Below are 142,196 nucleotides of genomic sequence, written 5' to 3'. Positions count from 1 at the left end.
ATGCAAAAACATAATTCAATACTAGTACTCTTATATTGAATGACTACTAAAACCATTGCACTTCAAAGTTATATAAATATTAATTTTTAATGTTAGGTGAATATTTAATCTCAACGTTATCCGTGCATTATCTCAATTAGAGAAATAGTTTAACTACAAAAATATTTCATAAAAATAAATTTATAAATTAATATAGATTAATAATGTTATACATCATATTATAAAACTAATTTTATTATAAAATAATTGTAATGAATCACGTAAAGTTATATTGGATTATTAGTATAAAATATACTCATTCATGACTATCAATTCTTTCTCATCAACAAATAAATTAGGGTCTTGAATCTAATTTCGAGAAGAGTAATATTATATGTAATTGTGAACTACTTAATTATTATATAATTATTTTAAAAGAAAATAAAATCTATTATTAAAAAATTATTTTTATTTTTTTCATGCAAATTTTATATTTATTAACTTTAAAAAAAAAAAAAAATTATTCGACTGTTGCGTATTCAAAAAACTGCAAGTATGATCTAAATCTAATTTCGGGACACTTTTGAAGAAGTTCATCGATTTAGGCTAGCCGTCACACTGAATCCGAATGTACTTGTTATGTATCGTAATGATTTTGATCTATGGCAAAGCTGATCATCAAAGTAAAAGTCGCTGAGACCAAAACAAAACACCTCACCCATTGTGCAGTGACTGACCCCCCCTTCCCAGGAAGAAATTAAGGCCTTGTTTGTTTTCGAAAAACATCTTATCTCATCTTATCTCATCTCACCTCATCATTACAATTTTCTCAAATCCCTACAAAAAATAAAATAAAATATTCAACTTTTTCAAATCCCAAAACAAAAATAATATTAAAAAATATATTCTAACATTATTTTATTCAACTTTTTAACTTTAATCTCATCTCATCTCTGAAAACAAACGGGCCCTAAAAAATAATTATTATGGCCGCCCAAAAAAACAAAAAAATGAAATAGTTCCGTAAAAATATTAAAGCTCCTTTTAATTAATTCCCAACAGTTTTTAAAGTGTTTATATATTGTTTCCAAAATTAAAAAAAGAAAATTACGTACGGTGCCTAAAACCTATATTAGCTTGTAACATGCAATAATGTTCATAGTCCCACAAATACAAACATATTATAAGTATGTATAATCTATACAAAAAATGAAATAGATTCTTAATTTTTTTTCAAAAACTTAAGAGCTTTGTTAATCCAAAATATATAATAATAATTATTCTAAACTGAACCGTTAATTTGGATTAACGTATAAATTTTTTTAAAAATTTAAATATATATTTTTTAAAACCAAATAACACGTGAGTACTGTCATTTAGCAATCTCTCATCTCTTGAATCTCTAGCTTTAACGTCCATTTCATTGCACTATAGGTTGCTCTCTTATTTTTTAGGTCATCAACGAACATTTGAGTTCGGTTTGGATGCACAAAATTATTTTATCTCATCATTATAATTTTTTTAAACTTTTATATAAAATATAATAAATAATTTAACTTTTTCAAATTTTAAAAATAAAAATTATATTAAAAAATTATATCATCTCATCTTATCTGAACTACGTAATCAAATGAGACTTTATAAAAATATATTTTCTGGCCACCTCATAATTATTTTAATTATATTTTTACACATTGCAAAATATATTCATTTAAACATAAACAAAAAAATCATCATAGTACTTCTTCGAACTTCTATATAAAAAAAAATGCTCTATTAATCATCCTGACCATCTATATGACGAGGTTAATCCTAATTGATGGCCAGGTGTAGTGATTCATATATATATTCTCAAAAAAATATGAACCCCAATATAATTTAAATAAATTGAAGTGTCTTAATGCCATTCACGTGCTAGTGATCATGACCAATAACTCATTATTTCGTCTCGTGGCAATAATACGTATGTTGTTAGTTTTTGCAATCAATGATCACCTAAATCAGGGTCTGATCAAGAGTTCAGACTGATCAATGATGTGCAATCTAGTGATCAGATCCGCGTGCCACAAAGGCAATGTAGATGAGTGAGTAATGACAATGATGGATATAATTATAAAATGTGCAAACTTGGTGTATTTTAATATAAAAGGAATAAGATTTATTATGAGAAAGATAAATATTTTATGTAAATTTTATATTTATTCAATTTTTTTCAATGAACGTCGGCAACATTTAAGGAGCAATCTCAATGGATTCTTCATTCTATCATTTAAAATATATTATCAAATTTTTATTTTATTTTACATACTAATTTTTATAATATACCATATATAAACTTATCTATTTTTTATTTATATCATTTAAATATCATACTTTTAATATATTTTATTCATTTCAAATAAAATAAAAAGTAAAAAATTGATAAAGAAATAAATAAAAAGTAAAAAGTAGATAGAGAAATGAATTAAATATTTATAAAAGTGTGAATAGTATTCTATAGATGTAGAAATGATACTTTAGTAAACTGGATAATAATTATAAAATATATAATCCATTAGATGGGGTATATTGAATTATTTCTTTTAAATTTTACAAAAATATAAATTTTACATAACCCATTAAAAATGGTCTTACATATTTTACGGTTGTATTTAATATTCTTTATAGCCGAGTAGTAGACCCCACTCCCATACATAGTTTTTTCTACTAATTATGCATGCATGCATGCAATACGGCTAGCTGTGGGCGGTGTATTAGATCAAAACCTTATTAACGCAAAGCAGCTTTTAGTAGTAAAGCATTTAATTTCAGGACATCGTCCTCTTTTGCCAGTAAGTTGTCATTCAGAAGGAAATGCTATAGAAATATGAACAAAGAAAATTGGCACAACAATTCCAGTAGTGGAAGCGCTCGCGGCTAGACTTGCAGCAATATAACAAAACACTTGCATTTTCCAGATGTCACAATTGAGAGAGACTGTCTTCTTATAATCTAAGAGATTTAAGAATCATCTTCAGTCTGATAAATTTATCTTATCTCATGAATTAAGACATAACTCTTATCATAGCTTCTCATAAAGGATAGTGCTTTAAAAAAATAGATCGATCTCAAAATCGATTTACGCATTCTGTACTCCAGTAGGCCGTAACTAATGAAATGATTGGTTGCATACCCGTAAATATCTTACCTTTTAGTATTGTCTTTATTGATAGTGAAAATGACACTCTGATGATAGTATTGTAATTTAAACTTTATATATATAAATATGCAAGCTTGATTAGAGAAAAAAAAAAAAAAAAAAAAAAAAAAGAAAAAAAAAAAGAAAAAAGTGCTACAAGGTGGCAAGGTGATACTGTTTTAAATCACTATGAATTTTAAAAATCTAAATTAATAAAAAAAATCTAATTTAATTTTCTTCAATTAACGATCTCAAGTTCGAGAACAACGTTGGGAAGATATTTTTTGAGCACGTACGTAGGTAGATACATAATGTTATTGCCGAAGGTAGAGCAGACGTGAAAAATATTGGACATGAATGAATTGAGGTGGGTGATGTTTCCATTAATCCGAGAACAAATAAAGCATAAGAATTATGCAGAGAAAAACAAATTTATTATAAGAAAAATGTTTATTTATGATCAGTTATTTTTAACAAAATGATTATTTTTAATTAAAATAAATATATATTTTATTATAAAAAATATTTTCATCGTAAAAAAATGTCATAAATATATATATATATTTTTTTTTGTTGCAGTGAAAGAATAAAAGGAACAGCCAACCTATCGTAGCAGCACCTGATCGGGACGGATATTGCTCTCAGCCTTGACACATGATGAGAGGTCCAGATATTTGTTCATCATGATCATCCGTTACTATATATGCATTCCCCAGCTTCCTGGACCACGCATACAGCAGTACCGTACGTACGAAGACCTAATTGTCCATAATCTTTTTCCCGCGCAAAACAGTAGGTACTAAAAATTATACCAATGGTTTTATAACATCAGCAGATGAGGACAATCACCATGATCATCATCATCATCATGGTGCGCGCTGCCGCCTTCCACAACTGTGTAGGCCCCAATATCCCTTCTCACACTTTAAGGAACCCACCTGTCTTCCATTTCCTGCAAATCAATGCTTTTAACTAAAACAAAAAAAGAAATTGAGAGAATCATAAACTGGGGCTACTCTCCATACAGTATAATTTCCCTCTATATATATCCTTCTACCATGTTTTGTGTGGGTATATATTGCCTCAGTGTCCTTGGACCTTTGCTTCACATTTTGTACTCGAAAAAAAGTCACTTCCAACTCTCACTGAAATGCTCCAGGGCGGTACTCGCCGGTGTCCGGCGTTCCTCGCTGTCACCGTAGTGCTTATTCTCCTTTCTCTCCGTGAGGTGATCGGATGGCGCCCATGGCCCCATAACAACAGAACCAACGCTGCTCATGATTTAGAGTTCGGAGGCTCCAAGAAATATGAGGGCTCATCCGAGTTCGTCCACTTAAAGTACCATATGGGACCGGTTCTCACCACCGACATCACCGTCCACACAATCTGGTACGGCGTTTGGGAGAGGAGCCAGAAGAAGATCATCCGCGGGTTCATCAGCTCCATCTCCGCAGTCAATTCGAAGCACCCCTCTGTCTCGGGTTGGTGGAAGACGGTGCAGCTCTACACGGACCAGACCGGCGCCAATATTTCCCGTACGGTGCGCCTGGGTGCGGAGAAAAACGACCGGTTTTACTCGCACGGGAAGTCGCTCACGCGCTTGTCCATACAGTCCGTGATCAAGAGCGCCGTCACGGCCAAAACGAAACCTTTGCCGTTGAATCCACAGGGTGGGCTTTACCTCCTACTCACATCTTCCGACGTGCGCGTTCAGGATTTCTGCGGGCAAGTATGTGGGTTCCACTATTTCACGTTCCCGTCCATTGTCGGGTATACGCTGCCGTATGCTTGGGTTGGGAACTCGGCGAAAATGTGCCCGGGTGTGTGCGCTTACCCGTTCGCCGTACCGGATTATATCCCGGGTCTGAAGCCATTAAAGTCCCCGAACGGCGACATCGGTGTAGACGGGATGGTGAGCGTGATCGCGCACGAGATTGCCGAGCTGGCGACGAACCCGTTGGTGAATGCCTGGTACGCCGGGCAGGACCCAAGCTTCCCGGTGGAGATTGCGGACCTGTGCGAGGGCATCTACGGTACCGGCGGTGGAGGCTCCTACACGGGTCAGCTCTTCAACGGCGCGGACGGCGCCACGTTTAATATGAACGGGATCAGACGGCGGTTCTTGGTTCAGTGGGTATGGAACCATGTGGTTAACTACTGTACCGGTCCTAATGCACTCGATCAGTAAAAAAAAATAGCTTTTTTTTCTGTTTTGTGCATTTGGGATTTTCAATTTTTTATGGGTTTATCTTTCTATTTTAATTTTGATGATGGCTTGTGTTTTTTCTTTTGCGAGTGATTAGTCAAGGTAGTTTAAGTTTGTTCATTATGTAATAATTACATTATATACCGTCGTTGTATACACATTACATTGGCGTTTCTTTCAATGTTTTAAACTTGGTTTCGGTGATAATTCTAATTTAAATATTAAAATGAAATATTTTTTTAGTATACTGTTTTGAAATTATTTATATATTATATATAAATATTTATATGTATATATAAACTAACAACTAATAAAATAAATATATATATGTAATTGTGTATATAAATCGAAGAATTTAAGATTTATAAAATGAATATATGTTTTGAATTCATACAAAGAAAACAAATAAAAGAATAGAAAAATTATTAAAAATAATAATATTGAAAAAAATAGAGAATGATGGAATATATTTAAAATTACAAAAAAAATTAAAATTATATAAATACATTTATATTCTAGAATTAATTAAATATTATCTAAATTTAAAATTTACAAAAATATCATCAAAGTACAAGAAAATTATAAAAAAGTCTAAAACGGAATAGTGCTCGGAATACCAATTCTGCCGAAAATGGCTGGAATTTGACTGAAATGGCCGAAACGTATTAGAACGGATTGAAATTTGAAACAAAACAGAATAAAAAAGTATAATATATTAGATACTACACCGAAATGAAAAATTTCGACCAAAACAATAGTTACGAATTACAGTTGCTTCCGTCTCGTTTGAAGTCACCGAAGTAGAAAGTCTCGAAATATAAACAAAATCTTACTCTTATTTTTGTCGAATGTTGTCAAATTTTTAATAATAATAATAATAATAATAATAATACAAATTACAATTACAACGTTGCGGTAAAAGGGCGAGAATAATACAACGTGAGATGATGTAATGATTTCTCGGTTAATAATACAAGATAGGCGCCACTGCGATTTGGGTTGGAGGGGCCCCTTGCTTAGATTGTCGAATCGACAAAGACAGAGACGAGAAAGAGGATGATGTGTCTGTGTGTGGTCATTCCTTGCTTCGATCCTTTATTCTGTGGACTCAAAGTGTTGTATGTTTCACTGTATCTGTGCTTTTCTTTGTATTTCAGCCGGCTTCGATTATATATAATTCACTTTATTCGTCTCTCTCGTGCAATAATGATTCTTGAGTCTAATGTTTGTCTCCGGCCGGACACCGTTCATCACTTTCTTTCAAATGGGTGTCGAACGGAAAACAATAATGTTACACATGCAAACAGATTCTAATTATAATGTACGAACCAACGTCAGAGCAGAGCAGAGCATCGTTTAGTATTTCAAAAGGAGACATGCACGTCTCCCATGAAAATAGAGATTTCTCGTGACTGCATCTTGTTTCGAAGAAATTTATTCTCAATCGATTGTGTTATTAAACTGTTTAATGGGAGTGAATGATCGATCACTTATAAGCCAAACTGTTCATCTTGTGAAAAATGTTTGGTAAATTTTGCAGGTTTTATGTAAGGAAAATGATAGTTATAGTTGTAAGTACACAAAAATCAAGTAATTATTTAAAAAAATTAATAAATATAAAACGTATTTAAAAAGAAAATTAATTTTTTAATAATAAACTCTACTATTTTTCAAAATATCTACATAACCCTTATGATTCTATCACCGTATATATAACATTACTCGAAAACGAAAAGATCGACGACTGATTTTTTGCTTAGAAAAAAGAAGCTGTCTCATTTTCGGCCAACTCATGCATAATACCCAACAACTCCGGGGTCGGACCTTTAGCATATCCTATCCTGGGGACCAACGCATTCTTCCTATTTGCCATTTTTCTGAGGGAACTTTTGTGGGATTTGCGCCGCTTGGCTTCATGATTCATGCACTCCGTTATTATTTGAATGACCAATTTTGAACTCTTTTTCAACTGTTTTTTCTTTTGGGGGTCCCTAAAAAGAAAAGACGTGAAAAAAGGTTCACCAATCGATAGTAGTAACAGTGACGGCAATATATTGGGATTAGGAAGCATTTTCATGGGCAATGCAATGACGCTAAGCGTAAAAACTACGTTTATTTTGACCCAATTCTTAAGACTGCAGATACGTTCAAGTTGGCCTCATCGATGAATCGGTTTTCAACATTTCAAAGTGCCACTTGAAGAAAGTTGCGTGAGAACTAGATGACATTAACCCTTGAAGGGTACCCCCCCCCCCCCCCCCCCCCCCCCCCCCCCCCCCCCCACTTTTCTAGCTCTCTTCATCTCTATAGGTAACCCAATGAATGCTAATCAATCTGCACCAACTCTCTATGATTATAAACACTCCCACACCTATATAGGCCTAACTTTTTTGCTTTTCCTCAAAGTTTTTGGTTGCATTTATACATTAATAACTTCCTACAACAATAAAACTATATGTACATACATATATATGCAATGCATGCAGCGAGCTTATGACTAAAATTTAATTACTTTCAATGCGACCTTTATGGCTCATCGATCGAAAAGTGACAGACATGAGGAGTACTATGAAATAAAATAAAATATCGAGGCAGCTGAGAAAAAAGCATGCACAAGTGGATGCATATAATATGACATTGTTTTCTAACAAGTATTATATTTTTGGGTTAATGTCAAACACCAAGCCCGGGCGCCGCTCCTGCTTTTAGTGCTTTTCCGCCGGTGCAGCTATTAATGCTTATTATTATTATTAATATTATTATTATTATCAAATAATGCTAAATACTATACTTTTATCTCGCTATATAAGATGTAACATATTTATTTTTATTATATGATAAAGAATCATATAATAAATGATTATTTAATAATAATAAATGTGTCACATTTTACATAATTAAATAGAAGTGTAATAATAGTATGATGTATATAATTTTCCATTTGCAATTTGGTGGCACTAGAAGAAGTGAGAGTCAGCTGCCCACTACCGAAAACAACAAAATACGTTTACCGATGACTTTGAACCCAAAATTGTCTTCCAACCATCTCTTTCTTTAGTGGGGTTGCCCAAATAAAAATTGGTTCAACAACAATGGTAGCTGAACATTCCTGAAATGTTCAAGCTTCTCAACTAATCATTCACTCCATAAAAGGTTTTCAAGTTGTTGCTGATCTGTCCAAGGGACTTGAAGCTTGGCCTTAGAAACATGTCCGTTCATGAATTGATCTGACCTAAAACATAAAGCTAGAGTCGCTATATTATTTATGGTATGTCTCATTATGTAGCATCGTGTTTAAGGTCTATGACATCATCAGCTTATAACATCCACAGTACTTGGAGCGTTTATTCTGGTTCTAGTAACAAATTCTTATTTACATGACTTTATAAGTAAGCAATAATCAGTACAGCTATCATAGGACTTTAATATGAGTAATTAGGCCATCAATATGTGTATATATATAGATAGATAGATAGATAGATGGATGGATGGATTGATATTCAATGCGGATGATCGGTCCGAACTCAGTGAAGAAATAAATAGTTTGCAAAAAAATAATTTTGGGTGATCAAACCATGATAAGGAGAGACTCTTTGGTAATTGGCATATAACTAATTAAGTTCCACCAGAGGTGATTCTCATTTCCTAGGGAAGATATTTTTGGTAGATCATCTTAGTGTTAGCATCAAAGGCACTTCAAGTGCAGCCTAAAGAAAGTATGCAATTGTTGGCACATAGAATTTCTAAAGCTTGGTAATTTCTTATCTCATTCATGTTTCTATCAAGCATGAAAGACAAAAGTATGACCCAAAAAAACCAGGTATATAGTCTTTTAGAAGCTGCAACAAATTCCTCCTTGGAGAAACTGAAAATATCAGTCTAAGCTGGCTAAATATCATTTCTTATCTTTAAGTTTGTCATTCTGCAGGTACTTGGACACTCCATAAGCAACTGTTCCAGCAACAAACAAGAAGACCGTTGGTGTAAAGGATGGGTATAAATACTTCACAAATAATTTATCCCACTCTTCTGGAAGGAAGCCTGTAAATGCAATTTTACTAATCAGTTACACTAAGCAAGTGATATAAGTAATTTGCCTGACTGACTTATATTTTTCTGAATTTGATTAAATCTAAGGCAAATATTAGGCAACAAATGATTTTTGTAATAGAGTATGTGGAGGCGGTAATTGGTCAGGGACCAGGGAAAATGAATTTAATGCTTTTCAGCTACGTTATTAACTTCTAATCAATTAGGGTCTGCAATGGTGGCCATGTTCCCTATACAAGATGATTAGAAGCAACTAAATGGAAAAATGAGAAGCATTTTATCAATGTAGGCTTTGAAGAAGAGAAGTAATGTATACTGTGGATCATGCTTAATGTACAAACAGCATTTCTTTTTGCCGGCAAAAATTACAACCATGAAGTCAATCTGCTTTCAAGTTGATCTGATGGTTAAGGAGTCAAACACAATAACTAAAAAATATTTTCTCCCTAGGTTGGTTTCCCCTATGTGTTAATGGTCCATCTAAATCCCTTTCTCTGTGGGATTGCGCTCAAGTTTTTGAGACTCAACTATTATTGTTTCTTTCATGGAAAGCTATGAAAGTAAAGGTTGATCAGGTTTACTTCTGTCTTATTGGAATTCAGTTCGATAGGTTGGTTTTGTTTTAGACATCAAACATCTCCTGGCTATATTCATGACAGAGGTTGCACTTGAACGGTAGCTGTTCATAGTCAAAACTCAAAAGCCTGTGTGTGCTCTATCTTCGAATTCGCTTCTCCAACTGGGAGTTATCAAATTCATTGCAAGCATCCTGTATGTTGAGTTCTAGATGCATACGTCCACCACCTAGGTTTGCCCATGAGAAGGTCCATGCTACCTGCCTAACCAACCCCCCCGCCCCCCGCGCTCAGGGACTGTAAATTGAAACATGCCTTCTAAACATTTTTTGAGAAAAAAAATATTTTGAAGTCAATCTCCCTTGAAGTTGATTAGATACTTATGGAGTGAAAAGCACGAGAGCTTCACAATAACAGGAAATTATTTGGACTGAAATACGGAGTGAGTTTAAAAAAAAAAAAAAAAACTAGAACAAGTCTCTTTGCCTGTTTTATACCACCACTAGGTGCACAAGCAGTTATAAAACGACCCACAAATTGTGAAAGTGGTGTAGAGTTTAAACCATCACATACATCTTGTTTCAATTAATCATATAAAATAGTTTTGATTGGGTCAGTGCCATCCAGCCTGTCTGATGGATTCCGAAGAGCCTTGGACATAAGCAAAACCGTATTGAAAGTGCGATAAATGCACAAGTAACATGGAGACTATTGAGTTAATTTGACATCCGATATGCAGGAATGTAAAACTATTAGCACCAGTAATTTTACTAAAATTTAATGTTGAACCTTGAAAAAATGGCTCAAGGGCTCCACAACACCAGGAGAACCATAAAGGTTATGCAAACTCAGTGACCAATAATGGAGTATGGCTCATTAGTTCAATAAAGCATTATCAGCTTCCAGGCAGGGTTAGCAAAACTGCTGCAACATTAACTTCTAAATATTGGCACACCAGTATGCATCCACGAAAACGTGAGGAAATGTATTTGTTAGTGAGGCCTAAAATTTTAGGAGTTCATAAAGTTTTTTCCTCATTAAGTTAATCATGGGTGAGATTATTTTCACACCCTTTCAGGCTTTGCCAGCAGCCTTTAGTATCATCATATCATGTTAAAAAGGGATATCGTGGCAAAGTAGAAGGCAACACCCATTTTCAGCTAAGAAATAATAGCTGGCAATCCTTAGAAAAGAAATCTTAACACCTTCCCTGTCAAAGTTATGCTGAGAAAATTAAAGCAGCAGAACTACAGAAGTCCCTATTGAAGAGAAAAATTGCAGAATATGTAAGAATCCATTGGGTGTAGTACATAAATGAACAAACAAAAGGATGGCACCCATATGAAAAATATCTATACGCGCCCATTCAATAAAAGACCTAATATAAATGATGGCGTTATCCAGATCAAAGCAAAATCAGATAAATCAGACTCAGTAAAACCAAAATCAAAGCAATAGAGCAGCAGATAGCCCGTACAGTGATAAGATCATAAACGAATCTCCTATCAAATGTCAGAAAATAGATTGCAGTACGATCATCCCGGTAACCGTACAGCTATGGTATAAAAAAAACTGAGATTAGGGAGGAAGTTAGTAATGGGATATAACTAATAATAAGATGAACTACTCATGATTGAAAGATGAACCTAATAGGCCAATAGCATAGCAATCATCAATAGTGAACTTAATCAATATATTAATCCCCAATCCCAATTTCTGTCGGTTTTTTTTAATGTCCCAGAATGGATGATCTGAATTCTTAAATCTTTGTAACTAAGTTGAATTTCACCAAATCCTAACTTAATTTCGAGAAATCTCGGCTGCCACATGGCCAACAACCACACAACAAACAAGCAATCATTAACATGACTTCAAAGCCAACCCAGGAAACACTACAACCTCCAAAGAATTCCATGAGCTCAACATCAGCGTCAGAACAATGTTCGATCTTGTAACAAACTAGAATCAAGAATTCGTACCTGATGACGCGAGAAGAATGCCCTCGACAAGAATAATGCCGCCGAGCCCCAACCAAGTGAGAAGAAAAGCACTTTCATTCCTGTTCTCCTCCTTCGCCTCAACCTTATCTTCTTGGGTCACAAAAGCTGGTTTCTCGATCGGTGACCGCCTAATTATCGAGGCCCTCTCTCTTTTACTCTTCTGTTTCTTCTTACTGGTACTCACCGTGCTCACATTTGGTTTACTCGAAGGTGATGACGATGCGGAAGACCCAAAACCCAGCCCGGCGGGGCTGGTTTTGTTTGGTGGAGTTGCCACAGAGGAGGTCTCATCGACGTTGGCGGTGGGCTTTTGGGTTTCTGAGCGGTTCTGGGACTTGACAGTGAGTTTGGGTATGGTGAGGGATTGGAAAAGCAGCGTGCGAGGAAGATGAGGATAGGGTTTGTTAGCGAAGGATGATACAGAGTGGATCCGTAGCGCCATTTTCAGTTTAGTCAGTTAGTGGATGTGTCTTTTGGTTTTTGTGTGGTGTTGTATTTTTGGGATAATGTCATTCGCTTCCCATGAGGTTTACACAATACCATAAACCTCCCATCCCAATGATCCCAAGTGGTCTCTTAATACTTTTAGTTACATACATACTATTTTCTGAAATTACTTAACCTCCTCTGCACTTTTTCTTTTTCGGGATCCTGGGACTGGGAGGCTTCCCCAGGTCAAAGAGATTCTACCCGTAAACAAATTCTAGTGGAAAATTTGCGACAATATTTTGGGTTCTGGCATTTCTGGCCCATTGAGGTGCAAATGTTTGTTTTCTCCCGTATGTCGTGTCGTGTGGTTCATTTCTGTCCTCAAAATAAGTTTCGTAGACAAATAAACAAACACATACTGGCTGACTGAAGACATGTCACGGCTGAGAGCCTGAGGCAAATTTGTTGCATTATTTATCCGCCACACAAGAATCCCATCTCCTTCTTTCAACCATACAAAGTCTCAGAAATCAAGCTCCAATTCCTTGAAAGATCATTTTTTTTGGTAAATGAGTATTCAAACTTCTTCCTTTCCTTTTTTGCTCCTCCTCTTACAATGCCGCTCCTCACCACTTTTCCGCACTGTCCCTCACTTTCCTACCCCCCAAACACCCTCCTTTCATCACGAACCCGATTCCGTTGTCCCTCGTTCGGAGCCAAAATGACAGCTAGCGACAAAAACGGTGCGGCCATCCTGTGGTTCAAGCATGACCTACGCATCGACGATCACCCGGGACTCGTAGCCGCCTCCAAATCTCGAGTCCTCCTCCCTCTCTATGTCTTCGATCATCGCATCCTTTCCCGTGAGTTCCATATATATATATATATGTATATGTGCGTGTGTATAACTGTATATGGCATATTTCTCGTTTGTTTGGTTGTAGTCTGAATATTGGCTTAGAAAATGGTGGTAAAGTAAAAAATGGTACAGAAATGGTGTGAAAATTTACATGGGATGTGGTGTCATTTGAATTGAGGTCGAACTTGGGGCGGAAGTATTAGGAGTTTGATTCAGAGATTCAGGTGAATTTTGGACAATTTTCAGAAAGGTTTGGGGTGGAGATGCTAGATTAGTATAGCAGCTTCATAAATGTTGAAAAGCCTCTTTCTTCATCCTTCTGTATGTTTTATTTCATTATGGACTATTCTGGACAGTCTCGCATGCCGGTGATTGCAATAAATGTGCAGGCTTTTCTGATGAAATGCAACAGTTGGTTCTTATTGCTGTGGAAGATCTGAGAAAGTCATTGAAGGATCTGGGTTCTGATCTGATGATCAGGTTTGGGAGTGCAGAAAATGTCATACTAGATCTTGTGAAAGAGGTTGATACATGTTAAGTTTGCTTACTGTGATGTTTAACAATCCAAGCACCAATGAGGAGAAACTCGATCACTCATTACTTGAGGACTCAAACAGGTGAAAGCTACCAATATATATGCTGAAGAAGAAGTAGAGTACGACCTACGCTTAATGATGGATGTAGTAAAAAAAAACCTTGGAAACAGTGTATTCTCAGGAGGGGAGTGCAAGACTTGAGTTGTGGCAGACTCCATTTTTTGATACGAGGGTGATTATGCCTTCTTTCTTATAAAAGTTTTTGCTGTTCATCTAAAGTTTCGAACTGTAGTAATACTGATTGAATATGAATAGTAATCTATGCGAAATTATGTTATTACAGAGCTTGAAGAACCTTCCTGAATCACATGGTGACTTTCAGAAACTTCAATTTTCTATAACTTCACCACTTCCACCCCCAGCATTATGTAGTGTGAAAACGGAATGCGATTGGGGTAAGTTCCCAAGTTGTTAACATTTCTGCACATGCCATCATTTTCACTCGCTTTTCTTGCTTTTAAAGCTCAAAATATGGGTGTTGATTTCCCAAAAGTTCTCAATATGACTAACACGAGGGAATATGAAAATTGTTTGATGAATTAGGTCCTGTACCCACTTTTGACGATTTGAAGAAATTTATGAATAAAAATGGGTGCAAACCACAAAACAGTTGGACCTCAATCAAGGAGACATCAGCTGAAAGTATTTTGCAGATTGAATTACTGAAGCCTGGGGAAAGAAATCGAAAGGATTCAAGCTTTAGGCACACCCGAAGGAAACAAATAGATAAATCTGCTTTTGTCACACAAAAAGGAAATATCGTGGGTGGTGGGACAAACACTGTATTGAATGCCTTGGCTGCTTACTTGAGATATTTGGAGGGAACAGCTCGAGATGACTGGCAGGAGTATGTGATAACTTTTTAAGTTTATTCTAGGATTGTCACAAGGGTGTTTGAATTTGAGTTTTTGACTCTGTGTGAAATATAAAGTTGTGATAGCTTGTTCTTGTGATAAGTTTATTTTTTTGATAAGTATTTGCGATAGCTTGTTCTTATAGTAGTCTGATTTCTTATATTGCTAAAAGTAACTGCTTGCATCATGAAAGAAGTCTATACAGCCTGGGTTTTGCAAAGGTCTAGGCTTTGCCATTTTTATTTGAATTTTGGTATTGAAATTAAATTCCATCCTTCCTTGGCTACCAACACCTCTAATTGGTTACTTCGTTTCATCTGGGTAACATGAGAATGACGTGCTCGTTCTTTTGCTAGTATGCCTTAATTCAAAGTGGATTTTGTTTCATGTCTATGATTTTTTTTTTAGAAGTAGTTCAAGAATGAAAATAGCAATTAAAAAGATATAATTTCTACTGAAACTTTGGTTGTACATTAAACAATTAGTGCTTTGGTTTAATTTCTCCTGCAGGGTACATGAAAGACTACGCAATGCTGAAACACGGGATGGAGCATCATTTATTGCACTCTTTGGCCCTGCACTCTGTCTTGGCATCATATCTAGAAGGAGGGTATATTATGAAGCTATAATATATGAGAAAGAACGAAATGCTGGGTTTTTATCTCCTTTTGGATATTCAGCAGCCACTGTTGCTGCAGCAATCGATGCTGTGTGTTCAATGGAGGTGCTAGTTTTTTCAGTTTGCTTTATTGTTGATTCACGCTTTAATATGTTTGACAGATGTAGTACCTTTCTAGTGCAATAGTATTTGACATCATGACTATACCTTTTTTTTGTTAGTGTGTGGAAATCATTTGGAAACATCTTTATTTTGTGTGTGTGTGTGTGTTTGTAGGTTTTGATTTTATTTTTATATTTGTCCCTCTCTCTCTATGCAGTGGTATTGGGTCATGGCTCTAAAAAGTCTTATAAGTTATGATGAACCATATTCTATTCGGATTTGGAGATGGAAGGGCTTTCTAATTCAGGTATCATATCAATGAAAATATCATTCAGCAATTTGCAAGTGATTCCCTGTGTTTTTGGTGAATGAAATTTTACACCTTTAAATAGTAGCCCAGATCTGTTGTAAACTCATGCAATTTGACCTCAAATTAAGCTATTATTCTTATTTATATTCAGTATACAGTTCTTGGTCATGAAGGTCCTGCTATTCTTCTTGTTCATGGTTTTGGTGCTTTTTTGGAGCACTACCGTGATAATATATATGGTATAGCTGAAGGTGGAAACAGAGTTTGGGCCCTTACAATTTTGGGATTTGGCAAATCAGAAAAGCCAAACATTGTATATACCGAGCTCATGTGGGCTGAGTTGCTCAGAGATTTTATTGTTGAAGTTGTGGGCGAGCCAGTGCATCTTGTTGGTAATTCAATTGGTGGTATGTCTTAATGTACATTTTTACCTTGCCTTAAACATCTTAAATAACTCTCTCTCTCTCTCTCTCTCTCTCTCTCTCTCTCAGAGATGCACGGCACAAATATTATCATGTTTACTCACTCGTATGGTGCTATAGCACTCTGTTGGTAATGTGATTGTTACCTTTTCCATCTCTCAGGTTACATTGTTGCTATTGTTGCTCGTTTTTGGCATACTTTGGCCAAGTCTGTCGTCCTCATTAACAGTGCTGGCGATATTATTCCTGGATACGCTTCTGTCCCATTCACAAAAGTAAGTCTACATAAAAACTACTCAATTGTAACATTATCACGTTAATGCAACCTTCTGAATTATTTCTGTTACGTGTCAGAAAACTGCCAATCGTGGTCCATCTCACTGTTGTCAAATTAATCCTGCTATTTGTATTTATATGTGCATGGATAAGTGCGAGACTGTCGCTGGATGGATTATGTGTACGAGTATGCAATGTAGTATAAGTAATGTGCGAGATGAGATAGATTGGAAAACCAACCTCTCATTGAGATACCTCCAATGACTTAGTATTTCCCTTTTCTTGTGTTGCATGCAACTCAGCGGGCCATGTATGTCGGTTATAATTGTTATTTTTCCGGCCCATATTTTACTCCACACTTAGTACAGGAGACTATTTTGCTAAATAATGTATTCCAGAGCTATATTTCCAATGTAACTTAAGCCATTCCTTGATTTCAATATTACAGCAGTTTTTTCACGCCTTAGTGATTCAAAGTTGTTTCAGGAGAGAAAAATTTCAGGTGCTTCATGGTTAGGTGCTCGACTCCTTTTGTTCTTCTTGAGGTCGAGACTTAAGGACATAGTGAAGAATTGCTATCCAACCGTAAGTATGCCTTTTCGTTAATGTGCACAGCTTAAGGATGTTGCTTCTCAAACTTCTGTGCCATATGACCTTACTACATGTTGCTTTACAGAAGCCTGAGCGAGTCGATGACTGGCTCCTTGATGAAATGCTGAGAGCAGTATCCTCTTAATTAATGGAAAGATTATGTTTTTATATTTATGTCTAGCTATCAATGTGGACTTCCTGTTAGGCTCTGGAGAAACATGACCAGCATAACCAAAGAATTGCCCTAACATCAGAGAAACATGACTATTTTAACCAAAGAATTACACCTTAACATAGATTAGTCATACGATCCTGGTGTCCCAGTGGTCTTGGAAAGTATCTTCAGCTTCAATATCTCAATTCCTTTAAATTATCTCTTGGAAGGATTCAAGGAAACGGTTCTGATTATACAGGTAACTTGACATGCGGAAGTCAAAACACCTCATTCTCTGTCTCTCTCTCTCTCCCATTAATGATGGGACTCTATTTTTTCCCACTACTAGGGCATGAAAGATCCAATCTCTGACTCAAAGTCCAAAGTGGCTATGCTTAAAGAGAATTGTGCAGGAGTTATAATAAGGGAATTAGATGCTGGTAAACAGATCTTTTCTCCTTTCTCTTTTTTTTTTTTTTTTTCCTTTCTTTTGAAGATTTGTTGCATTCTTTTACTTCTTTTGTCCTGCTGGCCATGATGAAAAATCATATTTTTCATGTTGATATCTCAGGCCATTGCCCACACGACGAGCTGCCACAAGAAGTGAATTCTATTATCTGCGAATGGGTAGCGTCAGTCCATAGTAAACTTCCTCCTGAGAGCCTTCCCTAGATTGAATTGGTGCTTTGAACACATGTCAATTAGGGCAAAATTTTTTCATGTTACCACCCTTTTGACTTCATGTTTCCTATTTGTTCATACTGTCTTTTCCCATCCTTTGGGATTCTTTCATTCTTTTTGAGTGGGTCGATTGTCTTCCATATTTGAAAATCAGCCAATCATCCCATTTTTGGATGTACGTTATAGGTATCATCATTTTCTTGGGAAAATTTGTTCTTCTCCTCCATCTGTGTTTGTATGCAAGAATTAACTCTAGTCAAATACCCATGTACGAAACTACACAAATAACTAGAATATAATACAATTTTCGAAAATATGAGATTTTTCATGTTTGTTTATTTCCATGCATCCTGTATTAACTGTTTAATTCATTCTTCTCAAAATATTATTGTGTTTTTCTTACACTAAATTGACAAAAAATATTAAAAACCTGATAAAACATGACAATCAATAAAAATAGAAATTTTTATTTATTTATTTATTTGTTAAAATATATTTTTTGCTAAATATTTGAAGTATGATCTTTATTTTTATTTATAACCAAATAAAACTGATCATTTTAGTTTTATCGTAGAATAATTACTCCTTACTTTCCTCATGCAGATTTAATAAATGTTCACAATGAGATAAAAATAGCATTAAAAATTCACTATAAAAATTTTCAACATATGAAAAATAGAAATGTTTGAATTTGATGCTAACACAAAATTAAAGACTTAAAATTAGAATAATATTAGGTATATTTTTTAAATACACAAACTTTATACAAATCTTTAGTAAAAAAATGGGCTCCAAAAAAAATAAATTTTTTACACATGTTTATGGTGAGAATGAAACTCACTTTTTATAAAAAATATATTTAGGTTTAGTTTGGATCTTCAACTCCTTTCAGCTTATTTCAATTCAACATTACAACTTTTTCAAGTTCTAACACAAAATATAATAAACAATTCAACTTTTTTAAATCTCAAAATAATAATAATATTAAAAAATAATATTTTAATAATATATTATCATCTCAACTCAACTTATTTCAACATCTAAACATACTCTTACGGTTTGTATATATTATTATTCTAACTGGATACTGTAGGAGTTGCGGCCTACGAGTGAAAAATATATTTTTTAAAAAAAATTTATAGACAACCGGCTAGGGGAACCGCGAGGGCATCGCATCCCACGTGGCAAAATTAAACGACGCCGTTTCTTTGTGATGCCCAAAACGAGTCGTTTCCCCCTTTCCCCCCATTTCCAGAGCTCCCCCCATTTCACTTTCGTCTTCGATTCCTCCCTTCCATCTTTCACCTTCGTCTTCCTCAAGCATGATTCCCCGCCATTCCCACGAAAGCCGCACCTTCCCACTCGAAATCGGCACACAAAATCGAAAGACGACGCAGTCCCTTCAAAGCTGAAAGCTCTGCCTCTCCCTTCGATCCTCTGCCTCCCCCTTCGATCCGCAGCTTCTCGCTTAGAAGATCTGATCTCCGTTCGTGTTTTCATCTCCTTACCCGAAACTCTAACCCTAACTCAACCCGCGGCTTAATCCTAACCCTAACCCTAAAATATTTGGTGTAACCTTAACCCTAACCAGAATGTGTAGATCAAGTTAGTTATCTTCTTTTCTTCTTTGTTTTGGTTTTACTTTCCAACATGCATTTGTGACTTTTCTTGATGAATTATACTTGATGTGTAGAATGTGTAGATCAATTATACTTGATGTTTTTTATGGATGCTTTTAGTTCCTATGAAAGACAAACATACACCCATCTTGTGATATTACGAGATTAATGTCTTGCATTAATACATGGTTCAAAGCAAGAGGTATCGAAAATGAGATTTCCAGAGTTTTTATGTGACTTTTTTGTTTGTGTTCTCAAATTGATATGGTTAATTCTTTTGTATTTTCAGGCTGTAGCTCCCGACAGTGATTGTGTTCCAGACAGCCAGTGATGTTTGTCTCAGAAACTTTTTTGTGGTTTGTTCATGTTACATGGTTATGCTTTTTCTAGACTATTTTAGTTTTAATTTGGGTTTGATGTTTCAAATGCTATAATCTGGACATGTGGAAGAACCAAAAGTTGTTTTTCCCTAGGATCTTTAGAACCTGTTTCAGTTTAGCATCAATGTATCGTAAATTAACCATGCAGCATAAGATTGTAAAGGGAAAAGAAACTAACGCATACACTTTGTACCCAATGAAAGTTGTGCCACCAAGATTTAATTACGTAATATGCTTCTCCATCTATTTCTTATTTTCTCTGCTAAGTTGTAGGTCAAACAAATCTGCGGCATTCTATTTATTGTTTACTTTTGAGGCCAATCACAAGCGTGCCATTGAGATAGAATAAGGATTAGAAATCCAGAAATTCTGTAGATAGAATAAGGATTAGAAATAGGTCCAACCATTCTTTTTCATTGAAGGTAATTCGATGATTCAGAACTCATTAAAGGATCTCAATTAAGGCTGCTTTTACCTTGGAAACGTTTACCAGTTTTGGTTTAATTGTCTTCCTACTTAGTTTCCTACTGCCCTTATTTCCTAGCGATTTACATATAGTAAACAATTAAGCAAGTTTTGTAGATATTTATAACCAAAAAATAGATTAGTAATTTGTTTGGATTAATAATATCTGTTGACAATTTTTTTTCCTCTACTTCTCAGTCAGGTTTGGTTACACTGCTTACTTGCACATTTCTGTGGCCTTCATCCAGATGTCATCATCATCATCAATGACTTCTTCATCATTTGCTAACTGTACTTTGGGTTAATCATTCTATTTCTGTGAGGTTGAAACCACACTGAGATACTCAAATATTGTAAGAAATTCAGGACGACCATTCTTAGGTTGTCCAAAGTACAATATAGAGGTAACTACATAATTTGTAACGTAAAATGCTTAATGATTAATATTGTGTACATCTAACATTTTTTTATATATGTAAAAAATGATCAAGAATTACCATACTGCAAAGTTTTTCAAGTGGGCATATAGTAATTAAGAGAATGAGCTCCAACTTTGAGAAAGAAACAATGAACTATTAAGGAAGGAGAAAGAGTTCTAGAAGGAACTTAACGATATCGAGAAGAGGGAGATGAAGCTCTGAAAGAGAGCGGATGAGATTGAAAAGAGAGAGATGGTAATATCCAATAGAAATGATGAGGTTCTGAAGGAGTTTGTGCCTCTGGAGCAACAAGATGATATATGGCATTCACGCACACTACTTCAGTTGCATTGGACTTTTGTAGTTATTGTGTCATATTAATTAGTAGTATCTAAGTTATTTCAGAACTTGGTATATGTTGTTTGGTATTTGATAGTATCTAAGTTATTAATATTATATACATCTAAACTTTCTATGCTGTTGCTTTCCAGATATCATGGAGTTTTGTGAAATTTCTACTTAGCTTAAAGTTCTAAGTGAATTGGGATTGAGTTAAAATTTCTACTAATAAGTTCGTCAGATTTATTTGCAAGCAACAATATTCTTGCAAATCAAGCCATAGGAGCGATCCATCTGATTTTTTTCCTTTTTGATCGGTACCTTAAATTCCCAACTCATAACCGAGACGATCAATTATGGATAGCATCTCAGACCCTTTTGCTGTTAGAATCTCAGTTTGCATTCAGAATCAGAAGCAAGAGAAATTTGCTTCTTTAGAATCTCAGTTTGCTAAAACTTGGTCATTTCTGCCGTACTCAGTATTTATCTTTAGCAAAGCTGTAGTAGTTCAATATTTTATCCTTTTCTTGTTCCTAAGTGCACAAATTCAACAAAAAAAAAAAAAAAAAAAAGGCGCTACTTATCCTGAAGCCCTAACATTGCACTCATGTCATTGCACGCACATTGCACCTGAAACTAACATTGCACAAACTCGTATCATTGCTCTCATATAATTGCACCTGCAACCAACATCATATTTTCACACATAAAAATTCATACCATCCAAAAATAACTACAAATAAAAAGATATCCATCCAAAAATACAAATAATTGTCCAATATAATATAGCCATTGCTTCCAATACACAATACACAGTTCTAATACGTAATACACAAAAATGTGCTCTGTCATGTGTTCATGAATTGCATTCAATGCACAAAAATTTTCTGAATATTAAAATTAAACCATCTCATTGTGCTGGTTGTGATCCATCCAAATCAAGTTGCACCGGTTGTGATCCATCTAACCCAAATTGCATCTGTAACGAATAATATTCAAATATTAATGTGATATCGATATTACCATTCAAATATTTTAAATTTTAGTGAACTTATACTTTCTTGACTCACAATCATTGTTTCTTGGGGCTGGGTTCCACTAATATCAAAAGCTGAGTTGTCTGGAACCTAGTGATAAATACTCGTCAATAAACGAGAATATTGTAATTCAAATATAAATATATAACTATTAATATACCTGCAGGCCACCAATATTGGAAATATCTATTTCTGATGGGCCACATAAATTTTTGCAAGCATCCACGACTGGTGTATCTTCTCCATCTCGCTAATAATCAAGTAACAAATAACAAAACACATTAGTCATATTTGCATTAATAAAATATAAACAAACATGTAACATCAAAAATGTGCACCTGTTTACGTTTCCCTTTTACTGGTACTTTCTTCGTCTTTACTTTAACTTTCCGCACATCTTTCTCCATCCTAGATGCTCTTCTCAGAGATGGAAGTTTGCCTTTCCGTCTCACAACATGTGGACTGAATACTTGCTTTGAACTACCGGCTGTAGTTGTGTCCTTTGTCGTACAACCAATATTGGAACCCGTTAGGGTCATCGATGGGGATTCTTGGTTGTTACGATATAAGTCAATCATTGCATATAACTTATTAGTTGCATCCTCAGTATGCTCTTTCGAACCCGCTGCATGAGTAATCATTTGATAACAGATATTCAATAGACTTGAATATCTGTTAGCATCTGCCCGTTGATCCCCTAAGTCATAGCTACTATAGATGAATGTGTATCTTCTTTTGATGTCCTTCCTCCATCGATCTAAAATATACCTATCTGGCAAAGATTTTATCCTATTACACTTGAATACGGCCAAAATGTGCCTACACAATATCCCCCTCATCTGAAATAACCTACATGAACACTTTGCAGCTGTATCTTCCTCATTAAAGTCCACAGAATGTGTAACCAGCTTAGTGAACTCTTCCCCACGAACTTCATCCTCAACCAGATAGGTCTTTACTGCACCATCCTTCTTAAGTAAAGTTGGATCCATATCAATAATGCCGGTAAGTTGCTGCTGAACTTCCTTGAATTTTGCATTCGTGTACAAATCTTGAAATCTTTTTTCAATTGGAGATCTAGATATACAGGGAATTGCGACATTAAATGAGTGAAAATCCGCGCTATTTTCATTCTCAATTTTCATTTTCAATGCGTTGTCAAATTGGTTGACAAACTCTTTCAAGTTTAAACTCACATAACCGTTAAAAAATGTATTTATGCTCTCGCTCCGCTGAGTTGTACTCATTCCAGCCCAAAAAAACTCTTTTAAGAATGCTGGTACCCAATATTCACGCTCAGCGAATAAACTTTGCAACCAGGCATTTTCATGCAAGTTGTACGTTGTGATTAACTCATCCCAACATTTCTCAAACTCTTCAACACTTTGGGTGTCATACACACATTTCATCAATGCATTTTTCAGCCCACTTTTGTAAGAACCATGAGAGCCAAGCTTTTCAGGGACTTTCTTCAATATATGCCACAGGCAAAATCTATGTCGGCTTTCTGGAAAGACAATAGCAATTGCATTTTTTATCGCCATGTCATGATCTGTGATAATAGCTTTCGGAGCTATACCATCCATACATTGCAACCAGGTCTGGAATAACCATACAAAAGTCTCTGTATCTTCACTGGAAATCAATCCTACTCCCAACAAAATTGACTGTCCATGGTGGTTTATACCAACAAATGGTACAAAGGGCATCTCATATCTATTCGTCAGGTATGTGGTGTCGAATGTAACCACATCACCGAAATATTGGTAGGCTGCCCTACTACGGGAGTCTGCCCAGAAGACATTCTTTAACCTCCCGTCATCATCTAAATCCATCAATGCAAAAAATCCAGAATTTTTGTACTGCATCCTAAGAAAATACTCTCGAAGCGCTACAGCACCACCTTTCCCAAGTCGTAGATGTCTTGCATTGTCGATGTAATTACAACAATTGTTTTCCAAACATGGGAGGTTTAGTTGGATGCCAGCCAAGTCGTTTGTATCTACGACTCTTTTTACAGTCACACTTTCTCTATTACATCGAAAGAAACGAGATTTCTGTAAACTGAGATTGTGATTATGGATATTATGAACTGTTGTCAACCGCACTTTTCCCTCAACTTTTAAGGCATTAATTTTTGCCTTACATTCTGTCTTTCCTGTCGGACGTGGTTTGGTGACATTCAATGTTCTATTTCGAGCCTTTCCACCACGGGCACAAGCAAGAGTGACATATCTAACAGTCTCATCCTCTCCCCTCTCACTCCTTTTTGTCATCACCTCAAACCCGCATTTCTTAGCATATTGCTTGTAATAGCTCATTAATTCTTCAAAAGAATTAAATTCCATCCCCGACTTGGGCTCCTCAATCATGTCACCATCATCCATTTGGACACACCCAGGTGTCCCAGCACTGCCATTCTCGATTTCCCGTGAATCTGGTCCATCCTCTTTACTTTCCTCATCAACTTTAGAGGAAGTACATGGCGCTTCAATTTCCTTACAATCAGGTGTATCCTCTATACGAACTCTTGAACTCGTTGTGGAGCTTGTAGTGATGAGAGGAATCGGAGGTCCTATACCATATTGAAATTGGTAACTAACATTCTGCTTAAAGCACAAAAATGAAAGCAATTAAACTTCCAGAAAAAGCAAAGTTATAAAAAAAAGACAAAAACAAAGTTGCATCACCACCTGAATGTTGCTTGGATATTGGTTGCCATCTGGATATGGCATAAAAGCCGGTGACCATGCAGGCACTGGTCCATGCCAACTGTGCATGTAATTTGAAAGGTTTGGAGCAGTTTTGGGGATGTCCTAACATAAAAAATAATAATGATAATTAGCAAGCACGAGGTTGATGTATTTAGCCAATAAATATCAACTCAACACATTCCAACAAATTTTTAAAATAATATAACATACCACGCTTGGAGGATTTGAGCTAGATGGTGTTAGCGAAGATGAGTGTTCTTCTCCTTTTTCCATGCTGACAATCCCAAGGAGAACTATATATACAAACAGTAAAAAACCCATGTTATTCAATTTCAGAAACAACCCATGTTATTCAAATTCAGAATACTTCAGTGTTAATCTTGCAATGGAGAAGATATGGAACTAGATGGGGATGATTCTTAGAATGATTCCTAGAATGACTAGCAATCAATTAGTGATTTGATGTCAAAAAGTAGATCTCAAAATGATAACTTTTTTTAAGAAAACTCTACGGACAAAATATTTAATGTTAAATGTTTGAAAAATGTATGCTAGTACCCAAATTGTTGTTGGCCAAAACAGAATTATTGGAGGTTGTTTTGGAATACATGCGCACTTTGGGCAGGCAATAGCTTAATGCACATTAAGGTGTCTTTTAGATGTGCAAGCCAAGCATGAATGGATTTTAATGCATGTACTTGCAATATCTTGAAAGACAATGAATAACAAAGGTTTAAATATAAAAAACAAGATCATAGCACAATAGCAATCCCACATTTAGAATCTAAATGGTTAAATAACATTCACACATTTGCTAAAGCGTATATAAAACCAAATCATGCAATGGGTTTCTAGTGTGAATTACCGCTTAAAACAAAACCCCAAAATTCCAACAAGCTGACTGAGCACTTGCTGCTATAGCTTGTGCAGTTAATGCTGAAAATTTTAGCATCAAACCTATCATGCACCACAAAGAGAATGTACGTAATTTAAGCAAGGGAACTAACTCAGAATCCACAAATAGGAGTTTAACACAAACTATCTGCAAGGAAACATTCACTTCGTAATAGCAAAGGATTCAAGCCAAGACCCTCATATTTTCGAGCTGCCTGTTTGTTGTGGCAATAGATATAGAAAAGAAACAGTATCTCTATGCTTTCCTTTCTAACTGGCAATCAAAAAATCAGAGAGAACCTATATAACTGGTTCTAACTAAAAATGGAGTATTTGGCAGGGATCTGTACGAGCATTAGTAGTGGACTAAACAAAATTTAGCCAAAATTTAGCTAGAGAATTCACTTTTATAAATTTAGCTAGTCACTTTTTAACAACATCAAATACTATATTCAACAAATCTATCACATTTCTATTAAAATATTGATTTTGATATTTTCATTTATTTTAATTCTAATTGTAATTTCAATATTTTTGCTTTGCATCAAATACACGTAACTCCATAAAACATAAACATTGTTGGAGTTAAAGACTCCTAAAATGTCAAATACAATCCGAGATTCAAAACATCAAATAAACGTTACTCCATAATTCTAAAAAAGCCAACAAACCACAAATAAAACATTACTCCATAAAATACATGATAGTTAGTTTTTTTTAGCATGATTTGCAGATATTTTCATTTGTCGTTGAAGATAGTATTGTTGTAACATTGGAGGCATGGTACTTGTATTTATCATCATAATTCATTCCTAACAAGATATGTGAATATTTTAAATGAATGGTTTGAACTATTTATCTGCATCCAAATAAACAAGCAAACATGTATTTATGGTTTTGTTCGCAACAAACAAAATGTAATGGTTTCCATATTTTTTCTTATAAAAAAAAAAAAAACAAAATATAATGGTCACACGTATCTAGGACAGAAGGTTGTGGATACGCATTTAAGAAGTCATTCAAAATCAGAGTAATACAGAGTAAGGGTCACATTAAATTGAAGTAAAAACTAACCTATTAATGATATTTTAACTTAACCAGATTAATGACCTTGCTCTCCACTCTGTTCTTATGAGTGGAGGAGGTCCCATTTAACCTCAAGCTCAGTGGCAATTTTCACACTACAAATTGCATTGCTGGAATTACTGGTCAGCGTTACTGGTTCCCAATCACTGACTGATCTGCCATTCCCCTTTGTTATTGCAGGGACCTGAGTGGAGGAGGTCCAAGAAAAAAAATGCAGCCCCAAAACAAGAAGAGGCACAGTTTCACCAAGAGGTAAGGCTTTGAGATTACACTTTGTGATGTGCAACTTAATTCATTAGGAATTGCATACAAATAGTCTAACCTAGTGCCTTCGATGAACACAAAGTATGAAAAACGTATGACACAAACAAGAGAAAATAAAAGAATGCTAAGTTAGTTCTCACTCAACTGCATCAAATGATTATCAAGACGATAGAACCTGTTCCACCATCTGTAACAGTATATTTTCAAAATAAATAAATAAAATGGTACTGGGATTTCTAAGTCTGCTCAAGCTCGAGAAAAAAAGAAACACGCCTGTTTATGTTTTTATTTCAAGCTATATTTTGGCAATGGAAACTTAGAAGACCGTCTCTTTCGGCGAGGTAACACACTCGTTCTTCCTTGGCAACTAAGATTCCGAAACACAGCAGAGATTGGCACTGGCCCACAAAAAAAAAAAAAAAAAAAAAAAAAAAAAAAAGGAAGCAAAACCAGGAAGGTATCTTCTTTTCCTTCGTGCTTCACGCGGAAGACTTAGTGATTTTTCCTACGTGCTGGAAGGTATAATTTTTTATGATGAATCCTTCGGCGTGGCCGCGTGGGTATACTTTTGTTCAACTGAAGAGGATGAAGAGGATTTTTCCTTCGGCGTCTCTTCTTGCGCGGGAGTAGGAGGAATTTTCCTTCCTCTTTTTCTTCTTGCGCGGGAATAACAGAGGCAGCGGAAAGAGGAATTCATGATAAAATAATACTTGGTCAGCCCCTTTGCCAGTGAACAAATGTTGGGTTAAAATTATTGTAGATTTATGCAATTTAGTTAAATTTTAGCCAAAATTTGGTTGAGTCGAATACTAGTGTTCTACAAGGAAGAAACCAAGCTTTCCGCAATAATCAACCAAGAATGGAAAAAGTTCGCCAAAACTACACTAGAATGTATTATTAAAATACGAGATCTTACTTGAAGCTAGCCACGGAGAAACCCACACGAAGTCGACGGACAGAGACGGACAAGATCTACCAGTTCTTCCAGACCCAAAGACGAGGACGCAGAGCTCTTCCTTCTTCCAGACCCGAAGACATCGACGACGCGATCTCTTCTATCTTCCAGACCCAAAATCGCATCCGTTTTCCTTTTCTTTTGATTTTCGCGGCTCTAGCGCTATTGTTCTTTTGTGGTAGCTGCTACCGTACGAACTCAGTTCAAATTTACAGCTCGAGGCATGCCATCTGGATGGCACGTGGCATAGTTATTTAAAGAGAAAAAAAAAAAAAGGAAAGAAACAAAACACGGAACCGACTCGAGGGAGGGAGGATTTCATTTGAAACCCTAGCCTCCGTCCCCTCCGTCCCTCCAACGTACAATTTCCGGTGCCATCTCCGGCGGACATCCGGTTCCCGCCCGGCTCCCCACCGTAAGTAATTTCTGGTTTTAGAAAGTCGTTGGACTATTTAAAATATATTTCTGGTTTCTAGACCAACGATTTTCATCTGGTTTTAGATTATCGATTGGCAATCTTGCCCTTCTCCAACATCTCAGATCTGATAAGCAAACAACAAGAACCAGATAGACAAAATAGAGAGCATAGTGCAGAGAAAAAAAACAGATACGCAGAAAATAGAGATCTCAGATCTGAGATGTTATGGGAATTGTTTGATATTTGACGCACTAGATGATTTGGGTAGCAAACCTTTGAAACTTCTTCGGTCATTATTTTCTAATCGAGTTGGTTCTTGCCGAACCCGTTAACCATTTCACAGAAGAGGAGAAAGAAAATTGGCAAGGAAGAGCCATGGATAATTGCTCCCAAGCTCCCAGAGATCACGCGCAACCTATCATACTTGTCTCCAACGATGTTTTTGGACCAGTGCATTTTGTCGGGGCGATCTCCCCCTTCTTCAACAATTAAATAGTGCATTTTAGAAAATCATCTGGTTTCAGAAAATCGTTGGAGTTTGCTTCCTTTGATTTTTCTTCATATTTTCTGTGTTTGGCAACGGGAGGGCGACGGGAGGGAGTGACCGCTTGTGTTTTGTTTTGTGTTTTTTTTTTTTTTTTTTTTTAATAATAACTAGAGGTAAGTTTGAGCGGTCATGGGGAGCGGGCATAGTAGCATTTTCCTTTGTTAATTCTGTTGGCTAGGAACAATTGGGATGTTTCAGAAATATACAAGATACGACTTTTGATTATTTTTAGTGTTATTAAATTTTCTTTGCAACCAAACAAGACTCTTGGATTAATTTGTATTGTGTTTTTTATGCTATATTCTGTATCGTTGTTTTCTGCTCGCCTATTTTCATTTCATTCGGATATTTCTTTGGTTTGTTAAAATTCAATTTATTCTGTATAAGGTTAGTCTGAAGCGAGATTTGAGATTTCATTTGTTTATTAAATGGCGCTATGTGATAACAGCTTAGAGGACCGGATCAGCTGCACGAGGACAGAAGAGAAAAAAAAATGCCTCTATATGATTGTATGCTTCTATTGAAACCCCATGTGAAGCAGGAGGCCTTACTGGACTTGGTTGCCCGAATAGGAAAACACATTTACAGACGAAATGGGGTTCTCACCGACATGAAGGCTTTTGGATTTGTTCAATTGGGTTATGGAATCAAGAAGCTTGATGGGAGGTACTACCAGGTGTGAATTTGCAAACTTTCGCCTTTATATTGTCTTTGTTGACATGGAACTTTTGTTTTATGGTTGTGTATCTCATTTTTACTTTTAACTTCAAGGTTAAAGTGGTCAACTTAATTGCAATAATGGAAGCATACTTCCCTGTGAACTTTGATGCATATTGCAAAAAGAATGAACATTATCTTTACCCTCCTTTTGGGATAGATCAAGATGAGAATGAAAAATGAGAAACTTGAAGTGCTATATTTGTTTTAAAAGGGAATGATGGATTATGTGAAAGAATCAACTTAAGGGAAACGGGGCATCGGCAGTGTCATGATTCTTGACTAGTAGGTTGGGACCCAAGGGATTTGGCTTAATTCCATGAGTTGAAAATCATCATTTTTGGAGTGCAGTGCCAGAACTTTATCATGCATTTCGTTAAGCCACATCACAGGGGACTTTTGCAGTCTAGAATAGAAACTGTGTTAGTCTGGTGTGATAAATATCTTAATCCTTTCAGTTGGATAACCACTCGATCCTAAAAAGTGGAAAATTGGCTATAGAGGTTCCTCGTGCTCAGAAAACACTATAGAATTTCATCTTGAAGCTCTAGTTCTTTTAAGCCAGTATGATTGATATCTACTACAGATTCTTCATTTTTGTTTGCCTTTTCTTTCGGACTTACAGTTTCTTCATATGCAAAGCATTTGGTTCTATTTGGCATGTAAACACCAAAACTCTTGCATTCGAAATTGATCATTTGCTTGAGTTTGGGTTGTTGTCATCTAACACTCCTGAAATTAACGTTTTTATTCCTAATGAACACTTGGGGGGGGGGGGGGGGGGGGGGGGGGGGGGGGGTGAAAAGGTGTTGAATGCATTGTTGTTCTTTGCTTGATTCTGGATTGTGTCAGTACATCTTCAGGTTTCCAGTACACACTTTTTACATTTTCTTAGGAGTCCCCAAGAAGAAAGTGTGAGAACTATCTTCTTGGCAACAATATTTACTGGAGATTTACTTGCACTTTTTCATAATGAAAGAAATTTCATAAGGATCATTAATGAATGAAGTTTTCGCGTTACTAAACTAATTTTGAAAGCTAATATTTGGGATATGGGCTTTCTAAGCTTTAGACCAAGCTTTTACGTACAGGCTAGGCATACTGGAGTGAAGGACTAAACTGATCACACTTCATATTTTGTTCTTTCTCCCATAAAAAAATAAGAGAAATGATAGTTGTAGTCATGAGTGCGCAAGTGTCGTGTTATCACTTTGAAAAAAGTGAATAAATACGGGATCCACATGAAAAAATAATAACTTTTTAATAGTAGACCTCACTCTTTTTCAAAGCGACTGTATAGCGTTTACGTACTTCACGACTGCATGTAGCATTACTCAAAAAATAAATAGTAACTTATCAAAAATAAAAAGAAAAAAATTGTGTCCATTTATTTTCATGGAAGGAAGCCATAAGTTTACATGGAAACCTGAGATTAATTCATTTTGTACCTGTTAAAACCAGCTTTGTGAAACAATCATGCCTAGGTGTTGCTCTTGTATATGTCCCATGTACTTGGGCCATGCCTAGTTCTCATCAATAAAATTCTTATTTACTGATAAAAAAAAACCAGCTTTGTGAAACAATAATTTCATATGAGGTATGTTTCTTAGATCTTTTTCTTATTTGTAGATCAAAATTTGAGGTTAATTCATTTTGCACATGTTAAGCTGGTTTAGCTTTGTGAAACACTGATTTTCATAGGATGTGATGGTATGGAGATCTTTTTCTTATGTTTTGGTAGGTTTTATTTCGGTCCCTTCCCTCATTACAGGTAGGGTTTATGCAACCCCATTATACTCCTTCCTCAGCAAGTTCAAATGCATAATCGATACAAATGGTCCATATCTTTTTTTATCAACAGGACACTCGTCTAATTCATAATTAGTTGGAAATAAAAAACAGACTTTTGCTTCTTCTATACCTCCTACAGGGTCAATTGATGCAGATGACAATGATGGCTACACCCAACATCAACAAAGAGCTGCATTACCTGAACAAGGAAGACAGATTGCTGCGTTGGCTTTTGGTTAAACACCGGGACACAAAATATGGGCTGGAACTTCTAAGTGAGGATGAGGGGAAACGTGAGCTCAGTAAATTTTCATTTTCTCGGAGCAGCCTATATGATGACGAGGACATTGATGAGGATGAGGATGACGATGATGAATATGATGCGGACCAAGAGCAAAGTAAAGAAGAGCAGTGAGCGTAGTGGATGCTGAATGATGCTCTCCTTTTCTCCTTTTACAGGGGGATCCCAGAGTGGTATGATAACTCTAGAGAGTTCATCTTCCAAATGGTGTGATAACTTGGCAAGCTGTGACATGTATGGGAAACTCGAGAACTAAGCCATTCTAGTCATTGAATTTTGGCACATGCACTTTTAAACTAGTCTCGTCATTAGCAATAAACAGGCTATTTTTAGAACTTTGATTGATCAGTGGGAAGGATCTCAGAAGGTACATTCTGGGTGCGCGATACATTTTGGGGTGAAGGATCAATGCATATGCCTTTAGTAATCTTCTTGGGGACTGATGCCCAGTTTTGAATATGGATACGAGTCTGAAATGGATTCGTTTAATTTCAAAAGCCAAATAATACAGTAGCATCATCAGAATGATCTCTCCATCTTTACATGGATGGCATCTTGGAAGGGTGGGGACGTGTACAAATAACTAGGTTACATGCCAACTGATAAGTGAAGAGCTTCGTTAGTCATTATCCTCACAAATCACACATTTTGTTTTATTTTTTATTTTTTAATTTTGTTTTTGTTTTATTCTTTTTAAACTAATTGAATTCTTCTATTCATCATTCATATACTACACATTTGGTAAGGGAATAAAACAAAAAAAAAAACAAAAAATAAGAATTAAGTGTGGGGTGTGATGTGTGTGGATTATGAGTAAATTTTTTCTACAAGTGAATTCATCTTCAGACTACAAGGAATTCAAATAATATATAATAATAGTAGTAAAAGAAAAATGAAAAATTTAAGATCATGCATCTTGTAATAATGAAAAAATACGAGTAAATTAAGTGAGCTGGAAAAATTATTGAAAAGGGTCGGTTGGTCTAAAGGTGCAATTGAGGCACGATTCCACATTAGAGAATTCTTGGCCAATATGTGCTGCAACTAAAAGTCATGTCGAACATGTCATGAAAGATATCACCTCCTCTGCCTTCTCTTCCCAATGAGCCAAAAAAGACCGAAATGGAAGGACATTCTCTTTCTTTCCTGATAAATAAGTAATGCCGGGCTCTGCATGTATATTTGAGACGGCTGACAAATATGTCCAAGCATACAACTAAAACTTGCTAACAATTTTTTGAGTTCCTCTCAAGTTGATTAGCCGGGATGCCATCACAAACTAACTTTCCCAAGGCATCCCTGCATAACAGTTATTAGTCCGGTACATAAGCTGTCTCACCTTCCATGGGTACCTTTGTTTTCTCCCTCCAATCTTCTCCAACCCGATCCCTTCCTATTTTCAGTGTTTAATTTCACATCCACCGGTGACGAAAGGAGCCACTCTCAAACACCTTCACTCAATCTCATCTCATCACGAAGGCTCCTTACGTCTGGAACAATTCCTCCATCACAATATCTTAAAATGCCATCTCCTACAAGACCTTTCAACAAACTAGCTGGTTCTCTGGCTCCCCCATGCTGTAAAAGTCTTGTTCTTAGGGCAGTTCCGGTGGTTAAAGATAACGGATCCTCCTGGCACAGCTTTTGCCAAATAGTTGCAGCAAAACATTTGGCATACAAGTAGCTGTAATAACCTAAACAAAATAAAGTGAAAATCAATCTTGTCCAGAGTGGAAGGAAGAAAATCTAAAACTTCGGGAGATTTTCAATATACCAATAATTGCTTCAACAACCAATCGAATAATTAACTCCACAAAGGAAGAGAAGCACAGCTAAGTTAGAAGCCAAGTAATGTACTCAGAAGCACAGCTAAGTAAGAGCCCATGTATATTCAAATTTCCAACCTTCAATGCAGAAGTTTCAAGTTTGTGATTTCAGACATACCTGCACCATAATTCAGGAGGTGATTGAATCGGGTCTGCCAATGTGTACCCTCCACATGCTTCCAACTAGTATATTGTCTTTTCAAATCGGCAACAACAGAGCTTGTATCTGTTGGTGAGGCTGGCTGCTCCCCAAAGAGTGTTTGGTCAATTAAGGCGTAAAAGATCTGACAAAAGCGAAAAAACAATCAAAGATCATTCAATGCTTCAATTTTCAAAGATACTATATCTTGAAGGCTTGCTGATTAATAGCCTTGGACATGTGTAAACCTGACGTTGCAATTCAGTAGCAGCAAACATTTTTCTGGCACCCTGCATTGACTCCACCAACTTCTCAGGAATTATTTCACCAGTTGAATAATGTCTAGCAAATGTCCTCAAGACTCGATAGTCCCATGCAAAGTACCTTGAAAATCACCAGAATATGAGGTCCGCTACCATCAAAGCAAAAATTTGTTATGAGGATAATCAGACAAGGTGTTCACAAGGCCTTCTCACTTTCAATACTTTTCACGAGCAGACTTATGTTTTCCGACAAGCCATTTATATGTTTCAATTATTTTCTTCATATATCAGTGCAAACATATTCATGATTAAACATAATTAGAAGCTTTGAGTTTGAAACCTGAAAGTTGAATTTAAAATTCTTTAATGCGGACAGCTCAACACATTTTCCCCACGGTGAAATACTCTCCATTTTTAAAGAAAGGACGGGACATAACTAACTTATAGTAACCTACAGTTCGAAACAAGGAAAATCACACTACAACATGGTAACAAGTAGCCCCACTCAAACTATTCAGATACATTGTGCATGTATTTGTACATTAATCTTCATAAGCTAAAATAAAAATTAAACAGCAATCATTACCTATCAAAAAAAATTAAACAGCAATCATAGTATTATATAACCAGGTAATTTCAACAATCTACTCACTCAAAGAGGTTTGAAGGTGTTTCAGCTAAATCAAGAACCACCCTGGTACCTGAAAAATGTTGGTAATCCTGCAGGGTCAATTGACAAATTAATTAGGATAAGGAAAACAAAGATATAATAATTGTTTGTACTAAGGTAATGCTAGAATGCCACTTGTAAAAGAGATAAAAATAGAATACCGTTCTTGAAAGCAATGAATGAAGAGCATGTCCAAACTCATGAAAAAGAGTTTCTACTTCCCAGTGGTTAAGCCTCACGGTTGATGGATTACATGAACCAGAAAAATTGCAAACAAGTGCTACAACCTGCAGTGTCAGAAAAACAAAAGCTAATTGTGATAAGTTCTTTTTTATCGGTAAAGCTAATTGAGATAACTAAAAGTTTAACAAAAGATCACTCATCAAGTTTATAGATTAAAACGAAATTATGAATCCCAAATCATGTCAAACAAAAATGTTTTCCTGTACAAGGTAACTGATTGAGACAGGAAATACCAGAGCTATCATATGAGGCAACAGGTTGTTCAAAATTGAAGATATCGATGGAACTAGAAATTTAGAGCTATCATAGAGAGCTTAGGATGTCCTTGTTGTCACACCTCTATTATGTATGTTCAGCAATTCTCAACCATATATACCATACCCAAATCAACCAATGGTAGTTAGGTACGTTATCTTACACACTACCATCCAAGAACGTAGAAAATCATCAAATTGAAGTACACTGAAGAGAAGACAGATTAGATAGACATTTCACTTTGTTTGTTGGAGAGGACAAAAAGAGATCAAGTGGTAAGTTGTTAAGTGGATTTTCAAATTTTCCTTCTTTTCATACCTGAAGATAGATGCAAAAGGCAATAAAAAAGAGGAAAGAAATGAGGGTGTTGCGTTTTAACTAGCTTAACCTTCCCTAAATATGTAAGGGTGTTGCCTTCTAATCCATAATTTTAATATTACATCCCTCCACTCTTTCAGCACTCCTCCCGAATGGAGCCTTAGATAGACCTCATAAACCTCAAATAACTAGGATTACACAAACATCCATCAAGAATTGCTAGATGCTTTATGCAAATTCATGCAACTTCAATATTTATTTTTCGATAAGTATGTAATGTCAATAATTTTTTTTTTTTGATGAGTATGTAATGTCAATAATTACCAATGTCATCTGCAAAAGTGCAAGGAAAAAATAAGGATTAAGTATGCATTGTGCGATGAAGAGAACAACATAACACAACAAAACTTGACTAGAGGAATAATATACTTTTACGTACAGGAAGTTGGTACTCTGATTCGGAAATCCTGCGGCCCCCTTTAATTGCAAAATGAGCACAACCAGGATATTTTCCCTTCCTTGAGTATAAATCAAGGTACAGATGCCCCAAGTCACCCTGAAACATAAGTGGAGTGGCAGAATTAAAGAATGAACGTGTGGAGGATAGGCAAACATTTTTGGACATGCACAAGAGTGAGGACTACATATAATATATGGGCAACTGTGTAGAAAAAGAGAGAAGAACAAGAAGCAATGACTTGTGAAGTTTGCGTTAAGGCACGTAAATAGTTGTTAAGACTGATGCAACGCCATGCATTACCAAAGAAAGTAGCTATTATCTACTCTTAAAATCCCAAACCAATTAAACTATCCAACATCCACACACTAGACAGAACTGATGGGAAGAATAACAGCATCCATTAGCAAAAAAAATAAAGTTCAAGGCCATGAGTCTTATAATGAAGTAAAAAAGTATGGCGTCCAGGTGAGTGCTTCTTAGTCATACAAACAAGTTAGAAGTCAAGTAATTACTGTTTCAAGTTTATGGTCTTAATTATCACAGAACTGCCGTGGCACACTATGGCTCTGTTAAATTTATGGTATTTCCTTCTCCATTAGTCTTGTAGGAATCCAGTTCTAGCAAACATACCGGTAAATTGGAAAGGTTCTTATATCCTTTTGATTGTTTTAAGATTAAGTTCATAGTTGACCTTAGTTTCTTTGAAGGCCAAGATTTTAGTCATCATCACTCTCAAATACAATTGCTACAGAAACCACATCTGTGACTGTAATAGCTACACCTCTTCTTCACTTCCTCCTCTATCTATAATAATGTTTGCCGCCAACACCCTTGGGGCCTGAGCAGCACTACATTACTTTTCAAGTTTAGCAGGAATCCTTAAAAATTGAATGAACCAAGTGGACTCGGACTCCTCCACCCTGACACAACCTCCCAAATCTCAAACTTAACTCAATCACCACAAAAATTTCAAAAGGTTTTTTTTTTTTTTATAAGTAAAAAATGTCAAAAGTTAAACCTCACGTATATTTTACTCATAAAATGTCAGAGGGATAGAGAGAAAACTACAGTAATTCCTTATTTTTGCTTTCCTATATTTATTTGCTCATTCTTTTCCTTTTGACAGCTTAAAAGTTATAAAAAGGAAACAGAAGACAAAGAAGCAGATAATGCTGTAAAATTGATGAGAAGTGATCTGGGAATTATTAAAAAATTTCGTAATGCTCATAAAATCTTGATTTTATTCATATTCTATTAAAGAGGTTCATGATATATAGACATTATTGTATATATTTCAAAATAGTCTCAAATTATCATTTGCATGAAAGTATCTAAAGAGAATGAATAGGATCTCAGTTTTTAACCCACCCATGGGTAGCCCCCAAGTGGTAAGGGCGAACTTGTGTGCATGAGACCCATGTCACAGGTTCGATTACCCCTGGGATTAAATTGTGATTTAAGTCGGAGGCCATGGTGGTGGGTTGCTGCGCTAGTTTCCCCGGGGTTTAGGTTCCATGGGTGAGTCCTAAGGGCTCTGCCGTGGGGTGGTTCCCACGTCATAAAAAAAATGGATTACATAAAGAAAGGAAAGTACAATTTTTGTCGATTGATAAACTCATGGGTGAATTTTGGGCTTGTTAATATGTGAATTTGAAATAATCAAGTGTAGGGAATAATTTCAGGTTCAAAAACCAAGTTATTTGGTTGGAGAAAAATCCTCGAATTTTAAATACATTATCTACGATATTTTTTTTTTTTTTTGATAGGTAAATACATTATCTACGATTAAACCCATATCATGCAAATTATTCTAGTAACTTCTATTTAAAACCCTGATTTTAAATCCTCATAGCCTAATCCAATTCAAGAGTTTTTCAACATATCACTAAGAATTTACATTCCTATGGATACCTCTTCTGGATGATAAAGTGACAATTTAAGCACATCTTCATGCCATGATTCACCGGGAGCCAGCGGAATGCTACGAAATGTTGCACCAAACAATGACTCCACCAGCACTTTCAAACCCTCAATACATTGCGGCAAAGGAAAATAAGATGCCACAACCTGCAATCAAAGAATCACGAAAGTAGAACTTGAAGATTATGGATGGGCCTCTTTTTTTTATGAATAACTTCTTCACAATAAGGCTTGGAGGACTTGATTTTCTATAGGATGGATTAACCTATAAAGAATGCATAAGCTCACTGCCCTGTAAAAGCAATAAGAAAGAACCCTGCCCATTATAAATTTCATGCATAACAACAGATCCAAATAAATAAATAATTTTCATGCAAAACAAAAAGGAGTTTGAGACTTACCGAAGAGTCCAAGGTATAGGTGGAAGACTTCATCAATGATGTATAGTATGCCTCATCCCATGGCTCTAAGTCTCCAAATTTTATACCACATTTTTCCCCTTTGAAAGCCCTAATTTTCTTAAACTCCTAATGTGAAAATAACATCACATAAGAGTACAAAACTGCAACATAATCTACACCACTATGAGTGGCAACACTTTCATACCTTAGAATGTCTAAAAGGATGCCATACCTCATCAGCCCTGGGACGGACCATCTCACTCATCTCATGCAAAAAGGACATCACAACTGCTGGTGAGGAAGCCATGTTAGGCTTCACAGCAAACTCGGCATAAGATCTACACCCCATTATCTGCATACACCAATAATATGAAAGAGGAAGGGCTTATGACATTAATCAATGACACTTCCAATTTCTTCATATTTTTTCCCAGTATATTTGCTTGCAACACAAAGCCCTAGAGTGTGTAAGCTTTAGAAACTTGCCGTCTCTTTGTGAAATTAGTCATATTGCGAACTTACTGGTTTCTACATCTTACATTTTCTTTTAAAATTAATGTCATAACTCAATAAACGCTTGAAATCTTATTTCTGCATATTTCTGACAATGTAGTACCGGTGCCATATTCTGTTGATCCTTTTTTTTTTTTTTTTGGTAATATGAACTTACCGTGTTGAATTTGTATCCAGGGGACAAATTATGTACCGTTACATATTTCAATAAGCCCCAAGGCATGCACACACTTCACAATGCTATATATAACTTGACCACTAAGAACCACATAGAAAAGAAAACTCAGCATACTGAACTAAGGCATCAAAATTTAGCAAGGTTTTAGTTCCATCTTGGGATTGACAAAAAAACAATATCTCGCCAACTAATACATAATTCAACCCTGGAAGAAGATTAGTATAGAACCAACAGGAAGCAATAAAGAAAATTTTCCTCAGTGGATTTGTAAAGTCTCAATTTCAAGCTCACCAAAAATTCAAAATACAGGTCGTTCAAAGGCATTATGAATTATAAAATCAAACCAATCAGAAATAATCAGGTTGCACCCCGTATTATCTAATTTCCAGAGCTGCAAATAAGGCAAAGAACCTGAGCGAGTTCATGGCGGGCAGATATAAGCTTGTCAAGAATGCCAAGGTTTGCATTCGGGACAGAGTTGCCTTTGACATAGGCCATTTTCCTAACCTGGAAAAAAATGGGGGAAAAGAAATTAATACTGTTAACAATTCGAAAGAGGCTGCTAATGCACAAAGCTCAATTCTCACAAAAGGGTCCTAATTCTTTCACAGTGAAATTATATAAGAAACTGATAAAGAAGCATCAAGAGCATTAAGTGACTTGCCAAATTCTAGCAGTCATAGACCCACTTCTAGCTAGGGTCATCCAAAGTTATGCACAGTCCTCATGTCAAGAATCAGAAAATATAAGTACCATATATTTTAAAAAATAAGATGAAAGTACCTCATCGTCCTGTGCCCATTGTAGAACAGAAGATAAAGTATGTGGGTCTGTTGTTATCTGAAATCCCTTCTCTTTCAGGGTATCCCTAGGCTGCAACTTCTTTGGTATAATAGATGTGGAACAGTAGACGGGCTTAAGAAGATGGTGCAAACTTCTGGGGATGCGTGATGAAGGAAATATATCCACAGAACCTGGGTCAATGATAATATTTTCATTGAACCTGACCGAAACCAAATGCATACAAGATGGAACATGGTCAATGATTATATTTAATTACTTGGATAAATAATGACTTCTCTCAATGTCGGTCATAAAATCACTAGATACATTGGAAATCAACGTGAAGATTGATTACAATATCATACTTACTCCCTGCATAGCTGAGAAATCTCTATATTTAGTTGATTCACTCGATCTAATTTATCTGCAAAGCAATACTAAAAATTTAATTTTCTGAAGCAGAGAATCTCTGATGAGTGGAAGTAAAAAAATAAATAAATATATATAAAAAAAAAAAAAAAAAAAAAAAAAAAAAAAAAGAAAGAACATGCACACATACCAGAAGAGAGATGGATTCCACCCCTCTCAAAGTCAACACGTAGGTATTGGGCTGCCCTTTGAGCTTCTTCTGTGAGCAGATGATCCTCTTGCTCAGCTTTTCTGACCGCATCATAAAGAACATGATTGGTATTGAGATACTGCATCCAGCAAGAAAAATACCCCAAGTGTGTCACTGGCAATAAATCATGACTGGCAAGCGTAAGACCTACAACATTGACAACATTCCTAACCATAGCTCTACCAAGGTTGAATGAATCTTCATTGACTCTTGGCCAATTCTTCTCATGTGCACTAGGTCTTTTCCAATAAAAATGTTTATTAATTGCCCAACAAAATTCAGCCCAGTAACAAACCAAGTATTTTGGAAATTAATTCATGTAAAGTAGTTGGTAATAAACCAAACGGTTTATGATCTCATATGAAAATCACAATACTTAAAATGAAATCATATAGCAGGATATCCAAGAGAGTGATACCTAACTGATGCAAGAAGGCCAATAACATTGGTATAGACAGGACGGCCTACAATCCAACTTTGGTAGGCTGTAGGTATTTTTTTATAAGCAATTTAAAATTCAATTACAAAATGCAATAGGCATAGCCCAAATACGCAACACATGCAACAGTAACACTAAAACAAAAGACACAAGAAAATAATGGAAATTTCATTAAAATCTATAGTGGCTGCACAAAGGAACAAAGTATTGAGAAAGAACATTTTAAGCCCCTCCAATATCCTCGCTCAATCCTCAAAATTTCTATCATTCCTTTCCCTCCAAATACACAACACTAGACAAATAGGAACCATCTTTCCCATTGCTACGAGTGGTGGGCTTAACCCTCTCCAGTTAGCAAATAGATCTATTGTGCTTATGGGTAAACTTGAGTTGGATTGTAATGAAAGGGTGTATAGCTTTAAGGTGTCTCACAACAGCAGAACAAAAAGGGTTTCCCTTTGTGACCTCAGACGATATGGAATCTCGCCACAAGAAGGGTTAGGCTCCTGCATTAGACAAATGAAGTGTGCACGACATTCTTGCATGGATCTCCGCACTTAAGCTTTCTACCCAAGAAATTCTTTCATGTAGCCAAATGTAGTATAGCATAATGCTGAACTGCAACTTGTATATTCTCCACTTCCTGACCTGGGCCTGAATTCTTCAACCGAAAAAAAAAAAAAAAAAAAAAAGGAAGGAAGTCGCTTTAATCGTACCTAAGATAAATACAGCTTTTCCCAAAAATGTTCACACAAGGTTTCTCACAGCCTACTGCAACAGTCATGGACTATTTCTTGTATAAATTCCGCAAATGAAGGTTTCCATTCAATTGTATACTCTACTGCTTGACAATGTATGCTTCTCCAACCAATAGTTGTGCATCGATCCAATCGAAACTAATTCCACTCTGAAAATCTTATCCCCTCAAAAGAAAATCATTATTAACCAACAAGGCAAGGCAACTTATTATTACCAATGGCATCCTCTACTCCCACCATATAATGTCCAAAGCTATCACTCTTTGCCATAGTAAACATTTGGGTCTTAAAAAATATGCTTCTTATTCCTTTTGGATGGGCCATTTTAAACACTTTGTCATCATAAGGAAACCATGCACACGCAGAGACAATACTAACGACATAAGTGTCCACAAGAATGAATACAATGTATAAAATAAGCTGGCTGAGGGCCAAAATAAGACAATTGGAGTGGAAAGGGGAAAAAACTGGATCCCCAGTCACCTCACATGTAGATACTCATTGATTCTCATTGCTGCCTTGTTAGCCTCCTCGGTGAACTCCCTGATTTGCCAAAAACATCAAAACGCATCCACATTAGAACAAACAAATTTTACAAAAAGATCAAAAAAACATTATCATGACTGCTGATAGTAATTTACGTTTGATCAACCTGTCTGGATGAGTATTTCTACAAAGTTCCGCCGAATCAACCACCGAACAAACCTATGATATCAGTCACCAACAATAATTATAGCGCTTTCATTCTCATAAAACAATAAACGAACAGTAGATACGAAACCAGCAAGCATACACTGATGAACCTACCGTATCGGAAATTTCATCCATTGCTCGGATGATTTCGGCAGATGAAGGCATGCTGGAGATGTATGCAACGAGTTCCCCAGACCTAACAAATACGATAATTTAAACAAATTGTTGTTAAAATCAAACTAAAAGAAATAAAATTTTACTATTGAATTCATTTGTTTCCCAAGAAATGCTTCAACCTTTCAATGGCATCGTCGACGAAACGTTGAAAGCCTTTGGGGGACTTCAAGTGGTCGAAGCCGTAGAGGCCCGTGGAGGCTCCGGTTTGCGGAGCGACGACGGAGGTGCGGTAATGTCGGGTACAGGGAGGATCCGAGCTGCGGGATCCGAGAAAGTGCTTGGGACGGAGAGTCCGGGCGGCCCTGCAGATGAGGGACCACATGGTCGGGTCGGGTCGGGTCGGGTCGGTGGCTACCGAGATACTGCGTCCGGCGGTGGCTGGAGTCTAGGGCTGTCTAACTGCCAACTCCAAGAGAGTTTAAGGGCTTTTGAGGGGGTTTGAATGGGTCAGAATATGAAAGAAAATTCTAACAGTGACAATGAAACATACGAGGCTCGTTTCACGGTAAGAATATTGGGCAGTGATAGGTTACTATCTGTTACTAACTATCAAAAAGTATATTTCATGTTTTTTAATTTTTTTAACTATTTTTTTAATATCTTTAATCATTAAAAAAAAATTAAAAAAATATATAATTTTACTAATACTCATTTTTTTAATTATTAAGTAAAATAAAAAATTAAAAAAAATTATATGCAAAAAGAGTAGTAGATGGATAGTAATAAGGTAATAACTATCATTATTCATTTTCAAGTATTTTTAGATATTCAAAATTTTAAATAGAGTTTAAGGCTTCGTTTGGTTCCTAAACCTATCTCAATTCATCATTACAATTTTTTCAAATTTTAATATAAAATATAATAAACAATTCAACTTTTTCAAATTCTAAAATAATAATAATATTAAAAAGTAATATTCTAATAATATTTTATCATCTTAAAAGCCAGTTTGGATTGGTAGATCTCACTATTATTTATTATTATTCATAAATTTTAATTCAAAAATTTTAGTACTATTCATAAATCATTTCAACTCATCTCATCTCTATAAAAGGATTTAAAACTAATTAAGAAAAAAATATTAGGAAAGATGTTAAATCTATTTTAAAAAGAAGAGCTTCAAAAAGAGCTTTAAAAAGAAAAAGAAGTACTAGAAGCCTAGATGTATATCGAGATGCTATAAAAAACGAACTTATAAATTAGTCTTCCTTACTGTAAGATATTAAATCTATTTGAATAAAAGAGTTTTATAGTCTGACGTTTGATATAAAGATCATTATGTCAATTTATAAATTTAATTTTATAAAATTGCATATGAGCTAATCATTTCTCAAAAATAAAACATAAAAATTTCCAGCGGCCTAAACTCTAACACTGATTGTTGATATTGCTTCCAAAAAAAAAAAAAAAAAAAGACACTGGTTGTTGATATTGATTATTCGTCCTTCCATCCATGCCACCCGGAGTTGAGGTAAGAACTAGCACTCAACTCATTAAAAAAAAACACGATTTGTTTTTAAGTTTTTTATGCTTTCTTTTTAATTTATTAAATATTTTTTGTTTATTTTATTCTTACAATCTTCTATTTTTTTAATAGCTGATGTTGAATTTTTTATGTCCAAGAAAATAATAAAATTATATATAAGATGGTTGTCATGATGGTCCATGGATATTTTTTAAAAGTCATTTTAATTACAAGTTGATCATGGGTGTAAATGTATTATTAAAAGAGGGTTGCTACAGACACAAATGGATCACACACACTAACGTGGCACAGTGTGTCACGTCTCCCTTTTTTTTTTTTTCTTTTTTTTTCCTCCCTTCCGCATCTCCTCTCCCCTCCCCTCCTTCCTCCGCCCGTCTCCACCATTTGCGTCGCCACCATAGTGGTCGGGGACCACCTCAATGCCGGCAGAAGCCGCCGGCGGTCCAAGCGACAGCGTCTCCCACTCACGGTAGCGCGCGAGCCCCTCCCCCTTTTCCTCTCTATCTCGGCCTGTCTCCACCGTTCGTGTCGCCGCCATGGTGGTCGGGGACCACCCCAGGGTTGGCAGAAGCCGCCGACGGTCCAAGCGGCAGTGTCTCCCACTCACGGCAGCGCGCGAGCCCCTCCCCCTTTCCCTCTCTGTCTTGGCCTGTCTCCACCGTTCGGGTCGCCGCAATGGTGGTCGGGGACCACCTCAGGGCCGGCGGGGGCCTTGCACGGGAAGAGAAAAAAAATAGAGAAACATGTGGCACACCACCTCAGTATGTGGGATCCTTTTGTTTGATTCATTTGTGTCTATAATGTTTTTTTTTTTAAAATGAGAAAACTTATTCGGATTTGTGGTACAATTTTTTTTTTTTTTTTTTAAATTGCAAATCAAATCATGTAAAAAAATATAGAGTATCGTACTGCAAAATCATGTCATATCAAATCATAGTTGGAACAGAGATAATGAATTGAGTGGTGTGCGATTAACACCATATATGTTTAGAACGAGTAACTTAGGTGTAAAGTGAAGTGACAAGCAAGGGAAGCAACCAACACACACCAACAACTAGATACCATCCATGAGTAGTATGCAGGTTGAGTGAGCTAGCTAGCTGATACCTTCATCATCACCATCATGGATGGATGTTGTTCTCTTTTCAAAGCTAGCTATGATCTCCACAAATGGCTTCAAATAGATATATTGCACCGGCCGGGATGCATGCGTGTAATCTAGCTAGATTGATATTCATAATTAAGACATCATGAAGGCAAAGAAACAGGTAATAATATTTCATCATGCCATTGCGGAAGGGGGAAAAAAGAGATGTGCATAAGCTATTCTTGGGATCAACTAGCGATTATTATTATTATTATAGAAGTTGGATGCAATATCTTACTGCATTACACATGTTTACAGACTACCATCCATTTACATAGAGGTCCTGTCATGCACCTGTGCTTCAACCACACATCTCTTTTGAGTGGGGTGAGCTTTTTGGTAGCAATATTACAAAACAAAGTCTAAAATCTGAAAAGATAAAAAGGTGGGGTATAGGTAGCCTTACACTGCATTATCCTATGCATTTAGAAACCCTGAATTGGCTCCAATCTTGTGTACTGGATCAGAAAGATTGATAGATGGGCATCCTTCCATATATATTGGGAAAAAAGCTAACTTTTCCAACCCATACTTGATGGCTATACCCATTTCCTTGATGGGACTCATGAGCAGCTAGAATTCTTGTAAGCTTTCTAATTGCACAACTTGCTGTATGTTGCTAAAAGTTTCTAAAATTGTATTAAACAGACATTGGAAATTGGAAGAATTAGGACCAAAAAGTGTCCAATTATGAAGTAGCCCTTTCATGTGCTGTTTTGAGCTTGGTCAGTGGCAACCACCCATGTCTAGAGAATTCATGTCCGTGCCACTGAAAAAGCCAAGCCCAAAATCCTCATCTCCAAAATCCTTGTAGTCCAATAACCACTGATCAGAGTTTATGTCCACTGATGTTGGCAATCCAATGTCTTTACTACTGCAGCTCTGATCTCTAGTGCCTAAGAAATTCCAGAACGAGTCATCAAGAAAGGTCTCTGACCATATGTGAGTACTCATCAATAGGTCACTATCACCGGGGTCCGACGACCGGGAATCATCGGTTGTCGCGGAGTTCTCTGTTGGGGCATTAGAACTGTCGGTGCTGGAGGAGATTGAGCCATATACTTTTGGTGATTCTGCATGACTGACTTCCATATCTCTTTGATCATTAGCGTGACAGAGGGCTTGATCTTGTGGGGTAGCTTCCTTATGAAGAGATTCATGCGTGATTGGATCAATACCCATCTTAATAAGCTTCTTCTTGATGTGGGTGTTCCAATGATTCTTGATCTCGTTATCGGTTCTTCCGGGCAATCTTGCAGCAATTTTCGACCACCTACAGAAAATGAAAGTGCAGCAGTATTTTAAGGCGGAGATCAGAGCAAGAAAGACCATTAAAGAAAAAAAGAAAAAGAAAAGAAAAGAGAAAACATCTTGAACTTTTATTAAAAGATGGCATTCTACTAATTTTTTATGTCCAGAAACATCAATTATCACGCACTACTAGTACTACTAAATCAAATTTCTTTATGTCTATAGGATCATAATTTTGGATACCCTAGTACTACTGATCTTATCTCCTACCATATATATTTGACCTAGTTTTACATGATTCACGTGTACGTAAATGAACAGTGTAAAATTTAGATTATCTTATGGTCACTTCTTAGAACTGTAAAGTAATCATCTTTGACTTGGTTACATTGCCATCTGTCACATTTCAAAAAGTTGAAACCAATTATGTTTTCTGGTGATGCCCAGTCTTGATCAGTTTCCTTTGAATGCATGTGTTTTTACACACCGAGTAGTAGTTAAAGCACTAGAGATCCCAGAAAAACAGCCCAAAAAAAAAAATGTTTTCAGATGACAGAAGAACAACTTGCCATTTAATCTGTAAATTCTTGCACAGTTAACAAAGAGTACTGATGATCAAAAAGAGATCGAATTAAGCACCTATTTCCAAGACGAGCATGAAGATCAATAACAAGTTGCTCCTCAGCATCGGTAAGCAGGCCTCGTTTCAAGTCGGGCCTGAGGTAATTAGTCCAGCGGAGGCGACAGCTCTTGCCGCAGCGGCGTAGGCCGGCAAGCTTGGGGACGGCACGCCAACAACATTGGCCGTGGGTGAGGATGAAATTGACCAATTTCTTGTCCTCTTCAACCGTCCATGGTCCTTTCTTCACTCCAAGCTTGTCACAACAAGGTTGCCTACCCATCACTACTTTTAGAACCCCAGTAGTTTTGCCACACACCAGTCCACCAACCTTAGGAGAACCCAAGCCGGCACTCACCCACCTTTATATAGTATGTTGGGGGGCTTCCCTTTCTTTGGGGGAAATCATATGTTGTTTATTTTGGAGGTTAGCTAGTCACACGCTTGTTCTGCGCATGTGCATGCAGACTCTCCCAAGGCCTGCATTGAAAATTAACACAACCATATTTTCATATATATATATATATATATATGTAATAAATAAATATTGATGTCTTGGGAAATTCATGAAATATAAAACGTCCATATATTTGATAAATCCCTTTTTACATCTAAATGACCCTCTTTATCCTCGTAAAATGATGATCAAACATCCTGTTTTGAAAATAAGGGCCAAAATGTCTTGATTATAATTAATAACTCTTAAAAGTTCTAGAAAGAAAAGTGATGCAACTACAAAAAAATTTTACAAAAATAAATTTATAAATTGATGTGACTTCACGTAATACATTAGATTTACTTTACAATAAAAATAACTTTACAATCCGATTTACCACATTGAGTCAAGTCAATTTATGAGTTATTTTTATAGAATCTATTTCTGACTGTACAATAATTAGAAGTTATAAGTACAAGAACATCATATTCAAGTGATCTATTAAAATTTTATAGTAATCATGTAATTATCATTTTCGATCCATTTCAAAACTTTGAAGCATCAATATTACAAAATTAGGCTTTAATTTATCAACACGAATCTTTTTTTTGCAAATGCATATTCTATTTATTTGCCTTAAATCACACTAAATCCAAAATAATATTTATGTTAGGGAATTCTCTTTATTATATTTTTTATAAAACTAATTCAGATAACAATAATTTTTTTTCATTTATGTGGAATATATATATATATATAAATTATAAATTAGTCTCGATCTTTTGTAAGGCCACACAAAGCCCACTTTTATACATAGGAAATCATGTAAGTTGCATTTCGATCATGACAAGAAAATGGGTAGTAGTGCCCTCTGGGGTTTTGGCTATTTCTTCTCATTGATTTTGGACTTTTATTAATGTATAATAATAATAATAATAAAATACAAAACGACCAAATTAATGGAATTGTCTTGGCGCGTGAGAACACGTGATATGTAAAGGGAAGGAGAAGGAGACCGGATGCAGAGAGAGTGGGGGTGGCCACCATTGGGTTTATGAAAGCAGCGTGGGACCTAAGATTTTAGACATGGGGGCCCACGATTCGGATGGTGGAAAGTGGTGCACCCAACCGCATATTGACACAGCTACTTCCTCATTTTTTTTCACTCTGACTCAAGCATTTCATCACTGCTTTCGTCAGCATTTTATTTTGATCCAATCCACAGAAATTAATAAATTATTATGAAAAATATTATTTTGCTCGTTTAATTTGTCCCACACTTCATGTATTTTATTTTTTTATTTAATAATTAAAGAAGTAACTATTAGTATATTGATATTTTTTAAAATATTTTAAAATAATAAATAAAATATAAATAAAAAATTAAAAAAAATAAAAAGTTAATTTTGACCTAACAGTAAGTTACAACGAGGTACTATGAGCGGTAGAATAGCACCGCTCAATTATTATCAGAATGAAACTATTCAAATGATATTTTTTAGAAAAATAAATTAGTGGTAGAGGTATTTTATAAAATTAAACTATGGAGATTGATGCGATATATCAATTTATAAAATTAATTATTTTTATTATAAAATAAATTTAATCATAAGAAAGTACATTATTTTATAATTTTACTTTGATAAAAAAAAATTATTAAGTGTAGCACTTCTTTATATATACATATATATATTTCAAAAAATTTATGAGTAAATGTTTAAAAAAAAAGAGGGGGGGGGGGGGGGGGGGGGGGGGGGGGGGGGGTGGGGTTTTGCATAGCATCACACTATTGAGCCGATCCACTATTGCTCAAACTTTATGCCGTTGTGGTGCGGACTAGGCAAATGACTTTTACGACCTGACGTTTTACCATTAGAATTAGCCGTGGGTCTTAGAGAATTGACCAAAATACAAATAAATAAATTAAGAGCCATATTAATTATAGGAAAATGTTGCATCCAGCCCAACAAAAGTCACCGATCAATATTTTATTTTGTTTTATTATATTTTATTTTACTTATTTGATAAGGAAGTATTTTTAAATGAATTTGAAAATTATTTAAGAATATAAAAAAAAGGTAAGAAAAATAATGATAAAAAAAATAAAAAGGCTATTAAACCTTATCGGCGGTGACCACTCTCGTGCTACACCCCAGATAGATAGCACGGCTCTTAATTATAACCATATCCATTTAATTAGGAATGATTAATGATGCAATAAGTGAGTAGGAATACCGTCATAATTAGAACATGATTATATATATAAATCCCCAATGTAGGAAAAAGCTTAATTAAACGGAATGTTGGTTAGTTTTTAGTATATGTTTCAAAGGCAGGTTTAGAATTTGAGAGAGGGACACTTTCTTTTTTGGTAGGTAGGTATAGTGGGGGAATATGCATGTCATTTTAATTTGTCCCCTCCCCCCTCCCAAACACCTACTTCAAATGGAGTGTGAACCCCGCAACATCATTTTATATTTCCCATGAAATCCACAATTAATTAGGCAACATTCAAAGTTAAAAACTCTCACGTAACATGTGCGTTGATATATAAATTAAATAATAAAATTTGTCTTGTTATATAAGTGGTGTTCACATGATATTAGAGAAGATATTCTAAGTTTGAATCCTGAATTTGCACTTTATTCCCATTTAGTTAAAGAAATATACTACAAACATAAATAAATTACACAAAAGTAAATCTAGAAACTGATGCATCTTTATAGAATCTGTTATATCTAATTTATAATAAAAATAACCTTACAATCTGATGTATCATATCAAGTCATGTTAGTTTATGAATTTATTTTTGTGTAATTCTTTTGTGACTAGAGTATTTTTCTTAATTAAATATTTTACGTGACCTATACATGAGAGAATATTAAAATATAAAATAAATAATAAACTCTACATCTTCTCATAAATTTAAGATTTTAAAAACGAGCTGTAATTTCACAAATGTATATATATATATATGACCTTCCTGCCAATAATTTACTTGGTACTGTAGCATAAAAGGTATATATGGATAATAAACCCTATTACCATATGATCACATCAGTTTCATAAGGTGTTAATGTATTTTGACTATTTTAATTATTTATTATTTTATTTATAGTTTTTCAATTGGTCTCGTGTAGTAGATAATTAGCCACCTGCTTTTTGCCAATAATTTGGCTTTGCGTATGATAAAACTCAAACATGACCTAAAAGTTATTGTAATGATCAATAAGAAATCAATATTGTTTGGTGAGGATGCTGATAGGTGGATATTACACTTAGGACTATATTTATTGTTTAGGTAAAGTACTACATTTGTTTTCATCCATGATAACTATGGATTTATAAACTCCTCATGATCTCACAATTATGACATCTTTTTTTCTTTTTTTCGTGCTCTTTTTTCTGATTCTCTTATCCAACAGTTAAGTATATTAATCCCCCTCTTCATCTCTATAGTCTAGCCTGTTTTCTCTGTATCCATGCAAACTGGATAATTCCGGTGATGCTTTAGGCTCGATTTGGATACAAGAAGTGTTTTATCTTATCTTATCTCATCTCATCATTATAATTTTTTCAAATTCTTACATAAAATATTATAAACAATTTAATTTTTTTTAAATTTCAAAATAATAATAATATTAAAAAAAATATATTTTATTTAATTTTCATCTCAATTCATTTTGTTTTATCTCAACTCACTGTCAACCGTTGCCTTAATCTGGGTTGCATGGCCTGATTGCTTTACTTTGATTGGTTTGTTAATTACTTGTACGTAAGTCTATTTTGTTTACTGAATTGGAATCGACCTTTTGATCTTGAATCTTCAGGACCAGTACTACTTTTCTCATGTTTAAATCATAGGCCGAATGTAGACTTTTGATGTGCATAAATGTGACCTAGTTTTGATCACAATTTATGGCACTTGTCTGTAGATTAATGGAGGAGCCTGAAGAAGTCAGAAAGATTTAGTATTGGTTGGATCGTTTGAATAAGACCCATATGAGAATGAATTGATCGATTGGTTGGATCATTTGAATGAGACCCATATATGAGAATGAATTTTTTTTTTTTTTTTTTTGGATAATAAGGGATCACAATTCATTCATAATAGAAGACATATAAATTTAACTCAAAACAAGTCAGTTACAAACGTTAATAACTTTTCAGTACACTTCCGTGACTGACATGGTCTAGTCCAAACGACAGATTTCTAAAGACCTAAGTCTAAGAGATCTGTCGTGTACATCTTTGTCTCCGACAGAGTAACAATAACCAGGTGACAAAACCCATACTTCGACTACACTGAATAAAGTGCACCAACCCCATACACAGCCTAAACGGAGAGGGGAGATCACACCATTCGGACCAAAGTTCGAAGGGACAAAATTTTAAATTTTTATTTTTTAAAAAAAGAAATATAGGACACGAAATAAAATACAATGGAAAAACAATCGTGAAAACAAAAAGGACAATGCTCCAAAAGGCTGCAAAGGCGCGTGGCATAGAGTACACGCACCACTCTGGAAGGAAAACCGTCGACTGATGTTGGAGGTTCCAGACTCACAGACCCCAATGGCGCTGCGCATGGCGACAGCAGAGGGCCTCTCGGTGGCGCGAAATAGCCACTGGCCGAACATCTCCGATAACTTTAGGCTGCGCGTGCGAGCAACTCACCGCTCCGTTTGGCGCCGCCTTCGATGGTCTTGAAGATCGGCGGCTAGGCAACGCCATGGAGGGGCACGTGCTAGTCTATGGTAGCTGAAAGTTTCAGATCTGTGATTCTCCCTTATTTAGCTTGTAAAAACGCAACAAACACAAAAACGAAGTACTACACAGAGGGGGTGGGGAGAGAGGGAGGGAGGGAGGGGGAAAGGAGCTGAAGCTCCCACCCCCTCGAGTCAGATCTCTAACGAGAGTTTAGAGAGAGAATAAATTGATCACAAATCCATTTTCTACGTATCAGATTCTCAATTTTATCTCCCTTTAGCTAAAGCCTCTCTTGATTGGCCCAAATTGCGTTCCAGATCATGCATGTTTTAAAGTTATTTGTTTATATTGGATGTTGAGCTGGATTAAGATTAGTTGAGCTCTTTATAAATAGTAATAAGTTGTGAAGTAAGTTTTATGCAACATACCTAAGATGAGTTTAGATAGATTTAGATGTGTTTAGATATTAAGATGAATTTAGATATATTTATAAAAAATTAAAAATTGTTGTGAGTTTTACGTATAAATAGGCATTGAGTTGAAATAGATTGTGACTTTTATGTATAAAAAGGTTTCGAGTTGAGTGATATTTAATAATTTAAGAATTGTGTATTTAGATGTTAGGATGGATCTAAAGCAGAACCCAACTGAGATGGATTGAGCTCATTCAAGAATCCAAAACGTAACAAACCAAAAAATAAAAATGTTCCGTTTTCATCATGTAAAGATGTAACATTTTTGTTCCCAAGCCTACTTTGAATAAGCAAGAAAATCAAAAGGCTAGCAAGAGAATGGAATTGGATTTTTTGGAAGAAATATTACTAATTCCTGCTATCCATAATGAAGTATCTGTGTGCCCTTAGCATTTAATTATAATAGTACTACTACAACTTATATGTAGATGGTGTGTCATTCACACTAACTTGTAAATATATATATATATATATATATATATTTTTTTTTTTTTTTTTTTAATTTTTCGAGAGGACAAGTACTTCATTTCCTAAATGTAGTCCGAAGGATCTAAGGTGTATAAGCTTTACGTATATTTGTTTTTTTTAAAAAAAGAGGGTCAATTATTAGAAAATAATTTTTTCATGTAAATTTCAAATTTTTTTTTTTTTTTTTAAAAATAGTATGCAAAACTTGTACTCTCTGCAAACCTCATTTCTCTTTCCTTTATGATACAATTTCTTTAGGCACGTAAGCAAGCACAAGCAAATCTAATTTATTGGCCCGCGGTAGTCCGTGACTTTGGTTCACTTCACAAGCTTATAACCTTCCGAATTGATGCTGAATTATCACAAAACAAGCAAGACTATTAACTTGTCTCAAAATTAATCATTATCGAGCTTTATAATAATAAGACTAATGCTAGATATAATTATGGGTTATGTGAAGAGATAAAATGCACATAATCTATAATTGGACCCAGCCTACCAAGCCATCACTAGAGATAAAAAGGAGACAAGAGAGAGATAAAAGATACATGAGGGCCTATAAGTATTAGAGGGTCAGAGAAAGAAGGAAAATAGTTCCCGCAAGGGAGACCTACCACCTCATGCATGTGCAATAAATAGTCAAACAACATATAAAAGAGAATGCCCAAATAACATAAAATGGGAATCTTTTTTACTTCTTACACCTACTTAATCTCCATCAATCAGATCTTCTTCTTCAAGAAACCTTTCAAGGAAGACAACGCCTCCAACAGGAAGATCTTCAACATTCTCTATACAGTGAAATATGAGGAACTGTGATGACTGTAAACAGATATATTATAGTGGAGATTTCATTTCCCAAACTCTTGTAGACATAGGCCTGTTGCCAAATCACATAAATTTTGGTATCCATTTCTTTTTACTTTTTCTGTACTTATTTTTCATTCACCGTCATAGATGTACGAACCGCCATCGTACAGCCACATCGAAACATTGTCAGAGCTCTAAATAACATCTATCGTAGCACTGTCAACGTAGAGTTGCCTAGGCCACGGAACACGACATCAGCAGATAACCACTACAAATATGATATCTCTAATAATAATTATCTCGTAATTAATGGAATTGCACAGGTGATCATGGATTAATAGCCACCGCCTACAATATAATATTCCATTATTCATATAGTAATAGTGTGTGTGCAATATTTAAGAAAAAAATTGGAAGGATTAGAAGCAATCCTGCCCTTGAATCAGCAACCAGCTGTCCTTAGCACAGATACAAATATTGTTGTTAAAAAACATTATGTTAAGAATCTTGTCCAAGATACCCATGCATGCACCTTATAAACATATGCAAAATAGTTGTCATGATCACCAGTTAAAGCCTTAATTTGTGTACTTCTTTTGTTCTATTGATGAAATTTATAGATCTAACTCATTTCATAAACTAGTTCAATAAGAGATGATTGCTCATTTCTTATAAATATGCCTAAAATCTTGTCCACATGCAATATGCGATTATTGCTCAACACCTCCCTCATGTGCAGACAAGTATTTTTTCCAATTCTTGTCACGAGATAAGTAGTGTGGGCCCTCTATTGCAGGTTCTAATACCATGAAAAAATTTATGGGTCTAACTCATCTTATAAAACTGGTTCTACAAGAAATAATTATTCATTCTTTATAAACATGTCCAAAACTTTATTTACAAGCAATTTGTGATTATTCCTCAACATCCCTTATTATTATTATTATTATGTAAAAGTACATTTTTCACATGTATCTAAATTAGTCTTAGGTGTATTTTTTTTTTTAATAGTTTAGGTCATTAATTTTTCCCGAATTAAAAATTCCCTTTCAAATAAATCAACCGCAGTTATAATTACAAAATAAAAACAAAAAACAAAGCAATCCTTTGTAAAATTTCTTTCATCATCAACAATTTTCTCATTCCAAAAGAAACGAAACAAAGCAAGCATGTAAATCTAAAACTGGACACAAACTGAAGCTCAACCGATCAAGAAAAGAAAAATGATAGATATACAACATTTTGTACAAATTATTTTCAACTATATTTTAAATGAAATACATTTTTTATAAAATAACATACAAAAATAACATCATTTTATATAAATATTTTTATTTAAAACATAATTATAAAAACCGTTGTAAAAATAATTATGCTTGTATCATCTAAAACAAAAGGTGACACCTAAATGGTCTATTTGTTCACTGAATAGCCATAAGCAGTCTTCTTTGTTTTTGCAGATGAGATAAAATGAGTTACAATTAAAGTTAAAAATTAAATTAAATATTATTAAATATATTTTTTGAATATTATTTTTGTTTTGAGATTCGAAAAAGTTAAATTATTTATTTTATTTTATATGAGAATTAAAAAAAATTATAATAATTAAATTAGATAAGTTATGAAAACAAACTAAACTAAGATAAGCTAGTTTGTTATTCAGTTGGACAGAGTTCTGCTCAGTAACCTGTCTTCTACGATTAATCATATATAGCTCGATCCTGATCAAACTCTCCCAATATTCTTTCTATTTTTTAAATTCGTGCATTTTTTCGACAAGTTATTTTATATAAATTGCCAATAATTATATACGACAAAAAAATCCCTCAAAATTACGTACAAAATTATTTGACAACCCCCTCTGCATGTGCATGCAGCTGCGCTGCGTATGATGGACTCGCAGTTAATATTAGCTTTTACTTCTCGCAAAGTTGGTCAATCAATGTTCATATTGCTTTGCTTCGACTGCCAAGGAACATCTTCCACATTTGTTTCTTCCTGCTTTTTCAATGGTTTCATATCTCTTTTCCTATAGTTTTCTTTATTAAAGTTTTAATTGTGAAGTCTGGTCAACAACATACGTGTAACTCAATAGGGTGACGGTAACATAAAGTAAAAAATGTAAAATCAACGATGCACGATACAAAATTTACGTGACAGTGTACTTACATCCATAAAATTGCAGAAGATTTTTTTAAGATGATAATTAAATATACAATACGACAACTGTACAAGAGTTTAATATACTATATAGTAAATTCTAATTAGTAGATCAAGTACTTGAATTACAGATAATCAAATCTAATTATTACAAACACAACCAGATTCAACGTAACACGTAGGGGGTGTTTTAAAATAGAAAAGAAATCATAGTACTATATCCAAGTAGTGTATATATATATATATATATATATATATATATATATATATATTTCTATTATATAAGAGCCTATTAAACGGCTGTAAACGGAAATTCTTGTTTTAACGGAGTGGAAATACTTGTTTTAACGGCTATCAAACGGAACTTCCATTCTCTCGAAGCTTCTCCCCCTCCCACTCTCTCGCTCTATCTCTCTCAATCCTCTGTATTTTCTCTCCCTTCAGACCTACCCTCTTTCAGCTATCTTTGTTTTTCGCCAATTCTCTCTAACCCCCAACCTCTATCTGCTTCTCTAACCCTCACACACTCAGACCTACACTCTCTCACCCTCGACCCTCCTCAAACTCACTCTCTCACACCTCTCCTTTTTGTAATCTATTTTTCGTGGGAAACTAGAGGTCTCTCTCTTTGTCCTCACGATTCTTCAACCGTGTCTCTTAAATATCCTCTCTACAAACGTTTCCCGTGTTTGGTCTCAAAGAAAATGAAGAAAACTGCAGCCTAGGTCAGCTAATGAAGAACACGATTGTTCTTCATGGGAAAGGTGGAGTTTTTTTTTTCTTCTTCTGATCTGAGTTTTTTTTTTTTTTTTTGCTTCTTTAAATCTGAATGTATGATTCTTTGAGATCTGAAGTTTGTTTCTTTTTTTTTTTGGGCAGCCTACTCCACAAGAATCTGCTTAAAGGCTTTTGATTCTTCACATTGTGGTTCTTCCCTCTCTCTCATTTTTCCCCTAGAGCTTCCGATTCTCATAGCTTGTCTCAATTTTTTTTTTTTTTTTTTTGTTTTTGTTTTTGTAAGCAAACTAGATGCTCAGAGACTAGCACAATCAAGCTAAAGATGTTTTGATCTCTCTTGGAGGGACTTTTTTAGTTTTAAACCCTCTCGAGGCGAAAGTTTTGGTTTCTTGGTCTTTGGTATCCATAAGAGGGATTTTGGACGTTAGACGTGGAGGAAAAGCTTCCTCTCATAGTGGTGTATCTTTGGGTTCCTCTTCTCTGTTCTTGTTGTCGGTGTGGTTTGGGTATGGTTTTTATGGTTTTGTTTTTATTTTCTCTTGGCTGGATGTGAATATGTGGGATGTTTTGGATTTTGTTTGCCGTCTCGTTGTTTTTGGATTGAAAAACCTGTGTGGTTCTTTTTTATTTCATTTTTTTTCTTTTTTGCTTGTTCTCTTTTTGTTCTGCATTTTCTTTTTTTGTTCCATGTGAATCTGGTTGTTGGATTTCTCTTCATTGCTATGAACTATTTTTGGTTGTGTTTGCCAGTTGCTTGGATGTGAAATTTCTTGTTCGTTCTTATGAGGTGCCAAATTGAGCTCAGAAATGGCGGTGTCCGTACATAATGGTATCTGGGACAGCGTGAGAGAGCTAACCAGAGTGGTCCAGAGAAAGGGTAGCGATCCTCTGCACTGGGCGTTACAGGTATCTTCGAACTTAAACTCCGCTGGAGTGGCTCTGCCATCTGTGGAGCTCGCCGACGTGTTGGTGTCGTACATTTGCTGGGACAACAACCTTCCTATTCTCTGGAAGTTTCTGGAGGTTGATGTTGAGTACGACAACAACCTTGCCCTGCTCTCCACGAGGTTTGTGTTTCTGTTTTGAATGGTTTTCTAGGTCTTGTTTTGTTTTATTTTTGGTGGGACTATATTGGTGATTTGGAATGGGCGTTTTTAGGATATTGTTTGTTGGGTATAATCAAAATTACGTGAGATTGCTTTGTGAAGCAAGCTCGCTAACTCTCATGGCTGCACCACTAGTTGACGCAGACTACCGCAAGGAAATCGGCATGGCTCGTCGAGACCTTCGCGCTCTCATCTACAGCAAGCAATGCGCTCCTATAATGCTCTGTTTAGAATAAAGTCTCTCTCTCTCTTGCTCTGCTTTAGCAATGCAATCCCCGTTTCATTCCCGAGAAAACTAGAAAAGAGAGAATGTAAATGAAAATTAAAAATCTCCTGCTTCTTGTCGCCGTAATCTTGGAAAGTTGCAATTTTTCTTCTTTTCTGATCTTCTCACCATTGCTGATTGACAAAACAAAGAATTAACTATTTAGGCATGCCATGTTAAAACGTTATGATTGATCTTAAGCATGCACGCAAGCGTATGGTACAGGACATTAACCATGCATAATGCTAGGACAGGTGGCACAATGCTGGGACCTATGATGCCAAAATGAAGACTGGAGGTTCTAATGGCTCAATCAGGAGTGGGGTGGAGTTGAAACATAGTGCAAATGCTGGTTTGGAAATCGCAGTTGGATTCTGCAGTGAGCTTTTACAGCTTAATGTGTAATATCGTTTAGCAAATCTGATTACGGGTGGGTCAAGAAGTTTAGAGCTTAGTTTGTTCTCTAGATAAATGAATTGATATTTTGCACCTAATTTTGCATTGGTTCTCTTCTCACTATTCCTGGGTTTGTTTCTTCGTTTTGATGTCAGAAGAAGTAAAGTCTAAACATCCAAAGATTACATATGCTGATCTTTACCATGTTACGATTCTATTTCGAGAAGCATACATTTGTCTTCAACTACGTGGTGTTACAAATTTAACTCATCTTCAACTGCGTTTTGGATTTGTAGCTTGCTTGCATTGTTGCAGTGGAAGTCACTGGAGGCCCCTCTATTGACTTTGTTCTAGGAAGGAAGGTATATTGATGGAAGAATTTCTAAAGCACCTATCCATGATCTGTACTCTTTTTTAACTTTCTTAACCTCAAGTAGGATTCATTGGAATCTCCTGAAGAAGGGTGCCTTCCTGATGCTAGACAAGGTATGTTATTAACCAAGTTGCTTTAGTTTTTATGGGTGATTTCCTATGAAACATAAGCTATCCCAGTTTGTTGTTTGATTTATGATGATGGAATGAAGTATAGGTTTTATATCTCTTCTTTGAAGATTGTTAAAAGTGAACATGAATATGCTAAACTATCCATCACGGCGCTTATGTATGATAAATATTGGAAAAAACTTGGTTCTTCTGTGGCTGATGTATAAGTTTCTTTACTCTGAGTTTGATCTGTACATGCATATATTAGAGCAATTGACACGAGACAGTCTATTTCATGGTAATAGAAAACACAGAACAGATGGGATGTTGAACAATGTATTCACGTCTTGTCCCATTTTGTTATAGGTGCAAAGCATTTAAGAGATGTCTTTTATCGCATGGGCTTATCTGACAAGGACATTGTGGCATTGTCTGGAGGCCACACATTGGTAAAGTTCTCCAAAGATTCAACTATATGTGTGGAAAAGGTTTTTTTTTTTTTTTAATTCATATCATCTATATAATTTGTCTTTCATTTTGTTTCTTTAGGGAAATGCACACAAGGAGAGATCAAGATTCGAAAGTCTACCTTGGACAACTGACCCTTTGAAGTTTGATAATTCGTATTTCGTGTAAGAAATCAATGAAAACTTAATTTGGTAGAGAAGAAAAACCTATAACAAACTCATTTCCATTTGATAAGATGATATTGTACATGGTACATGTATGTTATGATGGACAAAATCAGGGAACTCATTTCCTTTCTTTGTACCTCAAGGTCTCTCTCTCTCTCTCTGCGCGTAACTGTATGTAATATATATATATATATATATATATGTGTGTGTGTGTGTGTGTGTGTGTGTTGTATAGGTATATGTGTGCGTGACCTTATCATTTTTGCTCAACTATCTTGTTTTTGGCAGTCACATTCACAGAGATAACTTTTGTACAGGGTCATTCCGCACCGACAATCATGGCCAGTGACATATAGGCTTTATCTTGAACTCCTTAAGAGACATGCATTTACCCTTAAATTTCAGATAAATGATCTGAATTATCAGAAGTGAGTTATATTATCAGAGCCATTTATTTCTGTTTGGTTCACCTTGTCACTATCATTTGATTGTATTCATAATCATTTTTATTAAACCATATCATTTTTGTAGAAAACAAGTGTTTCACTCAACTAGGCAACGTGCAAAGCACATTGCTCCCTACCTAGTATATATATATATATATATATATATATATATATATATATATATATATATAAGTACAAAGTCTTGGTTGGGTTGGCAGCTTATGTTATAATTTTTTAGGACTCGTAATGATGAGTGGTTAAAGTAAGATTAGATTCCATTACTTTCGACTCTTTCTTATAAAAGAAATCACAATCGATTGATAATATATACGTAATCATGTATTCATATGTTAATACGTACTGAGTGTCACGTGGTGGGGGCACTGCTGCAAATATTGTGACCGACAAAGGGCTTCCCAAAGCATGTCCCGCTTAACTATACATACTCAAATTCTACTAATTAATTACATCGATTACCTCCAAATACTAAGAAAAAAAATTAAGAATGGGTCCTTGTAAATGAAAAAATATTTATAAAGTTTTTGTCTGATAAATTTGAGTCTTAATTCGGAGAAAAAAGGGTAAATAAAATAAGCCTTATGACATTTATTGTTCATTTAATACTATCTGTAATATTTATACCGATAATAATAAATTATGATGTAAGATCGTTTTGTATATCTCTCTTCCACTTAAAACTTTTAAATTTAGACAAAAAAAAAAAAATTGAAAAGAAATAACTTGATGTTGTAGGAAAATGGTGAAAGAGTTTCCTAGGTAAGTAAAACATGTAGATAGGCCCATTTCTGGATCTAGGAGAGAAGTGTTTGCATGTAACTCCCCATGAAGGGCCTCAATTAGTGAAATCGGACAAAGATTGCAGCAAACACACACGCTGTTCACACGGCACACACGGCGCACAGTGCCTTGAAGTCCTCTATAAGTTTCTAGCCATCATGCACTGAGTCACTCATCCACACAACAAGAAGACATCCAACTTTCCCTACCCCAACGTTATGGCCAGAGTTTCCCATCTTTTGCTACTCTTCTCTGTCTTGTCTATTGCTTGGACAGCCATGTCTGCAGCCACTGCTCCAGGCAGTAGCACCACAAATTTCATCAAGGCCTCGTGCAGCACCACTACCTATCCTGCCGTATGTGTCCAATCCCTCTCACCCTACGCCTCAGAGATCAAACAAAACCCACTCCAACTGGCTCAGACCGCCTTGTCCGTGAGCCTAGCCAGGGCTCAATCCACCAAGACATTTGTGTCGAATATGACAAAGTTCAAGGGATTGAAGACTAGGGAGTACGAAGCCATTGAAGATTGCTTGGATGAGATTGGTGATAGCGTGGACAGGCTTAGCCGTTCGGTCCAAGAGCTCAAGGACATTGGTGAAGCCAAGGGTCAGGACTTTGTGTGGCACATGAGCAATGTCGATACGTGGCTCAGTGCAGCACTCACCGATGAGAACACTTGCGTTGATGGGTTCGCAGGCAGAGCATTGGATGGCAAAATCAAGACTTCCATTAAGGCACGCGTTGCCAATGTGGCACAAGTCACCAGCAATGCACTAGCACTAGTAAATCACTATGCCTCAAAGCACTGAGCCACTAATTCCAAGGGTCGTGAGTTTTTTTTTGAGGATTCTTCGTGGCTACTGTTGTGTGCTTTGGTTATGATGTCGTATATTTCAGTAGACGTATTTTTATGATATAGGAAGAAGTGAAAAATGCCTCTGATTTCAGAAAGAAAATGGGTAGATTCATGCCACTTTTACTGCATCTTAATTATGTATACATCAGTTGCTTACAGTTACATTCTTGCTTTAGAATTTGCACAACTCTCTAATTCAAACGGCCGGGGAGATGCTTCCCGATACAAGCGACGAGTTATTACAAAGACAAATAAAAGTCAATGTCAGGACAAAGGCACCATATATAGTCAGGCCATCTCTGCTAGCTGCAGAATTAGCTTCTCTGTAACAAAATTTGAATTGGATATTAGTCTGCAAAGGACAGACTGTCATGGAGCAGCGGCTCCTATACTTTTGGTTGGGATGCCTCTCTTCTTATGAAAGAAAAAAACCAGAAATTGGGCACCAGCTCAACAAATGGATATTGCAAATAAGCAGCTTGTAGTCCTTTTCTCAGAACCCAAAATTAGCATTGCTGTTGATTCTGACGCCTAGATTCAGAGCAAAACCAGCACTTCCATGGCTATCTGAATGATTACTCTCCTCCTGCACCTGAATATACAGGATTCCATCAATGTTGTTAACTTTCACTCCTGATGTAAATGGTGAGAGTATTCTTCTTCTTCTTCTTTTCTTTATTTTTTTGGTATAGGCAATTAAATTTGCAAAAATGATAAGAGTTGGCTATGATATGGACGGTGTGGGTTGTAAAAGTGTATGAAAGCTAAAGGATGAGAACAGGGACAATATCGCAAAACGGATCAATTCAGGAGCAGACAAATGCACTTAATTATATGGGACGACCGACCATGACCGCATCTGAACGGTCCTATAAAGTACTCTGAAACGGGTTGATCGGCCGCGTTCGGTTGACACGTTCAAGTTGTGGGGGCAGTGCTAGCTGCAGATAGACGGTGCACGTCACATTGATTCCATCTTCTTTCCTATTTTATTTTAGGAGAAATGATACGTGGCTCGCGTAATTATTTAAAAAATAAATAAATATATATGAGATTTATATAAAAAAAAATTAATTTTTTCATAATAAATTTCTTTTTTTAAATGACTGTGCAGTATTTATATATTTTATGATTGCATGTAGCATTATTCTTTATTTTAGTATAATTTTATTTGAAAATCTTTATACCACACAATCGAGATGACATAATTTGATTTGAAAAATAAATTTTAAAATTTGAATCATACATATCAAATTATGTTATAAAGATGGTGTCTAGTCTGGGGTGGATCCTAGACCGAGACCGGGCTGAAACTTTTCGATCTTTTAAAACATGGACCAAGATCGACCGGTCTAAGTCTCGGTCCGGTTCAAACCAAAATGATCGGTCTAGTAGATTTCTCCAATCCAAACTAACCGTTTGTCAACCCTAACAAATAGCACTTCTATGACATAGTATGTATGCTTTGTATACCGATTTACAATTAAAATTTTTCATTTAAAAAAATATTAATTTATACGTTTTTTATAATTATTTAATCTATATAAAATATGAAGAATAATTTTATAAGAACTAAAATTAAGTTTTAATAAAAGTACATGAATGCGTTGATTGATTATAAAATATTTGTAAACATGTCTTACCCTTTTAAAAATATTGAATATGAAGTATTATAATCTTCGCTCTTCGAATCTTATTATTTCTTTGACGCAATCGAAATTACCGAACGAAGCATAAAACTATCGATATTGGGGGATTTTAACGACGAAATTAAAATTAAACTTTTTTAAAGATCAAATTGTATTTTTCCTTCTGTCATATTAAAATTTGTAATACGATGGATAAGATATCTAGACTAAATCGAGGTCCAAGTAAAGGAACTGCAATTATCAGAGCCCACTCTGGAGCTAGCACTTGGACTAAGGTCCAACTCCAACTCCTAGCTGGGCTTTGGGCTGAATCAAATTTTAATTTCATCTTTTTACGTTCAGTATCCTTTTAACAATTTTAAAAAGATGGTTGCTACAGTCACGTGATAGAGATTTCATAAAAATAAATTTATAAATTGATATAATTTTATATGATACATTAAATATTTTTTACAATAAAAATAATTTACAATCAAACATATCACATCAAACCTGTTCGTGAGTTACTTTTATAAGATTTTTTGTGACAAATTAAATCACATTTCTCTTTAGAAAATTGTAGTACCATATATTTTGCTTGCTTTATTTAGACACTAATATCATCTTATAATATATATATATATATATATATATATATACACACACACACGTACTATCCCATTAGGTCATGACAAATCATGCCCGGCAGTTCAAGATTATATATCAGAAGCAAGTTTTTTCAGAATATTAAAATATTTAAATTGCATATACTAAATGATAAATTAGAAATTAGCCAACCATATATTATAATCATTATTATTTTATGAATCAATAATCTCAAAATGAAATAGTCACATGCATTACGATTTATTATATAGACAAAAAATAGATAATTTATACAGTAATATATAATAATATGTTTAATTTGCTAGATAGATAGTGCAAAAAAAAACCTATATAGAAATCACGAAAATATGGGTTCAAATTAAGGAGGATTTGTTTTTTAATATCAATTAAGGACTAGGAAATTAGACATGATATGTATGTGAATAATACATGATATTTAAATAGTAGCCGTTTGCTTTTTGCGAGTACGACATTAGAAACGACGAGATCGGAAGTACTAATCGCCGTTAATTGCTCTGTGAACAAAAATGGCAACATAAATAAGCTGGCAAACGTGTTTTCTTCCTGAATTAGTTGAGATATATAGCTCAGAAACAGCACATAATGCACATGATTCATGGAAAAAGATCGAAAAAGGCCGGAAAAGATCGATCGATCACATGATGATGATTCTATATCATGTTGAAGATTTAATCATGTGCATGATTCGTACGTATCATATTGCGTGCATGGTACTAATTATTACTACGTACTTTTCGTTTGACTTTCACGTACAATAATTAAAGCATATATATTTGAAAAATGCTGTAAATAATTTAAAAGGCAAAAGAAAAAACAAATAAGGAAAATCATGATCATTTCAGTTCTAAATTGTATCATGCATGCATTTATATTTAAGCTGGCAACAGGAAAACTCTACAAATTAGGGCTTTCCTTTCCATGTGAGATTCCAAAGATGGATAGCGTATGAAAATCAAAAGCAACCCCATTTTTCAGGAAATATATATATATAAATTACAATTATTCTCCACCGTACTGGTCTTTAAATATCTCTTGTTGTCTTCATTTATTAATCCTCTTTAATTTTCTTCATACGAATTAATAGTACTACTCTTTTCTCGATCCTCTTTAGTTAACGTACGTGCGCACGCGAATCTGTTCTGGTGATTCGTTTTACTTCGATTATTTCAAGTTTAATTAGCTGGAACCATGGCCCATGTCTCCCGCACGTACATGAGTGTTAACTAGATTGGTTTTTCTTCGATCCTTTCAAGTTTAATTAGTTGGAACCTTTCTCCCACACATGATCACATGAATGTAATTAGGATGGTTTAATAGTCATGTACACATTAACATGTGAAATATTTAATTAAATAGTGTCATAAGATGTAGAGTCAGGATTTAGGACCTTGATCTACTCTGATATATACTATGTAAATGAGAAGAAATCATAAATTTTATTATTTATTTTATATCTTAATTGATAAGATCTTAAATTTTGGAGTTAATTTTCCTCCTTCAATGTTAGCTAGCTAAGCGCATCACTACAACATATAGCAGTTTTTGTGGCGATTTAAATCGTTGCAAAAACATAAAATTGCGCCGCAAATAGATTTTTGCGTCCGAGCACTTTCACTGCTAGATGGTCGATAGTAACCAGTCTCAAAAAAATTTTAACAGCAACACAAAAAAGCTTCACAAAAATCGAGTATATTGCAGCATTCTATATCGTCGTAAATAGTCTCAAATGTCGTCGTAAAAAAAGAACCAACTATGGTTATTTATTGCCGGTAAGAACTTTTCCCGACAATTTTCTCTCGCAGCAAAATGTCACTTATAATATTGATATGTGGTCGCAAATTCTCATTTGCTGCGTTTATGCCACAACAAATGCTCATTTGCGACCACAAATTATGAATAGTCGCCAATGTGGTCCAACCACTTATTTGCATCGATTCTTGTTTCCACAAATAAGTGGTCGTGACAAAAAAATTATTTCTCACAATTATACTATATTACACAAAATAGTGTGTTATAAAATAAATAAAAAATAGTCTTGAAACAAAATACATGTTTTACACTATATTACAATCCATAAAGCATTTACACAATGTGTTTGCTTTATATTCTAAGCAACTTTAGACTTCTCAAAGCTAGCATAAATATGTATACATGGCAAAAAACTAATAACTAACAAAATATATGTTGGAAGATGCCTTAGTGAAAGATGCTAGAGCCACTCCACCTACAATTGGCATGAGGGAAGAAACTACCCAAATAATGGGCCTCTGTTTGCATAGGATGGTCAAAACTCAAAATTACAAATGAATGTATTGGTCAAATACTATCAAAGACTACCTGCACTAGTACATGTATCATAAGAACAGAGACTTTAAGAAGACATGTTTTAGAGAAGTAGAGGAAAAAAAATGTGGCATATAACTTCTATCTTCTACTACAGTCAGATTCGACCTCCTCAAGATAAGTGAAGCATGGTGAGAACTTGATCCCATATTCCCTTGCAATCACCCACCATCTTTCATGTCAATAAAGATGCTACATTCTCCTTCCATGCATTCTTACAATTAAATAAAAAAAAAAAACTAATATTAAATGAGAATGAAATACCACTTTCAGTCTTTCACAACCATGCCATCAAGTTGAGAATGTGATATTCTATATAAAAAAGATTACATTATGAAATCCAATCTTAACAAACTGCTCATTTGAATTCAAAGGCATACATATGTTAAAACATGAAATATATTTCAGTCTACACAAGAAATATATCTAGTAAAAATATCCAATCTACGTTTTTGGCATGCATAAGTGATCTTTATAATATATGTTAGAACAAAAAATGTCTGGTCATGGAAACTTCTCATATAATTAAATTAAATGTAACTTTGTCATTTAGAAATTGAATATATGTAGTTGCTAAAATATACTTTGTATCATTAAGCAAATTCTCTAAATTTGTTGCAACCAACCAAATGAGTTAAGCTGAAAAAATAAAGGACCAACACAACTTCTTTGCATGATAACAACCTATAGGCTACAAGGACACACCAACCCATGTATTCACTCTTCTATCCCATGGATTCAACCAACCACTAGAATTGTACAGCTGAATGTAAATTACCTTCCTAACTAAAGTTTGGTGTATATGCTTCTGTCTACACATAGCACATCAACCTAGTCTAATTGATTATTACAAGACCATGTACCAATGTCAACAAAAATAAGCAACCCAATATATTGATGCTGCAATTGAAAACAATCATTAATCATTTTAATTTGTCTATCACATAATATTAAAATAGATATTTCTTTGGAGCAGTTGTAAGTAGCTTATATGCTGCCAGGTCTCTTCGATGAAGCAGGAACCAGCCAACTCTTGTCCCCTTAACTTCTTCAGCTGTGTGAATTTGAAGACCATTTTTCCACACCTTTGCATCCACTAGATCAATGCTTTTTGCTAAAGCCATTTTATGACTTCCATAGCCGGTGTAGATCTTGTGTAGGTAGTAGTGAAAAAAATTAAGCCTTCTACATAGTTGGTCCATCACCGTCTTGCGATGATTTAACTTTTTCCATTGTAGTATAAAGTCAGCCTAAATTCAGACAATTATAATATGTCAATATATGCATGGCTTAGAATCATTAATAATAAATGAAAACCCATCAACTCTTCTTAACTAGGTGTTTCTCTTGTATTACTTCATGTTTATATGGGTTTCGCCTATTACATTATGATTATTACAACTTTTAACTTATCAAAAGGCAAAGCAAAAAAGCAATTATTGTTAGAAATTTTCATTTATGTATAGAGTATGGATATTTGAAGGAAAGGTTTCTACAAGTGGTGATGTGTATAGTTATGGCAGTTTGTTAATGGAAACTATTACAAGTAAAAGTGGTGGCATATGATATGTTTACAGGAGAAATGAGCTTTTACAAACAAAGATGGTTAAATTGATGAGTACCTATAACATGATAATGAACTCTACAAATAGAAATCTCAATCACAGTCTTGAAAGCAATTAATTTTCGCATTGATCCTATTTCAACAAAACACAACACGATCCAAACACATGAATGCAATTTACAAACACAACATATGCTCATCATAGCACTAACCAAACACAGGAATGCAATTTACAAACACAACACATGCTCATCACAACATGAACGAAACAATGCAAACCCAAAGGACAAAATGTCACTGAATGATAACAGGGGTAGGCAGATTTCATCGAGAGAAAGGGTGACCTAGGATAGAGGAAATTAATTTGCATCTAAAATACCCAATACAAGTATTGCAATAGCAAAATCGATTGAAAAGTGAATCCTTCTACGAGCAGCGACACCAGTTGTTTCTAAGATGAACAAAAACACGCTACGATTAAGCCCTTATAGAGAGAGAGAGAGAGAGAGAGGGAGATCAGTTTATTACCGATGATGGCGAGATGATGAGGCATGGGCGCCTCTGTTTTTTAGAATCACAAAAAGGTAGGGTGAAGCCATTAGAGAGAGAGAGAGAGATATATATATATATATATATATGAGTTTATTACCAGTGATGGCGAGCGGCGAGGGAGGTGAATGGGAAGGGTCGACAACGAGGCGGCGAGAGCATGAGCAAGGGGTTTACGAAATCGGGTTGGGGGGAAGAAATATATGTTATGTTTGTTGTGGCGAAAAAACCGCTGCAACAACATAACTTTCAAGATGTTTTTGCTTCTAGTACAAATCAATGCAACAAACACGAATTTGGTTGTAACATGGTTTTAGCGGTGACATTTATTACAACGACATAAAGTTCAATGCAATAAGTAACATATTGCGGCGCGGATATGGTCGACGTAAAAAAATTGCCCAAATTGCACAATTGCGTCCAAAATTTATTTTGCCAAAAAAAATTTAGTCGCAAAAACCGTGTTATGTTGTAGTACATAATTCATGAAATAAACTACTATTTCATTCATCATAATATTACTCTCATCCAAATACGCTTAACACTGCATATGTACAATTCACTACTAGCATAGCTGCTAAATTCTCCTCGCCATTTGGGGCCCGAATTTTGTTGGCATTGGTTCGCAGTAAATTGGCAAGTTCACGTGGAAACATTCAATTAATCGAGCAGAACATCCCAACCGTGCATATAACATGATCAATCAGAAGCCAATTGAATGGAACCTGTACTTTTTACTCTAGTATGACATGAAAATTAATTGAGAAACACATTTTATTTTTTGTGTGGGAGAGACTGGTAATTAATGAAAGAGAAGGCAGGCATGCAGTCTAACAATTAGTAGGGGTAATGACTGTTAAAGAGGGACAAAGCATTGCTAGTTGGCCTAGCAACATTGAGAATACTACTACTAATCTTGTTCTTCACCGTCGCACTCACTTTTTGTTCTTCCAACCCGTCAGTGCACGTAGATTCATCCGTTATGGCAGCACTGACCCAAGTCTTTATGTTCGATATCTGAAGTTGGCAATCAGAGCCGCAAGCTCCAAGATGACCCATCTCGTTCAAAGATTGTTTGAGCTCGTCGATGCTGTCCTTAACGTTCTCGATGCAATCCTTAATGACCGCCGCTTCACTGCGCGTCAAAGCCATCAGTTTAGACAGATTTGATATCGTCGATGAAGCGTTGCGGGCGGCTTTTGCGGCCACTGAGAGTGCGGTTTTGCAGAGTTTCTGAGGGTGCCCTTTGATCGTGGAAGCATAGGGGGAGAGGGAACTGTAGCATACTCGCGGGTATGTGGTTGAATTGCAGGCTGTTTGGATGTATGTTTTGTAGGAGATGGTGGAAACGGAGTTGGATGCAGACGACGTTGCTGCTAAGGTTGTAGGGATGTTTGAGACCAGGAATAGAAGATTCAAAAGAATTAGGATTGTAAGAGTAGTACTACTGTAGGCTTCCATCTCTCTCGCTAGCTCTCTGATCAGTGCTCTCTTTCTGGTTCTCGTTTTCTTTCTCTGTTTCTGTTTTGCATTGGTATGTCAATGTGTGGATAAGATCCTCATTTATAGGAAATAAAACAATAATACAAATTATTATCTGTATGTATCTCAAAACAATTCAACAATACTAATTAAGGAAAAGGAGAAAATAATATATAATTAATTTAGAGCAATAATTATTTTTTGGCCAAAATTCAGGATATCTTTTATAAGAAGAAATACAACTAAAATTGTATTTTAAGCCAATTAAGATGGCTTCGCGTGAAATTAAAGCTAGAGGACTAGTTTTCTTTTGGCACGACGGAAAAATAGATTCTTCATCTTAATTATCACACGTACAGTACTTAATTAAGACATATGATCAAACGATTAGCTAGGCATAAGGGAATACGCTAGGCCATGTCGCTAGCATGTAAGATTGGGACACGTGTCCATTTTGGGATTGTTTGAAGGTTAAAAAAGTCAACCGAGGTCGGCATATGCATGTACTGATCTGGTTATTTCCAGTACCTGCAATATTGCTCATTCACGTGCACCCTCTCTCTTCTTTTTATTGGCATCGATCGTCTGCTTATTTTCTAGTCCAAGCAATCCCACCCATAAAGAACGACCTGTTGATCTCTTTCGATAGATATCTGTACGTCGTCTCGTCAATCAGCAATACATGAACCTGAACATAAATGTTGGGAAGTGTAGAACGGAACCACCAGCTTGAAAATAAATGGAATTATTGTATAAGACACAACAGGATTAAGCTGATCCACGTATATATATATATATATGAAAATGATAGAATTATTACTCTTTTATTACTCATTTTGTATTTGATCTTTTTTTAACTTTTAATTTTATTTTATGATTAAAGAAGTGATTATTAGTAAAATTATATATATTTTTAATTTTTTTCTAATGATTAAGGATATTAAAAAAATACTAAAAAGAAAATATTAAAAAAATAAATATATTATAAATAGTATATAGATAGTAAAAGAGTAATAATCCTATCACTATCCTATACATATATATATATGGAAAGAGATTAGTATTTCATATACATATATATATATATAGCTGTTTATTTAAAATTTAAGTATGAGACCCCATATTTATCCTTTCATCAAAGCATTGCTAGCCAGCCAAAACCAAATTTCACTACACTATTCTTGATCTTTTTCTTCATGACTGCCGCGCGCACTCACCCGATCCGCGCGCCTTAATTCCTCGAACCCGTCCGTGCACGTATGCTCATCTGTCACGCTGGCTAGCTGCACTGATCACCCATGTCTTCATCATGTCCTCCAGCTGTACTTCCTTATTCGAATTGTTTGGAAAAGTTTAGATAGTAAATTAAGATAGATCATAAGTATTTGAGATAAAAATTAAGATTAATAAAATAAAATATTATTAAAATATTATTTTTATTTTAAAATTTAAAAAAATTGAGTTATTTATTATATTTTGTGAAAAAATTTAAAAAAATTGTAATGATTAAATAAAAAGAAATGAGATTAGTTAGAAAATTTTTTTATCCAAACTTCTCTTTACTGCATTTGAATATTAAATTGAGTTGAGTTGAGATGATAAAATATTATTAAAATATTATTTTTTAATATTATAATTATTTTAAAATTTAAAAAAATTAAATTATTTATTATATTTTATGTTAAAATTTAAAAAAATTATAATAATAAATTAAGATAAAATGAGAGGAATTCAGCATCCAAACGTAAATGTTTCATCATGGCATCCAGAGGTTGCTTGAGCTCGTCGAGGGAGTTTTCCATGTTCTTACGTACGATGCGCTAGTCCTTAATGATTCCAGCTTTAAACGCGTCAATCCGACCTTCTGTCTCGACATGAGCTTTTTCACTGTGGAGGATGCGTTCCATGCGCGGGGCTTTTAGGGTGTGTTGATGAGATACTCTCATTATTATTTTTTATTTATTTTTTTAATATTTATTATTTTTTACATACTTTTTATTACTATTTAAGATTTTATTATTATATTTTTATTATATTTTTATTATTATTTATAAACATTCTCAACACTTCTTAAATATTCTCATTATCTAAATCAAATTTAAAGGTTATGGAAAGGGCGGTTTTACAAAGATTGTTGGGATTTTAATTCATTGATTTTGGAGGTTAGCACTAATAATGACTTATTCATCTTTATCTTTATCTTTATATATGTATAATATATCTTTAAATTTATCTATATTAGCTCATACATCTCTAGATTTTTACATGGTTATGAAGAAGCGCTATTTATTCTTCAAACATTATTTTTAATGTTTTTCCTCTCTCCTATCCATTAAAATCAACTTTGTAGAATTTATATTGAGATGATTTTGATATATGAAATTTATATTAAGTTGATGATATAAAATGTTTTTTTAATACATATTAATATTTATTGATAAAATTGGTTCTTTTGATATATGAAATTGGTAATATTTAGATATATGAAATTTGTATTTTTGAGCATATGGTGCTAATTGTAAAATATATAAAAAAATAATAATTTTAAGAAAAAAAAATTAAAAATAATAATATTTTATTATTATTTGGTTTAAATATGCATAATCTAATGTGAAAATTTTTCTTGATATGTAAAATAAATTTTTAAAAGATTTGATTTTGAAGATACATATATAGAAACTAATGCTAGTGCCGGGGTAGGTTTGGGGGTGGGATGAGACACAAAATTCTCATCTCATCTCATCATTATACCTTTTTCAAATCCTAATACAAAATATAATAAACAATTCAACTTTTTCAAATCACAATTTAACTTTTTCAAATCTCAACATAATAATAATACTAAAACATAATATTTTAAATACTAAAACAAAACACAAAACATAATATGGCAGAGTAAGCATTATCCAAACTCGTTGTTCTCGTCCCTAGATACAGCGAGGATCGAGCTGGTGCTATTGGGCCAAAAGCCCACAGCCTTTAAGCGCGCCGATTCAATATTTGAAGTGAGTTGATTGAGGATTTCTAGGGGTAACTATGAAAGAGCCCACTTGTTCACTCTCACTGGGCTTGCTCAGATTATTGCACTAAGCTAGCTAGCTAGCTCTACCATATATTCGTTGAAACAAATGTCCATTACAGTATTGCCCCCACATATTTAAAAAGGGTCCCCCAATAGGTGGAAGACAATTCAACCAAGTTTGAAATTCAAATATAATTAAAGAGAAACATATCAAAATCTAAAGTGTTACTAATATTTATTGAGTACTAATGTTATATATAGTTTTAATTTGTGTAAATTTCACGTAATTTTTTTAACAATAACAGGGCCCACTTTTAAAAATTTGAATTTTATGTAGATTATCCTATATTTGTCAAATTTTCTTAAAGAGAATATGCGAGACATTCACATCCTAAAAACTATATATAAATTTACTCATATTCGTCTCATTATTTATTTGTTGATGGTTAGTTTTAAAGAAAAGTAGAGTCATATATAATGGTCCTAGTGCTGCTTCTACATGCATGCCTTTTCTCCTATTTCTTTTAAGTAGTGATCATCTTCAAATTAGCCCCTTAGCTGCCGGCTGCTAGCTGCAATAATAATAATTAAAAAAAAACTATAACAACAATTAAAATAAGTTTTATTGGACTTTGGAATCCAATTTCATGATGCATGGTGGATTCATGAATATGTGGATTGACATGGACGATTTTTATCATGTTAACTTGAACAAGAAATTAAAAATGTTCTAAATCTGTATGCATGCATGCATGAATCAGTAGGCCGTAAATCCTACAATATCGGATTATAAATCCAAACTCGTAGCTTATATATATATATATATATATATATATGCTTTTGGGTTAAGAAAATATTAAAGCATGAGATATCAATTTCTCAATATTTAAAAGATATTAATCCAGAAACTTGTTGGATCTCCAACAGGACTCATGCAATCAATAGTACTTGTGAGATTAGTTTCGATTAGTTGGAAACAATTAATTGGCAAGACGAATGGCCAAAATTAAGACATCTGGCCGGGTGTTTGAAATAAGCTTGTGGAGACAAACATCATGTGCAGGTGGTGCCGACCATGCATGCAGACACAATGGATTAATGTAGAGTCCTAATCTGCTATATATATAATATATATATATATATATACAACCATTAATTTGAAAATCATTAATTGTCGAAGGTCATGCATGCGTGAATTAGTTTGAATGAAGTTCTCATGATCAGTAAGTACTCGACGGCCCGGCCCCCTGATTTGGAAGGCAAAAATCATGACCACAAAAAGACGCGTACGTGAGATCTATTTAGGCTTCGTTTGAAACTTTAATTTATCTTAATTTATTATTATAATTTTTTTAAATTTTAATATAAAATATAATAAACAATTCAACTGTTTTAAATATCAAAATAATAATAATATTAAAAAATAATATTCTAACAATATTTTATCGTCTCAACTCAATTTAATTCAATTCAGGGTGCGTTTAGTTACCAAATTCACCTCAACTCATCTCAACTCATCATTACAACTTTTTCAAATCTCAACACAAAATATAATAAACAATTTAATTTTTTCAAATTTCAAAATAATAATAATATTAAAAAATAATATTCTAATAATATTTTATCATCACAACTTAACTCAATTCAACTCAACTCACTTCAACATTCAAACACACCCTCAATATCGAAATCTTAAACTCGATCGAATACAATATCGTACCGACACAGTGCATGCTGCAGGGTGCAGCGTACTGATCCTAATCTGCTAAAATCCTTTCAAAATTGTGGCGTGCGTGATTTTTCATGTATTTCCAAATCAAATTAATGTAATTTGCACCATTTATTTTTTATTTTTTATATTTTCTAAAACCTGCATGCGAGTCGATGGAAGTATTCTACCATGCATTAGAGATGTCAATTATTATAAGCAGTTGAGTACGAAAATCTAGGCCGCCGGCCTCTATATATTCTATGTCAATTATAGTTTCTTTATTCGTATATGCGGAGACTACTTAAAAGCTCAACTTGGCCGCGGAGAAATCTGCCTAAATATATTCTCCAGTACCGAGCAAAAACAAGGACATGAGAGAAATAGAGATAGATCAGAGAGCAGCCTATTATAGAGATGTAATCAATTATATATATATATATATATATATATTTATATGAAGAAGATAAATGAGTGGCCAGCGGCCAAAATGGGTACCATAGACGTTATAAAAATAATCAATACACATAGATTTTATAAAAATATATAATTCGTAAATTGATATGTCTTTATAACATGTTAAATCTACTAATTTATAATAAAAATAACTTTATAATTTATTACATCAATTTATGAGTTTTATTTTATACAATCTTTTTATAATTAAAGCATTTCTCTCGTTTCTAAATAGCCATTTGTTAGGTTGAGTTCCTGATAAAAAAAAAAATAATGGTCCAATTTATGAATCGCAAATGGATTAATACTGCGTGTGAGAACAGCTTAATTACGTGCTGCAATTTGGCCAAATGCTAGCCTTTTGTATTTAGGCTTCAAGGGTGGTACCCCACATGAACTAGTACTGCGCGCTATAAAGAAGAAAAAAAGACTATAATAAATTATAAAAAAATTAAAAAAGCCCCACACTACTGCATTAGAAAATTAAAAATCACTCGATCTCCTCTAATTTATTTTTCTGGTCTTATCGAAAGATATATATGATCAATCTATATATACATAGAATATAGAAATTAACGTGGCACACAATATTTAATAATATATGCATAAATAATTTTACAAATAATCGTAAAGTGCGTAAACGTCACATAATCGTTTTGAAAAAGAATGAGATCTATTATTAAAAAAAATAATTTTTTACATATAAATTTTATGTTTTATTCATTTTTTTTAAAACGATTACACGATAATTGTATAATTTATAATTATAAATATATTTTCTCTATATACATATATGCATGGGCCTGAATCTTGGAAAATATATTCTCTAATTAACATCATGAGTTGGAGAGCACGTAATTTCGTTTGGACGGCATTACATATATATATATATATATATATATATATATATAGAAGACTAGCGCAGCTAGAGTACGATCAATCTGATCATGTCATGAGTGCGCGCTTGCAAGTTGGGCACGTACATATTGGCCAAATTGAACGTGGATAATGGTAAGCTGCAGTAATTTGACATATATAGAATCCAGATAACTTATACGTACATGGGAAATTAACGCTACCAGCTAGCTAGCGCTGCCATCAAGTTCGACCCGTGAAACAGCTTTAACCTAACTTACCTAACTCACTCATTTGTAGGAACTGTTTTGGTGCGATATATAATTGTGATATGACCTTGCGCACAGGCTCCTCTTTCCAACCCAAGTTGAGCAGCTAGCTCAAATTTGAGAGCCCCTCCCTCTTGTATAGTAACACTAACCAATCATGTGGGTTCTTTCACTTCTATATATAGGCTAGTTACCCTTCGCCCTAATTTCATCACCCCAACTACCCGCCTCCATAGTACTTGTGTCTGCGCTTTAGAGAGAGAGAGAGAGAGAGAGAGATGGAAGGCTCATCTTCTAAATATTTGATAACATTCCTTCTCATTCTAGTTGCCATTAGCTCGGCCTGCATAAACTCAGGCATGGCCGCCAAGGCCAACCGATTAAGCACTGAGTTTATAAGAACATCTTGCAGATCGACAATCTACCCAAGCCTTTGTTTCAGCTCTCTCTCAGTCCATGCAAACTCCATCCAAACAAGCCCTCAACTTCTGGCCAGCACTGCTCTCAATGTGACTCTGTCTTCGGCTCAGTCAACCTCTAGGTTGATGGTGAGACTCTCCAAAACCCGGGGAATGAGTCCTAGAGTAGTTTCCGCCATAACGGACTGCGTTGAGGAGTTGAGCGATTCCGTGGACGAGCTTCGCAATTCTATAGCTGAGATGAGCAGCTTAAAGAGCTCGAACTTTAATCTCATGATAAACGACATACAAACTTGGGTCAGTGCCGCTTTGACGGACGAGAGTACCTGCACCGATGGGTTTCATGGGAAATCCATGAATGGGAACGTGAAGACCACTGTGAGGGAAAAGATCGTGAAGGTAGCACAATTGACTAGCAATGCCTTGGCTTTGATCAATCAATATGCCGCTTTTCACGGTTAATTTGCTTAAATTAGTGAGATTACATATATATATATTAGGTGTATGTACATGCGCGAGCGAATTAATTCAGAAGAAACAATAGTGTGTGCATGTGTGTGGATGCTTCTGATCATGCGGCATCATATATATCTCATGTTGTTGTACTCCTTATGTATGGAATCGGTTGATGTATATATAGCTAGCTAGCTAGCTAGCGCTGCTTGTGATCGATCCGTGCTAGCTGCTGCATGCATTGTGTGGCTGATCTTTAATTAGGATGGAGGCTAAATAAGCTCTTGAGATTATTTGTGTCGCATTGAGTTGCAGTCTTGCAGAGTACTACGTGTTGGTAATAATTAGCTCGTCATGTCTGTGCAGAAAGTTGCAAATCGGAAGCTTAATTTTGCCTCGTTTATTGCATTAATTCAAAGTTCAACCACCGGAGTTGCGTTTCACCGAATAAATATATATGAGCTGCAATATCTATCACTACTTATTTGCGATAAAAATAATTATTTCTGATAAAAATAGATTTATTTTAATAAAAAATAATCATTTTTATAAAAAATAATTACTAAAATCAAATAATTAAGCAATTTTCTTATATTGTTTGTATTCGAAAAATTGATCATGAACTGTTTAAATTATTTGTCGCTGATAATCATTTGGGGGGGGAGAGAGAGAGAGTCACATGTAAAGGAAAGTGGATGAAGTTTTCAATTCATGGAATTATCTTTCGATCGAAGTAAAAAGACAAAAAAGAAAAAAGATGAATGGGAAACATCCGGTGAAAGGCATTATGATGAACATGTTAGCCCGATCGAGTAGTACTCATTTCATTTTGTAATTTTCTATATATATATATATATATTGGCCGGATAGATAAACGTTTTCGATCCCGACATGACGTTTACGTCGTTTACCTTATAAACAGTTAGCTAGAGAGTAATGGAACCCGATGAAGCTGGAAAGAAATTAAGCAGCGTGAAGTTACAGTACCAATACTTAATATTATGCTTTTTTTCAATAAAATATTAGTTGCAGAGGAAATAATATATATTTAAGATTTATTTTATTTTATTTTACTAGTAAGGAGTTATTTCTATAATTCGGACACGGTTTTAACATATAATTATATATTACTTTGTGTATATAAAAAAATAAGATTAAACTGAAGATATATAAATAATTTTGTGTCGTATTAAAATTAAGTAGCCGGTACAAAATGGTCCGGTCCACCGTGCTGCTGCTGCTGCTCATAAATGGCAGCCTACCATCTACTGCCACCGTTGTTTCTGTTTCTCGAACAAATGGAAGTCACGAGCACATATAACTACCATACTTAGCCCCACAACAAAAAAACTAAAGAAATAATATACAATTTGTTTTGAAGGGCGCTAATTTTATAAATTGATGAAATTTTAATTAATTTATTAAATTATTAAATTATTAAATTATTAAATTTATAATTTGACGAATTACGTCAAATTACATTAATTTATAAAATTAATAATTAATTTTGGCTAAAATACTTTTCTGTCTTTGATACCATCTTAACCATAAGATTCTGTTTTGATGGATTTTGGAATTTGGGTTTCGGGGGAGGGAGTGGGGGGGCCTGGAAAAGCTTTAAAGATGCTAGACCCGACAAATCTATCAAAAAGACTTTGAGATTTGAGGCACATAATCAAATTTGGACCATAGAACATGCACAAGGCACATAATCTCTACATGTGTAGGGTCACGTGGATACACGTATACACTCCTCCCAATTCAGAGAGAGATTGAGAGTGAACCAAGGTGTAAATATAAATAGATCAAAGGCTTCTTTCTCTATACAGGACTTGAATATGTGTACGCCTCCTAATTTATTAAGCATTTAATGAAAAAAAAAAAAAAAAAGGGATTGAGATTGAGAGGGGTCGTTGTGAGGCGGATAATGGGATTGATCTTTGGTGGGATGAAAGCAACCACGAGAGCTGAGCATAGCTGAGGATGAGAAGTGTCGGTTGTTTTGGGAGTATAGACTGTATAGTGGTTTGAGGTGTGAGAAAGACCGGACGTCCATTTTGCATATTTGAGCCGTTTTGATTTGTTTCTACCAATTTCTGATCATTTTTTGGCTTTGGGTTAGCTCCGACCCAAACACAAGGCCCAAGGATATGGCGGAAAAATACTTTCCGTCCAAACAAACAGAACCTTAACATCATCACTTGAAACGGTTTATCATCTGTTATCTGTCAAATGAATTCGGATCAACTCGCTATATTGATACGCTGTTTTGCAGACAGCGAGTATCGAAATACAACATTCTTTCTGGATCGTACCCAGATAATCAATAAACTAAAACTAAAGAATCAAATCTTTTGTGATTTGTATGGAATATGCCGCACCCAAAAAACTTCAGCCGTTGACATGGAGTCACTTGTAGTTACAAGCATCAGTCAAGAGGCCCTTTTGGGAGGAGACATGTTACTGATAAGAGATGTTGTTGTGCCAATTGTAAATACTTGTATCAGAAGCCCTGGAAAAGTTCAACATAGGAGATTAAACTTGCACTTCAGATGTAAAATAACCATTAGTTATAATTATATAATCAGCATTAAAGATTAGAACTCGCCAAATAGAACAAGAGCAGTCTCCAGAAGTTGCAACTTCTTTGCTTCCCAGTTACTAGGATCTTGGATAACCTACTCAGAAATTACATACAAAATCAGGAAATTTCAATAGGAATAACAATTGAAGTTCGACAGTAACTAACTATTTCCACCAAGCATAAATATATATATTCATTTTTGGAGATTGTGCTCTGCAACTGCGTATGAGCGACCTTATAGATGCCTGGACAGATGAGAAGATCTTACCACATGATAGAAATGATAAATTATTTACCATTACTAATTGCAATCATCCTAGCAACTTAACAGCATGCAGCAAATCTCTTTTATATATACACACATGTATTTTATGGTCGATATTTAATCAAAGTATAACTACTGTCATTTATACATATTATCAGAATGACATAACAAAGCTACAACGTGCACATTTGAAACAGATACATTATGGTCGATATTATGGGCACCTTCTCAAATGCTTGTTCAGTAACAGATGTTCTGGAGTTACAAAATTATAGGCATTATGATGAAAGATCTCTTGAACTATAGTTCAGAAGGATTATTTGCTCGAGACTTTTGGTTCTTACTTCTCTACTTGGACCTCCATGAAAAATGTGGACTTGTGGAAAATGATTCTGCTCTAGTACTTCATTGCCTAGTAGAAACAGAAGGTACCCTGAAGGATCCTCATGGAAGAAAAAGGATTGCAATAACTTTGATAATGATCGAGTGCCATTGCTTCTTTAGTCTGAAGCAGTAATCTCTTAGATATGATGCAATATGGATCTTATTTTACCATTGATCAAAGATATTTCTATCAAGACATGACTCAAAGTAGGAAGATCTACTGAAATATGCATTCAAAAGATAACTGTGACAAGATTCCACAGGCATATAATAACACTACGGAGAGTAGGGAAGGATTTGTTTCATTTTATTTTATTCTATGATTATTTTCTAAAACTGTATGTCTAATGGTCTAATGGAGACAAACTAATTCATGCTTCCTTAAGTTTCTACTCCAATGCATTGACAGGTACACCAATGAAGCCCTGCTGCTAAGAAACTCTCTTAGACTACTGAATTGGAAACAGTTAAATGAGTTGCAGCAGTTTTTAGTTTCTTGTATCAAGAATGTGAAACTTTGGGAGAAGATCGAGAGCCAAAGAAATCTGTTAAGCTAAGGGAGACTTGGCTTGCTCATGTTAGGGCATTTGCATGAACTGATATGGATAACTACACAATAACTGACTTCAGTTTAACTACTTCCATTTAATGGCTTAACAAACTAGAACATTGAGGGTAATTTTTTTTTAGTGAACATTGTGCTTAAGTTGACAAGACAAAGTATAAAATTGTGGGTTTATGTGGCATCCAAAGACTGGTGATCTTCAACTACTTACCCCCAAATTCAGATAATGAAACGGTTTTCTAATACTCACAATAAGTATATTTGGAAAAGCAAACATGTGACAAGACTTCATCTCAAAGTCAAAACAGTATAGTTATTATGCCATTATTTTTCGGACTAAATCTTCCAAGTAAAAGAGTAGGAGACCTACACAGCATTAGTGCATTACTAACAGGTAAAATTAGGGCAATGTTTGTGGGATGGAATATTAAGAATGAACTTGGATATGTATGCAAATGATTGGACCTCTAACTATTTTGTATATCACTCAAGGTTCTGACAAAATAACTTCATCCGTTCATATAAAAGAAAAAACTTAGCACTTCTTGAAGGTCACTCTTATCTTGTTGCTCTAGCTTTTTTTGCTTGATTCTTTCAATGTCCAACATCTTTTTTAAAGTTTTTGATAATAAACAACATTAGGGTTGGGGTTTTGGTGGGGGGTGGGGGGAATCATCCTTACCTCTAACATAAAACTGCTCTTAGAAACACAAGCAACAAGTATCGTGGTAGAAGATGCAACCATGTAGACTTTTAACAACCCCACTCGACTACGTCTTCGACCTTCAACAAAACAGGAATAAATATCTAACAATTGGAAACGGATGCGTAGCATATGGTAGCTTGATAAAGACATTAGGATTTGGTCAGCTACCTAATTCCCCTAGTATCAGAGAAACAAACGCAACAGCAATAGCCAAAATAGCAAGTCTATCAGGATCCTCCTTTGAGGTTGACAGAAATGTGCATGCAGTTCCAATTAATTGAATGACAGCCTGCAATGAACAGTGCAAATCCAATCAATAGGAAATACAAAGGTAGCTACTTGACATAAATGATTTGATTAATCACTTGCAAATATGATTGTTACACCACTACTAAAGTTTGCAATATCATAGAATTAAAGGAAAGAACCATAACACCTCAATTGAATAGCCAAAATCTCACCTAAGGTTTTAAAACATAGACCACCTGAAGTGGTCTAGTTTATACTCAACCTTCCACAAGTCAGAACAATTCCAAGTCAATTTTATGAGGGCAGTAGCAAGTAGCATAAACTTGTGTGTCTTGGGTAACGCCATTCAAGTTTCCAGGGACTAAATCGAACTCCTTTAAAAAAAAAAATTCTCTTTTACATTAATCTTATGCAACTATAGCTGCAGTATGAATCCAACCATCAATCCATCTGTTAACCTATATCAACCTAAATCCAATTCAATCAAAGCAACCATCTTTTCTCCTCCATGGGAAACAGGAATTAACTTGTTTCCCGCATCAAGCAGAAAGAAAGATGACTAGTTGAAAAAAAGATATTTTTTTTTTATAAGTAAAAAATTATATATATCAAAAGGAGAAACCAAGTACACTGAATGTATACAAGAAAACACCTTGCCCAAAATGACCCAAAAAGCTTGTGGAAAAACAACACAAAATACACCAGACCCGACCCCAACCCCTTGTTTCCCATAGAACTAAAACTCTACCCGAACACCTAACTCCAACCCCTTGATTCCCCCGTCTTCACAGTGCCCTCCCTTTAGACTTCCCTCTAGTTGAGCTACCACCCTTAACGTTGTAGTTGATAACTCAAGAAAGACGTTGTAACTCCCTGCTTTTCTTGAAATTTGATCTGGTTTCAAGCGTGTGGCTTGCCTCAATCATGGTGATTAGTTCTTTAAATTGATCTTCACATCCTCCATGTGAGATTCCCACAAACTGTTGAATCTCGTTAATTTTAGGCAGAATCCAGTCCGCTATTGGAGGAAGGGAGACCAGGGGAGCAACGTTATCCCCATTGAAAAAAAGATTTAACCATCTCATCTTATAACTCGCAATCTATATTATGCAGGTAACAGAGTTATATACTAGTTCTAATTACAAAACAAATCACGTTCAGAGAAATGAAGTCTATCAATAGAAAAAGAAAATCCCAGCAAATTTTGTGTTTTATCGAAAAAACGAATAGAAAAACAGAACAATACATTAGTACAATTGGTAATGGGATGTAGAAAACAAATACTGAGAGGTACTATACCTGGGTGAAAATTAGAGAGGAGAGACGAGACTTTCCTGAAGCTACCTTCTGATACCCTAAGATCCAAATAAGATTAAATCTCTTTTATTCTTTACTTAAATAGAAAAGCTATAGCGAAGAACACTAATGCTCCTGGTTAGAAGCCTACAGGAAGAGTTTGAGCAGGATTTACTTGAATCGACGACCATCCGATAGGAAAAATCTGAGCCATCCGTCCCAGAAGGTCTCCCAGATGCTGATTTTCTCTGCTGCATCGTCAACTTCGATTTCTATCTAGGGTTTCAGACTTTCAGTTGTTACGCTGTGAAACTTTTGAAATGAGTGGGGTCAGATTAGAATTGTCTGTAAGATGGGAGCTAAGAATTGGTTTTATTAAACGGGACCGTTGGATAGTTGTAAATGAAACTTCGACCCTATATTTCCAGGATCTCACCTTTTTTACCTCTGAAAGATAAGAGTGGTCTCTATAGATTATTAATAGCATACGAGTGGCACTGACGGTGGTGGCTCAATAATGCATGAGTTTGCCAGTGGATAATGGGTTTTAGGGTCAAATCTTGCAATGGAAAGCGTTTAGGATTATTAGTGATCCATTGGCTTATGGATCATTAATGCTCTCGTGGGATTGGAGTCAGACTATTGCTTAAGTCCGACTTGTAGAGAGCACATGTGATTTTTGTCATCAAGGCCCTTCCCTACTCAGCAGGTTGGGTGCTATTATGTTCATGTCCCGTAAGAAAGCCATCTCTTGTCTTCCCTTCCAACTCTTTTTTTGTTAAAAAAAAAAAAATTAGCATACATGAACATTAGGCCGAAAATCATGGGCCTTCAACTTGGGCCTTTTTAGTATACTTGATGTGTAGATAATTATTCTTAAGTAATGTTAAATATAAGAAAAAATCTATTCATCATTATTTTTTTCATCATCTCATCATATCATGATATAACATTAGATGATAGATTTATAAGTAAAATATAATAAATAGTATCTAATCATTTAATGCCACATTATGAGATAACGAGAATTGAGATGATGAGTAGCATTACTCTAAATATAATTTTAAGATTTGTAAATATCGCATTTTTTAAAAAAAAGTTTGAATCTATTATTTAAAAAATATTTTTTTGACAACTGTATTTAACATTAATCAATTAATTTTTCTTAAATAAAACTTCAATTGGTCATATATTCTTTGTATATAATTTATATACTACATAAGGCTTTGGATTACTTCTAATGAAAACATCACTAGATGTGTCGTATTACACATATGAGCAGATAAACTCAATTGTAATGAATTAATATTTTGGTCCCGTTTACTTTTTAATAAAATTCGTATGTAAGCCGAGTTAGGTATGTGGGTGTCAAATCGTGTTAACGGGTCGTGTTCGTATCGTGTCAAGATATGCACATTACACTTAATGGGTCAACACGAATACGACCTGTTAAGAATTTCTTGTCAAAATTTCAAACCCGAACATAACATGGTAAGATAACGGGTTGACAAGACACGACCCATTAATGAATAAGAAACAAATTGACACAACACAGCACGACACAACCCATTTCAACCCGTTTATGTTAATGGGTTGAACAGACACGATATGACACGACACGACCCGTTTAACCTGATTGATTTTATATAAATATTTAAATATAAATAATATCTATAAAAAATAAAAAATTAACTACAATTCTGAAATTACAATTCAAACAAATATGATGCACACACATTGTAATAATATTCATTATTAAAATTACATCCCAAATATGATAAACAAAACACACATAGTAAATATATTAATGTTACAACTTACAATTCCAAATATAATAGAAACACAGATCTAAACAAATTTAGAGTTTGAAGAATGAGGTGGAGCATCCTCCTTGCCCTTGTTGTTCTCCAACTCCATGCAAGTCCTCGACAAATACGTTTGAAATCCCATCAAACATCTCACTACCTATTCCAACCCCAGAGCAAGTTGGTGTGGTGCCGGAAACTCTCCTAACAATGATGTTTGCGCTTGGACGGGCAATGACGATTCCATATTGGTCCCAACCACTCTTCAGTCTTCACTGCAACAAGATCATCCCCACTCTCAATGTAACAGTCTTCAATGTACACATTGTTACTCGAGTCGACAAATTGGATGTTAATGCTCAAGATAAGTTTATTATGCCCTTTTGCTGTAAAAGGATTGGCAGTCCACCGCATAAAAAATATAAGAGAATGAGGAAACAAGATACCTGGATCGATACCATCACTATTTGGTGCGTTAAGAGGAGCCAAGATTGTCATGCCTTTGATAACAACATTACTGAAACAAATAGAATAAATAGTTAGAACATATAAAGTATAATATATCAAAGTAGCAGGTTAGAAAACAAATCAATACTCTCTATTTTATATGAGATTACATCAAAGTAGCATATCAAAGTATAACATATCAAAGTCGCAGATCAAAAAACAAAATGGCAAACATATGAAAATGGCATGAGATTACAAAGAAAGCAAAGTGGGATGACACTAGCCCCCAAAATTTGTGGCGTTGCAAACAAGTCAAGGCTGCAGCAGAAAATAATCCACAATCAAACTTCTAACTTAAGAATCGGAAGAAAGCATATGAACATGAAATAAAATGTAGGCATATCTAGAAAACTCCCCTTGCTTTGAGCACCGCCATGGACAAGATTGTAATGCTTTGTCACCTGCACATTACCCCAGTGGGAAATCTCGATCTCCAGTACCAACTCCTGAGCAATTGCAAAGGGTTGATTTGCCTCAAAGTGCTTGATTCGTTCATTTGTCACAAAAAAAAAAATGAACGAATCAAGTACTTTTTCTTCGGAGATCTGATCTTGTGATTTACATGTAATTAGATTTCAAATGCAGTACTAATAATATAGTACATGCATACATACGTGTATAAGTAAATATTGGAGCAGATCAGAGTGTGTGAGGTTCGAAAACCACCAAACAAGCCCTAGATTCACTAAATAGATAAAAGCAACGAATATTGAAATTCTTATAAAAAATAAGTATAAATCTAGCATAAGAGTCAGAAAACAAAATACCAAATCAAGCATTGGATCAAACGCAAACACTGGATTCAATAATAGCAAATATCATTCTGAAAAGGAAAAAGAAAAAGGGAAATGGGGTGAGGGAGGAAGACGTCTTTTAGAGCACCTCAGCAGAGCTACCACGTGGCTCGTGGAGGACGACGAGGCCCTTATAGAGCTCAAAGGTAGGAGGACTGGAAGAAGGCACCGATGGATTTGCCAAAGGAGCAGAGAGACCCTTTTTGCTACTCGTAGATTTAGGCTTGAAGTCGAATAAGGGGGGGGGGGGGGGGGCGGCGTGAGTAGTTAGAAGTTTGAGAAAAAGATAATTGAGGGGCGGCGTGGTTAGGTTTAGGGTTTTTTTAATTTTAGGCCTATGGGTATAAAGGTAAATTCAATTTTTTTAACACCGTTAAGCAATCGTGTCTTAACGGGTCAATTCATTTTAACTCGAACCTGTTAAGATTAAATCTTAACCAGCTTTTATCATGTCGTGTTCGTATTGGGTTAACAGGTCGTATTACATATTGACACCCCTAGGTGTGTGTGTATATATATATATTTCTGCTACATACAGTTATTTTTGTGTATTCTTTGTGCACTCTACTGAATTAATTATCTATAACAATCATTTTATATTAAAAAAAGTGACGCAGTCAATCATATTAATAGAGTGCGTAAGGAGAATATGAAAGTAACTGCGCATAAAATTTTTGATATAAATATTATTGCAGCTAGGTATATATATTGACCCAATTATTTGGAAATGTTCAGTATTTGGTGAAATTAATTAAGAACCAACATTTTTTCGAGCTGTTGCTTTGAAGTAAGCCAAGACGCCCACGAAAGGTGCATTTATGTACGTGGTTGGCTCCGTCTGCCCAACATCCATCCGGGAATCACTGAACGAATCGTCCCCGGCAGGGCCTCCGATAATTGCCCCCGTCAGCTGGTTCATGTCGGGATTCTGGCTATAAAGGTACCGGTCTCCGTCACGGCAACCTAGCTTCTGTGGGTGTTTGTGAATCGAAGGTAAGGTGGCTCCACGGTGATGTATCTTCCGAGGGAACTTTGGGCCAAATCCCACCATGTATGACATCCCCAATGGGTTATTTCCCAGTAAATAATCCACCTGCATTCATCAATTAACGATACAAAATCCTTCTTATCCAAATCACGTGTGCATGGAACATTAATTTCTCAGCGAAGCATTTTACCAAACGATGATCATGCTTAATTTGTTCGAGGTGCATACCTGGCTCCTGGCGATATTGATCAGCCTACTTGGAGTGACAACAACATCACCACAACGAACCAGTTTATGGGCACCACTCATATGCAGAGAGTAAACAATTAGGAGGAAAGAAGAAGCTGTTGCATGTTGTGTGTTACTTCCTCCAGGCTTGACTAGAAGCCCACCTAATGAATATATATATATATATATATATATATATAGGAATCAGATTAGATGTGATGTATTCAGGGTTATGAAATCAACCCATCTATTCTTGAGGTTGGTTGGAGAAAACTAACCTGGAGTGTAAGTGACTGATTTGGAAGGTGATTCGGGTAATATGGAGCATACAAACTTGTCAGCGTTGAGAATATAAGGATTATCATTAGAGTCGTCCTTCATCACCAACTGCCAACAGAGGAGGATCAAAGAAACCAGAATTTTTGTTATGGGAAGATAAAAATTGGTGAGAAATGATTGAGTTGGATAACTGATAATTAACCTGGGAAACAAGTACGTTAATGCCAGCATGCTTTGCATCCCATCCAAATTCAGCAAAGCTAGCACCTACATATGGATTGCCATGTATATTTCTTACAACAATGGATTCCAAATGGTGAATGTTTTGTTCGAGATACCCCCAGTAATAAGCCTCCTGTGTGGCCTTGTATAACCATGCTGCTGCCCAGAGCAATTCATCCTACAAAGATGTATAATGTGAAACTAAACTCTTTATTTGCCATTCAAATTTGAATTCAATCTAACCATGCAGTTAAAATCCAGCTTAGGAAAAAAAATGACCAAAGTTGATCCTTACACAGCTAGCATTCATTTCAGCGAATTCATATCAACTTATCAAGATTATTCAAGCTGTGTCTCATCACATAAATTCACCAAAATTGATAACAAAACTATCCCAATGCATACCGCGTAGCCGCTGTAATCACAGTAAAATGGGCATGCCGCTTCGCCAATACTCAAGTTGTAAGATCCCTGATACCCATCTGCAAAGCCAAAGACCTGATATTCCACAATACAAAGAAAAACAAATTGAAATGATCATTATCAAAAAATAATTGGAAAGAAAAGGGTATAATTGGAAAAGGTGATATCATAATCAACCTCAAGTACCTGTTTAGATCTTTGAAGAAGGAATGCAGAATACTTAGCATTAGAAGCCTTAAAAGCAATTGAAGAGGCTGCAAGTGCTGCTGCAATCTCAGCTGAGACCTCGGTTCCTGGATTTGTTTCATTAACTACATAAGAGGTTCGAGGGGTGTCCATGTCCTCCGGCCTCTCCCAACAATTGTGATCGCCATTGGAGTCGGCAACTTGGCCAACCACAACATGGCGGACACTTGTGGCTTTAAGCAAGTAGTCACTTCCCCATCGAACAGCCTCCAATGCATGTTTTTTCTCCCACCCCATATACTTCCCGAAGTCTATCACACTCCAAGCCAGCATCGTTACTGTGAATGCCATAGGAAAGTGGAACTTGACATTGTCACCGGCATCGTAGTATCCCCCAACCAAATCCATCTGTAAATATTGGAACCCGGCGGCCAGTGTGAATTAATATTGATCTTACATCTCAATTTGACTATTTAAAAGAAATGTATCATGGATACATATATAAGAAATGTATGCCATAAATAAATACTGGTGCAGAATGTTAAGGGCTGGTTTAGTTACATAAAATTAAACTATCACATCTCATTTTATCTCACATAATCATTACAATTTTCTCAAACTCTCACACAAAATATAATAAACAATTCAGCTTTTTCAAATCTCAAAACAAAAATAATATTAAAAAATAATATTATAACAATATTTTATTCAACTTTCAACAAAATATCTCATCCCATCTCATATCATCTGAACTACGTAACCAAACAAGGAATCACCACAAATGACATGATAACAATATTTTATTCAACTTTGAACAAAACATCTCATCCCATCTCATCTCATCTGAACTGCGTAACCAAACAAGAAATCACCATAAATGACATGATAATATCAAAGCAGAAATCCCAAATTTGAATGTTGAGTACTCTATATTTCACCTTTTTAATTAAATATTTCACATGAACTTGAGCAACTTATAAAAGGAGAATATGATCTATATTTTAGGGAGTGTTAATATAACATCTAAATAATTAAAATTCTCTCTTCCTAGCTATCAGTTTAAAATTTTAGAATAAATAATGGTTTAACATAGCATAGAAAAGGACCAGCCATGCATATAAAATTATAAGCTCTATCCCAAGTGATGATTTTACACAAAAAAGAATACATACCAGGTGATGATTTTACACAGAAAAGTACCTGCCGTATAAACTCGTCTGCTGTTCTTTTATTAATCTAGTGTCCTTTTGACAGTAACTATGAGAGAGGGAGAACGAGGGAGAGGGCGAGGGGGATCACTTACACCAATGTCAGAGCCATCACGAAGAGCGGAATCCTTCCTCCAAGTCATACGCTGGGTAGAAGGCAACTTTCCTGACCTCTGGCCTTCAAAGAACAGTATGCACTTTGATAAAGCGTCCGCATAGTCGGGTGAATTAGAAGCCCAGCTTGTCCCTGCTTCCACCATAATCATCACCGTTCCCGTCAATACTATCAACAACGGTGGAATTAGGGCATTGCATTTCCCAGCCATTCTCTCTCACTCAAAACCAACTCCACAGGCAGGCAGTAGTACTACTGATGATGTGAAACGTACGTGCATGTGTGTTGGCAATTGGCATATATATATATATATATAATACATATATAGTGTTGAGGAAATAATTCAAAAGTTAAAAACTTTGAAAGCACATGAACTATACATGGAAGAATATTCAGGCATATATATATATAATCTGGGAAATAATATTACCTATATATATATCAAGGAAGTCAATATATAATTCCATATTGATCTTCACATATGAAGTAATTATACAGCTAGAGTCAATTAAATTTTATTTACTATTATACTTTCCAAATATATTACTAATTTATCTGATTATTTTCCACGTTTTCGTGATTTTGGTGTTTTTCTTGTTTTTCGGGGCATGGGGCGAATGTTTTTGCATAGTAATTATCTGATCTCAAATCTGGTCTATAAATATATATATATATATATGCTTTTGCCATCAATCAGCAACTGATTGTGCGAGACTTGATATATAGCCGTGAGAATTGAGATTCCCAGCAGCTTCTTATGTATGGTATATCGAGAGGCCAGGTAAGTACAGAAGTAGCTAGTCTTGCATATTGCTGTTCATGAGTCACGATGAACTTGCAAATTTTGTTTTATGCAGCAAGTTAGCTTTATTTTCTTAATGAATTTACTTCCCAATTAATTTCCAGCTCAACACATGGTTGGCTTATTTTATATATTATTAATAATTAATTAACCGCCCTTGATATATATATATATATATAAGTCAGGATTACGAGATTTTCGCATTAAGTTTTTTCTTTAATTAATTAGTTAATGAATTTTTGTGTTTTTTCGGTTGCAAAGCTTTTATATGAATATTTAATTTATACAACTAAGATAATTAATTTCCTCCAATATGGTAAGAGTGGCTCTACAGCGACCGCGCTGGGAGCCACCGCTAGTCTTATATAGGATTGTTTTTTTTTTTTTTTTTCATATATGTATTTTTTAATATTTTTAAATATTTTTTAAAAAAATAAAAAAATCACAATATTATTAAAAAATACATACTTAATCATTAAGTAAAAATAAAATAAAAAATTAGAAATGAAAGCCCCTAACGAGACATCTATCATTTTCCATACGGTAAAGAAACTTTTTCTGAGATATATAGTACTGTCATCGTTTTTTTTTAAAACAAAAAAACTGAATATTTTTCCTGTCACTACTTATATATAAAGTACTGGACGATTGGATTAAGATCAATCTTTCACAAAAAGCTTAAGATGAAGCTTTTTCAGTATATTGATTAGGTGCATGCATGCATGCGTTCCAGCAGTTCGATGATCCATATCTCTGGTAGTAATTAATTAAGCAGTAATAATTACTATTTTTTTTCCGTTGTCTTGATCTTGGCCATTGAATTTGAATTTCAAAGTGATTAAGATATAGTTGAGCTGGCTAATTAATTAATCTAGTTGCTAGCTAGCTAGTACCTCCAGTAGTACTCTTATAACAACGGAATGTTAATTTGTACTACCCAAGTTTAGTAGTTAATTGCATGTGATATTGATGATCTGTTTATCAATGATTTTTTTTGAAAAATAAAGATAAACTTAATATTTCTCAAAGTTACCATTTGAAAGCCAATAATTAGCCAAAACGTACGGTACTTTTCTTGCATGATCTGACTACATATAATATAAAAACAAAATAAATCATAGTACTAGTATATAGTACTACTTTTGACAACAGACTTCAGATTCTATATATTCTCCACTACATATATAATTCCAGTAATTAGACGCCTTTGTTGCCTTAAATAACCATGCTGCTCCCCAAACCAATTCATCCTGTAATTATATATCATTAATGTTCAACATATGTATATGTTACATTGTCTCAATCTTTTTCGACATTAATATAAGATGTAACTCATGATGTTCATGATGAAAATTAGGCTACGTTTGGTTCCTAAATCTAACTGAGCTCAGGTGAGTTCAATTTAATTTTAAACTGAGTCTAACATCCAAATACCCAACTCTCAAATTACTAAACTCATCCCAACTCAAAACATTCTTACACGTGGGAATCACAATATTTTTTAACTTAAAATATATAATTTATACGTGAGACCTATAACTTTTTTCAATTTCTCATAAAAAGTATTAAGCTCATATTAACATCCAAACACATTTTAAACTCAGTTTAGATGGGCACCATATCATTCCCTTCACTACTTAACTCACTATTATTCATAAAGAACTCAACTCAACTGAGCTCAACTCAACGTCTAAACGCAGCCTCAATGATCTCATGTTCAAATAAGTTAGCTGGCTTTGAAACTAGCTAGTAATAATTAATTGATTAGATATTGCATGCATGCACTCCTGGTAACCATTGTAATCACAATAAAACTGACACATCCATGGGCCAAGATTGTCATTGTAAGAATATCCCCGATACTTATCGGCAAAGTCGAAAACCTAATCCATGAAGTAGTTATCAATACTAGCAAGAAAACATGCATGTTCAAATTTATTAATGCAATTAGTAATTGCGTAAAATAAGTGTAGAACGAGCTGCTAGCTAGTGCTATCATTGATCATCACCATTCTTGCCCTTTTAAGAAGCCTTGCAGAATAGCCAGGATCAATGGACCTAAACGCTATGGAAGACGCAGCAAGTGCTGCAGCTATCTCGACCGAATTAACCTCTGAGCCCGGGAATTTTTTGCTCACTGCGCGCATTGGGTACTGTTCTTGGGGTGTCCATGTCTTCTGGCCTCTCCCAGCAATTGTGGTCACCATAGGGGTCACCCACTTGAGCAAAGACAAACCCAGGGATGCTTGTGGCCTTAAGAAAGTAGTCTGTCGCCCATCGAATAGCGTCGAGAGCATGTGAAAGGTCCGAGCCCATGAAGTTTTTGAACTCTAATACACTCCATGAAAGCATTGTCGTCGAAAATGCCATCGGAAAGCTGAACTTAATGTTGTCGCCGAGTCGTAGTAACCACCTACCAAATCAACCTGATGATGGTACGTACGTATGTTTATGGAGTTACATAGATTTACCCTCAGAACCATCACGAAGAGCAGAATCTTTCCTCCAAGCCATCCTATGAAAAGAGAGTAACTTCCTTGACCTCTGCCCTTCAAAAAAAAAAAATATGCTCTTCGGGCGACAACGCGTCCCCGTGTTCAAAACACACTTATTCAAGCGTGTTCAAAACACACTTATTCAAAAAGAGGGTCACTGTGTTCAAAACACACTTATTCACCATTTTGGTTGAATTTATTTTGAAGCATTGCACCCATCTAAGTGGGTCTTCAAAAGGGCCGGTTCAGCCCATGCGTGGTATCTCTTCTGCCCAAGCATTATGCCTCCTCGAGCTTGGCCCACGCGCCCCTTGGACTAATTCCATACCTTTTTAAAATTAAAGCATCAAAGTGTAGTTATGCTAGTTTGAACCCATATCCTCTCTTTATTTTGAAGCATTGCACCCATCTAAGTGGGTCTTCAAAAGGGCCGGTTCAGCCCATGCGTGGTATCTCTTCTGCCCAAGCATTATGCCTCCTCGAGCTTGGCCCACGTGCCCCTTGGGCTAATTCCATACCTTTTTAAAATTAAAGCATCAAAGTGTAGTTATGCTAGTTTGAACCCATACCCTCTCTTTTGAGACAGCATACATTTAACACTGAACTAATGCAACTCTTTAAGATAGTGGTTCACGAAAATAAATAATAATCGACATTCAATAAGTTTACATATTTAATATCACAATCTATAATAAATATAAAAATCTTCCACTTAGATTGCGATATTAAATTTTCAATCAAATACTGATATCATCATACATACAAGAATGTATCTTTCGACTTAAACCTTCAATTAGTGTAAATATCTCAAATTCTTATCAAAGTCAATGGTGGTCTAGGCTTAAACCAAGACTCTATATTTTAAGAATGGAAATACCACACACATGATTCCATCCAATTTTAGCAAAATAACTCACCAATTATTTGCACTAATACACGTGCTCTATCCTGGCATTCATGAACATTTACAAAAATAAACCTTAATCTTTTGCTAGAAGTTTTCTCCATTTCTTATGTTCACATAGTTAAAGTTCCTTTTGTGTCTCTGTTACTTCAAACACTTATACAACTATTGAACTTCATTAAGAGTAAAAAACTCATTTTACATTTAGCGTAACAGCCAGCACTGACCATCCTGGAAGGGTTTCCCACATTAAAATAAATTTTAGTGTTATCTCAGTCACATAACTGTAACTTGTTATTACCCATTAAATTTTAGACTAATTATTAATGAAAAATTCTAGGGAGCCCGTTTTGAGCTCCCGTTTATTTTTCCCGATTTTCTTTTTTATTTTTTATTTTATTTTTTTTAACTTAGTGATTAAGCAAATATTGTTTAATAATATTGTAAATTTTTTTTTAAAAAATATTTAAAAGTGTTAAAAAAATGTGAAAAAAAAAACAAAAAATCTAAGTAAAAAAAAATTAAAAAGATAAAAAATAAATTGGGAAAAATAATTTTGGGCTCCCTAGCATTTCTCTTTATTAATAGTGTAAGGTTGGGTTCCTATTAAATGTGACTTTTTTAAAAGAAAGGTTTTCAAACCCATTCCACTAGATGTACTATTCACCAAATCTCTTAAGAGTCCTTTTGTGAAAGGATCCGCTAAGTTTTTACTTAACTGCACATATACAATAGTGATAATACCATCACTTATTAATTGATATATTCATTTCTCGAGTTAATATGTTTAGATTTTTCATTATAGACTTTACTATAAGCCCTAGACATAATAGCTTCACTATCACAGTGCAAAAAAATGGCTGATATTGGTTGTGGCCACAACTTTATGTCAAATAACAAATTCCTCAGCTATTCTATCTTTTTGCCCGATGTCACCAAGCCTTTAAATTCAAATTTCATTGTAGAAAGTGAAAGACTTGTCCTTTTTTAGAAGTCTATGAAACAGCTCCACTACCAAGGGTGAAAACCCAACTAGATGTAGCCTTATTATTACTTGCACTAGTAATCCAACTAGCATCACAATATCCTTCTAGTACAACAGAAAAATTGGTATAATACAGTTCTAACGACCTAGTTCTTTTAAGGTACCCAAGGACTCTACCAATTACTTTTCAATGCTCCGTACTAGAATTACTCGTACATCTAGAAAGTTTACATATTACAAAATAAATATCTGGCCAAGTGCAATACATTACATATATTAAACTACTGATTGTACTAACAAATTCTAACTGAGCAACCGCTCTACCAGCATTTTCAGTTAATTTAAATGAAGAGTCATATGAGGTATTTGCTTTTTTAATTCCTAAGTGTTGAAATTTAAGAAATATTTTCTCAACATAATGAGATTAGCATAAAGTATAACCTCCACTGTGTTTCTTTACTTTGACACCCAAAATAGTGTCAATTTCATTAAGATCCTTCATTTTGAACTTTGAAGATAAATACTTCTTAGTTTCAAATATTCCTTCCATATTTGTTCCAAATATAAGCAAGTCATCCACATAAAGACATATTATAACACCATAACAATCCGTAAATTTAGAATAAATACATTTATCAGCATTATTATGCCTAAATCTATAAGATAAAATTACCGAATCAAATTTCTCATACCATTGTTTTGGTGCTTGTTTTAATTCATACAATGACTTAATTAATTTACAAAAATGACTTAATTAATTTACAAACTTTCTTTTCTTGCCCATGCATAACAAATCCTTCTAGTTGTTCTATGTATACCTCTTCATCCAGTTTATCATTAGGAAAGCAATTTTAACATCCATTTGGTGTACAAATAAGTTATATATTGAAGCTAGTGTCATAAGCACTCTAATAGATGTAAATCTAGCCACTGGAGCATACGTATCAAAATAGTCTACACCTTTTTTTTAAAAAACCTTTGGCTACTAATCTGGCCGTAAAAGTTTGAAGAGACCCATCTGTATTGTATTTTCTCCTAAATACCTATTTACAACCAATAGGTTTAGATCCAGGAGGCAAGTCTATTAAAACCCAAGTATTGTTTGACAATATTAAGTCTATTTCATCATTTATCGCCTCTTTTCAAAATGCAACATCTCTAGAAGTCATAGCTTCTTTAAAAAAAAAATTGATCTTCTTCTATATTTAATAGAATGGGTATCTTATTTAAAGCATCACCTTTATTTCCTTCTAAAATGAAAACGAAAACAATAGCCTAAGATGACAAACTCTGGATCCAAGTTTTTCCATTTTCTGACTCTTTGACTTCTTCTCGATTCAGTCATTGTAATTATACAATTCATTTTCTGACTCAAGTCAAATTATGATGTTTAAGTAGGATTTGATATTGCTTTAGAGTCATTATAGAATTTATCTTCAATAAACTCTGCATCATTTTATTCTACTATAACGTTAGAATCCAAATCCAAAAGTCTCTATGCTTTTGAATTCTCAGCATATCCTACAAAAACACTATTAATTGCCCTTGGACCTAATTTTGTTCTTTTTAGGTTTGGAACTCTTAAAAGGCTAAACAGCCTCATACCCCTAGGTATTCTAGATTTACTTTTTCCACCTTTCCACAATTCATATAGTGAAATTTTGACTTTCATATGAGGTATTCTATTATGCAAGTAACATGCCATGAGCAGTGCTTCTCCCCACAAATTAAAAGACAATTTTGCATTCAAAATCATAACATTTAACATATCAACTAGTGTTATATTTTTTCCTTTTGCTAAACCGTTTTGTTGTGGGATATAGGGTACACTAGTTTGATGTATCATGTCATTATCCTTACAGTACAAAGAAAATTCAGTAGAAAAATATTCACCACCTCTATCACTACGAAGTATCTTAATTTTTTTTTTCCTTTTGATTTTCAACGACAGACTTATAAGATTTGAACATATTGAAGGTCTCATCCTTACTTTTCATAAATATACATGCGTATGTCTTGAAAAATTATCAATAAAAGCAATAAAATATATATTACCTCCTCTAGTTAAAATACGATTTAGTTCACAAATATCATAATGTACAAGTTCTAATAATTGTGTATTTCTGTCTGTTTTAGGAAAATGTTTCTTTGTCATTTTTGCTTAAATGAAAATTTCATATTTAGCACCATGTCCATGATTATATAGAATTAAACTATGTTTAGACATAAACTTTAAAGATTTAAATTTAAATATGCTAAACAATTATACCACAAAATAGAAGACTCAATAATATAAGCAGAATCAGAACTTATTTTATCAATACTTAGTTTATACATCACATCTCAAGAGTACAATTTTCCAACAAACACTCCCCATTCGAAAAGAATTATATTATCAGACTAGATTACGATCTTGACAACCTTCTTACAAAGCAAATTTGTAGATACAAGATTTTTCTTTATTTTTGGGACATGAAAAACATTGACAAGAATAAGTTTCTTCCCAAAAGTGAACTGAAGTTCCATAATTCATTTTCTCACAATTTTTACAGAGTTGTAATTTTCCATTAGTACTACATCAATTTGCTGTATCTTCATAATTTTTTAATTGACATCTCTGATTACAAACATGAGCGGTAGCGCCTGAATCATACCACCAATCAGAAGACTCGGTTGTTGTAGCTATATTTAACTCTGTAATCATGCTAATGTGTATTTCAAAGACCATGGCCACAATTTTCGAAATCTCATTTTCGATCAGATTGATACTTTTGGGATTGCCACTTTCTTTCTTGTATTTCTTATTGTACTTGCATTCACGCATAAAGTGTTCATTCTTTCCACAATTATAACAAGTTTTTATTTTCTTAGACTTGTCACCATTGTTAGAAAAGGCATTATATTTTCTCTTGTTTCCTCCAAAATTACCTTGAAACTTATTTTTCTCATCAACAAAATTCACTTTAGAGCCATTTTGAGAAAATAATTTCTTATCACAAATTCGAGTTTCCTCTTCAATTAGTAAATATTTTTGAATTTGTTCTATAGTGAAATCTTTTGTTGTGTGCATAATTTTCTTTCTATAATTATTCTAACTTGAATGGGGTTTGGCAATAATAGCCCCAACTTACAAAAGTTTAGAAATTTCAACATTAAGATCTCGAAATTTATTCACCAAAACTTGCAATTCATGGACTTGATCCATCAAAGAAGTATTATCATTCATTGTAAATTTAAAATATTTCATAATAAGGAATTTATTCATACCTTACTTTTCGGTTCTATACTTGAATTCCAATGCCTCTCAAATCTCTTTTGGTGACTTGATTGATGTAAACAAGTCGTAGAGACGATCAGAAAGTGTATTTAGAATGTGTCCTCTACATATCACTTCATCTTCTTCGTACTTCTTGCGTTTCGCCTTGATTTGATCATTATAGTCAAATTTAGGTTCTGGAAGTGCTGGCAAGTTCGAATCCAAAACATATAAAATCTTCAATGTAGTAAGAATGAACATCAACTTGTCTTTTCAGCAAGTAAAATTCGTTCCATCAAACCTATTTAGTTTGACAAAGTCTTGGTTTAACATCTTGAAAGTCGTTATATCAGATTCTAATCACATTACGATTATCATCTTAAAATTGTTGAAGAAAATTATGTAGATACAGTAATCTGAAAAAATAAATACGACTTTTAAGCTTGTAGAACACTATCTTTAAGGTGATAATTGCCCCACTCGAAAGAGTTTGCTACCAGGTTACAAGCAATTCACCCTCAAGATATAAGAAAGTCACCAACTGCAAATAGAGATTATGAAATTTTTCCTTCTGAGTTTCTCTAAAAAATTGTGTAAGTGACTGAAAATATGAGAGAAATGAATAATGAATTCGTGGGTCTCGTCCTCTATTTATAGAGAATGAAGTAAGGCTGAGTACAGACAATGTCGGAGTCGAAGTGCCCTACATCCGACTCCGATTGTGACTCCAATTCACATAGCTTCCGATCCAACTCCGACTCCGCCTATTCAAAGTGGAGTCGAATTTGGGCTTTCTTTATTGGGCTTTTTTTCTTAACCCATTTGAAATTTCAATTCGACAATCTTAAGCTCTCACTAACCAGATTTTAGTTTTTAAAGGAAAAAAAAATATTTTTTCAATTTCAATTTTATTAAAACATAACTAAAATTGAAAAAATAAATCATTGTACAAATTATTGTTACTATACATTAGTATTATATGTTCTTATATGTTAATATTTATGCATTAGTATTATATGTTATTATACATTGATTATTATACATTATTAGTACATATTATTATACTTTAATTATTATATATTAGTATTATATGTTATTATAAATTTATATATTTGTGTTTATACATTAGTATTAAATGTTATTATATAATTAGTATTACATGTTATTATACATTATTGTTTATACAATAGATGTTATTATACATTAGTGTTACATGGTAGTAATAGTACTTAATAGTATGGTTTTTACATATACTAAACTATTGTTAGTGAATTTAGTCTATTTATATTACAGTATAAGCATATTATTTTATAATAATTTGCTCATACTAGTATATTATTGAATTTAATTAACTATATAAGTTATAGTTAAATAAAATATATATGATTAATATATAAAAAATACATATATTTTTATAAAATATGTACAATATCGGAGTTGGAATTGGAGTCGGAGTCGGCGATGTAAGTCAGTACATCGCCACCTCCAACTCCGACTCCTACTCCAACTTTTTTAGTTAAAAAAACTCCGATTCCAACTTATCGAAGTCGGAGCGGAGTCAGATTTTTGAATTTTTGCTCAATTTTAGAATGAAGTGACACTATGTGAAAAATCACAACTCTTTACTTGTGACTTTTCAATTAGTAATAATAGTTTAAATGTCATGTTATTTCATTTAGAGACTAAAGAACATGTCTGGTCAAGTGGTTGGACACCTCCCATCTCTAAGGAAGGCCACTGGTTCAAAATATGCCTATTTTCGGTTGAGCTTATTTTGAAGTATTGCACCCATCCAAGTGGGTCTTCAAACAGGCCGGTTCAGCCCATGCGTGGTGTCTCTTCGACTCACGCCAAACATTGTGTTTGTTTGGCCCAAGCATAGTATCTCTTCGATCCATGCATGGTACCTCTTCGACCCAAGCATTGTGCCTTTTCGGGCTTGGCCAACGCCTAATTCCATGCTTTGTTAAAATTAAAGTATCAAAGTGTAGCTATTGTGGTTTGAACCTGTACCCTCTCCTTTGAAACAACATACCCTTACCATTGAATTAATGCATCTCTTTGAGATAGTAGTTCATGAAAATAAATAATAATCCACATTCAATAAATTCACATATTTAATATCACAATCTATAATAAATATAACAATGTCTTTCTTTCTGATAAGCTCTGTCTCAACGCCAATTAGGAAAGAACGAAAAATGTTGACCCGACGTTTCTTTGACTTATGTTGATGATCTATTCGATATTTCGATGCATGCATGCAGCAATACGACGTACTATATATATATATGCATGTATTAATAGGGCCTGATACATGTATATAATATGTATGTACAAGCTCCCTGGAAAAGCAAGATTAAGACATCAAACTCACACTCAGTTCTTTAGAGGGAAACAAACGAAAATCATGGAGGGGATCAAAGCATGCACTTCCAATGCCTCCTTATAAAGCGTTGAATTAATGTTGGTTACATGGAGTGCATTTGGAATATTGTTGGGTTATCTTCAAGAAATTATGTCATATTTCTACTTTACTTGTATATTGACTAACATATAGGCCTGCATATTGGCCCGACCCAACTTGGCCTTCAACCTTGGCCGTGGAAAAATAACCTGACCCGAACCATTCGGGTCGAGTAAAATTTATCTTATATATATATCAGGTCAGGTAAAATTTATCTTATATATATAAACTTCTTGAAAGCCCTTCTTTTTCTCTGCCTCAGCCTCAGAGATGCAGTCCATGGCCAAGACACGCATTTCCATGATCCTCACAAACAAAACCCACTAACTCGAACGGAAACCTCGTTAATTGCCGAGAAATGATCTTCACAAACAATACCCATGAGCTCTTCCTCCAATTTGTTACCTTCGACATGTAAAGGGTCCAATCTCTTTCAAATCTCTTCCATCAAACCCACCAGCGAGACAACTTCTACAAGCAATTCCTTATTCATAAGTGTTATGATTTTTTCTTCCTGCTTATCTTTCTCTGAACTATACGAAGATGAAGCAAGAAAGAAGCCCAAAACTCTAGAGGTAGATAAAAGGGTTTGGATATATTGCACGTACCAACATACCCAGGAGGAAAGTTCCCAACTTAATGGGCTAGAATTTTCATTAACGTTGGAGAGCTTTAGGTAGTTTCTACCGTCGGTGGAGGGGTAGACGGAGAGTTGGTTCTGAAGGATGAAGTCGCCGTGCACGAGGACGAGATGGATGATGAAGAGGCACTGGGCGATGTTGATTAGTGCAGCCGATGTTAGCCCAGTGCCTGGTGCAAATCAGTTTCCAGAGACTTCCCCACCTCCACCCTGGCCAAAAAAATGATGATCGTGAAGGAGATGATCTGAATCCCTTACACCTGCAGTGAGCAAGGAGTTGGACTTAGAAGGCAAGGACTCTCATCCATGGGACTTAGAGGCTAGGGTTCCGAGAAAAAAAGAACAAATTTATAGAGGCCGGTCGAATTAACACCCGAAGAACAAACCCGGCACTAGGAGGGTTGGAGAACCAACCTTATAATGACCTGTCATATGTCGAACGGATCAAATTGATTAAATCGGGTCAATCAGATTGTCGGTCCATGTGCACAAGCCTACTAACATATTGTAACACCCAATTCCCAAAGGCTAAGAGTGTCACGTGCTTTTCATAACAATAAATCCGGTAAGAGATCTCAAATTTCATAAATGAAATTAGAAATTTATTTTGTAGAAAATGTATAATAAAAAATCTTCCAAAAACATTAAATAAATAAACTGATAAAATCCATATCATAAAAAATGTTTTTATTTTATTAAATCTGAACTAAACATTATATGCGCCTTCTATTCCTAGCCTTCCTACTCGTATTCATCATCCTCACCTGGGTGGTTAAAAATATGAAAACAAACAAAAATGAGTCGAAGACTCAGCAAGAAATCCATCATAACGTAAACATATTAAACATAAAGTTTTCATAAAGACTTTCATGCTGAGAGTTTAAATTCATGACTATTCATACTAATGTTTCTGCTATGCATGACTGTTTTAACTGAATTAACTGACTAATCTGACTGATCTGATTTATCTGACTGGCTAACACACTTAACCTTGTGTGCGAGGTTGTGCACCGACTCCACATCCCGCGACCGCAAGGGGAGCCGCTGGTAGTATTCTGGCATACTATGGTGGACCACGACTGAGTTTGTGGCTTGCACATCCACCCTGAAACTGAACTGCATTGGTACCATGCATCTGAATGGTCATCTTATTAACTGATCTGATCTTATCTTTCACTTGAATTTAATATGGCTTACGTGTCTTATACACATGAGATGCATGACATAATACATACATAATTATAATTTCTGAATCTGAACATGATGCGGAATTACATGATCGTATGCTATGCTAGATGACATGTTTGCATATGACATGAGTGGTTCATAAATAATGGCTGGAAATGAACTGGCTTGAATACTAATTGTCTATGAACTGAACTGTGATGATCCTAAACTTGTGATCAAATTACTTATCTCGCTGTATTTCTTCTTGAATAACACTTCGTAACTTGACAACTATATGTAATAATAACTATCACTAAATTTGTTTGGAAATAAATAAGTACTAATATCCTACATAATTAAAACCACAATCTAAAAGGTAGTCACACAAATCTTTTGTTTAACCCTATAATTAATAAATCCTAGTATTTAAATTACTTAAAATACTAATTTATAATTTAGTAAAATAATTCATAAACTTCAATTCTTAAACTAAGTTTCATTTCTTAATTATTAAATCTTATAAGAAACCTAATAAATTCTATGAAATATTCTTAACATCATAATTTTATTAAATTCTTAACATAATAATTTTATTAAATCCTACTAAATAGACAAAGAAAATATTAACTAAAATATTAGACTCAATAGTATATATTAATAAAATATATTTCAAATTCTTTAAACACTTCCTTATAAAAATGAGCTTATGATTAATATATTTATTTAATAACATTAAACTCAACTTGAAATATTAAACTCAACTTTAATTAAAATGACATAATAATATTCATAATTAACATATTCTTTAACGTAAGGTTATAAATATAATTATACTTAAAACACTGCTTCAAGATACTAGATTTAAAGGGCATACTTGTAGTTTATCCACAACTGCACTTAGTAAACCGAAACCTAAAGCAAATACATATATATTCTGCAGAAAAACAGAGGGCACGGGAGAGAGAGGCGCGCGACGCAAGGGCTCACCGAGAGAGAGGTTGACGTGCGGCGATTCTGGGTTGCTGGCGAGGGTCACGGCAGCGCGACTGGGGGCTCGTCTGTGGTGGTGCGATGCCGAAGTAAGTGAACCATGCGGCAGTGCAACCGAGAGGGAGGGAGGCGCACGTGCTGAGCTGGGTGGCTGAGGGTCGTAGGCCAACCGGGATGGAGTAGGTGCCATGGGGAAAAGCTGGTCGACGGTTTCTGGCACCGTGGGTGGTGCTCTGACGTCCTGGGATGGTCAGCGGAACAACCTGAATTGGCAGCATCGAGGTGCTCGGCAAGAAGCCACCGCGTGGCGTACGTGTGACAGGGCTTGGAGGTCCTTCATGGTCATGCATGGTCTGCGTAGCGTGTGGTTCCATCGTCGAGTCGTGGCCTTTTCGGTTGCTGCGTCTCACTGAGTAGTGTCCGGGCAGCTTTTCATGGCATGGGTGCTCTGTTCCTTAAGTGCAAAACAAGGGTGCGTTTCGTGCATGACTGAGGCGCAGGGAGGGGCTTACCGTGTTGTCCGAGGAGTCGGTTCGTGGTGCTTCAATTGGTGGTGTGAAGTGAGGTCACGGTGGTGGAAGTCTCTTCACAGTGGCGTGCACAGGCAGAAGAGCTGAGTGAGGGCTGGGCAAAGGCTCGAAATGGTTCATGGTCTGCGACGTGAGGTTTTCTTCATGCAGAAGATCAAGCGTATAAACATATATATATATATATAGGTGGTAGAGAACACCATAAAAATAAACCCTAGAGAAAGAGACGTGCATGTGCAGTGGAGACGTGCGGGACGGAGAGGAGAGAAAACGTGGAAATTAAAAATATGAGTTATCCTAATAACAATAAAATATGAATACTAATAATAATGGTACGATAACAATTCTATTAAAATTAACAATCTATTAATAATATAAAATCTGATAAAATAAACATAATAATAATAATAAAATATTTATTGCTATATAAAAAAATTTACATAAAATTTATATTATAGCTTAAACTTAAGATCGGGTTCTTACACATATATACATGTACTTGCTATATCCTCCTGTTGATCGTCATATCAACGCCTCATGCCCAAAATGATTTTTTTTTTTTTTTAAGTTTTATTAGAAAAATTTTAGGTTTGTAGCCCACATCATTATTATCGGCCTTCACGCATAACGTGCATGAATATATATTTGGAAAATATAGTACAACTATCAAATATATCCATCATCTATTTTTATTTTTCTAATAGTTAAGAAAGTGATTATTAATGAATTTATTTATTTTTCTTAATGGTTAAGAATGTTTAAAAAATGATTAAAGAAAAATAAAAAAAATAAAAAACTTATTTGTACTAATGTGCACATTTGATAATCACCCTAATATTGTTCTATATATTTAAGATCGATTTGGGTTGCATTAGGAGTCTAGCTTAAAAAGTATTTATATATTTAGGACCTGTTTAGGAAGCTTAGTGTTTAGAGACTAGTCTTAAAAGTTCTTTAATGAAAAACTTAGATTGTTTGGGTGTTACATATTAAAATATTTTTTAATCTCAAATATACTTTTCCAGATAATCCAAAATGTAGATTAGATTTTAAAAAGATCTTCAATAGATAAAAATATTCATACAACTTTCAGATAATTACAACTTTTAAACTTTTAAGGATATAATCATAATCTTTTAAAAAATCAAATGATCGTCATTTCTACCTCAAAAATCAATTTTTTAATTTATTTTCAAATAAATGTAATATGTTTGAAAGTATTTTAAATATATGGTAATTACCAAACAATAACTAATTCTTTAATAATAGAATTTATTACTTAAACTATAGTTATAACTCCTATAACTATAGGCCTGTTTGGAATTGCGATATGAGTCTTAAAAAGTGCTTAAATAGCTTTAAAAGTTATTTAATAGAAAAAAAAAAGTTATTTGAGTATTACATATTAAAGCACTTTAAATTTCAAATAAGCTAAAAAGTACATTTGAGGAACGTGCTTTTCCATATAATGCGGAATATAATTCAAATTTTAAAAAAGTTGTCAATAGACGAAAATACCCATTCGACTTTAAAATAATTACAACTTTTAAACTTTCAAGAATATGGTGATATTCAATAAAAATTCAAATATTCGTCATTTCTACCTCCTAAAATATTTTCTTAATTTATTTCCCAACAAACGTAATATATTTGAAAGTATTTTAAACATATGATTACCAAATGGTAAATAAATTTTTAATAGTACGTATAACTTATTACTTAAGTTATAAGTTATATTTCTCACTGTAATTTTAAACATGCATTATATATAATAAGTTATATTTTTCACCACAATCTCAAACATGCACCGACTCTAGCTATTAACGTGATAATTAATTACATCATTGTTCTAGTTCCAAGCTGGTACCATGTATAGCTAGTGAGCTGATTAATTTCCAGTTCCGAAGCTTATCATGAGTCAAATCCACTAAAAAGAGTAATGATGATAATATTCGTGAAATTCTTAATTAAGATAATTTCTCATGTATTAATCCACATTAAATGATAAATAAATGATAATAAATAGTTTTAGATATTTTGGCATATAATTAGGTAATGAAATAATAATGAATAAAAATTTGTATATAATGTATATGTAATTTCTAATCTTTTAAGCTTTAGTTCATGTTTGAGATTGAAGTGAAAAATATACCTTATATCTTTAGGGCTTATAACTTATAATATAAATAATAAGTTCTACTATTAAAAAGTTATTTAATGTTTGATAATTATATGTTTAAAATATTTTCAAATATTTTATATTTGTTTGGAAATTACAAATTAAAAAAGTGCTCTCAAAAGTAAAAATGACGATTATTTAAATTTTTAAAAATTATAACCATGTCCTTAAAAGTTTAAAAGTTGTAATTATCTGAAAGTTGTATGGGTATAATTTTCGTCCATTGAAAATATTTTTAAAATTTGAATTACTTTCCGCGCATTATCTAGAAAAGCACGTTTGATTTTTTTCCTCAAACATGGTTTTTAACTTATTTAAGATTAAAAGTGATTTAATATGTCACACCCAAATAACCTAATTTTTTTTCATTAAATATCAAATTTTAAGACTATTTAAATACTTTTTTAACACTCCTACTACAATCCCAAAAAGACCCTTAATCTGTTATCGCAGATTTAAGCTTAAAAGATTAGATTTTCGAGAGATTTGAAGCCACGAAAAGTGGAGAAATCAGCCGTGTACGTGGTCCATGTACCAGGCTTGAAGGATGAAATTCGGCCGTCCGGTTTGCTTGACAATTGGATGTCTATATATATATATATATATTGGCTAGATATCATTTGGAATATTGTTGGGGTTGCTCTTTCTCTTTTCCAAAGTGCTTCTACTTTTTAAGTTCAAAGGAAAGTCCGAAAGGATCATCATGCATGGCCAGCCAGCTTCAAGTAGTATACCATTCATTTTGTTTATCTCCAAGAAATATATATATATATATATATATATATATATATATATATATACACTCATGATTGATCCCCGACAATTAAATTTCTTCTTTTTTTCTTTTTTTCCCCCCGTAATCAAGCAACTTTGGAATTGTTGAGGTTCATGTAATGATACTTTTCTTTTTCTTGAAAATTATACAAAAAGATAATTTTGTTCTATAAAAAATCTCAAGATCAGGTACGTATATATCCAGTTTTGAATGAAAAGGGTTTGGCATGATCATGAGCTAGCTCTCGCTCTGATATTGATCAGAAACGAAGTAAAATGGTCGGCCCCTAATTCCATCCTCTTCCTTTCCGACCAAGCATTTTCAACCACAAAACGTGAGATCAGAGACCATGATTTTCTAATTCCCAGCTTCCGGCCTCCCACTTCCTTCCGATCACATGAATTAGTCATGTTAACGTAGAAAGACGGTCATCGTAAGTACTACTTGCAAACCACTATGTCATTCACTGATAATTAATCCTATATAATAATAACATTCTTTCATAAATATAAATTAAAACGCGCCGGCGTCATGCATGCATGAACTCATAATCATTTATATATGGTAATTAATTAATATTGGTATCTCTGGAATACTTGTAATTAATTAGCTTTTTAATATATAGTAGTCCTTAATTCGCTTTTAATAATATACTGATATATATATATAATACGCATATATTTTCAAACCCCATAATACACATATATTATATAATACAGATAATACATGATGATCTGATGGTATATGGTCCGATTCTCCAAATGAAAATTATGGGTTTTAACACCCCCTTAATAAAAAATATATATATGTACCATATGCATTCCCGAGTATTTTCTTTTTGATCCATTATTAATGATTAAACACACACACACACATATAATTTGGAAACTAGGGGAGAAAAAATGCATTCATCATCGTCTTTCTATATGTATAAGTATATATATATATATATATATAGCTATCTTATAAATGAGAGCATTCCGTTAGATATTAATGTAAGTTGCTTAATTATCCAGAGTAAAGACGTCAACCAGCTTACAGGTTTAAGTTATATATATCCTAATTCACATGCAAACTTCTCTCCCAAGCTATAATATCATGATTGAATATAGATCATCATGTAAAATGAGAATCCGTAACAAGTTTCCAACTTTCTTCAAAGAAATTCTCACACGGATAAAAATTATTATAAATAAAATATATATAGTCATTTATTAGTGCTATCTGGCCTTGCATGCTATTTCTCTGAAGTTACGAAAATGAAATAATTAAGAGTTTGGTTGCTTACTCTACGATCAACTACTAGTTAGAATATTGCACATGGATTAACCCCAATTTCAGGTCTGATCTTTACATCTAGCTAGTTTGAGTGAATTTTAATTTCCTTCCAAGAAACTGTTACTTCGAATATAATTATGAAGAATGCACCCAACAAAATTAAAGTACATGAATATATATATATATATCATGTTCTTATATAAATATTATATACTTAACCATTCGCTTAACATCTAGCTAGAAGAAGTACTAATTAATGTACTTTCTACTTTTGGTGTACGTACACGAGTCATGACAGTCCCGTCATTATTAACACACATGCATCTAGCTAGACTTGTATCTAGCATTCATATATATATATATCTTTGTTTTAATTAGAACGATGACTTCACTTTATTTTTCTTCAATATATATAAGAGATCCCTTTTCCGGCCCCTTGCTTCCTCGATTGTTCTGTGTTTGATCAATATTCACGCAAAGAAGAGCATTCTGATATATAGATAGACCCAATAATAAGTAAAGCCAGCAAGGAATATCTTAATTATTCTGCCATGCGCATCTGCATTCATATGCTTCGCGGCCTGTCATTCTTCATTCATTTTTCAAACAAGTTAGGCAATCACCAACCTAGCTATCTTCATTCTTCTACATAAAGAATCCAAAATAGCCAATCATAGAAAGGAAGGAGACACAATTTTGGCCATGAACATCAATATTCCATCTTTAATACTCATAATCTTCTTTGCAACATTCTTCACAGGCGCCCTTTCGAGAAAATCCTCCGGTGACAATATAGCTTGGTGGTGTAAGAGAACCCCACATCCAGAGCCATGCAAGTACTTCATGGGACACAGCCGTCACCATTTTGCACCAAAACACAGATCTGATTTCCGAAAAATGGTGGTGCAAGTGGCCATGGATCGCGTCATAACTGCACGAAGATATGCCAAGCGGTTGGGGCAGAATCTTGAGAACGAGCACCAGAAAGCCGCATGGTCAGATTGTTTGAAACTCTACCGCAATACGATTTCCCAAATGAATCGTACCCTTCAAGGCCTAGACAATTACAAACAGAGCTGTTCCGACTTTGATGCGCAAACTTGGCTCAGCACTGCCCTCACAAATATTGAAACATGCCGTGTTGGGTCCTTAGAATTGAATGTTTCCGACTCTGTAATGCCTTCCATCTTGTCAAATAATGTATCTGAGCTAATTAGCAATAGTTTAGCCATTAATGGTGTGATTCTGCACGAAGAAAGTAATAATACAGATGAATTTCCGAACTGGGTTTCGAAGCAAGAAAGAAAACTGTTGCAGGTTTCTTCGATAAAGGCAAACGCAAATCTCGTGGTGGCAAAAGATGGTTCGGGGCATTATCGGACGGTTCAATCAGCCATTAATGTGGCAGCGAGGAGAAGGAGCACTACTGGGAGGTTTATAATATACGTGAAGAGAGGGGTTTATAGGGAGAATATTGAGGTTGCCATAAACAACAATAATGTTATGCTAGTTGGTGACGGCATGAAGTATACGATTATCACGGGCAGCCGTAGTGTTGGAGGAGGCTCCACCACCTACAATTCAGCCACTGCCGGTGAGGGATTTGATTTCTCCATCTCCTATATATGAAATGCACGCATTGATAATACTTGGTTCTAAATTCATAAAGAACTTTAGAAGATTTTTTTTTTTTTTTTTCCATAGCTATTTGCTTTAGCTCAATGACTGACATGGGGCCAATACTCTCAGGAATTGACGGCCTTCGCTTCATCGCCCGAGACATTACATTCAGCAACACTGCCGGTCCCCAAAAAGGCCAAGCAGTCGCCCTCCGGTCAGCCTCCGATCTCTCTGTTTTCTACCGCTGTGCCTTCCAAGGTTACCAAGACACCCTCATGGTCCACTCCCAGCGACAATTCTACCGACAATGCTACATCTACGGCACAATAGACTTCATCTTTGGTAATGCCGCAGTAGTCTTCCAAAACTGCATGATCTACGTAAGGAGGCCACTGAAGGGCCAAGCCAATGTGATCACAGCCCAAGGCAGAAACGACCCATACCAAAACACGGGGATTTCGATCCACAAATGCCAAGTGCGGGCAGCACGGGACCTCAAGCCCGTGGTTCGATCATTTAAAACCTACTTGGGCAGGCCCTGGATGCAATATTCTCGAACAGTATATCTGGAAACTTACATCGACAGCTTGGTGAGTCCAGTGGGATGGTTGGCATGGCAGAAATCTAAATTTGCACTTAATACTTTGTATTATGGGGAATACAAGAATTTTGGTCCAGCTTCTTCTACAAGATACAGAGTCAGATGGCCTGGATTTCATGTCATTACTAGCCAAAAAGAGGCATCTCGCTTCACCGTCAGCAACCTTCTTGCCGGGACGTCGTGGTTGCCGGCCACAGGTGTGCCATTCAAATCCGGCCTGTGACCATATTGTATGAGGATTAATTGAATTACTAATTTATTCATTAGGATTTATTTATTTGTTTGCAACATGTATGAGGATTAATTGAATTACTAATTCATTCATTATGATTTATTTATTTGTTTCCAAGGAAAAACATTTTTACTCTATTTTTTTTAACAATAAACAGCAATGCATATAATAATTATTAAACTATTATGTATACATGTAATGGAAAATAGTAGATGACAGAAGTTGGACATTTATGATATTATTCACGTTTCAATTATTTTTTGGGGCCGGGAAATTAGTGTTTACCTTATTTTGGGGACATTTGCTGAGATGCCTGCTTGTGCATAATTCCAGCCTTTTTTATAAATTAATTAATTTATAGCTTTTAACAGATTCTAATTTCAATATATATATGCTGATTTATGTTCTATAATAAAAAATTAAAATATATTCATATAAGAAATATAACGAACGTTCATCAGAGGCCAATTGATCGACTCGCACACGATCATATTTTTTCTAGAATAATTAAATATCCACATACGATGGTTATACGCTTACGTACGTGTATAGACATACGTAAATGACACTCTTACCTATGCATACATATCACATATATTTTTTAATTTTTTATTATTTTAAAAAATATTTCTCTCAAGTCAACTTGTTATATGCAGCGTTCAAATTAATGCAATAAAAAAATAATAAAAAATACCTGAAGTCAGTGCTAGCTCTATGTTAATTGATTTGTCGTGCCACCATGCCGAGGGAAAAAAAAAACAGAGATATGCTAGATTTTTACGTATAGTTATTTTTGTATATCTTTTATATATTTTATTAATATAATTGATTAAAATATTTGTTTAATATTAAAAACATGATGCAATCAATCACATTAATAGAATGTAAACAAAATAACTGCCTATAAAAATTTAAAAAAAAATATTTGTCCTAATTCCCACTTTCCTCTCTTTCTCCGTAAAGAAATCTCTTAACTCGATAACTCTATTAATGAGGCTCTCCACAAACCATTTTATTCGGAGGCAAATTAAAGTAGTGCTGGCTCGTTTGGGTAACGAGGAAATGAGAATTTTGTAATAATAAGAAATAATTTGTAAATAATAGTAAAATAGTTTGAATTAAAATATTTTATTGAGTTTTGATAAATGAAAATGAAAAGTTGAATAAAAATATTGTTATAAAGTTAAAATATTATTAGAATATTATTGTTTAGTTCTTTTTTTTTTTTTTTTTTGAAATTTGAAAATTTTATATTATTTTTTGTATTTTATTTGAAAGTTTAGAAAACTTATAATGATTAGATAATAATTAAATGAAAATTTTGAAAATTTAAAATTAAAAAATGTTTGTGTTTTGTGACGTTTAGAAATTATGAGACATTTTAAATTGAGGTAATATCATCTCATCACATCCCAAACAAGCACTTATTATTGAGCGAAAATATTTTACTGACTCCAAATTAAAAATAAGGAAAATACTTTAGTCACAAAAGGATTACACAAAAATAAACCTACAAACTAATATTACTTGATGTGGTATGTCAGATTGTAAAGTTATTTTTATTATAAAGTAGATCTAATAGATTCCAGAAAACTACGTCAATTTATAGGTTTACTTTATGTAATTTTTTTGTGTTTATAATAATTCCATATTATGTTGGACAGGCCGATTTTTCTTTAAAATTGGGCTGGAGAAAATTCCCCAACTCCTACACATCTATAAATAAGACAAATGTCTATTAAACACATCTAACCGGAAAACTCGATATATGTGTCTATTCGTGAAAACAATATTGTTTATGATCACATGTTCAAAAAATGCATAATAATTTTTTTAAACGTCGTGTTTTGAAATTTTTAATCTAAAAAAAATAGTAAAAGATAAAATATAAATAGTTATAAATAGTAAAACAGCAATAAATTTGGAGGTGTAAGATCAGTATCATTACTCTTTTCTTCAGATCATGCCCCCTAGTGCATTTTTAAAAAAATATACTAGTAGTCAAAATCGGAGAGCAAAAATCATGAAGCAACCTATAGCATTTTGAGTTTTCTTTCCGTTAATTAGTTAATTTGAGGTTAATACCGACACACGGCTTATAACTTAAATCTTACAATAATTTGATTTTGCAAAAATAATACAAAAATTAAACTATAAAATTAAGATTTTTTATGAAAGTATTATTCGATGGCGACAATAATATTATTGCCAACTTAGAAACTAATAACATATTAATAAATTAGGGAATGTCGTCGATCAAGCGAGGGATTGTAGCATGCATTAATTAATAATGTCTAATAAAATTAATGTTGTCCAGCTAATGATCTGATGATGATCTGTACTATATTATTTCAATATATTTTTCCTTTGCCTTTGCATGTTCTAATTTGGTGATCATGAGAATTATAAATAATATTTATAAAACGAAGGTTCCCTTCCCTTTCGGATACCGATCGATCATGAGAGTACTAATCATCATTCATCGTCAGGTTGTCCAGCTAATCATCATCATCAGGCTCTCTAAGGTAAAATAACTGGGGCACCCATGCCACCCAAGACAAATATTTGTGGCAAACCGTTGAAGAAATAGCATGCTGCAGCATGCAGTAGTACCTGATCTCATGCCATTCAGCTTACGACTTTGAACAAATTAATTAGATAGCTCGATCATGCTGTACGCAATGCGAGAAATTAATTAGAAATGAAAAACACTATTACATGTTCAGTTTTTTTTTTTTTTTTTCCTAAATAAAACTCAAAATAATGTGTCGAGCACTCAAAGTACTGTTGAATAATCTGAACTCTGGCTCTCTTGGTCATAGATCATGTACGAGTACTGCATGCATGCATCCAGCTCGAAGCTGTATATAATTGGACACTGCAAATTAAGAAACGGGCTTGGTTTGACCTGATGAAGACGATCTTCTAATTAAGATAGAAAAATTATATATATTCTTAAATCGATGTGCAGAGCACACACGTTAAGATATTTGATTATAATCAATATAATTTTTAAAAGTTGAATCTTACAGATCAAATCTTACCATTTAAGTAGTGATGTATGTGTATGGTGCATGTGCTCCACGTACACATTGGCTTGAGATTAGAATGATCCGGTTATATATATATATATACACACACATATATATCGCTATACCATAATTTTTATTTTTCACAAAAAGGATGGATAATGAAAATTCCTCTTCATCCTAGCTAGCTAGCTCCATGATGCGACAAAAATGGATAAATAATTAGGATTAGTGAATAGGTGATCATCAGGAATTTATAAAGAGTCATATTAATTATTTGGGTTACTCTAATTAAGAAAGGGTTTTAACATGAACTCTATTATTGATTTATAATATATATACTCTTATAATTAGATACATAAAGAATATATATGAGTACTGATCCCCAAAAGATCAGTACTAAATATTATAATTATATGTAATGATCAGGATTTTAAAAGGCATATATATTAATTATTTGATTTAATTTATTGATCTGATTAATTAGAAAGATGTTTCAGTTAATTAACAACTCTATTATTGATGTCTATACTCTTGTTATATATAAGAAATCATGTAATTAAAGATCCAACATGCAGGATCCCTTTTTCGACATACTTCAATCAAGAAATTAAATCGTGGCTGGGCGGCCGGGGAATCTAATTCATATATTAATTTAAGGAAGCTAGGTAGCTAGGGATCGAACTAATTCACACATTATACATGCATATCCTCATGATCATGAACTTCGAAATCGTCATGATAAAGTTACTGCCTCCCTTAATTATCCTTGTGCAGATCATCATGTACGTGTTATTATATATTCTGTCTACACGTTTTGGCGCCGCCTGCATGGAAAGTTCGATCAAAGTCAACATTAACATCTAATACCATTCAATATTCTTGCAAAAATTAATAGTCAGACGTTCCACCGACATGCGCGCGTATTAACTGGTTTGAGTGTTGGTAGATTCACAAACATATTTTATAAATATAAATTCATCTGATCATATAATTTCATATAATAAGTTAAATCTATTTTATAATAATAATAATAATTTTATAATTTAACTCAAAACATTTCTCAATTAGTTAATTTCCCTGTCCAAGTGAGGCATGCAGGACCGGAAGTCCATTAATGCATGCGCTGCTCTAGCGATCAATTACTCACTTCAAACACGACGTGATTATATTCTCAATATCATGAATCATGAGCCATAGGTAGGTTCATATTTTACAATTTTTAGTACCTTTTTTTTTTTCTCTCCCTTTGATTGTTAATTAATAATTGCTCACCGCCAGCCAAGGAAAACAAAGGGCGGCTATTAGAAAAAACAGGTGGGAAGATGGAAGAAAGACATATATCATTATATCATGTATGTCCTGCTCATAACATGAGCAGTACGTACGTAGTACCATTGCATTTAGGTGATACTTGCAATTAATATTAATCAATTCCTCGGTCAACACGTACACTAATCCCATTTCATATATATATATATATATATATATATCTGACTATCACATTAACACACTATATATATAATATTAGATTATGATAATTCCTTTTAGCTATTTAGCTGCTAGATGTTTTGATAATAATGACATAACTGTGTCATATCCAATTCGCGTACGTAAAGAATATATTATATATATATATATATCAACATTTATATACAGACAAAAGAATATTAATATATCATAAGATCATGAATATTGATCAAAGAATCGGTTGGGTAAATCATATGGGACGCGCCCGCCGCAGCTGTAAAATAGAATTCATGCATCCATTGTTTATTCGTTTACCATCACTTTCAACATCCACGTTCAAACTCAGCCAACCTGTCTCCAACAAGCTGCTGCATGTACTCTTTTGATCCCTATATAAACATGTCTCACATCCCTTGAAAACCCATCATTTGAAAAAGAAAAGGTCCATCAATGGCAAAGCTTCTTGTCTTATTCTTATTATTATCCCTAACCTTCCTTTCCTTCCTTTCCTCGACCCTGTCGAGTAGTGTCTCTGATGGCATAGATTCGTGGTGCAGCAAAACCCCACACCCAAAAACTTGCAAGTACTACATGAGCCACAATCCCAAATTCACCGGTCATTTACCAAAATCAAAATCCGAGTTCAAGAAAGCCGCAGTCAATATAGCCTTGGATCAGTCCCTTAAAGCTCAGAGTCACAACAAGTGGCTTGGGTCCAAGTGCCAGAACAATAAGGAAAAGGCTGCATGGGCTGATTGTTTAAAGCTTTATCAAGAAACCATCACCCTGCTAAACCAAACCCAGGATCCCGCCACCAAGTGCACCGACTATGACGCGCAGACCTGGCTCAGCACTGCTCTTACAAACCTAGAAACCTGCAGAGCCGGCTTTGCAGAGCTAAATGTTCGAGACAATATATTGCCCCTCATGTCCAACAATGTTTCAGTCCTCATAAGCAACACTTTATCCATTAACAACGGTTCACTCCCACCAGAAACAAAAAGATACAGAGATGGCTTTCCGAGCTGGCTTTCCACTGGTGACAGGAAGTTGTTACAATCTTCAACACCCGCTGCAGACCTGGTGGTGGCGCAAGATGGATCGGGGGATTACAAAACTATTACCGAAGCTTTGAACGCAGCGGCAGATAGGAGTGGGAGTGGAAGGTTTGTAATACATGTGAAGAGCGGTGTGTACGAGGAGAACCTAAATATGGGAAGTCAATTCAAGAACATTATGTTGCTCGGTGATGGGTTGAGGTGGACCATTATTACAGGTAGCAGGAGTGTTGTCGGAGGCTCCACAACTTTCAATTCTGCAACAGTTGGTAAGGGGACTTCATTTCTGTCTCGCTCTCTTTCAAAATTAAAATAAACATAGAAAATAAAATCATTTTACATATAATTATTCGATTTCATGCAATGATATGATGTCCACAAACCATGCTACATGGATATAATTACATTGATCTCTAGCAATGTACGTATACTCTTATCTTTTGCCTCGAAATAATTTATTACTAATTCCTATGATTTTATTACCATCATCAGCGGTGACTGCCGAAGGTTTCATTGCTCGTGGCATCACATTCCGTAACACTGCCGGTCCAGAGAACCATCAAGCAGTGGCACTCAGGTCAGGCGCAGACCTGTCGGTCTTCTACCGGTGCGGCTTCGAAGGATACCAAGACACCCTCTACGTCCACTCACAGCGCCAGTTTTACAAAGAGTGCTACATCTATGGCACAGTAGATTTCATTTTTGGAAATGCCGCAGTAGTGCTCCAAAACTGCATGATCTATGCAAGGAAACCCATGAGCGGGCAAAAGAACACGGTCACGGCCCAAGGCAGGACCGACCCTAATCAAAACACAGGGATTTCGATCCATAATTCACGAGTCATGGCCGCAGCAGACCTCGTACCGGCGCTTGGCTCAGTGAAATCTTACCTGGGTCGACCATGGAAGGAGTACTCGCGAACGATTTTCATGAAGACTTATATCGACACTTTGGTGGATCCAGCGGGCTGGCTGGAATGGGATGGTGATTTTGCGCTTGATACATTGTATTATGGGGAGTACAAGAATATCGGCCCGCGTTCTTCGACGAGTCAAAGAGTGAATTGGAGTGGTTATCATGTTATAACCAGTGCAAGCGTGGCTTCTCAATTCACGGTTGAGAATTTTATCGCCGGGCAGTCATGGTTGACGGCAACTGGGGTGCCATTTGTTGCTGGTCTCTGATAAAATTGAACAGTATTTTGTTCGGTGATTATTAATTTGTTTTATTCTATGTAATAAGTTCAAATCACGTCCATATGGAATAAAAGAAAGTACAGATCAAGAAATTCTTTGTTCTTTCAAGCAGAATAAATAGATGTAAATTACATTCTTTTTCCGAAAATCTTCATTGTTCCGCGTTCTTTATTTCATTGGGCAGTCAAACAATAAGTCCATGACAGATTTATTTCAACATCTTGCTATCTACTACGATAATTATACCCTCCTGTGACCAAAAGAATACAAAATAGCAAGCTTGATGTACTGCTCATAAGGGGGCAACAATCGAGCTCTGCAGTCTGCATCTCCCTTAAAATGATCATGCCTTAAGTTGAGTTCGGTTTATGAATTGAGTTTTAAACAAAGAGCAAGCTAGCGGGCAAGAAACGCGCAATCATTTTAAAAAAGTAGAATCCACTAAAAATTAATTAATTTTTTTCATACGAGTCTCATATTTACTCACTCTTTTCAAATAAATTATGCGACGCTTACGCACTCCACAACTGCAAATATCATTTCTCTTAAACAAAATATAAACTAGTTTACTGATCTGCCATTGGTGTATGTATGAGAGAGAGAGAGAGAGAGAGAGAGAGAGTTGATACTCTGTATTATTATACAATTAATTATGTAAGATACATATATATATATATATAGCTGTGTTTATGCTCATACAACAGTGGAACATGCTTGTACAGGCACCTTATCAAACTAGATAATGTTCTTTATTAATTCACAAGAAACCCTACAGCATGACAGAAAATTCTTCAACGACTCTGATAATGAAACCATTGTTTTGAGATTCCCCGGCCCCCTTCGGAACATATATTCATGAAACCTTATAGTTGTGGCGGTGGCGTTAATTCTTTTTTTGATAAATGTGTCTATATATACGATGATGGGAATTCTATATCTATTTGGAGGTCAATTACATTCTCCACAACCCGGAGAAGGTTCAAATTGTTGAGATAATATATAGTTTTGACCCAGCAGAGCCAACCCGGCCCAGAGAATCTTGCTCAGCCCACTTTGGCCCATTGTGTTTCAATCCACACATGAACCAAACTGAGAGTGCCCAAACCACATTGATATCTGACCCGGACTGCATTCCCGATCATCCTATCCTCAAAGAAAAATGGAAGGCATGGAAGTATGGAACAGTTCAAATTCTACCAAAATGACATGGAATAAAACAGAGTAGTGTGTCCCTCATATGCCATCCACAATACTTCAGCCTTATTTCATCATTTCCTGATGTGACAATCAGTATAAGTATATGATACAATTATAGTGGAGGAGCATGTGTGCAACAGCTTGAAACTCGATCATTCTATTTTACTGGAGACAGACCACTCATATTGAATGGAACAATGAGACAAATAATAACAAGTGTTCCATGAATCAAATGGAATAATTGCATATGGAGGCATGGTATGCTACATATCTACTCAAGCCTTTTCCTCGATATAGGTAGGAGCGCGGAGCACAATGATAATAAAGAGGATAAAACAAACTTGAGTAAGAAAAAAGTCGGATGCTATCGAGTATGAATCAATCATAGTCAGTGTAACTTTAAGAAGTACAAGGAATCATGGAAGAAAGGAATCAAGTGTCATTTGAACCACAGATAATGTACTGACAAAAACCATTATGGGCACCTAAACTAACTATGTCTCGCAAACTCAACAGTAATGCCCGACCTGGAACAAGCCGTAACTTCCTGTAATGGCAGAACTTACCGATGCAGCAGCAAAGCTTAGCTAAAAAGGGTGATCATACCAAAAAATGCCACCACCAGACAGAAAGATAGCTTTGAGCTTCCCCTTGGAAGTGATACTGCAGAGTTGGTCTGATCCCTAAAGGTGAGAACAAACACAGAATTATATGAGTTTCAGAAAATTATGCTTTCGAGGGAGAATGAGAGTTCTATTTTAAAGTTTTTAGTCATATACTTTGATAATTGCTGGAGTACGCCGCAGTATAAAACATTCCCAGGTGCAGCCATCTCCGTTTCACCATTTTCCTCAGGATTGACAATTTTCATATAAGTTTCTTGCCCTAGATACCATCTATCAAGATTTTCTGCTCTGATGTTCCATGTTCCAACATTGTCAAGAGAGACAAGGACTGCCGTCCAACCCCCAGGGAAAACCTGCACAACAGTAAGACTGAGTTTAACACAAGACATGCAGCTAGGCTATTTGCGATTTTAGCCCCTTAATGATTCAAAACAGCTGCAACAGAAACCTTCATTAACAAGTTACAACATAAGCACAATAAAAGAAGCATTTTTCTCAGTCACAAGGTCCTCAAGATTTTTGTGAGTTTAATACGCAACTCAAACAATTAAGAGAAACATATTCTCATATCTCTGTAGAGAACTAGATGTCACAGTTCTTTCCTGGATTGTAGAGAACTAGATGTCACAGTTCTTTCCTGGATTGTATAACAGACCAGAACCCTTATATCACACCTCATTACTAAACATTCAGGCAAAGTTTCAGGCCAAAAACTCGCCATATCCTTTATCATTATTCTTTTTCTTTTTTCCCTTAAGTTCACCATATCCTTCTAACATACCCGCTTACAGCATAAGAGATAGGGTGTAGTGAATTAGTTGAGAAAACCAATGTTTACATGAAAAAACCAACCTGAGTAGTGCAGCGAGAAATTGCATCCCACTTATTATATCTATTTCTACTTTCTTCTGTCCAATCACCAAAATCCATCCTGCATTCATGTAATCAATTTCTCACAATGCTTATTAACCTTACGGCAATGAGAGACTGTATAAACAAAGAAAAGATTCGTACCCAATTACAAAAAAGGAATATCCATCCATATGAAAACTCTGCATCACGGTGTCATTGTTTTGGAAGATTACTTCTATGAACCCCTTATAAGTCGCATTAATAACAGATCTGTCTATCCGAGGGGTTCTGTTAAGTGGCCTGCTGGGGAAATCAAGCTTATATTCTCCCTTCACTTTATACTGATCAGCAAGCCTGATTGGTATTTTAGGATTGACAAATGAGATCCCATTGAGCGTAGCTCGAAGTGTCCCATTGATCTGTACTGGCGGCACAATCTTTATCACATATGTCTCCGTCACATTAATTGAACCATAGTGAAAAGATCCCTGTGGATTAGGGCGAGCTCCACTTGCAGATACATTTTGCCTAAACAATATGGAATGGAGATTTAAATTTACATATATTCAATAGTAAACTATTGTTGCAATAATTCCACTGAAACTTAAATCAAAATGAGAATAAGGGAAAATAGGTCAAAAAGTGGTGGTCCCATCATTTACAGGCATCAACTTAAACCATGAATTACATCAACTTCACCATCAAGTTATTTATAAACTTTTAGGCATGAATTCAAAAGTGGTTGGTTAAATCGTTGTAATTTTATGCTTACTAGTGTTTATAACAATTCAAGGAAAACCTAAACTACATCTAGGGTTATATTCTAAAAGAACTGGTCAACAATTAAAACCCCTTGGAATCGAATCAATATAAACAGCAGGAACTTCTCCCTTTTTTTTCTACACCCCCCCCCCCCCCCCCCCCCCAAAGGCAATGTGCTATCTTGTTCACCACCTTCTCATTCTAAATCTGGGGTATTAATGTAATGTATCACAAGAAACCAAGCTGTCCAGGATATCAAACTCCAGAACAACTATGGCGTTATGAAAACAAACCTGATGCTTACTGCCTGGTTTAGTGGCCTTGACTTGTCATAAGTATCATTTGGTGGATCAGGTAGAGGACCTGTTGCCGGTCCTTTAGAATTGGAATAGTGTAAAACGGCAACACCGGTCACTCTTTGCCAAAGTGATTCATTCACAAACCTAGCACTTGCAACGACATAGTAATCAGAACTTGCGTTCTGATCCATGGTGACCAAGAAAGAATAAGATTGACCAACATGAATATCTACATCTGTAAAGTTTTGCTGCACTGTATAATGTCCCTCTGTTTCTGCAAGAATCAGAAAGTGGTTTTGGATTCTAAAGTTCAAACTAGTTGAAGTTCCAACGTTGTGCACACGAAGTCGATATGTTTTGCCTGCAAAACATAATTCTATGAACAGTTAATACTTAACCAGTTGAAACCATTAGCCAGGAAACATGAAAAACAAAGGAAGCCGCCATATCAATAAATTCAGTAAAATAAAAATACTAAAATAAAATAGGCGTTCTTCAGTAAAATAAATTCAATAAATTCCCTACATCCACATGTATGTGCGTTCTCCAGATTTCTTAAACTAATACCAACTGTGTTAACAGTAGGACAGAAGTAAGCTTTTTATAGGCCACTGGAAACCATATGAAACTTTGTTTGGAATTCAAAAGGCTTAAAATTTTAATTTATGATGAAAGCAGGTCAAGAAAGTGGTAGATTAAAATGAAACTTCCAAGTTCCAACAAAGTTAACAAATTTAGAACATTAAATATGAAGAGAAACTTGGGTAATGACTGATGACCATATGTGAGATATTCACCCAGGAGGCAAGAGAAGCCGATAAGTTGTGGAAAATGAACTTCCATATGGTGAAAAACAAAAAAATGAAAATAAAAACAATGAAAATGGTTCAACCTATGTTTACTATTAATGCCAGAAAAAATTACCCTGATCGACACCAATGGTTTCATATTCAATGCCATCAGGTACAAGAGTGGTATTGTACCGATAAGGTCCCTTTCCATTGATGATAACTCCATCAGGCATCCCAAGGTCTTGTCCAGCATCAAGGGCCGACCGCAATGCCTAAAATCAAAAAAGAAGACAGCAGTAAAGTTAGTTGCTACAATCCCACTGCTACATTCGTAAGCAAACATCAGACAGAGAATAAATACTGGCCTTATGGTTCCGGGTATACCAGTCACCAATCATAATGACGATATCGCCATCTGGCTGTGCAAACGGAATCGGGATTATATTCCTATTATTAATAATGAAAGGACCAAAGCCACCGGATGCTCTCTGAAACTTGAGAGATGGGAAGTAGAAAAAGCTCCCAATTTGATCCTTTACTTGAAACTGATAAGTCCAATTCTTTTTGGGATGAATGGGACAATTTGTGCCAAGAACACCATCCTGCCATGAATTTCGCCGCATTTGAATTCCAGACCTGTAACAACCATTAATCCCATATTTGTCATAGCACTCCAAATACAGTTCATGTTTTTTTTCTAAGAAAAAAGTGTTTAATATAATGATATGTGCTGAAACCAACCAGGTCATTAGGAGTTCCTCATCCAAATCATTCCATACATTGACAACAACATTGTTATTAGTAGTAGAATTGATTACAGGGCCTGGGAATCTCTCATTTACTGCTATAACCTGCAGACAGTAATTAATTGAACAAAAAATTAAGCTACTCAGATTCTGTCAACATGACTATTCATGATTTGATAACAATTGGGAATATGACCATTTCAAAATAAAATTGAAAAGGAAAGAATAAAAAAAATAACAATAAAAAAAGTCACAACATACTAATCATAATCTAGAATGAAACGTAGGGTTATAATCTACATTAACTGTACACAAAAATCCGAATCCAATTCAGCAACATGCAAAAGACTCATAACAGAAAACTTTTTTTTGATAAGTAGACTCATAACAGAAAACTGAAGAAATAGCGTTTAAGAAAACCCCCCAAAGCACAAGCACCATGATCTAACAACATCTTTAAGAAGGGAGGACAACCAGGGGGACCACCCCAAAAAAACCCAAATCTAATTCAGCAACATGCAAAAGACTCATACCAAATAACTGAAGAAATTGAGTTTAAAAAAAGAATCCAAAACACAAGCACCATGATCTCACAACAAATTTAAGGAGGACCACCCCCAAAAAATAAAGAAAAGAAAAGAAAAAAATCAGTGCGAAAAATTTTTTAGGGGGTTTTCTGGTCATTTTGCAATCTTAATTTTTGCACTCGTTTTCTTCATGGGCAACATCTTTGAGCTCTAATCTCTTTCGATAATAACAATTTACAGTATCAGATGTGAAGCACATAAATATATGTGATGCTAATTGTAGGAAATGAACAAAAAAATGTCTATAAAAATTGTAAAACCCATGAAGAATAATTACCAAGTAATTACATGTTTGGAGTCTTGGACCCAACTACGAAGAAACCCGTTTCTCTAGTACAAACACTTACGCACAACATATACCATTGATTGGCAAGAAAAACATAAACAGACACAACACCAACATAAAAAATCATCTGAAAATGAAACCAAAAACAAGGTTCTGAATAAAAAAGAAATTACCCCCTGTCTATAATCTGCGAAGGAACAAACGCACACCCACGTGGAAAAAAAAAACTAAAAACTAACAATAAAGAGAGTGGGAGAGAGTTAGGAAGTGAACCTGTTGAGGAACGCCAAGAGGGGAGGCAGTGAGGTAAGAGACATGAAGGTCATAGAAGACATAGGGGTCAGCAGCAAAACATAAGATTGGAAGCAGAGCAATGTGGACCAAAGAAAACAGACAAAACCGGGAGAGCCCAGGATGAGCCATTGATGAACTCTTGGATTTACGGATGTGCGCAGAGCAAGGCAAGGCAAGGCAAGGCAAAATGCTTCGAGATTTGGTGGTGTTTTACATAATCAAACAATGAGAGAGAGCGAGAGAGGAAGAGACGTAATTATCTGAAGCTCCTTACTATGAAAGAAAGAAAGAAAGAAAGAAACATGCTACTACCGGTAGGGTATCAGAGGGTCGTCCGGAAAACAAAACAAATCTCTGTTTTTGGAACTTTCGAGCCTACTCAAACGTCCCATTACCGGTTACTCGCTAAGCCAGTTGAATCTTGCATCTCTTTTTCTCTTTTTTCTTTTTTAAGAAAGTTGAATCTTATTATCTTACATCTTACAACACACTTTAATTTCTTATTATTTTAACAAGTTTGATCTGCAAGACGTTTAAGAACCGGGTGGAGCCTGTCGCAGGTGAAGATGGGATGGTGGGAATCGTGAAAGTTACAGAGCCAAAGGCCCAAAAGTCAGCCTCCAAATGTTCGCACAAGTTTCGGCGTCCAAAGGTTTTCTTACGCGTTTCTAACGTTCACATTTTCGTCCATTTTCTTAACGAAGTTTACAACTGCACAGTCTGCACTGCACTGCACAGCTGAGAGGCCGACACCTCTGTGAACCCCACTGCCCCCATAATCGTATGTAATCTCAACTTGTGATCTTTATCTGATTTTATTATTATAATTTTTTTAAATTTTTATATAAAATATAATAAATAATTTAATTTTTTTTTAATTTCAAAACAATAATAATATTAAAAAATAATATTCAAATAATATTTTATTCAACTTATCTAAAATCATCTCATCTCACCGTTAAAAACTCTAAACCGTATATTATGGTATTATTACGACACCTTATTCAAACATCCCATTCTTTTATTTTGTTTTTGGGTCTTTATTCTAAATTGGCAAATTAAATTGGACAGGAGTACTCCCAAATCAATGGGCTTGAATCGATGTTTTGGGTTTTTTTTTTTTTTTTCCCTTAATTTTTTGGTTAAATTTCGACCAAATATTTTCATCATCTTCTTAAATACAAAACGATTTTAATTGCAAGAACAAATCTCTTGAGAAATATTTGAGGATTCATGTAGAATCTCAAGGCTGATAAGGATTAATGGTTGATGAAATTATTGAATGTGAGTAACATTAATTTCCTTTTTATAACTCTATTGAATATGAGTAACATTAATGCATTTTTGTAATCTAACATACAAAATAGTCATAGGAGTATCATTATTTTAAAAAAATATCACATTGGGAATAATGATACATGAAAATCTTATGAACATTCAAATATCAATATTTACAAGAATTAACAAATGTTTCTAAGTAATGAATAATTGAATATGAAGGCATCCTTAGAGCCAATAACAGGATATATATATATATATATATATATATATATATATATATATATATGAAGACAAGAAGCTCTGAGCTGTGTTCCAACACTTATCCAACTTCAAAACCTCTCCATATATATTCTCTAGAAAAGAAAACACAAAACGAGATGTAGGCTGTTTTACTGTATATGTGTATATTAGAGTAATTTACTCTTTGTATCTGTCAAAATATTTTATAAAGCACTTCACTTTTTCAATGTCATCAGTGACTTGAGAAATTCCATGACCTGCATTTCCAGATAACACCATCGTCAAAAACCTTGAAAGCAACATGATCACAGGGACAAGCAAAGAGCCAGTTTCCCCAGATTTGACATTCTATACTAAAATATACCAAGGATAATCTTGTTCTTCATATATGATGGATGATATGATTTTCATGATAGCCATCCATGATCTCAAACAAGGTCTACAAAAGAATTACTTGAGATAAAGAAAAACTTGTACCTCCAATGGATCCCTCAGCGAGTAAGCTGCATTGCTTTCCTTGGGAGCAGAACCGACTAAAATCCCATAACCTCGATTGCCCTCTCTCAAAACCTTATACACGATCAATTCAATTTGATTGTTTAGATATTTAATTCATGAAGAGTATTAACTTCAATGTAAGTTATATATATTACCTTAAATGCGTCTTCATCTGTCCGGTCATCTCCAACATATATGGGGAGCACATCATCACAGTGACTCAACCCTGAAACAATTCTTTCCATGGTTTAAGTATATATGGTGGCTGGATGCAGGTAAAGGCTATATTAAAGGTCTGTAAACAATGGCATCCGAAGCAAAAAATAACTAACCCAGTGATTCCAGTAAAAACGTGACAGCTTTTCCCTTATCCCAATTGATCACCGGGCGAACCTCTAAAACCTAAAGATGAGATAAATTATATTAACTCAAACTAGAGGAATAAAATGAAAGTATTTATCAGGTCAGAGAATACCTTGCGACCATGAGTCAAACGCAGATGTGGGTAGTCTTTTAGAACATCATGGACACGTTGAGCTACTACAGTCCAACTCTGTATATAAAAATCCAGATCAAGTGCCAAAAACAAAAAAAGAGTGCATAAGTAGATCAAAAGAGACCTCCAACTTATATGCAAGTAACTGAGCGATAAAAAGGCATACCTTCTCATCTACATTACGGTAATGTACAGAGACACAGAACTTATTATTCTCAACTTTTGCTCCTACAATATCTTTGGTGCATTGAACAAGGGATCTAAAAACCTGCTCAGACATGAAAAAGTCAGAGTGGTATGATAGAGTGAAAGATTGGAACAACTTCTATGTTGTGTTATGTGCAGCAATTATGATGAATCGTACGGAAAAGAGAAAACAAGAAAAACACAGAATTTAACGTGGTTCGGCAGTGTGCCTACATCCACAAGAGCGGGAGCTGAATTTTCACTAAACTCGAATTAGGGTTACATTATATGTATTTATACTAAACCCTAGCCGTACAAGAGGTATTAGAAAATTCTAATAATACCTCTGTACCGTACCCTATTCGTTCCACTCTGCTCTGTTTGATGCACCACGCTCCCCTCACTCCGCTCCGCTTCACTCTCGGCATCAGCCTGCTTTCTCTATATACGTGTTTCTCTCAATATGAGCCACATACTATAACATTATACTTCCTAGCACTCAAGCAATTGAAGACAAGACAGTTACACACCTCATCAATCACAGGTAAAAATTCACCAGCAGGCTGGAACAAATTAACTTTCTTACCCTGTAATCAAAATCAGACATGTAATCAAAATCAGACAAAAGTTATTTAAATATATATATCTTGAAGAAAAAGCGAAGAGAGATGTCATATAAAGAAGTTTATTAGGCCAGTACCTGTTCATCCATCGATCTAATACAATCAGGCAGGTCATTAGATATGTGTTCTCTAACAGGACCCATGATATCCATCCCATGACTACCCGCATAATAGAGTTCTGTTAGCCTTACAAACTCATAAACCTGAATGAATAAGGGTGTGGGACGAGCAATTGTCAAAATCAATGACCACATTCATAACATTTGACATTCAAAAGTAAATAAACATTCTCTTGATCTTAGAATGTATTTAGGTGTTCTTTTTGTATACTTATTGTGTACACGGGCTATACCTATTTCATTCGTATCAATAAAATTACTCTTAATTATAAAAATAAATAAATAAACAGAAGAACATAACAAAATGATTATATGCATTATTAGATAATCCTAAACCCTAGCCGTACAAGAGGTATTATAAATAATACATTATATGCATCCGGCATAGTGAAATCCCATATTTTTTATAAATAAATTATCTAAAATACACGTGTAAATAACACAATACACTTGAAGTATTTGAAAACAATTATAAAATAATGAAAATAAAATAACAAATAAGAAAACAATAATAACAACAAAAAAAAGTGGGGTGAACTGAACTGTGGCTACCCAGTAGCCCAATTTTTATTAGTTTTTTTTTTTTTAACTTAAAAATTTTCAGCACTGACATCCTAAAAAATGTGGGGTGAAAATTGTTGGTTTGAAAAAATTAAATAAACTAAAATGAAAAGTGGTAGTTTAGGGGTGCAAAGTGAAATTTCCTCTAAGAAAAACTACTTAAAAAGAAGCCAACCCATCACCTTTTCACGGCTTCTTCCACTAATTATTGCTGTTGGGAAGTATTTTGCCACCTTTTTTACATTAGCACGCATCTGAAAAGGCTACAAAGTCAGAATGACAAAATGATGGAGGAGAAAGAAAGAAGAACATAACAAAAAAACTTTTCACATGTTTTTAATGAGAAGAAAAATATTACAGCATCAGACATGAATGCGCATTCAGGATTATCTACTATTGGTGAAAGTGTCCCATCATAATCCAGAAACAATGCTATTCTCTTTCCTTTTGCATGATTTGCTATTTGCTCAAATGACGCAATTGCTGATGGATACTTAGCCTGCAAAGGTAAAATAGAAACGTGCAAAGAACTGCGTAAACATCTCACCTACAAATTCCAGAAAGGAATAAAATAAAAGTGAAAAAAAAAGGAAGAAGAACATTAGCGAGAGGAATGCAAAATACCATCCAGGCGTTGTATGCAACATCAGCATCAGTTGATGAATACTCGTTGCTAACATCCTTGGTTATCTTCTTAGGAGGAGGAGATGAAGATTTCATGGCATCCAGCCAGATGCTAGATCGAAATTCATCAAGTATTCCAGCCTTCTTTCTAGGGATTGTCAAAAGAATGCCTGGAGGGAAAACTGCTAGTGGAGGTGAATAAGGCAACAGACTGGAATGCATGCCTAGTCTTGACTTGTTTATGGGAGCAGCAGGATCGGTAAGAACAGGAGTTGCATGATTTGACTTTAGGTCCATCAATCAAGATTTGTAGTACCACTTATATTGAAAAAACTATGTAAGAATGTAACAGCAGATTAAGCTACGGAGATGAAGAGCTACAGATTAATCTCAGATATCTGCTTCACCCAACCTTTGTGTCTTCTTGTCGCTACCACTCAGCAAGCAGTACATCAAATGCAGGGCACCTGAAAAAAGATTTTGATAAGTGAAAACTAATGACCATAAAAACATGTTAACTACAGAGCAGTTGGATATGCAACATCAGAAGGTTGTTCATATAGAACAAGAGTAGACTCCATACACATTATCATGCCCATAGCAATTGTATGGCTGAGGCAACAACTGCTATCTGGAGGGAGGGAGAGAGAGAGAGAGAGAGAGATGGACCAGCAAAAGGCAAGGATTCAATGATAACTGATGCTGCCAAATGCATGCTCATGTAACAAGGATCCCAGAAATAATTTGAATGAAACTACACAAATGAGAATGTCGAAAACATGGTCATATAAAATCTTTTGGAAAATAACTCTTAACATCTAAAACATAACTCTGTAAAAATTTGAAGCAATGAATTCCAAAAACAAAAGCCGAGAATATTTATGCTTACCCAGTGTGATATGCCTAAAAATGCTTGGTGGCATTTTTCTAAAGTGAAAAGAGGAAGAAAAGACTTGTGTTTCCCCTTTATGTGACCTCTCACTCTATTCTTACTTTTGCTGTTCAGTCTTGTTCCAGTTAAGTGAAGTTAATTCCACAGAAAATGGCTTTGATAAATTGAAAAATGTCAATATCATATTTCACAGCGAAGTAGTGGGCAACTTTTTTTCCGGTTTTTTATTTATTTATTTTTTTTATAATTAACAAGAAATTTTATTCAACAAATGTAATAGGTGAAGCCAATGTACACAAGAAGTATACAAAAAAAGACACCTAATTACATTCTAAGAAAGGAAAAAAGAATACAGAAAATCATGAACTGAAGCTCCATCAGGCCTTAAAGCAGAAAACCATTGCAATAAAGAAAATACAAAGAATTTTCATATTTCCTCCATAGTGCGCTCCTTTTTTTTCGGTTTTTTCTTGGAATTCCCCGTATTTAATACTATCCCAACCTCAACCTCCAATTCAAATATAGAAGTTATGTAAAGCTAAAAACTAGCAACTAGACCATTGCACAGAGTTGAAGACTGTGTGAATATGTGACAGCAAAAGTGTCGGTCAATGTATTGGAAACAGCTTCTATATTTGATCGCAATAGTTGAAGACTGTGAATATGTAACAGCAATAGTTGATCGCAAAGACAATAATGGTGGTTTAGATAACAATCCTTGTAGGAATCATGAATGCTACGATGTAAACCTTACTAAAACGATTGGTCGAACAATAAAAGCAGAGCAACCTTAACCGCAGAATACATATAGGTTTTCAAGTACTAATTCAATTATCACAATAACATTTTCTTTCAAACTGAAGGTTGATGGCCCACGTTGTTGATAACATCGTAAAGAATCCAAAGCGCTAAAATGAAAAGCTAATGTGAGAATTATAGAGGCAGTAACCAAAGATGATGACGAGAACATGGCTGCCTGCCTCTCGCTATGGAGAAAAGATTGTGTTGAGCAGAAAAATCCATGAATAACCTATGCAATAAAAGAAAAAGAAAGGGCACTAAAATCTATTTTGGATACTACAAATTATTGATCGTATGGTGCAAAGGAAAATCCAAACATTATTCATTGAGAGAAATTATTTCACCAAACAGATACTTGAAAGAAGATAAATATTTTAGCTATAAAGAAATTATACAAGTAAACTCACGGAGTGACGTTGTTTGATGTGGTACGTCAGATTATTTATTGTATAATAAATTTAATAAATCACGTACGTCAATTTATGAGTTTATTTTTTATTAAAAAAAGTGTGGGCAACAGGTGGTTACTATAGAACATGACTTTTTCCAAATCGACATAGTTGAGAGGAAACAAAGCATGTGGGAATCATCAAACGCATGGACCATCAGAAAAAGATTCTTCAATAACACAAAGTTACAAACCACCGTGGATGCCAAATGAAAAGTTTTTAAAAATTCAGACATATTTTCTTGCTATCCCCACATCCACAGTGACCACCAAAAAAAGGACACAAATTTTCAAATAATTTAATCGATATTACTTTTCCAAGTTCCAACCTTACATTATGATCAACTTTTATTGTCAATTTCTTGGAAAAGTACTACGTCAAAGACATGACTTGAATACACGTGATAAGAGCATTATCACCGAACAGCGGTTGCCAAAAGGCAGACTGGAAACCAAAAGAAGAAAACAAAGAGGGAGACTATTTAGAATCGATGTCGACAATTTCGGAGCCGCGGTAGGGAAAAACTGGGAAAAAAAATTTGACAAGTCGACCAAAGAGAATCAAACCCAAAATGCAATGAAAACCAGAGAAAAAAACTGACACATACTTAGCTATCGCGCATAAGTTGATTCAGAGAGAAAATAAAAAAAAGGAAAACAAAATAGAAGCACCCAGATCAAAAGCTTTAAAAGTCTAAAATGGAGTTGGTCGAAAGTACAAGCCATTGACCATACAAGAAATCCAAACATTTCAAAGTATAAGGAACCCATAATGGAACTGCAACGAGCAGACATGCATTCGGTTCAAGAACCAGCTTTTCCGAACCCAATCCAAACAGCAATTCGTGCAAAACTGATTATGACCATTTAGAAATACAAAAAGAAAAGGAAGAACACGAACCACAAACTTACTGAGGAATGCAGTGGCTTCAAGAACCCAACTGCGTGAACCCGATATTGAGGAATGCAGTTGTCTAATCCAAAAACCTTCAGAAATTGCCACCAAAATGAATAACAAAACCAGTATTGACCAAGAAACGAAACGCTCTGTCTGAACTTATGCTTTCTCGCTGGAAGATTTTCTTGGGAGCCAAACAGGCAGGTAATAATAGACTGAGCAGCAGAAAATGAATGAGAATCACCAGCTGAAGATGGAAGGAGCGGGCATGAAACTCCAGGATTCGCAGAGAACGAGAGACGAGCTAAAAAATGGACGCCAAAAACCAATGAGAAGAGAGGGTAAAATGACAACTAAACAGAACTGTGGTTCTGTCTTTGACGATACGTGCTTTCGCGGTTGGTTCGACTGGGGAAGCAGGTGCAGCCCCCCACGCTTTACCAGGCGATTGTTGACTAAACGCGCGTGGAATAGTAATTCCCTATGCATTATTATTAATTGTTAATAAAAAAATAATAAATAAATAAGGCAAGACTTTAGCTTTTGTGGGTCCCACCACGGAGGAGAATCTCAGATTGCGGACTAGGAGAAGACGTGGCGGTTGGAATCTAGCGGCCAAAGCAGTTAAGGGCACTTGTGTTATTGTCTGTTATGACGTGGCCACGTTTTGGGAACGGGCCCGCCAGGTAAGCTCTGGACCTGTCAGACTGTGTTGTCGTTTTCAATCGCTAGCGGTCGTTGACGAGGTCTAATTTTTTAAGTCTTTTTTTTCATTCTCAAATCTATTTTTGTAAAGAAATATATAAATTATGATATTTAATGGTGATTAGTGGGGTAAACTATAGAAAGAGCACTTCCAAACAGTTTTGTAAAATTCATTTTTATGTAAAATTTGAAGAAAAGGACTTCAAAACTGCCTCCAGGAATCATATATTTTCAAATCTATTTTCTATTTTGTTACAGTATTTAGCTGCATGTAGCGAACTGTATACAAATATAAAAACATTTTATTTATTTATTCTTTTTTTATGTACTTTTATCTCTCACAATAGCTTCTCTTTTCTTATACTTTTTTTTCTATAAACTATTAAATAATATAATATAAAAAAAATAAATAAATTGATATATGATATATTATAAAAATAAGTATGTGAAATAGAAAAATGAAGTTTTGATGATGTATTTTAAAGGATAAGATACATAAACCATTAGAAGTGCTCTAAATCAATTTTCTGATTGTAGGACCATTCCTTTTTTTAAATATTCAAGAATGATATTATTTAGGTATTTTATATAATATATATATATATATATATTTAGAAGTTTTGTATGTCAATATACCACTAATTAAAAAACTCTATATAATGATAAAAAAAAATATAAATATAAATATTTTAATCATTATTAAAACCACTTCAATAACATGATGGGTGTGTCAAAAAATAAACTTATAAATAATATCTTTTAAAAACAAAATCACGTGATGATATTTATCATAAAGTTTCATTAAAAAAAACAAATAAAATTGACAGAGTTATTACTTATATACAGTTTTTAGCTGTCTAAAATTTAATTTTTTTTTGTTATTTAAGTTGATGAATGTGAGATCGTGCTTCGATGAAAGTTTAAAAAATTAACATTTTAATACTAATTGTATTAAAGTTGTGTACAAGTTTTAACTATATAATTCGACAAAGAAAAATGCCGCGTAAGAACTTGTTTAAATATTAAAAATATTTGTGAATAAAAATAAAATAATTTATAAATAATAGTAAAATAATTTTCGGAGACAAACACCCCTCCTCCTGCCTATGCGGGGCTGGGGTGTAGAAGGGGGCAACCCCACCATAGCTGTGCCGCTAGCACCCCTAATGATAATGATGATGGTGATTAAGATAATAATATATAATATTTTTATATGAATATTAGATAGGAATATGATTATAGAGTAGGTAAGTCACGTACTAAAACTAAAATTTGCACACCAAAATGATTAGGGAATAAGATGAGACGAAAATTTTATGAATATTAATAAAATATTTATAAATAATAGTGAGGTTGTTTGAGTTCAATATTTTTTAGGTTTCAAGAAAGAAGAAAGAAAATTGAATAAATAATATAATAAAATTAAAATATTGTTAGAATATAATTTTTTAATACTATTTTTGTTTTGAGAATGAAAAAAATTAAATTATTTTTTATTTAAAAATTTAAAAAAATTATAATAATTAGTTTGAACGATGTATGAAAAAAAAGATAATATTAAATTAAATAAAAATTATTTCCAAACATTCCTTTGTTAAATTAGAATTAGAATTAGTGGAAGAAGTGCCGTTTTCATTTTGCGCGCGTGGGTATAGTTTAGTTGAAGACAGAGGTGAGTTGGAATTTGGAAAAGTTCTAACTAGCTGGCTGGCTTTAGATACTTTTTTGTCAAAAAAAGACATCGCCAATTTAATTTATTTTAGGTAATGTTTGGAACCCCCAACCGAAGAATCTTCCGTTTTTTCAACGCTGTTACTTGTGGTCAAAGTCAGACACTGCTGCCCCTTTTACAGGGCAGTTTTTTTCCCCCCAAGGGTTTTAATCTCGAATAATGGTAAGGTTATTAACTTATTATTATCTATCTATTATTTAATTTTTATTTTATTTAATAATTAAGAAAGTAAATATTAATAAAATTATATATTTTTAATTTTTTCTTAATAATTAAAAATGTTAAAAAAATACTTAAAAGAAATAATAAAAAACTAAAAAAACTTGAAATGTACTAGAGTAATAGATGAATAATAATAAAATAGTAACCCTATCAGTATCATTTAATCTCACTTTTGTTTTAACAATTTATCTCATTCAATTATTATAATTTTTGTAAATTTTCACATAAAATAAAATAAATAATTTAATTTTTTTTAAATATCAAAATAAAAATTATATTCAAAAATTATATTTTAATAATATTTTATTTAATTTTTAACTTTAATTGCATCTGTAAAAACAAACAATCCTAACTCTTGTGCAGTTGAATTTGGCGTTTGGCAAATAATATTTCCTCCGCTTTTAATTTGGTTTTGAGCTTTTTTTTTCTTTGAAGGTATTTTAATTTTTCATCTTATATCTTATTATTCTCAATTATATATATATATATATATATATTAATATGATATATTTAAGTCATAATTACTATAATCACTTAAAAGCAATCACTTAAAATATGTCACATTTTAGATATGATTAAGAGTGACATCATCTGCATGAATGAGAATATTACTCTTTTATTTTTGTTCAAATTGCACTAAGTTCATTAGTGTCAATTTTTACTCTTATCATAACTCTACATTCCACGCCGCATGTCACATATAAAATCTTTATTTGTACAAAAAAAAATTATCCAATAAAAAAATAGAGGATAAATAGTATTATTGTTTATTTTGTCAAATTACCATATCAACCATGTTTGGCACACATGAGCATATTAATGTTTATGCTTTTATTTCTTTTATCCCTTGTAAAACCCATGTGTGCCAAGCATTGTAATGTTTACTGATCTCGTGGTTGGCATGCTATATAATTATGCAGATCAAATTAAAAAACGCATGATCATATCTCACGAGCATGATTTTTTTAAACAAAAAAGCCATTGATTTTGTGTTTTTTTTTTTTAATATACTATATAACTATATAATAACAAAGCTTAACACGAACCGATGAGATTACGAGTCATGTGACTGTATCTCGCCAAGATCTTTCATCAAAATTATATTGGAAAACATGTCCGTTTAGCAACACAATATATATCTCAAATATTTTCAAAAATTCTTAAATATTTTATTTTCAAACATCACACATATTAAAACATTTTCAATTTCAAATCTTAACTTTTTCATCTAATCATTACAACTTTTCCAACCAAAAAACAATAATATTTTTTCAAATTTTAAAATAAAAAATAATTTTAAAAAACACAGTCAAACAATTTTGTAACTTTATTATATTTTGATTTCTTATTTTTCAAAATCTAATAAAACATCTTCACTCAAATCATTTCGTTACTATTCACAAATATATTGATATTATAAGACTCCGTTTAGATAATGAAATAGATGAGATGGTTTTAAATTAAAGTTGAAAGTTGAAAGAAATATTATTATTATTTTGAGATTTGAAAAAATTAAATTATTTATTATATTTTGTGTAAAAATTTAAAAAATTTATAATAATAAAATGAAACTATATCCAAACGAAATCTAAAATGTCCAAACCGACCGTATCATATTTGGCTGGCTTGCGAAGTTTTTTCAGTAAATTTTGGATAACCCCAGAGTGTTTAAGAGCGTGCCTCTTTAGTTATAGTAGCACATAAAGTTATGTTTTCCCACGTTAAGATAGAAGCACTTCCTTGCAAATTAAACATGAAAAATCTTTACGATGAAAGCAATGGAGAAGTGCTACAAATTAACGTAACTTGATGTAATCCGCTAAATCTGCTTCACAATAAAAATAAATTTGACAAATTACATCAAGACACATAAATTTATAAGATTACTTTAATTTAATCGTTTTGTGTTAGAATATTTTTCTAAGCGATAATGCAGCCAGGTTCTGTTGCTACAAACATGTTTTGTATTTAAACTACATCTATGTTTTTATATTATTCAATTGAAAAGTAGCCCAATTTACAACATGTGATGAAAACAGTTGAAAAAAATGTACTTTGAACAGATTTTCTTCGTTTTGGAGAAGTTCTAGTACAGAGACTGCTAATGAGCCATTTAGATTGGCCCTATTTAGTGTTTGTTCTTAAGTTGTTGTTTTTCCGCATTCTTTGGTGCTACCCAAAGAAACTAATCAACGAAACCAGAGAAAACCTCTCCACCATGTCATCTGCCTCAATCGTCCCTGTTAACCATGGAACTGCATTATCTGCCATGAGTAGATTTTGACATTTTTTTTTCCTGGATATGCCATGAGTATAATACAATCAATTCTGCACGATTTAAAGAAAATAACGTTCCCCTAAACGACAAAAATATAGTAACGACTGTTAACTTTTAACAAATTGAAGGATGTGAGAAATGTGATAGAGAAGATAGCCTAAAACCAATTTAGCAGAGAACATGGCCGGCCCTCAGAGAGCTAGATGGTGAAAATAGATCAATGCAAAGTGGTTGGGATGAAGGCTTTCCTGGGTCGAGAACATTAATAATTATCACTACCGGCCAGTTCCACACATTACACACACAAATCGGAGTGCCATGATCAGCCATCTTAAAGTCTTCTAAATCTGGTAAAACTCTTGGAAGCAGTGGGAGAAGTCCAAGCAGTACACAACTCAATACAAGAGATAGGGCCATTTAAAAAGTCTTCTCCATCTTCTCAAATGGGTCAAAACCTCCTAGCCGGTAACACTTTATAACACCAGAAGGAAACTAAAACAGTGGTGAGTTGTCGCATTACCATTCCCTCAGAGGGATGCTTCGATGGCATTGGCACTCTCCTCTTCCCGATTAAGCATTTGGACAACCCGTGCCACACCTGCAGCAATTTCCTTCTGAATGACACCATCAGGCATATCAAAAGTCCTCCTCCTCATGGACGGTGATTTACCAGGAGGCTGCGGGTCCACTACATCGAGCATTGCTTCTAACTCATCCACCATTGACCTCTTTGCAGCACGCACCATGAGGTCAGCTCCCTGTTGAAATGCAGCATTGAATCCCCATAAAGGGAACCAATAATCACTATTGTCTTGTTTTAACTGTAAACTTTCAACTTTTCATTACTAAAAACTAATTGGGTTTAAAAAATTATCAGCCATCTCCAGGTGTAACAGAGTAGATCAGGGGATAATTGAGGACACAGTTCTCACATTTGAACCGAAACAAGGTTCACTATCTTTCTGAGAACAGATTCAAATAATCAAAACGAAGGCCAATATACTTGCACAATGAGCATCCTTAAAAGGTTCTAACACATTCACAAAGTGAAAGTAGAAGCGAATAAGATGGGAGTTACCTCAATGGCATCAACTGTAAGGAGAAGGACAATAATTCTTTCTGAGAACCTCTGACGCTCTTCTGCATCTTGAGCTACACGACGACGGTAGGAGAAATTATTGAATAATGCTCTGATCTCCTTCAACTTGGTCTTGGCAACTGCTAAATCTCTAAGGGCACGAAGCACCTGTGATCTACGGATCAGATAAGCTCTAAAGCTCATCTGAATCATCAATGCAGCATCGTGAGGAGATAGTTCCTTCTTCTTACCTTTGCTCCTTTCAATAGCTCCAACTCTCTTAGCAAATGCCTTCAAGATATGGCAGAATGCAAAAGGTCTCAGTATTAAATGATCGATCGCATAAAACAATATCGAACTATTTGGGATCCATCAATAAACCAAAAATGTATTTCGGTGAAAAGATAATCGGCATACTAAATTCACATAACCCTACAAGTGACAACTCAAGCTTGAACTAAAGAAAGGTGGGAAAAAAAAAGAGCAAACTTTACCACTTGGGAAGCAAAAAGAAATAAAAATCAAGTCACTAAATTATTAAGGTTTAAGTGCATTCTCCTTGTCCACAGTACGCCGTACTAGGACAAACATCTTCAGTCCAGATAACCACAACCACAGAGGATTATTCAAATGAAATGGAGCATAAATAGAGGTTTAAATTTAATTTAAGTAAAACCTGTCTCAAAACCACAGCCCCATGATCTACTGGCTCTTCGATCTCCACTAAACGCGTGTCACTCTCTCCCTTCGTCTTCTTTTTCTTCTTCTCCACCTCCTTCCTCTTTGATCCACCATGATCATCTGCGTCGCCACTTGATGCTTTGAACGTGTACGTCCGCTCGATCGGACGGCCCCTTCTCCCCTCCCGTTAATCTCAGCGGACCACTTATAGTTCTTCTCAATACCTCCCTTCTCCTTCCTCCCTTCTTTGATCTCCGTCGTCCATTTGTACTTCCGATCCACTCCATCGTTCTCCGGGCTCTTGATCTCCGCCGTCCAAGTGTACTTCCGGTCGCCGCCCTTGGACCTCGAGCTGAGTAGCCGGTCGAAACGCGACTCCAGCAGGCTCACTCGGTCGGACAGGCTCTGCAAGTAAAAAGACTGGGCTCCGAGACTGTCGAATCGCTGAAGTCGTCTATAAGAAGAAAACGACGGCGTTTCATTGAAGCAGACAAGATCGGTGACCGTTTCGAAGAAATCTATGGGGCCATGGCCAGGGTAAATGTTTGGGAGATCGAGATCGAGATCATCCTCTTTTACAAAAAAAGGGAAAGGTAGGGTTTTGGGGGCAAAAATGGAGGTATCTCGGAGGAAGAGGGGAGGGTAGTAGGAGGGCTCGATGAGCTCGAATCGCCTGCTCATTGTTTGCTGAGTTAAAAGGTTGAATCTCGGTCGATGAGAGTGAACTAAAGAGAAATTAACTGAGTTAGGGTTTAAATAGTGAGCTTGATTTTGCTTGAGTAGTTGCGATGACGATGATGATTCATTTTATCTATCTATAAAGACGGGGAAAGGTTAAAGATGTAGAAGAAGACGACGAAATTGTGAAAGGAACGAGGAAATGTGAAAACGTTGGGCAGTGGCGGTTAAACTGGAATTTCATAAATAAAATAAAATAAAATAAAATAAAGGGCAGCGATTTGGAGGGTGGAGTTGTGGATGAGGTCCGCCGCATATTTTGAGATGTGGATGGACGAGAATAACCATGTGTCACAGCGAATCTGTTTGTGGTTTGCACTCGGCTAGATATTCATATGGATGTGGACATGGATGCAAAGTTCCACGTGAGTTTTCTTTTCTTTTTCTGTGACCCCACGTGCTGCTGCATAATTGGATGGATAGCTTTACTTGTAGCCATTTAATAGTAAGACAAATAATTATATAATTTCAGATCTAAACTCTTTAAAAAAACAGTTAAAATAGTCCATGACGAAAGAGAATCCCAATAGGAAATAAATCACAAGGGTAGATAAGATAGATGATATTTCTCAAAAAATAAAAATAAAAAAGGATAGATGTTAGATTGGGAGTTTAATTTTCATAAGAGATTAATGATATTTATAATTTTAAAATATGTAAATTTCTCGCACTCTCATTTAAAAAAATTTAATAATATATATATATTTTTTTCAAAGAGAATGTACATCACGTGTACATTCTAATACTTTATCTAATATTACTATTCTCCAAATATACACGTAATTTCAAAGCAACACTAACTTATTTTTCAACGAATTGGAATCCTGAAATAATATTTTTTGAGGGGGACAGACAAAAGTAGTCATGTTTTTTTATCTTTGTCCTTCTTGCTAATATATACGTCGAGATATAGGATTAGCCATTATTTTATGCGTGATTGAAGCGAAGCTCCTTTAATTTTTTTTGGCACTTGATACAAAAATTTAACCCATATATAATTGTGGTAAATTATGGGGTAAATTTACCACAATTATTTTACATAGATCAAAATATTTATATGTAAAGTAGAGCAATATATAACATGACGAAAAAAATATAAAATGAGCAAAATTGGTTTGTTGACACACTTAAAAAATATGTAAGGATTCTCACTTCAAATTCCCCAAATAAGTTTTAGAGATAGTGACGAATTCATGTGTAGATTCTACAATAAACTATAATCAAATAGCGTCCCTGGCAAGCTGCTTAATTTTATCAGATTGTAATTCTTTGAGAGAAATGATATTTATAGTCATGGAATGCATAAGTGTCCGCCTACTCATTTTTTAAAAAATGAATAAATATGGAACCTATATTAAAAATTTAATTTTTTAATAGTGAACTCTAATTTTTTTTTAAAATGAGTGCGTTTACATAATTCGTGACTGTATTTAGCATTTTAGTGAAAGTGACTTCCGAAAACGACCCTATTTTGCAATGCCAGATCATGTGAAATCGAAAATCTTTGCATGCAAGTTTTCATGTTTTCTCAACAATTGCTACATCGTCTCTATGCCAATTGCATCAATAATCATAAGGACCCTAATTATATATATACAAATAAAAAATTAAAAAAACCACCTGTTTTGGTAAGTAAATGAAAAAACCACCTTTAAGAATGATGACAAACAAAGAAATATATGATTTCTAAGTGGGTATCAGAAAGGTTCCCGGTTCCACAGAATGAAAGCAACCTGAAAACTTCCCCATCACATAACCCATGATCAAAGTCATACCAAGCACCACCCCAGTAGCCATGGCCCCAAATACACTCCCGATCCCAACTCTCCCTTCTTCTCCCTTCATCTCCTTCTCTGACTCCATCTCAACCGTGGTCTCCTCCTTCGCTTTTTCCTCAACCGGACAGTCGGACAATTCCTGATCCTGCAACTGATCCCTTTCATGCTTCATATCTCCGCGAAACTCCACCAGCGCATTATTTTCCACCATTAAGCCTGATGACAACCTTCCGGCCGGTTCGTCGTCTTCTTCTTCGTAAAGTACAGGCGAGCCCAAGTCGTCGTCGCCGTCGTCAGAGGCCTCCCCATCGTCGTTGAGACCTGACTCGGTGCAAGAACATGTCGAAGCGGTATCGTCAATGACGTGGTTAAGCGCCGAGGTTTTGAAACATCCGTCCCAGCCATTGAAATCGGACTCGAGTCGGGCGAGTCGGTGTTCGATGTGGTGCAAATGGTGGGGCTTCGATGGATGAGATGCGATCTCGGCTGACAGGAGGTTTTTGAGGAACACAAATCTCTGTTTGATGTCTTGGAGGACAAGTTGGGAGCATGGGGAGTTAGCGGCGAGAGAGAAGACAGAGTACTTGAGTACAGACTCAAGTTCTTCGAGTTTCTTCTGCAAAATGGTGTACCTCTTTGTCATGTTTTCTTCTTACTTTGTTGGTTTGCCTCCGTGTAAAGAATTTTGGTTATTCTTCATGCCGTTTTTAATATCTGCAGACTTTGTGATTACAGGCCGACGGGGTGACGGTTACAACATCTGGAAATTATACATGCATTGTATGTGACGGTTGACCTTTGACGGTTGAGATTTTGATTCTGATTTTTTTAAGGTTTTGAGTTTTTGCATGTGACGGTTGACGTTCCCGATGGTGCATGAAACTTGCATTACATTTTTAGATAAAAATTAAATATTGAATAAAATATTATTAAAATATTATTTTTTAATATTATTATTATTTTTGAATTTAAAAAAGATGAATTATTTATTGTATTTTGTGTGAAAATTTAAAAAATTTATAATAATAAAATGAAATGAGTTGAGATAGTTTCTCAATCTAAACGAAACCTGCTCAGTGGCTCAGCATTTACCGTTGGGCATGTCTCGTATAATACTTGCACTTTTTTTTTCTTTCATATATTTTTAAACATCTTTAAATATTTCAAAAAAGATACAAATTCACTAGTAGTTACTTCTTTAGACATAAGCGATCAAATCCAAGGAACAAAAACAT

General features: G+C 34.6%; 19 protein-coding genes and 1 long non-coding RNA gene across 35 annotated transcripts; 9 read left to right on the top strand and 11 right to left on the bottom strand.

The window, feature by feature from the left end:
* Nucleotides 1-4,168: 4,168 nt before the first annotated feature.
* On the top strand, nt 4,169-5,538 carry LOC121251971 (protein EXORDIUM-like 3). The gene has a single exon (XM_041151402.1). The coding sequence runs from the start codon at nt 4,308-4,310 to the stop codon at nt 5,343-5,345; it is 1,038 nt and encodes a 345-aa protein (XP_041007336.1). The 5' UTR covers nt 4,169-4,307; the 3' UTR covers nt 5,346-5,538.
* Nucleotides 5,539-9,111: 3,573 nt separating this feature from the next.
* Nucleotides 9,112-12,537, bottom strand: LOC121251973 (protein LOW PSII ACCUMULATION 2, chloroplastic). Its single transcript, XM_041151404.1, has 2 exons — nt 11,968-12,537; nt 9,112-9,404 (listed from the first exon to the last, which is right to left on the bottom strand). Exons 1-2 carry the CDS (start codon nt 12,428-12,430, stop codon nt 9,259-9,261), a joined length of 609 nt encoding a protein of 202 aa, XP_041007338.1. The 5' UTR covers nt 12,431-12,537; the 3' UTR covers nt 9,112-9,258.
* A 144-nt stretch (nt 12,538-12,681) lies between these two features.
* On the top strand, nt 12,682-18,219 carry LOC121251970. The gene is given in 15 exon segments (XM_041151401.1): nt 12,682-13,280; nt 13,666-13,799; nt 13,894-13,995; nt 13,997-14,044; nt 14,156-14,267; nt 14,416-14,719; nt 15,237-15,450; nt 15,665-15,754; nt 15,909-16,164; nt 16,342-16,454; nt 16,942-17,040; nt 17,132-17,179; nt 17,349-17,459; nt 17,550-17,640; nt 17,772-18,219. Coding segments are annotated over 15 exon segments (2,070 nt in total). The 5' UTR covers nt 12,682-13,033; the 3' UTR covers nt 17,873-18,219.
* A 1,411-nt stretch (nt 18,220-19,630) lies between these two features.
* On the top strand, nt 19,631-20,389 carry LOC121251975. Its single transcript, XR_005938149.1, has 2 exons — nt 19,631-19,702; nt 19,790-20,389. It is a non-coding gene; the product is annotated as an uncharacterized LOC121251975 (long non-coding RNA).
* A 1,356-nt stretch (nt 20,390-21,745) lies between these two features.
* LOC121251967 (protein FAR1-RELATED SEQUENCE 5-like) lies at nt 21,746-28,216 on the bottom strand. Of its 5 annotated transcripts, XR_005938148.1 has the most exons (9): nt 28,015-28,215; nt 25,720-25,811; nt 25,065-25,147; nt 24,834-24,956; nt 22,479-24,746; nt 22,301-22,390; nt 22,159-22,230; nt 21,869-22,082; nt 21,746-21,836 (listed from the first exon to the last, which is right to left on the bottom strand). XR_005938148.1 is itself a non-coding variant. In XM_041151394.1 (8 exons), the coding sequence occupies exons 3-8, from the start codon at nt 25,125-25,127 to the stop codon at nt 22,014-22,016; spliced, it is 2,664 nt and encodes an 887-aa protein (XP_041007328.1). In that variant the 5' UTR covers nt 25,128-25,147; nt 25,720-25,811; nt 28,015-28,216; the 3' UTR covers nt 21,746-22,013. The 5 variants fall into 5 exon arrangements, 4 of the variants coding, with proteins under 4 accessions (XP_041007328.1, XP_041007326.1, XP_041007329.1 ...); XM_041151394.1 differs by having other exon boundaries at nt 21,746-22,082; nt 22,479-24,725; nt 28,015-28,216; XM_041151392.1 differs by having other exon boundaries at nt 21,746-22,082.
* Nucleotides 28,217-28,314: 98 nt separating this feature from the next.
* Nucleotides 28,315-32,160, top strand: LOC121251974. 2 transcript variants are annotated; one of them, XM_041151405.1, is made up of 3 exons: nt 28,315-28,468; nt 29,467-29,694; nt 31,666-32,160. In XM_041151405.1, the coding sequence occupies exons 2-3, from the start codon at nt 29,512-29,514 to the stop codon at nt 31,939-31,941; spliced, it is 459 nt and encodes a 152-aa protein (XP_041007339.1). In that variant the 5' UTR covers nt 28,315-28,468; nt 29,467-29,511; the 3' UTR covers nt 31,942-32,160. The 2 variants fall into 2 exon arrangements, with proteins under 2 accessions (XP_041007339.1, XP_041007340.1); XM_041151406.1 differs by having other exon boundaries at nt 28,332-28,468; nt 29,453-29,694.
* A 560-nt stretch (nt 32,161-32,720) lies between these two features.
* On the bottom strand, nt 32,721-42,964 carry LOC121251969 (mitochondrial intermediate peptidase, mitochondrial). Of its 4 annotated transcripts, XM_041151396.1 has the most exons (17): nt 42,602-42,964; nt 42,420-42,501; nt 42,265-42,317; nt 42,101-42,155; nt 40,356-40,494; nt 40,166-40,220; nt 39,797-40,016; nt 39,425-39,520; nt 38,555-38,674; nt 38,323-38,448; nt 37,913-38,068; nt 35,981-36,097; nt 34,887-35,012; nt 34,708-34,775; nt 34,041-34,176; nt 33,772-33,937; nt 32,721-33,521 (listed from the first exon to the last, which is right to left on the bottom strand). In XM_041151396.1, exons 1-17 carry the CDS (start codon nt 42,802-42,804, stop codon nt 33,271-33,273), a joined length of 2,169 nt encoding a protein of 722 aa, XP_041007330.1. In that variant the 5' UTR covers nt 42,805-42,964; the 3' UTR covers nt 32,721-33,270. The 4 variants fall into 4 exon arrangements, with proteins under 4 accessions (XP_041007330.1, XP_041007332.1, XP_041007333.1 ...); XM_041151398.1 differs by lacking the exon at nt 42,602-42,964 and having other exon boundaries at nt 42,254-42,317; nt 42,420-42,497; XM_041151399.1 differs by lacking the exons at nt 42,101-42,155; nt 42,265-42,317; nt 42,420-42,501; nt 42,602-42,964 and adding an exon at nt 40,588-41,515.
* A 2,333-nt stretch (nt 42,965-45,297) lies between these two features.
* On the bottom strand, nt 45,298-47,332 carry LOC121251972 (MYB-like transcription factor ODO1). The gene is made up of 2 exons (XM_041151403.1): nt 47,006-47,332; nt 45,298-46,388 (listed from the first exon to the last, which is right to left on the bottom strand). The coding sequence occupies exons 1-2, from the start codon at nt 47,266-47,268 to the stop codon at nt 45,842-45,844; spliced, it is 810 nt and encodes a 269-aa protein (XP_041007337.1). The 5' UTR covers nt 47,269-47,332; the 3' UTR covers nt 45,298-45,841.
* A 10,673-nt stretch (nt 47,333-58,005) lies between these two features.
* Nucleotides 58,006-59,666, top strand: LOC121252336 (L-ascorbate peroxidase 3-like). Its single transcript, XM_041151945.1, has 7 exons — nt 58,006-58,117; nt 58,405-58,530; nt 58,703-58,752; nt 58,844-58,909; nt 58,985-59,033; nt 59,397-59,479; nt 59,580-59,666. Exons 1-7 carry the CDS (start codon nt 58,006-58,008, stop codon nt 59,664-59,666), a joined length of 573 nt encoding a protein of 190 aa, XP_041007879.1.
* Nucleotides 59,667-61,127: 1,461 nt separating this feature from the next.
* On the top strand, nt 61,128-61,721 carry LOC121252321 (21 kDa protein-like). Its single transcript, XM_041151924.1, has one exon. It carries the CDS (start codon nt 61,128-61,130, stop codon nt 61,719-61,721), a length of 594 nt encoding a protein of 197 aa, XP_041007858.1.
* A 7,261-nt stretch (nt 61,722-68,982) lies between these two features.
* LOC121252317 (pectinesterase inhibitor 4-like) lies at nt 68,983-70,049 on the bottom strand. The gene has a single exon (XM_041151918.1). The coding sequence runs from the start codon at nt 69,959-69,961 to the stop codon at nt 69,338-69,340; it is 624 nt and encodes a 207-aa protein (XP_041007852.1). The 5' UTR covers nt 69,962-70,049; the 3' UTR covers nt 68,983-69,337.
* A 6,402-nt stretch (nt 70,050-76,451) lies between these two features.
* On the top strand, nt 76,452-87,735 carry LOC121252320 (21 kDa protein-like). Of its 2 annotated transcripts, none has more exons than XM_041151922.1 (2): nt 76,452-77,208; nt 87,707-87,735. In XM_041151922.1, exon 1 carries the CDS (start codon nt 76,571-76,573, stop codon nt 77,171-77,173), a length of 603 nt encoding a protein of 200 aa, XP_041007856.1. In that variant the 5' UTR covers nt 76,452-76,570; the 3' UTR covers nt 77,174-77,208; nt 87,707-87,735. The 2 variants fall into 2 exon arrangements, with proteins under 2 accessions (XP_041007856.1, XP_041007857.1); XM_041151923.1 differs by having other exon boundaries at nt 87,703-87,735.
* Nucleotides 79,366-83,776, bottom strand: LOC121252331. 2 transcript variants are annotated; one of them, XM_041151939.1, is made up of 7 exons: nt 83,650-83,776; nt 83,389-83,525; nt 83,217-83,272; nt 81,837-81,957; nt 81,645-81,745; nt 79,773-79,842; nt 79,366-79,676 (listed from the first exon to the last, which is right to left on the bottom strand). In XM_041151939.1, the coding sequence occupies exons 2-7, from the start codon at nt 83,468-83,470 to the stop codon at nt 79,597-79,599; spliced, it is 510 nt and encodes a 169-aa protein (XP_041007873.1). In that variant the 5' UTR covers nt 83,471-83,525; nt 83,650-83,776; the 3' UTR covers nt 79,366-79,596. The 2 variants fall into 2 exon arrangements, with proteins under 2 accessions (XP_041007873.1, XP_041007872.1); XM_041151938.1 differs by having other exon boundaries at nt 83,389-83,732.
* On the bottom strand, nt 86,997-90,254 carry LOC121252206 (endoglucanase 8-like). The gene is made up of 7 exons (XM_041151737.1): nt 89,949-90,254; nt 88,646-89,053; nt 88,442-88,534; nt 88,017-88,214; nt 87,814-87,922; nt 87,536-87,699; nt 86,997-87,412 (listed from the first exon to the last, which is right to left on the bottom strand). The coding sequence occupies exons 1-7, from the start codon at nt 90,177-90,179 to the stop codon at nt 87,071-87,073; spliced, it is 1,545 nt and encodes a 514-aa protein (XP_041007671.1). The 5' UTR covers nt 90,180-90,254; the 3' UTR covers nt 86,997-87,070.
* A 1,652-nt stretch (nt 90,255-91,906) lies between these two features.
* LOC121252389 (endoglucanase 8-like) lies at nt 91,907-93,858 on the bottom strand. Its single transcript, XM_041151998.1, is given in 7 exon segments — nt 91,907-92,020; nt 92,546-92,653; nt 92,780-92,923; nt 92,925-93,169; nt 93,172-93,202; nt 93,243-93,377; nt 93,835-93,858. Coding segments are annotated over 7 exon segments (801 nt in total).
* Nucleotides 93,859-108,978: 15,120 nt separating this feature from the next.
* Nucleotides 108,979-110,939, top strand: LOC121252202 (probable pectinesterase/pectinesterase inhibitor 60). The gene is made up of 2 exons (XM_041151732.1): nt 108,979-110,030; nt 110,186-110,939. The coding sequence occupies exons 1-2, from the start codon at nt 109,139-109,141 to the stop codon at nt 110,878-110,880; spliced, it is 1,587 nt and encodes a 528-aa protein (XP_041007666.1). The 5' UTR covers nt 108,979-109,138; the 3' UTR covers nt 110,881-110,939.
* Nucleotides 110,940-115,805: 4,866 nt separating this feature from the next.
* LOC121252221 (probable pectinesterase/pectinesterase inhibitor 17) lies at nt 115,806-117,790 on the top strand. The gene is made up of 2 exons (XM_041151755.1): nt 115,806-116,715; nt 116,939-117,790. Exons 1-2 carry the CDS (start codon nt 115,839-115,841, stop codon nt 117,628-117,630), a joined length of 1,569 nt encoding a protein of 522 aa, XP_041007689.1. The 5' UTR covers nt 115,806-115,838; the 3' UTR covers nt 117,631-117,790.
* Nucleotides 117,791-119,185: 1,395 nt separating this feature from the next.
* LOC121252187 (monocopper oxidase-like protein SKS1) lies at nt 119,186-124,562 on the bottom strand. Of its 2 annotated transcripts, none has more exons than XM_041151698.1 (9): nt 124,062-124,562; nt 122,911-123,020; nt 122,535-122,805; nt 122,303-122,441; nt 121,373-121,739; nt 120,480-120,845; nt 120,318-120,396; nt 119,619-119,818; nt 119,186-119,522 (listed from the first exon to the last, which is right to left on the bottom strand). In XM_041151698.1, exons 1-9 carry the CDS (start codon nt 124,209-124,211, stop codon nt 119,423-119,425), a joined length of 1,782 nt encoding a protein of 593 aa, XP_041007632.1. In that variant the 5' UTR covers nt 124,212-124,562; the 3' UTR covers nt 119,186-119,422. The 2 variants fall into 2 exon arrangements, with proteins under 2 accessions (XP_041007632.1, XP_041007633.1); XM_041151699.1 differs by having other exon boundaries at nt 124,395-124,559.
* Nucleotides 124,563-125,634: 1,072 nt separating this feature from the next.
* LOC121252248 (trehalose-phosphate phosphatase A-like) lies at nt 125,635-132,094 on the bottom strand. 5 transcript variants are annotated; one of them, XM_041151800.1, is made up of 13 exons: nt 131,753-132,094; nt 129,123-129,177; nt 128,711-129,043; nt 128,445-128,585; nt 128,269-128,340; nt 127,484-127,609; nt 127,314-127,370; nt 126,764-126,865; nt 126,577-126,654; nt 126,434-126,503; nt 126,257-126,327; nt 126,081-126,173; nt 125,635-125,860 (listed from the first exon to the last, which is right to left on the bottom strand). In XM_041151800.1, exons 3-13 carry the CDS (start codon nt 129,005-129,007, stop codon nt 125,819-125,821), a joined length of 1,149 nt encoding a protein of 382 aa, XP_041007734.1. In that variant the 5' UTR covers nt 129,008-129,043; nt 129,123-129,177; nt 131,753-132,094; the 3' UTR covers nt 125,635-125,818. The 5 variants fall into 5 exon arrangements, with proteins under 5 accessions (XP_041007734.1, XP_041007730.1, XP_041007731.1 ...); XM_041151796.1 differs by adding an exon at nt 130,552-130,632 and having other exon boundaries at nt 128,711-129,177; nt 131,764-132,094; XM_041151797.1 differs by having other exon boundaries at nt 131,764-132,094.
* A 4,685-nt stretch (nt 132,095-136,779) lies between these two features.
* LOC121252242 (BAG family molecular chaperone regulator 7-like) lies at nt 136,780-139,401 on the bottom strand. The gene is given in 4 exon segments (XM_041151787.1): nt 136,780-137,444; nt 137,765-138,055; nt 138,441-138,617; nt 138,620-139,401. Coding segments are annotated over 4 exon segments (1,206 nt in total). The 5' UTR covers nt 139,127-139,401; the 3' UTR covers nt 136,780-137,213.
* Between the last annotated feature and the right edge of the window lie 2,795 nt (nt 139,402-142,196).

Source organism: Juglans microcarpa x Juglans regia, chromosome 2S (genome assembly GCF_004785595.1).
Source record: "Juglans microcarpa x Juglans regia isolate MS1-56 chromosome 2S, Jm3101_v1.0, whole genome shotgun sequence".
Lineage (NCBI taxonomy): Eukaryota > Viridiplantae > Streptophyta > Magnoliopsida > Fagales > Juglandaceae > Juglans > Juglans microcarpa x Juglans regia.
This window is presented reverse-complemented; position numbering and strand designations above follow the sequence as displayed.

Coding starts and splice junctions, on each gene's coding strand:
- LOC121251971 (XM_041151402.1), top strand. CDS start 4,308: ATGCTCCAGGGCGGTACTCGCCGGTGTCCGGCGTTCCTCGCTGTCACC.
- LOC121251973 (XM_041151404.1), bottom strand. CDS start 12,430: ATGGCGCTACGGATCCACTCTGTATCATCCTTCGCTAACAAACCCTAT. Junction 9,405..11,967: donor CATTCTTCTCGCGTCATCAG/GTACGAATTCTT, acceptor TTGCATTTACAG/GCTTCCTTCCAGAAGAGTGG.
- LOC121251967 (XM_041151392.1), bottom strand. CDS start 25,127: ATGGAAAAAGGAGAAGAACACTCATCTTCGCTAACACCATCTAGCTCA. Junction 22,391..22,478: donor TAAAAGGGAAACGTAAACAG/GTGCACATTTTT, acceptor CTTGATTATTAG/CGAGATGGAGAAGATACACC. Junction 22,083..22,158: donor TGATTGTGAGTCAAGAAAGT/ATAAGTTCACTA, acceptor TATTCGTTACAG/ATGCAATTTGGGTTAGATGG.
- LOC121251974 (XM_041151405.1), top strand. CDS start 29,512: ATGCCTCTATATGATTGTATGCTTCTATTGAAACCCCATGTGAAGCAG. Junction 29,695..31,665: donor TTGATGGGAGGTACTACCAG/GTGTGAATTTGC, acceptor TACCTCCTACAG/GGTCAATTGATGCAGATGAC.
- LOC121251969 (XM_041151396.1), bottom strand. CDS start 42,804: ATGTGGTCCCTCATCTGCAGGGCCGCCCGGACTCTCCGTCCCAAGCAC. Junction 40,495..42,100: donor GAATCAATGAGTATCTACAT/GTGAGGTGACTG, acceptor TGCTGGATGCAG/TATCTCAATACCAATCATGT. Junction 34,177..34,707: donor ACACCTTCAAACCTCTTTGA/GTGAGTAGATTG, acceptor GTGATTTTCAAG/GTACTTTGCATGGGACTATC.
- LOC121251972 (XM_041151403.1), bottom strand. CDS start 47,268: ATGGGTAGGCAACCTTGTTGTGACAAGCTTGGAGTGAAGAAAGGACCA. Junction 46,389..47,005: donor CATGCTCGTCTTGGAAATAG/GTGCTTAATTCG, acceptor CATTTTCTGTAG/GTGGTCGAAAATTGCTGCAA.
- LOC121252336 (XM_041151945.1), top strand. CDS start 58,006: ATGGCTGCACCACTAGTTGACGCAGACTACCGCAAGGAAATCGGCATG. Junction 58,531..58,702: donor AATCGCAGTTGGATTCTGCA/GTGAGCTTTTAC, acceptor TTTTGATGTCAG/AAGAAGTAAAGTCTAAACAT. Junction 58,910..58,984: donor ACTTTGTTCTAGGAAGGAAG/GTATATTGATGG, acceptor AACCTCAAGTAG/GATTCATTGGAATCTCCTGA.
- LOC121252321 (XM_041151924.1), top strand. CDS start 61,128: ATGGCCAGAGTTTCCCATCTTTTGCTACTCTTCTCTGTCTTGTCTATT.
- LOC121252317 (XM_041151918.1), bottom strand. CDS start 69,961: ATGGAAGCCTACAGTAGTACTACTCTTACAATCCTAATTCTTTTGAAT.
- LOC121252320 (XM_041151922.1), top strand. CDS start 76,571: ATGGAAGGCTCATCTTCTAAATATTTGATAACATTCCTTCTCATTCTA.
- LOC121252331 (XM_041151939.1), bottom strand. CDS start 83,470: ATGCAGCAGAGAAAATCAGCATCTGGGAGACCTTCTGGGACGGATGGC. Junction 81,958..83,216: donor CCTCTCTAATTTTCACCCAG/GTATAGTACCTC, acceptor TGTTCATTGCAG/GCTGTCATTCAATTAATTGG. Junction 81,746..81,836: donor TCTGATACTAGGGGAATTAG/GTAGCTGACCAA, acceptor GTTTTGTTGAAG/GTCGAAGACGTAGTCGAGTG.
- LOC121252206 (XM_041151737.1), bottom strand. CDS start 90,179: ATGGCTGGGAAATGCAATGCCCTAATTCCACCGTTGTTGATAGTATTG. Junction 88,215..88,441: donor GTGATTACAGCGGCTACGCG/GTATGCATTGGG, acceptor ACATCTTTGTAG/GATGAATTGCTCTGGGCAGC. Junction 87,700..87,813: donor ATCAGTCACTTACACTCCAG/GTTAGTTTTCTC, acceptor TATATTCATTAG/GTGGGCTTCTAGTCAAGCCT.
- LOC121252202 (XM_041151732.1), top strand. CDS start 109,139: ATGAACATCAATATTCCATCTTTAATACTCATAATCTTCTTTGCAACA. Junction 110,031..110,185: donor CTACAATTCAGCCACTGCCG/GTGAGGGATTTG, acceptor CAATACTCTCAG/GAATTGACGGCCTTCGCTTC.
- LOC121252221 (XM_041151755.1), top strand. CDS start 115,839: ATGGCAAAGCTTCTTGTCTTATTCTTATTATTATCCCTAACCTTCCTT. Junction 116,716..116,938: donor TTTCAATTCTGCAACAGTTG/GTAAGGGGACTT, acceptor TACCATCATCAG/CGGTGACTGCCGAAGGTTTC.
- LOC121252187 (XM_041151698.1), bottom strand. CDS start 124,211: ATGGCTCATCCTGGGCTCTCCCGGTTTTGTCTGTTTTCTTTGGTCCAC. Junction 123,021..124,061: donor CTCTTGGCGTTCCTCAACAG/GTTCACTTCCTA, acceptor TACTGTCTGCAG/GTTATAGCAGTAAATGAGAG. Junction 122,806..122,910: donor GAGGAACTCCTAATGACCTG/GTTGGTTTCAGC, acceptor TGGTTGTTACAG/GTCTGGAATTCAAATGCGGC.
- LOC121252248 (XM_041151800.1), bottom strand. CDS start 129,007: ATGGACCTAAAGTCAAATCATGCAACTCCTGTTCTTACCGATCCTGCT. Junction 126,866..127,313: donor TTTTACCTGTGATTGATGAG/GTGTGTAACTGT, acceptor ATGTCTGAGCAG/GTTTTTAGATCCCTTGTTCA. Junction 125,861..126,080: donor CGCTGAGGGATCCATTGGAG/GTACAAGTTTTT, acceptor CTGGAAATGCAG/GTCATGGAATTTCTCAAGTC.